At 33.3% G+C, this 144,179-nt stretch overlaps 4 protein-coding genes across 7 annotated transcripts; 1 reads left to right on the forward strand and 3 right to left on the reverse strand.

Annotated features, from left to right (window-relative positions):
- Positions 1 to 1,408: 1,408 nt before the first annotated feature.
- Positions 1,409 to 4,320, reverse strand: LOC127718211 (uncharacterized). Its single transcript, XM_052224185.1, has 2 exons — positions 4,200 to 4,320; positions 1,409 to 2,656 (listed from the first exon to the last, which is right to left on the reverse strand). Exons 1-2 carry the CDS (start codon positions 4,200 to 4,202, stop codon positions 1,598 to 1,600), a joined length of 1,062 nt encoding a protein of 353 aa, XP_052080145.1. The 5' UTR covers positions 4,203 to 4,320; the 3' UTR covers positions 1,409 to 1,597.
- Positions 4,321 to 18,360: 14,040 nt separating this feature from the next.
- On the reverse strand, positions 18,361 to 18,810 carry LOC127718747 (trigger factor-like). Its single transcript, XM_052224802.1, has one exon. The coding sequence runs from the start codon at positions 18,808 to 18,810 to the stop codon at positions 18,361 to 18,363; it is 450 nt and encodes a 149-aa protein (XP_052080762.1).
- Positions 18,811 to 24,406: 5,596 nt separating this feature from the next.
- On the forward strand, positions 24,407 to 30,082 carry LOC127718213 (proteoglycan 4-like). Its single transcript, XM_052224187.1, has 4 exons — positions 24,407 to 24,543; positions 25,389 to 25,445; positions 27,908 to 28,286; positions 29,846 to 30,082. Exons 1-4 carry the CDS (start codon positions 24,514 to 24,516, stop codon positions 29,998 to 30,000), a joined length of 621 nt encoding a protein of 206 aa, XP_052080147.1. The 5' UTR covers positions 24,407 to 24,513; the 3' UTR covers positions 30,001 to 30,082.
- Positions 30,083 to 34,679: 4,597 nt separating this feature from the next.
- LOC127718205 (uncharacterized) lies at positions 34,680 to 103,426 on the reverse strand. 4 transcript variants are annotated; one of them, XM_052224176.1, is made up of 25 exons: positions 102,156 to 103,266; positions 94,380 to 94,567; positions 92,299 to 92,580; positions 79,255 to 91,801; positions 78,514 to 78,633; positions 72,930 to 72,981; positions 72,048 to 72,124; positions 66,764 to 66,965; positions 55,253 to 55,350; positions 54,779 to 54,926; positions 54,237 to 54,365; positions 52,156 to 52,266; positions 51,367 to 51,957; positions 50,739 to 50,802; positions 49,621 to 49,698; positions 48,669 to 48,753; positions 48,043 to 48,254; positions 47,571 to 47,731; positions 46,729 to 46,845; positions 45,755 to 45,793; positions 40,603 to 40,784; positions 40,020 to 40,116; positions 38,248 to 38,331; positions 37,315 to 37,416; positions 34,680 to 36,485 (listed from the first exon to the last, which is right to left on the reverse strand). In XM_052224176.1, the coding sequence occupies exons 1-25, from the start codon at positions 102,185 to 102,187 to the stop codon at positions 36,327 to 36,329; spliced, it is 15,957 nt and encodes a 5,318-aa protein (XP_052080136.1). In that variant the 5' UTR covers positions 102,188 to 103,266; the 3' UTR covers positions 34,680 to 36,326. The 4 variants fall into 4 exon arrangements, 2 of the variants coding, with proteins under 2 accessions (XP_052080136.1, XP_052080137.1); XM_052224177.1 differs by lacking the exon at positions 45,755 to 45,793; XR_007989635.1 differs by lacking the exons at positions 34,680 to 36,485; positions 37,315 to 37,416; positions 38,248 to 38,331; ... (10 more) ...; positions 52,156 to 52,266; positions 54,237 to 54,365 and adding exons at positions 59,971 to 60,110; positions 61,426 to 61,488; positions 62,562 to 62,648 and having other exon boundaries at positions 54,900 to 54,926; positions 102,156 to 103,426.
- Between the last annotated feature and the right edge of the window lie 40,753 nt (positions 103,427 to 144,179).

Genomic DNA, 144,179 nt, shown 5'->3' on the forward strand with positions numbered 1-144,179 from the left:
AGTCCATTCAATTTTTCTAGAGGAATGCCCCATTGAACTTGGAAAATGTTGGCCTTATCTAGCTACCTTGATATAGCAACTCCTTAAACATGGTTCATATTGAGCAAACGGTAATGTGAATATTTCTATTTGTGTGAAAGTTCATTTTGTGGTCCTCTTTGCGGTCCGCTCTTAAACTATGTCGATTTCTTTTAAAAATCAGAAACAACTATTTGGATTTAAATAAAGTGCCGGGTTTAAATTATAGGATATAACGATATATGTACATTGTCAGATATATCAAATTTATTTGTACTCGCTCCGAACTTGACAGGAGAAAAACTCGGCGAGTCTCGCTTTTCGTCCTGTTTCTAACGCTCGTATAATACAAATGAATTTCATATTTTCCGAAAATGTACATATATTGTAAATATCCTGATATGAAAATATTCGTGAAAGTAGGATTTACATACATGTAATTAAAACACTAGAAAAAGTTTAAACTATATCACCAACTTCTTATATTCCCTGTATTGTAGTCTATCCTGGGTGCGGGGGTACGAGCCCAGCTTATAGCGGACAGTTTTTGTTTTATGGTTCGCGTTGCCCAATCTTTGTTCTATCGTGTAGTGTTTTGTGGACAATTTTTCTCGGATTATGATTTAGATTATTGTCTGGTATATCAAGGCTTCCTGTCTTTGTTAATTAAGAGCATTGCAAATCTTTTAATAATATTATTGTAATGTCTTAGAAAATTAAAGGCTGTGTGGTTTCTCAGTTGCGCACTTACTAAAACATTTTTTTTTCATTTGTTTCAAAATATAGTTATCAATACAAAACTTCTTTTACCATCCACTCTGATTTTTTTCAATGGACATACAAAACGTATTCTGTTATATTCATGCTTTTTATAAAGTTTTCTGTCAACACGTTTCTTGGTTTTTAATGGTGCATTACAGCATTTATGTTGCTTCTCGGGTCTTGAATAGGGCGTAACTGTTAGTTTTATGAAAATCATAAAGTAAAGACGGCTGTGAGTTTAAAGTAATGAATCCAAACTCTATGTTTTAAAGCCTGTTAACAAACAATAGGGTACAATCCAAATTTATAAAAATACCACTATATGTATATATTAACCACTTTTGAACAAACTCCTAAAAGATGTTTTTCAAATTTGATTTGAAATGTTACTGATACCATTAATAGAGACTGTGATTTTATTAGTGGTCATATTCCACTACAAGAAAGCATAATTGGACTAAAACAAAAATAAAGTTTCATATGGGAAGACATCTGTCGAATCAGATTATGAACACCGCATTTTCATTATGCAAAACAATGCATTTTAGGCTTTTCTATAAAGGAAATTAACATAATATTTCTAAATATTTTGTGATCTGTACAATAAATATTCAAATTATCAATTATAAAAAAAAACTTTAATTTGTAATTTCCGTCCTCTTTCATTCGATACCATTGTCATTGTATTGTGGCGACTGAAACGATCACGGGTTTCGATCAGTATTTCCGTAGAAAGAGTCTTTCTTTCGACACAAAAGAACGATAACCGACGTCTAGGTTTGATTTTGGATTGAAATATTAGTTCAATAAACTACTATCAATCTGTAACTGCGTCAAAGATTTTACCAGATACAACAGACCCTGTTGCCCGTCCCGCTAAACTCCCTACTACGCCTCCAACAGTTCCCCCAATAACACCTCCAACTACAGGAATCGGACAAACAATCTGACCAATGAATGCTCCAAGAAATCCAGTACCCGTTGCTACGGCAACTGAAGAAGCGGAACCACTGACTTTCTTTGTAACTTGTCTTTTAAAACCCTTTTCACTAATAAGACCGTTTTTCTTTTGTTTATTCAGTTTGTGTATATCAATTCCGCAGAAGACAGCTTCTACCGGAACTGCAACAGCAGCGGTAATGCCTGCCGATACACCAGCGGCTACAGCTGAAGGCCCGACCTTAGCAGCAGTTGTTGCACCTGCTTTGGCAGCTAACGCCGCAGCGGTAGATTTCGGTAAAGCTAGGTCTTTAATAAGACTTCGGGTCACAGCAATGTCAAGAAGTGCGTCTCCTGAGTTGGTAAATGCATTTGCAAGCGATATCGCAGACAAACGCGTTGGTAGATCAGACTGTCCGTTTTTAACAACTTTATTGCGATGATCTATTCCACTGTCAATAACATCCATTAAAATTCTTTTCCCTGCACCACTTTGTTCAAATTGTTCACATTTAGCCTCACCTGTTAAGACCCACGTGACGAATGATTCACAGTTATTGCTTGTTAAGCTGTATTCAGCTTCTCCACTTCGATAACTTGCTCTCAGATACGCCATCTCCATTTCATCACCAGTCGACGGGTACTCTTGCCTCGTTATGAAAAATACACCAGCTGAAAAATCTAGTAATTTTGAATCAGTTTCGTCAAATCTTATCGTCTGCCGAGTAACTCGTGCCACTGATCGAGCTTTCTTTGCATAATTTCCAGGAGTATAATGTATGATGTCAACAGAATAAAAACCCACATCCAAAACGAGATAATGATGGAAATATTTTACTTTACATCTTGTCCGCACAACTGCAACATGTGTTAGATTTCGAACGCAGGTATGGTATTCATACATATTTTCTATTTTTTGCGCACCTGTTGGTTTTTCCTATCAAATATTAATGAAAATTTTAAAAAATATTGTAATTACAAATGCATGTTGAAGACAGCAATATATTGTGTGTGTTCTTTTATTTTCCTTCATTTTATTTTATTTTAAATATATTTAATGAGTAACCGAATTTTATGTCTGTCTTAAAAACTGTTATCAGCAGACTCGAACATGACCTTCCTCGACTGACAGCCCAAATAAATATGACAAGACTAAAAATAAAACATCTTCTGTTTATGGAAGGCCTATTTCAATGCACATTCCTTCTACATTGTCCTCAGTTACTTTAAGTTTGAAAAAATTAAGAAAAATAGATAAATTTTATATGGGGGTGTATTTATTGGCTTCGTTCCAAGTTCTTGAATTGAAAGTACTTTGAGGTAATTTACGGGTGTTGTTGTCGTTAATGTCGTTTTATTAGTTGTGAATCAATATGTAAGTTATTTATGATAGTTATTTATTTTTCACATAATAAGACCCTCTTGGGGAGTCAAAGAGATATGTATAACAGGAGGTAGATAACTATTTCTTTTCTTTAATATAGACTTCCTTGTAGAAAGAAAGCGTATTATCCTACAAACCATGACAGTTACAAACATTAGGCCGATATTAGTTTTCTCGTTTGAATTGTTTTACATTTGTCATTTCGGGAACTTGTATAGCTTGCTATGTGATATAGGTTTTGCTCATTGTTGAAGGTCGTAAGGTAACATTCAATTGCTAACCTTCTAAGTCATTTGGTCTCTGGTGGATAGTTGTCTCGTTGACAATCATACCACATCTTCTTATTTCTATATTACTTCATATGTTCCAAATCACTGAGAAAAGATGTTAAATTTTCAAAAGTTCTATAGTGGTTTTGTGCAGTTTGGAATAAATGCAACACACAAATTATTTTAACATCTAAAAATTAATGTTTATACTTAACAAATAAGTCACATTAAATCGGGTCAGATATCAGTTTATGGACTGTTCAGTCATCCCCAAAAAACTATTTTGAACTTAGTTTCCCTACGGTCTATTAACTTTTGGAAGATTACTGTCCATAAACTTCACCCAAAATAAAATGCACTATTTGTTAACCATACTATTACACCACTGTCCCGGGTTTAGGGAGGGTTGTGTGCTCACGGGCATGTTTAACAAAGCCACAATTTTTGCCAATTTTTTTATATTCTTTATTTACCCCCTCCCCTTTTTCTGCGCATTTTGCTGATTGTTCTCTATTCAGTAAACGCCATACCCTCATATCGTCTTAATGTGTTCATATTTATTGACTAAAGGACACGCCCTACCCAATCAAAGAATGCCAGTTAAAATTGTATTCTTAATAGTTTCATCACTGTAGTTATGTTCACATGTCTAGTTTCGCGTATACTTGAAGTACTTCAATAAAAAATTGTTTTTGCTTAAACGGTAGATATGATTGCAACTTTCGATTTTGGTATTATGTTAATACTTATTCAGACATTTAGCTAACAAGAAAGAATATTTTTAATATATCAAATATATATATGTTTGGATGATCGATCAAACTTACCATAATTAGCGTAAGTCTGTTATTTCTTCGCCAATAATTGCAAGAAGCTACTCAAAATGTATAAATACCATAAAGATTCAAGAAAAATGAGCCAAATGATTGGTTGATAAATATATTGTACCATATATAGCAAGCATTACGTAAATGGTAATGACGTGTTCTGACAATTATAGCAGATATTGTATATTTAAAGGACAAACAATAAAAATGTGTATCGATTAAATTCAAAATAAGGTTTTATTTATAAATTGCCATGTGGATTGTATAAACAAATACATATACTGCAGAAATTAAGTAGATTTAAACATCACAAAGAATGTCACCGACTTAACACCCATGAGGGTTTGGATAGGATAGTGATTTATTCAGGAAAGAAAAGCAATCGGGTGCTAAAATATACAGAACAGAGAAAAATGACAAAAAAATAAATACAGAACTATGGGGTTCTAAGAGATAAAGAATACAGAATGATAAGCTAAAAATTAAAGATCAGAGAAAAATGGACTAAAATTAAAGAATACAGCAATGAAGATCCCTACATCAAGACCACAGTCATAGAAAACTATTTGATTGGCATTTTTTCCACATGATTTAACCTTAAAGGAAATTAAGAAAATAAAACGATATGATAGCATCATACTGAAAAAAAAAAAACAAAGACAACATCTAAAGAAAAAAAACCACAAATAATACATAAAACAATACAAAGAAAATAAGAGAATGTGCTGTGTGAATTCATATGCCACGGAATGGGTAACATTTGAAAAGTGAAGTTTTATGGCATATTTGATAGATTTTTCATATTTAAGCTTGAATTTGAGCGTCTTTAATGACCAAATCACTCCAAATCTTTTACATAAACTAATTGAATCGACTGAAGTAGACACTTCAGTGTTTAAAAAATGTCAAAATCTTTCATCAGATGTACTTCGAATTTGAGGCCAAAACTAGCCCTTACCGGAATTTCTCCTTTCAGATTTATTTAATGATGTTTGAATGATTGTTATTGCTTGTTGTCCAGTGGCACATATTTCATGCATATTCAGGAGGAAAAACTAATTAACATTAAATTTGAACTGAGAACTGTCAACTTGGAATTGAAGAATAACAACCTGCCAGCAGTAGCCATTAAAATAGGAATTTTAAAATGAAACTTTTATAACCGGAGTGTTAGTTCTATACAGTATAATCTATAGCTGAAATAATCCACCAAGTTTCAAGATGAAGACAAAAAATTGCATTTCTGTTACCAAATTCAATCATGCATGGTCTATCTGTATGAGATGAAAAGTAAGATACGGTCTGATTACCAATGAGACAACCCCTTTAGTAAATATTTAAATAATGTTCATCTTAAAGAACATTTACACAAACTATTTAGAATGGTCCGTTTGACGTTTCTAATATTTTTTCTTTCACAAAGAGCCCTTCTGCAGTTCAATGGAGTTTCAGACTCGGCCATTCGCTATATTGATTACTTATTATCATTCTGAATATTCATGAAATAGTTCCATTTGGTAAAGTTATGCGCATCTTAACACAGCTACGGGCGGGCATCCTTACAAAAAAGTTACCATCATCCCAAGATTTCAGTCATGCATATCGTTGACAATTTGCCAAAACTGACATTTTCATCACGAGGATCCATCTTCGTCTCATATATCGTTTTTACTGATGAGATGAGAGAAACTATCCATCATTTTGTATGATTATTTTTTTCTCTCGTGTTAGAACAAAATTAAATGAAAGCAAACATTCCATTCATCAGCTTCAGCGTCTTCTATTTTCAGATTCTGGTTACTCAAGTTACGCGCATCAGATCCCCCCCCCACCCCCCCACCCCAAATGCTTTACTAACAGCTAACTTTTACCAGACATTAATTATCATAAAACAGAAACCGATCATGGCGACATAGTACAAAAATGTACGAAAGTCACGAGACGTCCCCACTGAGGACACATCGCATGTCTTACAATTGAGGAAAAAGATAACACTGATTCGGGCAAAATGCTACCTTCATGCTAGATGAACATGGGCGTATATTAACTTTGCCATGATGCTTATGCATTGTGTTCTAAACTGCTTGGTTTATTGTTGAGTGTTCAATGTGACAGGTAAAAAAATGGCAAGATAATTATGATTGAACTATAAAAAGGCTAAGACAGTACTTTTCTGAAATGACAAAGTTATAATTTTCTTTAACAACATGATAATATATACGATTTATTTTAACATATCTTGACGTTATTTCAGCACGAGACGTACAATTTAATGTCTCGCCTATATAGGTCTGACCTATGCCGCTTTTGTCTGACAAACACCCCTTTTGGCAACTACAGATGAAAAATTGAAAATCACATTTTTTTTTTTTAATTTTCGACACCTTATTCCGCCTAAGCATGTGTTTATTTGTATAAATCTTAAAAAAGGTAGAATGCGAGGCTCTGCCAATCATTTCTATCATATTTAGGGCCGATTGCATGATACAACATATGTTCTGAGACAATGCAGGTTGATCTCTTTATACTTCTGTGAACGGACTGATCTAACATTCAAGTAAAAGTAACGTTTTCGGGATAACTTTTTACTTAATGCTGGCACAGCCACGAAATAACCATACTAACCCAGGTTCTATGTACTTTACATAAACTATGAAGACCAGTTCTGCCCTGGACACCTTGTCACACTAGGGGACAAGTGTCTACAACAACCGACATAACGGACAATTCTCTGGGAGGACAAAGCTAATACTCGACCGGACAATAATTTGGACATGTATAAGCCAGCATTCTGGGAAGGGAAGTCTTAAAGAATAATACCTAAATGATCATATTTATTTCATACCAAAATACACAATAAATATTCTAATATTATGACAGTAAGTTGTACAACAATACAAAAGTTAAATAAAGTGGGGAAATGTCTTACTTTAAGTAGGAGCTTTTAAACTATATCATTTAAACCATTTTATACCCAAGTCCTAGCTTTTGAACCCTAAATAATGCCAAAACATTTAAGAGAAGAATTGGTCCAGAACAGTAATAATAAACAGCATGTCTACAATGAATACTGATAGTTACCTTCGAGGAAAGTATGAATTCTGGACAATGTAATAAAAGTGAGTTCAGTATATAATCGTCCTCGGTCAATATAATATGAACATATATAACGTATTGACCTTGTTAAAAGTCCATAATTGATCAATATTAACCTTCAATCTCATTATTGGCCCACTCATACTATGTAATGAAAAATAAAAAAGAGGCCTATAGGAGAGTGACATTTTTCAAACAAAACCTCAGTTAAGGATGTGTTATCTGTACTTTCTGTTTGTGTTAGGTATGTGCATTAAAAATTAAATTTTATGGTAAATGTCACTCCACTAATATTTCAGTACCTGGTTCCTATCTTCCAATATATAGCAGGTGCTCCACCGCTTTTATAATAGATAAAAGGTATCTATGCATGTCCGGGTGAGGCAGTTTTGCGTTTTCGCTCTATGAAATATAAAAGATAAAAACGTGAACCGCATCCGGCTAACATTTAAAAAGAAGATGCAGTTGTAAATTTCTACTGTAACAGTTAAAGAATTAAGCATGTTTTTTTTTTAAATATATTATACCCCCTTTTTTATATTACATTCACATTGTCCGTTCGTATGTCCAATACATATTTCCGCCGTTTTTTTTTTTTTCTTTCTCAAGTACTACTAAATGGAATGACTTTATATTTGGTTAGCAGTTTGGTAGTGGTGAGTTGAAAGCTGTGCGAACTTTTCGAATCTGTCAGACATAATTCCTATTTAGGGATACTTTGAACTTTTTTGATATGTTGAATAGACTTAACTTATACATATACATAGTGTGTCTTTCTATGTTGTCATGTTATACTATTGTTTCAGATAGGGTGAAGGTTGGCGCCTATTAAAACGTTTAAACCCGCTGCATTTGTTTGCACCTGTTCTAAGTCAGGAATCTGATGTTCAGTGGTTGATGTGGCTCATAAGTGTTTTTTATATAGATTAGACCAGTAGTTTTCCTATTTGAATGGTTTTATACTAGTCATTTTTTATGCCCTTTATAGCTTGCTGTTCAGTGTGAGCCAAGGCTCCGTGTTGAAGGCCGTACTTTGAACTATAATGGTTTACTTTTACAAATTGTGACTTGGATGGAGAGTTGTCTCATTGGCACTCATACCACATCTATTAACATTTTCATCACACTTTTCTCAAGTGTTAGTAAAAAGAAAAACTTCATACTTGGTCAGTAGCTTCACAGTGATGAGTTGTAACATGTGAGCATTTTTCAGATCTGACGGATACCTACTTCCTGATGTCTAATATTTTGAATTATCAAAGTGGTACGCTTAGCATAATAACTAGCTCAAATGCAAAAAAAAAAAAGAAAATAGGCAAATTAAGAAAAATGGAACTGATGGCCTCTTTTGCATGTTCCTAAATAAAAATAAGGAGATGCAGTATCATTGCTAATGCGGACAACTGCCTGTGTTTTCTGCATGGATTGACCATCTATATACTCATTTTTGTAAGCTAATATTGCCTTAAGATTTTCTATTCAGGGTTGTATTTGTTCTCAAATAGGGAAACTATTTTTAAACTCTACTAGAAAACAAACAAAATTTTAATAGAAAAATAAGTAAATAAGTAAAGAAAATTAATTAATATCAAATAAAATCAAGAACAAAATTGTTGACTATCTTCAGCTATCTGGCTACAGCAGCAGCAAAGTCGTTTAAGCCATATTCTAAAGCGCTGACATCTGCCTGTAGATTTTAGAGAGTGTTCCATTGTAGATTCTCCGTGGTTTGGATCTGTTATTTCAATATGAACTGATTTGATTGGTTCATTTTTATCAGATGACTCAGTTGACCGTCTTTTGATTGGTTCTTTTGTATTTGATCGCGAATTGACAGGTACAAGTGAACTTTTACTGGTTAAATCGAGTTGAAGTGAAATGACTGATTCAGTCGATTTTGGTTTGGTGGATCCAGATGGAAGTGCTCTTATTGTCTCGTGTCTTTCTTCTAATGCTGTGAAAAATGGTTTTAGTCTGGGTCTAGGTGTGTCTTCAATGTCACTGAATGTGCACCATTCACTGTTTGATGATCTTGGCGTATCTGGATTATCTATACCAAAGAAAAATGTTTAAGAGTAAAGTTTTCGTTCAGTTTAATCGTAATGCAAAGTTATGGGACCGACGCTTGACCATATAAATATAGCAAATGTTTCTGGAGTAACATCGATCAGCTGAAACATTTCCTATCATCGAAACAAAAAAAAAACAGCATCGTCTAATGTTAGTTTTTATGGAGGGAGTGGAAATCCTGATTTTAATACAATACAAAATTTACAAACTATAATTTGCAATAAGGATGTATCATTTAAAGGTTGCTTGAATCGTATCACTAGCTATATGGCCGAATGTACCTTTAGTCCACTAGCAGCGCCCAACACGTTTCAAGTAAAGCTTGTGTATGAGAAATCATCTTTTATGTATTAGATGTATTATGCTTTCAGTGATGCATGTATTGTTATGTCGGTGCTTTGTGTCTACTGTTTTATATTAGTATTATGTTTGCAAAAGGGTGACTTGTTCAGACTGTTCCAATACACTTATATGTTTGTAAGATCCAACACCAACAAGAAAATAACAAACGAGAAGAGGGCGAGTTATTATTTTGTAGTATGATGGAGGTTATTACCTTCTTCTTCATTGTCCTCGTCTTTGTTATCGTCCAACAATGTCAAATCTTGCTTCAGACTCTGTTCTTCTGTGTCTACCTGCTTAATCCTAAGCATTGATTGGCTTCTCTGGAAATAAAAATAACTTTGATTTAAATACTATTTCTTTATAGAAATGAAATATCAACTGTGTTTTAAATTTTAGAAAATTGCAAGTGGTCGATGCCAGATTACGAGACGGAATTCATTGAATGATATGAGATACCAGATATATACGGCAAGCAATGGAATACGGGATATATACGGCAATGGAATGAGATACCAGATATAAACGGAAATGCAATGAAATACGGGATATATACGACAATTTGAATGAGATACAAGATATATACGACAACGCAATGAGATACGGGATTTATACGGCAATGAAATAAGAAACTGGATATATACGGCAATGAAATGAGATACAGGATATATACGGCAGTGAAATGAGATACTGGATATATACGGCAATGAAACGAGATACGGGATATATTCGGCAATGAAATAAGAAACTGGATATAAACGGTAATGAAATGAGATACGGGATATATATACGGCAATGGAATGAGATATGGGATATATGCGCAATGAAACACTGAAATGAGATACGGGATATATACGGCAATGAAACAAGATACGGGATATATACGTCAATGAAATGAGATAAGGGATACATACGGCAATGGAATGAGATACGGGATATATACGGCAATGAAATGAGATACGGGATATATACGGCAATGGAATGAGATACGGGATATATACGGCAATGAAATGAGATACGGGATATATACGGCAATGAAATCAGAAGCGGGATATATACGGCAATGGAATGAGATAAGGGATATATACGGCAATGAAATGAGATAAGGGATATAGACGGCAATGAACTCCACACTATTGTTCCTCTATGTATTGTGTATGTGGTAGAAACCGTATCAGATGTTTGTTTGACAAGACATAATTACCATTTAGTGCCAAAATTTAACATCCCAGAGCCTCCTTTGATATTTGAATGTGCCCGATGCTTACCATTCTTTTATCCGCCAATTTATGAAGAAATATTTTAAAGTAAGTATCTGCAATTTCCAGCCGTTTTTCACACCCTAGATGCGAACAGTCTTCTTTTCTCGATGTCTCTCCTTTTAAGGGTACATCAACAAGATACCATTTTGAAGTTTGTTTTTTTTTTCCTTCTTTACATGGAAAAGTACTTGTTTACGCAAAAATTCCGTTTATTTCCTTCTTAAGAGAACCTTAAAACGAATATACTTCATCAATGTTCTCCCATAAACACGTTTTTACCTTGAAAATCCTGTTTACAAAGCGCTTGACAGAGCCTTTTCTCTTGACTTCATTAATTCTGTCTGCTAGTATTTCTGCATCCATTCTTGCTCTTATGCTGATGTGTCCTGTTAAATGTAAGTATTTTAACTTTTGTATGTTGGTATGTAAAATTAAGGTATGCTATGTTGTTGATAGTTTAGACTTAATCTATCCGATAAAAGTGGTAGAGGTTTTTTTAATTAGCTGGGAAATTATAGTTATAAAGGATGTTTTGAAATTTATTCATAAGCTTTATGACTATCTGAATATATCATGCTTGAAGTTTGTGAGTAAAAGGCCGAGTTAACAGATCAATTATCTCCTTTAAAATAACCTTTAACTTATAATTTCAATAAAATGCATTAGAACTATGTCCAGATAAAAAATATCATTAACAATTTACCATTTCCTTTATTTTCTTCTGGATCATCCCGAGGTTTTGTAGAATGGGTTTGCTCAATGTGTTGCTGAAGCTTTTTCTGTTCTTTGACGAAAGTTTGTACTCTCTCATGGAGTCGTGAGACAGAGTGTTTTAGTAATATATTGTACTCTGTGTTACTGTTACTTGGATACTGCATAACAAATAAATCGATAAACTTTCAATTAATTAATGAGCATTTCATATAAAGAAGAAAAAAAACAAAGAAAAAATGCCTCAATATACGTTAAGCAAAAACAAACAACCAATAAATCAAATGGAAACATGCATAAATGAAGAGGATACATCACCCCCAGTTGTTGGTGTGGTTCGTGTTGCTCAGTCTTTAGTTTTCTATGTTGTGTTTTGTATACTGTTGTTTGTCTGTTGGTTTTTTCATTTTTTAGCAATGGCGTTGTCAGTTTATTTTCGACTTATGAGTTTGAATGTCCCTTTGGTATCTTTCGCCTGTCTTTTCTAACAAATTTTAATAACATCCACAAAGTTAATACATTATCAACATTAATAACGACTCGCCTTAATGCGATAATACAAAACAAATGTATACAAAATGAACCTCATTTTGGGCTTGGTGCCGATATTATTTTATTTTCATTACATTCTATTTGTAAAAAATGAAATGGAAACATACTATAGTATAGCACTATTTACCTTATGGTAATTCGCATTGAATTGACCTGGCTCCTGCTCTTGCTCATGTGAAGAATAAGATGCTGGATATGCACTAACAGCTGGTATGTGAAACTCCTCAAACATTTTCTTTATCTTTTCCTGTCTTCTTCTCATTCGTTTCTTTTCTCTCTCTTCTTTCCAAATTTGTTCTCGGTCGAATGCTTCAACAAGCTTTTGGCGTTCAACTTCTCTAACAGACTGAAAGAAGGCTAAACGTTCTTCTTCGCTAGCGTTTTCTTCTGTTTCTAGTGTTTTTGTTTCACTCTGATTTTGAGCACTCTCTTTTTTCGTAATCTTTGGTTTGGTTAGGTCGTCCTGATGACATGCTGCATCGCTTCGTTTTTTATTCAGTGTTGCAGTCAGCCTGTTAAGCTCTTTGTTTCTAAAATCTCTAAAGAAAGCAGTAATCTCCTCTTCGTTAGCTGTTTCATCTGTTTCTAGTGCCTCTGTTTCACCCTGATTTAGCAAACTCTCTTTCTTTATAATCTTTGGTTCGATTTGGACGTTCTGATTTCCTGCCTCATCGCTTTGTTTATTCATTGTTGCAGTAAGAATATCGAGCTCTTTGCTTCTAAAATGTTTAAAGAAAGCAGCTCTCTCCTCTTCACTTGCTGTTTCTTTGTCCTTCTCTGTATTTATTTCTCCGACAGCTCCTTTTTTGTTTTCAGTAAGCCTGTCAAGCTCGTTGCTTCTAACTTCTCTAAAGAAAGCAGCTCTTTCCTCTTCACTTGCTGTTTCTTCTTTTTCTTTATTTGTCTCCAGTGTTGTCTTATCTGTTTCATCCGTCTTGGTTTGTTGATCGGACAATGTATCTGCTTCCGATTCGCTGCAAGCAGCGTACAATATAGACATGATAAATCCGCTCAGGTTACGTTCAAAATTCGCCTCATCCATTGCCTAAAATGGAATAAAAAACATATTAACGACCAGGTTGACGACAAAAATAACCATAATATAACACAATAGCAATAACTCATCCAAGTCCTATCCTATACTACTTGTATCGACTATCTAAAAAAATGTTATTTCAGTTAAATTTTATATTCTACTTTTTTTTTTCATTTTAATATTTCCTAATTCCTAAAAAGTATGTTCGAAAATTTTTCATTTCATGTATACTCTAAGTTACAGAAGTTTTATTTTGATAAAATATGCACTGCTCGGTGCAACTGATCAGGAATTTTGTGACATCCGAACTTTGAGTCACCTCTAATTTCCGTATTATATATCTTTTAAATGTGAACGTCGATTAGGGAAATGCATGATGTTGAACATCAAAATCTTTCTAAAATCCCGAAAAAAATGTTTCAAAAAGTTAATATATTATACTTAAGTTAATGCCACTTATTTATAATAATCGTAAAAGTCCTTGATATCTCTACACCAATTACATAACACATTTAATTCAAAAATATGTATTAAAATATCGTGTTATTAACAAGTTAAAGGTCGCGTAGACGGCCGAGGAGAAAACGGCGAAAGGGTGTTCAGCCATATGAACATAAAACATATGTCACCAACTTTTTTTCGCTGATACTTTATTTCGCGTTTAGCCCTTTCTAGTCTACCTCGCGGCGATTTAATTTCGCGATTTTCAAATTTTACTTGATGGAGTTGAATAATGAAAAAATCTTAAGTTTTACATATTCGCGACGATTTATGTCCGATATTATATTTTTCTACTAGCGAAAGTCGCGAAAATAAATTGCTTGCGAAAATTAGTTGGTTTACAGTATTTTCATCTGATCTGTGCCTAGCTACAGGTTACACAATCAAATCGTACATATAGATTGAATCATTATACTGAAATATTCATAACTTTCTACTGTTTTTTTTCCGTGACTCTTAATATGTTGTGTAAAAATATTCGCAACCATTACTATTTTCAATCGTATAGTTCGAAAAAGAAACAGTTGACATGAAATAACTTTTAAAATGAGATGAAATAACATGATATACTTACTCAACTCTTTGATTTCCTGATTTATCTTCTGAACTATACAAAATATCAATTTTCTTCGTGGTCCTCTGTGTTCAAATAAAATTTATAAACTGCTTCGCTCAACAACAACGTTACTACTGAGGATAGTATGACGTCCGACGTCAATAGAAGTCGTCACTAATTTCCTCCTTACTTCGAGACGGACAGAACGCTTGTTTATAGAATAAATAATCGACGGTGATGTATGTTTTCAGTGAATTGTATGTAGTTTTTGAACCTCTTAGCGAGAAATACGGAAAAAAGTACATTTAAATGATCTAGAAGTCATATCTAAAAAAAACTAAAGCAGTTAGAGCAAAACTTACATGAGGGTCTTGATGAGGGGTCTTTTATTTCTTTATTATTTTAATATTCAAGGCATTTTTCTTCATCTAATAACGCTTATTCTGTAAATATCTCATGAAAACGATTTTACTATTCAAATTTTCTGTAATTAGATAAATTCTTTATTCTGTACATGGTTTATGTATGTAATGAGTACTATTAACCCAATTCTTTACTCTGTACATGGTTTATGTCTGTAATGAGTACTATATAACCCAATTATTTACTCTGTACATGGTTTATGTCTGTAATGAGTACTATATAACCCAATTCTTTATTCTGTACATGGTTTATGTCTGTAATGAGTACTATATAACACAATTCTTTATTCTGTACATGGTTTATGTCTGTAATGAGTACTAAATAACCCAATTCTTTATTCTGTACATGGTTTATGTCTGTAATGAGTACTATATAACCCAATTCTTTATTCTGTACATGGTTTATGTCTGTAATGAGTACTATATAACCCAATTCTTTATTCTGTACATGGTTTATGTCTGTAATGAGTACTATATATCCCAATTCTTTACTCTGTACATGGTTTATGTCTGTAATGAGTACTATATAACCCAATTCTTTATTCTGTACATGGTTTATGTCTGTAATGAGTACTATATAACCCAATTCTTTACTCTGTACATGGTTTATGTCTGTTATGAGTACTATATAACCCAATTCTTTATTCTGTACATGGTTTATGTCTGTAATGAGTACTATATAACCCAATTCTTTACTCTGTACATGGTTTATGTCTGTAATGAGTACTATATAACCCAATTCTTTACTCTGTACATGGTTTATGTCTGTAATGAGTACTATATAACCCAATTCTTTACTCTGTACATGGTTTATGTCTGTAATGAGTACTATATAACCCAATTCTTTACTCTGTACATGGTTTATGTCTGTAATGAGTACTATATAACCCAATTCTTTACTCTGTACATGGTTTATGTCTGTAATGAGTACTATATAACCCAATTCTTTATTCTGTACATGGTTTATTCTTTACTCTGTACATGGTTTATGTCTGTAATGAGTACTATATATAACCCAATTCTTTATTATGTACATGGTTTATGTCTGTAATGAGTACTATATATAACCCAATTCTTTATTCTGTACATGGTTTATGTCTGTAATGAGAACTATATAACCCAATTCTTTATTCTGTACATGGTTTATGTCTGTAATGAGTACTATATAACCCAATTCTTTTATTCTGTACATGGTTTATGTCTGTAATGAGTACTATATATAACCCAATTCTTTATTCTGTACATGGTTTATGTCTGTAATGAGTACTATATAACCCAATTCTTTATTCTGTACATGGTTTATGTCTGTAATGAGTACTATATAACCCAATTCTTTATTCTGTACATGGTTTATGTCTGTAATGAGTACTATATAACCCAATTCTTTACTCTGTACATGGTTTATGTCTGTAATGAGTACTATATATAACCCAATTCTTTATTCTGTACATGGTTTATGTCTGTAATGAGTACTATATAACCCAATTCTTTATTCTGTACATGGTTTATGTTTGTAATGAGTACTATATAACCCAATTCTTTACTCTGTACATGGTTTATGTCTGTAATGAGTACTATATATAACCCAATTCTTTATTCTGTACATGGTTTATGTCTGTAATGAGTACTATATAACCCAATTCTTTATTCTGTACATGGTTGATGTCTGTAATGAGTACTATATAACCCAATTCTTTATTCTGTACATGGTTGATGTCTGTAATGAGTACTATATATAACCCAATTCTTTATTCTGTACATGGTTTATGTCTGTAATGAGTACTATGTATAACCCAATTCTTTATTCTGTACATGGTTTATGTCTGTAATGAGTACTATATATAACCCAATTCTTTATTCTGTACATGGTTTATGTCTGTAATGAGTACTATATAACCCAATTCTTTACTCTGTACATGGTTTATGTCTGTAATGAGTACTATATAACCCAATTCTTTACTCTGTACATGGTTTATGTCTGTAATGAGTACTATATAACCCAATTCTTTATTCTGTACATGGTTTATGTCTGTAATGAGTACTATATAACCCAATTCTTTACTCTGTACATGGTTTATGTCTGTAATGAGTACTATATAACCCAATTCTTTACTCTGTACATGGTTTATGTCTGTAATGAGTACTATATAACCCAATTCTTTACTCTGTACATGGTTTATGTCTGTAATGAGTACTATATAACCCAATTCTTTACTCTGTACATAGTTTATGTCTGTAATGAGTACTATATAACCCAATTCTTTACTCTGTACATCGTTTATGTCTGTAATGAGTACTATATAACCCAAATCTTTAATTTTCCAGAGTTATTCTTTATATTTTTGCACCTCATTTTTCCTTATTCTTTATATTTTTTGCTCTTTCGTCTCTATTCATTATTTTTGTTTTGCCATTATTCTCTATTCTGTAAACCCCATATAGACCCTCTTACATTGGGTAGGACCTAAGTTGGAGTAATTGCCCTTTAAATGTCCAATTTTAGCGATTTTGCAGGTTTTGAGGTTTTAGGCTATTTTCTACAAAATCATAATAGTATTTTTAAAAGTTCAAAATGACAACCAAGACAACAATTACTGATAAATAAAAGTGACGAAAATCGTCAGTCAACTCCTTACAGAAATTATTGCCTTTGAACTACGATATTTTTCTCACGTTTTTGGCTCAAATCTAGAAAACTACTATATTGAAAGAGAAACCTTAAATTTCAAAAACGCTCAGTAAGATAAGATCCACTTACATAAATAACTTATTGTGGTCGAAATCGATAGTTGACCCAGTCTAGATTATATCAACCAACGAACCGATGGAAACAACTGTCATATTTCTGACTTGGAACAGTCACTTTCTGAAGAAAATGGTGGGTTAAACCGGGTTTTATAAGCTAACATGACAATTTCGACATATGAGTTGTACAAGCAGAAATCGCCAGTATGTTATTTCCAATCAATTTCTATTTTTATCAATGTTTTTCGTTTTTGACTATCACTATAGTATACTGAAAATTATAAAAAAATAGAGAGAAACGTTAAATTTTTTTTTTTTTATCTTTATTAAATCATACTTCATATTTGCACATTATACAATTATTACACGTATTCATCTACTATAATATCACAGTTTAAAGATATTCCCTACAATACCATACACAGATATATTCATACTTTACATATTGCAGCATTTTCACTCTGTTTTTGTTTTTGATTTTTAAACTTTTTTCAATAAAATAAAAATCCGAATTGACACATTGTCTCGATCCAAACAAAAATAATAATTCTTATTCATATTTTTTACAACATCATAATGTTAAAATAGATATGCTTATATGAAAACAAAAATTGCATGTATGTGGATGGATTCCAATTCCTTCACACATTCAACTTTATTTTAGCATTGAAAATAAATCATTTCTTATGAATATAAAGTCCATTATCAATTGCAACCAGTAGCAAGCAAAGTTTCTCGTCAGTATCATCCGGACGAAATTCATAGTTTCTTACATCTTGAAAATCTTGTTCGACGTTTTGCTTAAATGTGTGATAATCAGAATTAGTTGGTCGAACTTCTTCTACTTTGTCACGTCCCCGGTCATATTTTATAAGTTTCTCGGTCGATCTTTAATTTTCGCAATAAATTTATCGGGCAACAGTCTACTTTTCTTTATCACTGCTTTCGAAATAATTTCATCAACTGTGACCAGTTTTTCACAATCATCCTCATCCTCATCCTCATCCTCATCATCATCCTCATCATCACCATCACTATCATCATCACTATCATCATCCGATTCATCAGACTGCTCTTGATTATCATTTCGAGTTGACATTATTGTGTCGTTTCTCTCTGTGTTCATAGTTTCAACTAACCGGTTTTCATTAGTTTCTGATAATTTAGCACATTCTGTAACTTTGTATATTTTCTCTACATCAGCTTTTTTGGAATGAGTGTTTGAAAAATGTGTATTGCTCTCCTGTAATTCAAGTGTACATTTCTCTACTACAGTGTCTGTTTCTGCACTCCTTACATTTGTAGTTTCGATCTCCATTAATTGATCATCTGTAATTTCAATAGTTCCTTGAACAATACTTTTATTTCTTTCTAGATTGCCATCTGTATTTGTCACTTTTTCAATATAAAAAACGTTAACTTAACACCAACAAATGATCAGTATAAAATGAATTACAGATTATTCAATATCGCCGAATTGTCAGTCGACTTCTTCTTGGAGTATTAAAGTTTAAATGTTGCATATTTTACCAGGTAGGCGATTCGGGATCCTGTAAACTTAGTCCCTTTTATGTTATTGCTTTGACTATATACTGTCAACGCGACTTATGAAAATAAGGAGATGTGGTATGATTGCTAATGAGACAACTCTCCACCAGAGACCAAAATGACATAGAAGTTAACATCTATAGGTCACCGTACGGCCTTCACATACAATGAATTATGTATACTGCAATGTGATGATCTCTGATAGTTGTTGTTTGTATGGAGTTTTTATACTGAAATATATAGTTTTTATATATGAAATGCCTGTTACTAGAACTAGTAATATTCGATACATTACATTGATTAACTGATGGAAGTTTGGTGTCCAGTGGCAAGGATTACTTCAGTTATGAGTTCAGTTGCATCCCTTGTTACTAGATTGACAATTTATAAACGAATTTAAATCTCATAAAGTTTTTAGGAATAATTAAGAAAACTAAGTTGATAATATAACGTCAAAAGATGGCACAAATGGAAAGAAATATGTTTAAGTTATTTGAAAATGCATAAAGTTATAATTATTCATATATGTCGAGAATTTCTCACTATTTTTCTTTGTCCCTGGAACTGAAGTAGCATGCAACATAATTCAAAAAGCTTTATGTGTTTTCTTCTATCTAAACATTTATTGAAATTGTTAATCTGATCCATAACAAGGGCATTCTTCTTAGATGTGTTGTATTTTGATTGATTGATTGTTGGTTGCTTAAGGTCATGTAGGAAATATTTCATGTATGTTCAGGACGATGTTGTATTTTGATAATTCGGTGTCATGTCTTTAAATTTTTGAAAAATAAAGAAACAGGTGAATTTATAATTTTCTTCTTTGAAATACAGCTCAAAGAATTTTCTGTTTCTTAATGGAAACGTAGTTAAGAAAAATATCAGAATAATTGACTTATCTATGAATTGTAAGTTCATGTCCAGTAGCAAATATTTCATGCATTTTCAGGACAACAATAAATTTACACTATCTTCAATTTACGATCTGAAATTGCTAGACAGATTTTTCAACAGATACTTTTGACTGACAGATTGTTCAGATTCTTTTGACTGAAAGATTGTTCGTCAAATACTTTTGACTGACATATTGTTCAACAGGTACTTTTGATTAACATATTGTTCAACAGTTACTTTTGACTGACAGACTGTTCAACAGATACTTTTGACTTACAGATTGTTCATCAAATACTTTTGACTGCCAGATTGTTCAACAGGTACTTTTGATTAACATTTTGTTCAACAGATACTTTTGACTGACAGATTGTTTAAGAGATACTTTGACTGACTGATTGTTCAACAGATAATTTTGACTGACAAATTGTTCAACAGTTACTTTTGACTGACAGATTGTTCAACAGATACTTTTGATGACAGATTGTTCAGCAAATACTTTTGACTGACAGATTGTTCAACAGATACTTTTGACTGACAGATTGTTAGACAGATACATTTGACTGACAGATTTGTAAATAAATACTTTTAACTAACAGACTGTTCCATAGGTACTTTTGACTGCATGGCAGATTGTTTAACAGATACTTTTGACCGTCAGATTGTTCAACAGATACTTTTGAATGACAGATTGTTCAACAGATACTTTTGACCGTCAGATTGTTCAACAGATACTTTTGACCGTCAGATTGTTCACCAGATACTTTTGACTAACAGATAATTCAACAGATACTTTTGAATGACAGATTGTTCAACAAATACTTTTGACTGACAGATTGTTCAACAATTACTTTTGACCGTCAGATTGTTCAACAGATACTTTTGACTGACAGATTATTCAACAGATACTTTTGAATGACAAATTGTTCAACAAATACTTTTGACTGACAGATTGTTCAACAGTTGCTTTTGACTGTCAGATTGTTTAACAGATACTTTTGACTGCCAGATTGTTTAATAGATACTTTTGACCGACAGATTGTTCAACAGATACTTTTGACTGACAGATTGTTCAACAAATACTTATGACTGGCAGATTGTTCAACAGATACTTTTGACTGACAGATTATTCAACAGGTACTTTTGAATGACAGATTGTTCAACAAATACTTTTGACTGCCAGATTGTTTAACAGATACTTTTGACCGACAGATTGTTCAACAGATAATTTTGACTGACAAATTGTTCAACAGTTACTTTTGACTGACAGATTGTTCAACAGATACTTTTGATGACAGATTGTTCAGCAAATACTTTTGACTGACAGATTGTTCAACAGATATTTTTGACTGACAGATTGTTAGACAGATACATTTGACTGACAGATTTGTAAATAAATACTTTTAACTAACAGACTGTTCCATAGGTACTTTTGACTGCATGGCAGATTGTTTAACAGATACTTTTGACCGTCAGATTGTTCAACAGATACTTTTGAATGACAGATTGTTCAACAGATACTTTTGACCGTCAGATTGTTCAACAGATACTTTTGACCGTCAGATTGTTCACCAGATACTTTTGACTAACAGATAATTCAACAGATACTTTTGAATGACAGATTGTTCAACAAATACTTTTGACTGACAGATTGTTCAACAATTACTTTTGACCGTCAGATTGTTCAACAGATACTTTTGACTGACAGATTATTCAACAGATACTTTTGAATGACAAATTGTTCAACAAATACTTTTGACTGACAGATTGTTCAACAGTTGCTTTTGACTGTCAGATTGTTTAACAGATACTTTTGACTGCCAGATTGTTTAATAGATACTTTTGACCGACAGATTGTTCAACAGATACTTTTGACTGACAGATTGTTCAACAAATACTTATGACTGGCAGATTGTTCAACAGATACTTTTGACTGACAGATTATTCAACAGGTACTTTTGAATGACAGATTGTTCAACAAATACTTTTGACTGCCAGATTGTTTAACAGATACTTTTGACCGACAGATTGTTCAACAGATACTTTGACTGACAGATTATTCAACAGATACTTTTGAATGACAGATTGTTCAACAAATACTTTTGACTGACAGATTGTTCAACAGTTGCTTTTGACTGACAGATTGTTCAACAGATACATTTGACTGACAGATTGTTCAACAAATACTTATGACTGACAGATTGTTCAACATATACTTATGACTGACAGATTGTTCAACAGTTACTAATGACTGACAGAATTGTAGAAATGGAGTTGATTCACTCATATGTTCTCTATTTTACAAATGTGGACACAGATCAGTGTGGATAGTATTCAGTTGATCAGTTTTAGTATGTTGACAGTTGTTTTTTTTTTGTTGTAAAAAAAAGAAGTTTTTTCATAGGGTTTTATGTGAAATTGTGTTTCACAGTAACATCAATCCTGAATTTTTTACCAGTACCAAACACTCAATTTAGCAGTGTCGTTTATTCAATATTTGGTTTCCCTGTTTGAGACTGTAATGGAATCATTCTGTTTAACTTTGTTCCACAACCTTGCTTTCGGATAGAAGCAAAAATAAAAAAATAGTAGAGGAAGACAATATGCGCTTTTCTGCATGATGTAATTTAGATATACAAGATTTTTTTTGAGAACCGTATGTATGTACCATTGTTGTGGTCATTTCTGATTTGGGTTTGTCCACAAAAACTGTAAATTAGTTAATGATCATCGTAGTATCATAAGTGCAAAATTTTAAATGATCGAAATAGTTTATAAAAAGAAACTATGTGTACATGTGTGTATATGTTTAATACTACTAAGTAGTTCTAAGTGACGAAAATATCTCACATGACGCTTAGGACTAGATGAGCTTATTGATGCAGAATATACACTTTTGTTGTGTAATTTAAATTTTTTCTTGTCATAAAAAGTCATCTTCCTAGACTCTGAAGCCCTGGTTGAAGTTATATAAAAGAAAATTTTACCAGATTTATAGAAATAATTTTCTGGAAATTAATAATGATCAATAGTGTAGACTTAAGACTGAAAGAAATATTGATTATAATTCTTTGGTATTTGAAATGAAAAAGTCGCATTACTCGCATAAATAAAAAAAAAAACGTAATAATTTCTGAATTTACAGTATATTAATTTACTTTCTTTCTTTGGCTATTTGGATGAAAAATGTTTGGTTCACATGTAAATTAAAAAAAATTAATCTCTCTTTAACAACTAATGTTACATGGATGCTGCTTCAATAATACTTTGCGCTGATGGTTTCAAACATTTCAATCATCTTAATTTACAGTTCATTTGTAGATGTTGGTTGTCTTTAATTTTACAAATCATAATTTCATAAAGGATGCATTTGCGAAACAATGAACTGATCTCAATGCAAAGAACTTTAATGAAACACTAATAATGACAGAGAGGGGCCTCCTCGGTGGCCGAGTGGTCTAAGTAGTCGAACTACTGTATCACTAGCCAGTCAACACTGAGGTTGTGAGTTCGAATCCCGCACGGGGCAGGTGCACTCGACTCCAATCTTAAATGACTAGGATTGTCAGTTTTCCTACCGAAGGTCGGTGGTTCTCTCCGAGCACTCCGGCTTCCTCCACCAATAAAACTGACCGCCATGAAATAGCACAATAGTGTTGAAAGTGGCGTAAACACCAATCAATCAATCAACCAATATAATGACAGAGAGCTCAATACAGTGTTATACTTTGTCATACTGGCAATAACTTGAATTCATAGACACTGTTTCCAAACGTGCCAAACTACATGGAGGTCCTGAAAAATAATGTCATTAAATTATATTTTATGTAACCCGGTACCTATGTCAGATCATAGCAAATAGTTGTATAGCTACAGGCACAAATAAATATATTCTGATTGCTAAGTATTCTACATCTAGTCATAGGTCTATGAATTTTATCCACAAATCAACAAATTATTGTACAACTTCGCCAACATGCATAATATTTGTATTAGGATTTCCCTGTCTACCATTTTTTCATGACTCGTAAAAAGTCATAATGCCTGCCTTAAATTTTTATTTCTGGTACTTATTAATTGTGAATAAATTGCATGCCGGTCTCTATTTGATGTAACACCTTAAATTTTTATTTCTAGTATCTATTAATTGTGAATAAATTGAAGCTCTCTATATGATGTAACACCTTTTAAAAAAAAACGCGAAATTGCCGCATACCCATTGCTAATTGCGTAGACTGTGTACTATTAGTACCATGATGTTTGCCTGTTCTCAATCATAATTTTTAAGAATGATATCTTCTTTCTGGGGAAAATATGCGTCTTTAATTACATGCATAGCTAGAATAAAAGCACATCTATTAGACGACTTTTGAATTCGTGTATTTTCCCGTAAATTTCCAGTCACTATGCTTTTGTTATTACGTCTCAGTAAGAACCGATTGTTCGATAACGTCAATTACGTCGATTGACCTCGGTTCAACCGGTGTAACCCATTCATGAAAAAAACAACTCGAGATTGGTGTATTGATGAGAACAGCTTGCCAGTGTATAAGCATGCATAAGGGGATCGGTTGAAGCAGAAATGAGGACTCAACACATTTTTACAGAAAGGGTATTATTAATAATTTTATCATGTTAAAATAAATCTTTAAAAAAAGACAACAATAACTACAAAAACAAGGATAATTTTAACAACAAAAAACAGTATATTAGAGGGTCTGGATGGGAGGTCCTTAATTTCTGTATTCTTTAAAGTTTTAGCGCATTTTTCGTTATTCTCAATAAAACCGCTTATTCTGTAAAATTCTCATGAAAATGATTGTCAGTCCATTAAATTTTCGAGTAATTTGGTGATATCTTTATTGTTTATGCTTTCATCGTTCACTTCTGTAGTCAGTATAGTATTACCTAATTCTTTTATGTTCTATATTTATTTTTTATACTTTTGCACCCTATGCTCTATTCTTTATCTTTTTTTATCCATTTTTCTTTATTTGACTATTTCTTTGGTCATTATTCTCTATTCTTTTAACCAATCCAGATCCTCATTTGAAGGTGAGAAATTTTGTATTCAAATTAGTGACTTTGAGATGAAGAACAGCAATAAAAGCGCTGTTCCTGTGCTTTTTGCTGTGCATGTACTGATTATGTGTCATGGATGGGTACCCTATATTCTTTGATTTTCTATTAAGTGAATAACTTTTCAAATCGAATAAAAAAGCATTTTACCTAATGAAAAGCAACTGCAGGATTATAGAATTCATTCTGACATTCCGACACTGGAATTACAACTTCCGAAGAAGTTGTGGATTATAATATAAGACTTAGTATAGATAATTACAGTAATGTCATTCATGTTTTTTTTTTCACGTCTGACGCGAAATTGTATGCATTTACATATCATTTACATATCATTTGCAAATCGTGTGTTAGCTGTTCCTTTTTTTTCTTTTGCAGAATATGATAATGTTGCTGGTCATATTGTATTGTCAAATCGTTTTTCTTGTACAGAGTGTAAGTAAATAAATACAATTTAGACGACTGAATTTCATAATATTAATTACTATAACAAGAAAGTGTTAACTATATCAAATCGAAAAGAAGTATGTTTTTGGGTGGAGCGATGGTTCGTGCGTAAATTATTTTAGTGTTTGTTGTCTGAATTTTCGCCACGTAAAGTCCAAATCTCTTTTCACGTGTGAACGATTTGGGGTAGGGAGAAAAAAAAACAAAAAAAAACACAAAAAATGGGGGAGAAACAGGAAAGTAGAACAGAACCATTTTCAATTTTAAAAAATCGTTTATACGGCAACACAGCTTTGTTCTCTCATGATTTCATACCGTTTATGTATGTATGTATGTATGTATTATGTGTGTACAAATAAGGAATGATTCAGGTCAGGTAAGTTTGAAGAGAATTTAAAAAGAATGTACATTTTACTTAACTTTGTACCTTACAGTATTTAATTCCCTAACTTACTTGTAAGTTAACTTCAACATCAACTTTCAACTTTTATTAACACACTTACACTGTAACAAGAGGCAGACCAATGATACAAATAATATTTTACAATGGTGAACAAGGTAGTAAGAAATATATGCATAATAATGTCTGTTACTTCCTAAAGCAATAGTACATTATACCCAATTCTCTGTACATAAGTATACACATAAATAACACGTGAAAATCATTCAGAACTATACTAATAAGATTTAAGATCGCCAGTCGAATAAATGTAAGTGATGATAATATATTTATATATATAAACGACGTAACTATTTTTGTTTAAAATTTTCCCCAAAAACCATAGTCCCACTTCTCATGGCGTTCATGTTGAGTAATTTGTTGTTAAATTTATTGATTGCTTGCTGCTTTTCAATCAGAACTATACTTATAGGATTTAAGATCGCCAGTCGAATAAATGTAAGTGATGATAATATATTTATATAATTATATAACCGACGTAACTATTTTTTTTTTTAATTTTCCCCCAAAACAATAGTCCCGCCTCTTATGGCGTTCATGTTGATTGAATTTCTGTTAAATTGACTGATGGCTTACTGCTTTACGTTCAGCGACAAGTATTACATACATACCGAAGAATTAAGTAGCAAAATTCGTTTTTTTTTTAATTCTTTGGTTCAGAGAGACAGTCGAGGATCAATCCAGTGTCCTCCCGCTCTTGATCGGCGCGCAGATTACCATTTAGACGGCTAAGATGTAGGGCTCCCAGCTAGATGTCGAATTCCCAAAATATGAGTTTGAAATAATAAATTGTTTATTTAAAGTTTGGCGACATGACTATCTGCTTACTTCTTACGGCATCCGTCGTTGCTATTCCGTGGATCGTCATGTCAAGAAACAAGTAATCCAACGACAAAAAAACCAAAGCAAACAAAAAACAGAAGACATTTACAGCCGATTGCATTGAGTGTGTAGGCAAAGGTAATATCTTTGGTTAGCTTGCTTGCTAGCTGAACCGTGATGTCATTATTAGGTTAGATAAACTACCCTCCTTTAAGAGTAGACTAGTCATACAGATAACCGATCTATCTGTCTGTAGGACTATGCTACTTCGAAAGGAGGGTAGTTTACCTTACCTAATAATTACTTCACGGTTCAGCTAGAAAGCAAGCTTACCAAAGATATTACCTTTGCCTACACACTCAATGCAATCGGCTGTAATGTCATGTGGTCTTGAATAATAGACAAGTGTATGTATGTCTCGGCAATATGTCAAGATTTAAATCGCCCTAGTTTGAGTTTTGATAAAAGTTGTGAATAATTCAAAAGAAACTTTTAAAGATTTGTAACCAGTATTTAATGCCATGAAGGACATGAACATGACACAGGACAGCTTGACACCTATGCGTGACGGAGTTAAGCTAAGTTTTGAGACCATACGCCTCACAAAATTCAAACAGTGCCTCGGAAAAGGCAGGTACACGAATGCTTGTGACGTACCGTACAATAAAATAAGCAACGATTAAATATATAACAATCGCACAAGTACAACCCTAACAGTAATAAGCAATATCATATCAACGGAAACAGTTTTTGAAAGCAAGTCAAAAGTACTACCGGTGTATACGTAATTACTGTAATATCGGCGGCTGTGCACCGGAGATATCTGTTAACCTAAATTAAATCTGAAACTACCATATAGAATTCTCAGATTTTATTATCGATCGGATACAGTGGATTTTTGGGGGGGAGGGGGGGTGGGGGCTTCATTCCTGTATTCTTTATTTTCTTAGGCCATTTTACTCTATTCTTTATACTTTGTATTCCCTATTCTTTATTTGTTGGTCCATTTTTCTCTGTGCTTTATATTTTTTGCACAGCATTCTCTATTCTGTAAACCCCCATTTACACCCTCATTTATGCATGGTTGCCGTGTTTCTCTTATTGTGTAGGATTATGTTGTATTTGTTACTGCTTGAAATGCTTCTTGAACAACTTATTTTTCCCCAAGGTATCATCTGCTGACACAACACCGATATCACCTGCCAACACCACACAGATACCACCTGCCGCCGACACAACACAGATATCACCTGCTAACACCACACAGATAACATCTGCTAACACCACACAGATATCAACTGCTAACACCACACAGGTAGCACCTGCTGAAACCACACAGAAATCACCTGCTAACACCACACAGAAATCACCTACTAACACCACACAGAAAGCACCTGCTAACACCACACAGAAAGCACCTGCTAACAAAACGGACACTGAATATGCCATATTAAAAAAGCTATTTCGAAAATCAAGGGACGTCCCCATAGTTGATCAGGAATCATACGACGCGCCTATGATTGAGGATGAGGAAAATCAAGACTCAGGTATTACAATTTTCCGTTTCGGAATCTAATGCATTCTGGGTAATATTTTCAAAAGAGAATACCAAAACATTGTGATTGGCTAACAACGTCCTAAACAACTGGAATTCAACTAATGACTAAAACTTTGGATTGGACCTTTTCTCAACTTGGTCCTGGATTATCTCACTTTAACCAGGATAGTCTCAGCTTTATTTTATTCTAGTGAATTTGGAATTTTATTTAAGGAATGACTGTAATATTTTTTCTGTCTATGAAGAAATAACATCAAAAATGCGGTGCACACTGAATAATCGGCGTAGCGGGTTATTTAAAAGTGTGCACCACATTTTTTTGGTTATTTCGAATAGACAGAATTAATATTACAGTCGTTCCTTAAATAAGGAATTTAAATTAAATAAGGTTAGTTTTAATCAAAAAGTATAACAAAAATACCGAACTCAGAGGCAAATTCAAAAGGGGAAGTTTATAAAAACAGACGTTATGATGGTTATCAATTAACGGAACAAGTGAAAAACAACTGCCATATTCACGCATAACATAACGTCCTGTCACAATACAGAGGAATGATTCAACTCCCAATAAAATCGCAACTTATGAAACCTTAAGGTGCATACCATATACAACCACACAGTCAGAACATAAAACAGTAAAAATGTAGTAAGTAAATTTCATTGAAATCAATTCAACAGTTTTGGAGAAGTGGATTCAAGACTACTATAAATTCAGAAATTTTTACCATGCTTTAATTGCAAGAACTGCAACGTGAAAAGGTTTCGCAAAAACAAAAACTTGTTTTTTTTCCATTTTAATAGCCTTATTCATATGCAATATTTCCTGAAATCTCATTTTTGAACATTGTTCGACAATTGCAATAACAAATGAGGGTGTGGATGGGGGTTTACAGAATAGAGAATAATGTGCAAAAAATATAAAGAATAGAGAAGAATGGACCAAAAAAATAAAGAATACAGAATAATGAGGTGCTAAAATATAAAGAGAATAGTGGACAAAAAGTATAAAGAATAGAGAAAAATAGCCATAAAAAATTAAAGACAATAGAAATGAAAGACCCCCCCCCCCCCTTTTTCCCTCCAAATCCAGACCCTCAAAAATGTATGCATTCATTTCTGAATTTACAGTTATTTTGGATAGACATATATAGATATAAGAAGATGTGGTATGAGTGCCAAGTCAAAATTTATTAAAGTAAACTATTAAAGGTCAAAGTACGGTCTTCAACATGGAGCCTTGGCTCACACCGAACAGCAAGCTATAAAGGGCCCCAAAAATTGCTAGTGTAAAACCATTCAAACGGGAAAACCAACGGTCTAATCTATATAAAAAACGAGAAACGAGAAACACTTATAAACCACATCAACACACGACAACTACTGAACATCAGATTCCTGACTTAGGACAGGTGCAAACAATTGCAGAGGGTTTAAACGTTTTAATACATACTAATACTAAATGTCTCAGCCCAGACTTGCTAGCCGCAGTAAGTCAAGGATGTGTGAAACTTGTTTAATTGCAACTTAATGATTTTTATATTTCTCCAGGATATGGACCATGGGGTCAATGGACCAAGTGCGCTAAACACTGCGGCATAGGAAGATCTACAAGGGAAAGGAAGTGTAATGATTTGGACAATTGTCATGATGGGAATATAGAAGTCAGACTATGCTCAAAAAGAGACTGTAAACCTTCAGGATAATTTCAAACATTTTTATCTTAGTGTTGAATTTCTCTTAATGCTCAAACCACTTGTTGGCCAACATTAAATTATTTTCATCTTAGTGTTGAATTTTTCTTATTATGCACAAACCACTTGTCGGCAAACATTATTGTTTTCCTTCTTCATTCATCCGTGTAACCATCATTCAAGTTTTGTCTTTGCATATGATATTGTGTTGATTTAGAGGTTTATTGTTTAGATAATTACAGCAAAATGTTAGCTGAACCGTGAAGGTTAACTATACTACCCTCCTTTCGGAGTAGTCTAGTCATACAGACAGATAGATTGGTTATCTATCGGACTAGTCTACTCTTAAAGGGGGTAGTATACCTAACCTAATAATGACTTCACGGTTCAGCTAGCAAGCAAGCTACCTTTACCTACACACTCAATGCATTTTGCTGTAACTATCAGTTAAAGATACAAGTTTCTGATTCCAGTTGAGATTCTTTCTCCAAATCAAATTTCAAATTTACAACAGATCCGAGTTGTAGCATACTAGTAATTTAAATGCTGCTGGATACTACATCGTGCCTTATCTTTTTACCTGCTTAACTTTAGGAGCTACAAAGTGGGAGATCTCCCTCTTTCCAGCTTCACTATCAAGGGGTTGTTCTGCATGACCATTTTTCTTTTGAAATTTTGTATTAGATGCAAAGTATTTTAATATCAGGAACAAAAGGAAAACAATTAAATTATCCATACATGGATTCATATTCTTGATGAGATGGGAGGTCTTTTAACTATGCAAATATTTAAAGAATTGTTTTTGAATACACTGAAAATATCACAACTCAAATGATGAAAGGGGTTGACAATAGGGTGATTTTTGTCTCGCCTTGACGGAGTCAAAAAGCGAGACCTAGGTATTCTGTTTCCGGCGTCAATGTCAGCAGCAGCGGCGGCAGCGTCAACAATGTATTAGTTTGTGATTAGGTCAGGTTATGGTGAACCACTATTTGTAGGTCAATGATATTTGGTATGCAGTTGTATTAGCATTGGTACATCTCATTTCCATGGAGATTATTTGGCCCTGTCCCCTCAGTCATGGTCTGTTGACTTTGAAACTTTTCATAGTTTACATGTATTAGTTTGTGATTAGGTCAGTTTATGGGGAACCACTAATAGTAGGTCAATGATATTTGGTATGCAGTTGTATAAGCATTGGCATATATATATCTATTTTCCATGGAGATTATTTTGCTCCACCCCCTCAGTCATGGTCTATTGAATTTTGCTTAGTTTACATGAATTAGTTTGTGATTAGGTCAGTTCAAGGGGAACCATTAGTGGTAGGCCAATGTTAATTGGTATGCAGTTGTATAAACATTAGCACATATCATTTCCATGGAGAATATTTGGCCCCACCCCTCAATCATAGTCTATTGACTTTGAAACTTTTGCTTAGTTTACAGGGTATTAGTTTGTGATAAGATCAGTTTTTGATGAACCACTAATGCTAAGTCAATGATATTTGGTATGCAAATGTATTGGCATTTGCAAGTCTCGTTTCCATGGAGATTATATAGCCCCGCCCCCTCATCATGAATCTTTTTCGTAGTTTACAAGTTACTGTTTGTGTTTAGGTTTGTTTAAAGGGAACTACTTTTGATAGGTCAATGGTATTTGGTATGCAGTTGTATTAGCATTGGCACATCTCATGCATTTCCATGTAGATTTTTTAGCCACATACCTTCAGTCATGGTTCATTGACTTTGAATATTTGCATAACTTACATGTTAAAGTATTGCTATTTTAATTTCAACATTTGCTTTATCAAAATTACAAAAAGGCGAGACATATCTCTGTGTTAACAGTCAAAGAAGGAGATTTTCGACCTCCCTCACAGCAGGAACATATATATTGACATACTGTTCCCAGCTCACAGGTTACAGGTCTAAAGGAGGAGATTTCTACCTCCCTCCCTCCCAGGTTACAGGTCTAAAGAAGGAGATTTCGACCTCCCTCCCATGTTACAGGTCTAAAGAAGGAGATTTCTACCTCCCTCCCATGTTACAGGTCTAAAGAAGATTTCTACCTCCCTCCCAGGTTACAGGTCTAAAGAAGGAGATTTTGACCTCCCTCGCATGTCACAGGTCTAAAGAAGAAGATTTTCGACCTCCCTCGCATGTTACAGGTCTAAAGAATCAGATTTTCGACCTACCTCGCATGTTACAGGTCTAAAGAAGCAGATTTACGACCTACTTCGCATGTTACAGGTCTAAAGAAGGAGATTTTCTACCTCCCTAGCAGGTTACATGTATAAAGAAGGAGATTTCTACCTCCCACGCAGGTTACAGGTCTAAAGAAGGAGATTTTCGACCTCCCTAGCAGGTTACATGTATAAAGAAAGTGATTTCTACCTCCCTAGCAGGTTACAGGTCTAAAGGAGATTTCAAACTTTTGCTGAAAAAAAAGGGAGACTCCATCCTTGACTTGGTGTGTTTGTGTTGACAGGTATGTTACCCATATCTTTGGATTCCAATACATGTCTTGTTTTCATAAAAATTCAATTGACAGCTTTTATGTGTATATGTCAAGCGAGTTATTTATATGTAAAGTTTTAATAAGTGTTTTACAAATGTGAGTTATACTAAGGATACACAATAAATCATCCAACAACATATTGTACAACTAACAACAAATTCTCCACCCAAGAAAAATAAACCATGAAGTAACCAACAATGAAGATTCTGGCTTGAAAAACAAATTTAAACTAGATGCTTTCAAAATGACATGAATGCCCCATCTCAGAATGATGAAATGGACTCCACAATTCCCTGAAAAGTAGATAATTGTGAACTAGATCACCATTATATCTTTATCATACAAAAATAAGCTATATATTTGAACTTTGAAGACATGAAGGTGGCTCCAACATGGACAATTCGACCTGCAACCTGACGTTGCATTTAAAAATTACTGTGACCTTTATAAATGTTTAAAACCAACCATCATAAATTTGCTTAAAAGTGACCAGGTGACCTGATGCAATTTTAAAAGTGTCCTTTTGACCTAAGGATGGTACCTTACTTCAGCCCCATTAAGAAAACAAATTAAAAAACTGTTGAATTTTGGAATAAATCAAAATGGATATTGTAACACTTTATGTTTCTTTCTGTAGATGAATGTTGTGGTTTTTTGCTTATCCTCCAATCTACATGCAGCAACAATTTTTCATAGGAACGGGACTGTGTGACCTTAGAGGAGTACCCTACTGATGCCCCATAGGAACATGGCCAGCAAAATGAAATGTTTATATTAATATTTTTATTACCTCTCTGTTTCATACAAACAAATAAAAGGTACATACAAACAAATAACCTATAATTACAATTAAAATCTTTTAAAATATCCACATCCTATACATAACTCAATACAATATCATACCATAACTGTAGAAGAGTGTGAATGAAAATCATATACCATGCATACAAATACCGTTGAAAATTCATTTTTTAATAAAAAAAAAAAAAAAAAAAAGGATCAATGTATTGTACTTTTAGTCATCTCTTCTTTTAGGTCAAGCAAACTTCTTTTTTTTTGCATTTGTAAGGGATTGAAGATTATCTACAGATATTAGATATAAAATTTCAATGGGATTATCAAATGTGGTGTATGCCAATAAAAGATATCGACCATACAGTGTGTCGTAAAAACATTTACATTTTTTCTCTCTTTTTTTTTGTAAATAAAACTATTTGGACTATAATATAAAACATGGGAACAGTAATCGGCTATTTAAACAATTTAAAAAAAAATATTCCAACATACAATTTACTGATATCTGAAATTATCAAAACTGAAATTTGGCTACAATCGATTTCACTCAAACTTTAAACATATGAACAAAAATGAACGAAAACTTAAACAATTCAAAATGAATTTGTAAGGAGAAAACAACATGTGTTGCCGGCAAAATAAAATAATTTCTTCAAATTTATGGATATTGTTAACATAATTACAGATGCTTATACAATACAGGCATTCTGAATATAAAAAGATGCAAAATGTTTTCATGTGAATGAATATAAAATGTGAAAATGAAAATAAAAACATAACAATTCAAACTTCATTGTTGTGGTTAGTGTACTTAACAAAGATCAAATGTTCATTTACACTGCATTTAAAAATTCCATTGAAAGTTCCTTATCTGAATAAAGAATTTTACTCAAGACTGGCAAGATTGAATGAGTTCAAACTGTTGTTAGCTCAGAGATGATTAAGCTCTTTGATATTTATTTTAAAAAATTAAAGTGGAAATCAGGTTAAATCCATGGTATAATACTGAAATTGTAATTGATAAATCAAAATTAATAACAGCAGACAGCAGAATACCCTTAACACTGAATAGAATCTACTCTGATAATATATTGGCAGGTTTTTCATTACAGCAGATTCCATTGAGTGTGTAGCCAAAGGTAATATCTTTGGTTAGCTTGCTTGTTAGCTGAACCGTGAAGTCATTATTAGGTCAGGTATACTACCCTCCTTTCGAAGTAGCATAGTCCAACAGACAGATCGATTGGTTTTCTGTCGGACTAGTCTATTCTTACAGTAGGGTAGTTTACCTAACCTAACAATGACTTCACGGTTCAGCTAACAAGCAAGCTAACCAAAGATATTACCTTTGGCTACACACTCAATGGAATCTGCTGTAAGCCAAATGAAATTGAGCCTTGACAGAAAAATAAAAGTACAAGACGTCCCTGAGCGGTAATCAGTTAATAAACTTTCAATGCAATTTTTTTTAAAATATGGTGTAAAACCTACCAGGTCACAAGTATATCAGTTGAACTGTCCAAGCTTGTATATTAATAAGACAAGAAAATTTGATTATCTAACTACAAGGATAAGTCTACAATCCAATGGATGTGAATTTATTAAAATCCAAGTACATCAGTCAAACTGTCCAACTTGTACATGTATATTAATTAGATAAGAAAATCTGATTATTTATCTACAAGGATAATTCTACAATCGAATGGATGTGAATGTATTAAAATGGACCATGAACATTGGATTCATTTTCAACATGATACAGATTAAAAGCAAATGTATAAAAACATCTATTATGAAACAATACAAAATAATACAAATAGCACTAAATACCTTGGAACTGTACGAAGATGTTTACAAACCCAAACCACTACCACATCTGACAGATAAAACTATTGACAGCTTTTCAAGAAATATTCATTGAATGAGAACTTTCTTTGAACATAAAGAAAGAACATGATAAAACTCAAACATCTTGGATGAAGTGATAATGTTTGCAGAATCAAAGAAAACCCAACAGAATATTTAAATAATGTTGATTTTTAATGCAAAATGTCTGCTATAAAATACTTTGTTAATGCCTAGCCACTGATTACTGTTTTTGTATAAATGTTTTTTAATCAGACAACACAAACTACTTTTTTCCAATAAGAAGCTTCAGTCAAGGATGCTGTAAAACTTAAAAATACTCACGATTAAAAAATAAACTTAGAATATTGACTTGGCACAAATTCATTTCTAATATACAAGTATGTTTTCAAAATTTCCACTTGTAAAAATCATGGCATGCCATTTCATTCTAATTAATATTCTTTGATAGTCAAAGTAACAAATTTTTAAAATCTAAAATGAATTTTAATTTCTGCTTCGAATTCCAGTTTAAAAGGAGATGATGCTTATGTAAGTCCAAAACATGATATATGAACTTTTAAAAAACATTTGATACTTTTAAATGTTTAAAAGAATCAGCATGAATTTTCCATAAATATTCCACGATGATGTATTTTATGACGAATTCGGAAGAAATTTTAACACAACTTTCACCCTTTGTAGCTATTAGTGAATGTCAAGTCTTTTACTTCACCGGATTTAATACTTGACACTTTAAATACAAAACATCTTCCAATAAATTCAAATAAAATCCATAGTTATAATTACAGTTGAAAACATCACACACACCAGAATAAATTCCCACCATACAATAAATGTGTTTCCTTGATAAAATCTATCCACAATATTCATTCAAACTTAAAAAAAAAAATTGTAACAATTAATACAACTAAATAATACACAAATATACAACAGGAACTTGCTATGCAGTTCACATATATCAATCAATTCCACATTTATTCAAATTTCCATGCAATAGTATTACAGTACGTTCAGTCTGCCCTCTTTCTATATAAAGTTATCTCCCTTTGAAGAATTCCCCTTCCAAGGAACAGTCAACAGCACAAGACTTCCTTATTTGTAAAGGATCCATTGAAATATCACAACAGAAAAATTGTCTCCCTTTAAGATGCTCTTCAATCGTCAGGTGATGCCGACTTCCTGTAAATCATTCCAAACTTTCCCATGTACTTTTTGACATAGTCTTTAGCTTTTGCTTTCACATTTTCGTTTACTTCTAAGTCCTCCACATGACGACAATGTTTTAATTCCTTTGACATCACATGATGAGTAAGCTACAAAATTTAAAGAATCAACAAATGAATTATTGCCCCTGTCAGATTTTGTCCATCTCTAACGGTTTTCAAAACAAGACAATTAATGTATTTTATTTTTAAGTTGTAATTTAAGCCATAGCGGCTTTGTTGTTCACAGACGGTAATACATATACACAAACTTTACACTAGATACCCAATGATCATTCACCATGTTTGCTTGAAATTGGTTCTATATTTTTAGGAGAATATCTTTGAAAAATTTTACAACAAAGAATGCCAAGTGATGGCATAAATTCACATGTCCTTCTAGACCAAGTGAGCTAAAAAGTGCTAAGGCGGCACCAAATTTATAAAGTGCTATTTCAATAATTTGAAGTTGCAAATAGATGAAAATGTATAAATCTTATTTTTTGTTGTTTTTTCCGACTGATCTTTAAAATAGGGAGGTATTTTTGATTGAACTGATTTATGATGAAGGATATAAATCTATCGCTGCATATTTCAAAATAGAAAGGTTTTTTAAATCTTCAGCTTATCTTTTATAAATTTTCAATGACTTCTTATGTGTTTTATACTGCTTTTTCATCTATACCAGTGAACACTAAATTGTTTTTTTTTTTTTTATTGAACTGGAGTTAAAGATTTTTCTTCCTCATATCCAAATTATCCTCTGACAGTCCTGACTGTGACTTTTCATGCAAGCAAGACTTAGTCAATAAATGTTTCTGATCAGGTCACACAGGCAAGACACATCTCTGTGTATACAGTTTTCTTTTTGTTTCTTGTGCCTTTTTTTTTCGATCAAATTGCACAAACTTAACGTGTTTTTTTGTACATGTATACTTACTTTTCTAGCTAAATGTTTGAAATCATCAGTAGATGTAATCCTGCCACTTTTACAGTCTGGTTTTCTATATGGATTGAGACAGATAACAATGTAAGACGACATCTAAAAATAAACAATATAATAATTCAGATTTAAGGCAGAAATTTGGCGTCATAATTGAATTATGTTTAATAAAGAAATGAGATCAAACTATAATAAACCACACTTTGAATTATGTTAAAAAAAAAAAATCAACTGGTCATAAAAAGCAAGTACTCACAAAGAATGAGGGAAATTCTGAAATATTCCAAGATAAATCAACAAACATTAGAAAAAAAGGGCCTGAAACTTTTTCATAATAAATCAACAAATATTCCAAGATGAACAGAGACACATTCTGACTCCTTTTCTCTCAATTTCAATTTGCCACGATTAAATCTGACACTGTCAGAGATTATGACAGAGATATAGAATCAAAATACAGTTATTCCTGAAATAGGCACTTCCTCCTTTCAGAAAGTACAACAGAACATCGACCTTTAAGGATGTAGTCAGGTATTGAAATTAAAAAAATCATGAATTTAAAATTGATTCTATAAATCAGAAGAGCATTAGTCAAGGAACAAAATAAGCTAAAAATATTGATAGGATATGGAACTCCTTTCAAGGTATTTGTTTTTTTTCAAAATGACAGGAAAAGGCAGACTTTGACTTTTACCTTATATTTAGCATTGGCATTATTTGAGTCTCAATTCGTAAGAAAAAAAATCTAGAATCTGTTAAAATTTGGTAATGACCTTTTATGAGCTATTGAAGTCTTCTATGAAAAGAAAAGTGGGTGATATGGGGTCAAAATATTTTACCCGGTATAGTAGGAAAAACCCAAGAAGTCCGACATCGGACAATTATTCCTAAACCTGAAATGACTACATCCTTAAGTAAAATGATACTGACCTTTTGTCTGAACTGGTCCTTGATCTTTTTGGCCGTTTCTGTTGAGGTATCAGCAGCAGCAGTAGTTGTTTTCTTCCTACCAGACTGCAATAGAGAAAATAAAGCGATGATTAGTAATGCAGAAACTACATATACTTGTTTAGAATAACCATACATTGTCTTGAAATATAAATGTATTTGTACAAGGCTTAGAAACAGGAAGAAAGTTGAACTTAGGGTAGGACAACTCCATAATTTTATATCATTCGGAAAGAAATGCTCAGCAGAACCACACTATTTACCCATTTTAATAGATATAGGAAGATGTGGTATGAGTGCCAATGAGACAACTCTCCATCCAAGTTACAATTTATAAAAGTAAACCATTATAGGTCAAGGTACGGCCTTCAACATGGAGCTTTGGCTCACACCGAACAGCAAGCTATAAAGGGCCCCAAAAAATTACTAGTGTAAAACCATTCAAACGGAAAATCCAACTGTCTAATCTATATAAAAACGAGAAATGAGAAACATGTATGAACTACATAAACAGACGACAACTACTGTAATCAGATTCCTGACTTAGGACAGGTGCAAACATTTGCAGCGGGATTAAGCCAAGTACAAATAAAATTATAAGTGTTGTCCTACTCTCACCCCAACCATGCCAACCTATACAATTTTTCCAGGAATAGCTCAATATTTAAATTGTGTTAATGTATAACCCACATCTTCTTTTATACACCTTATCGCTATTTGGGAATCTGCGACGCTTGACCGGAGAATATGCAACACTTAAACTATTGATGTCACATAACAATCACTTTTCATTTGTGGCGTCAGATATTTTTTATTGTGACGTCAAAATTTTACAGGAACCTGGATGATGTGCAGCAATGGCGAACAAATAGCAATAAGGTGTATTCATGTATGTAATGTTTTTGTTAAACCATTTTCTATCAGTTTACTTATGAAAATGAAACACATGCCTCACGTTACAATATATAATATTGGTATCTTTGACGAGCGTTGACGTGTTTTCATTTTTTATGTGTGTATAAGCATAAAACAGCTATGAAGAAGAAATTATCTTTGCACTTAACACATCATTAACCATTGATATTTTCAGACTCATGTTTTTGTTAATTGTTAGCTTCTAGGACCAATAAATCGTCTTGAATAACTTAGGTTTTGTTCTATTAAACTTACACTGAAATCAGAGAAGACATTTTGAAAAAGGGTTACCAACTATATCAAGGCAGGCAACCTTAGAATTTCATTTAGCTTCACTGTACACCACCATCACCAATAAATGAGATTTCCCTGGGTCCCTGCATGTTTTAAAGTGCCTTCCCTCGGTCCCTGTATGTTTTAAAGTGCCTTCCCTGGGTCCCTGTATGTTTTAAAGTGCCTTCCCTGGGGCCCTGTATGTTTTAAAGTGCATTCCCTGGGTCCTTGAATGTTCTAAAGTGTCTTCTCTGGGTCCCTGTGTGTTTTAAAGTGCCTTCCCTGGGTCCCTGTGTGTTCTCAAGTGCCTTCCCTGGGTCCCTGTATGTTTTAAAGTGCCTTCCCTGGGTCCCTGTTTGTTTTAAAGTGCCTTCCCTGGGTCCCTGTATGTTTTAAAGTGCCTTCCCTGGGTCCCTGTGTGTTCTCAAGTGCCTTCCCTGGGTCCCTGTATGTTTTAAAGTGCCTTCCCTGGGTCCCAGTGTGTTCTCAAGTGCCTTCCCTGAGTCCCTGTATGTTTTAAAGTGCCTTCCCTGGGTCCCAGTATGTTTTTATGTAACAACACTTACCTTGATATCATCAGGAGGAGTATCAAAGTCCATATCGTCTTGTATAACTGACATATCGTCATCCTCCTCCCAATCTGGGGGACTCCACTGAGTTTGTCTGAAATGGTCAAATATATACTGTATATATGAGTATTCTGTAAACAGATATTGAATAATCAATGAACGGGAAAAAGAAAAACACAGTACAGAAGCTGAAATTTGTAAATAAGTAAAATGCAACAGAAATTTTATGGGACGGATGGAAAGACATACAGGGAGGAAAACAGTATACCCCTCAATCAGAGTAGGTGTATAAATTGTTGATTGCTTAATGTCCAGGGGCAAATATCTCATGTACATGACCAATGACCACATTATATCCGGATACCTAGCCCGTATCTTGTTCTATATTGTCTTTTCTTTCGATAAAAATGCACATGCTAGGTGGTTGATAGAGTTTGATGTTGTGTCAACATTTTACCTTTTACTTTATACCTTTTTTATGTATCGTTTAGATTAAATACCATGATGAGGCTTTCAATATTAAAGCTATTGGACAGTTCAAAGCAACCTCCAATGCCTCAGTCAAATAGCTGAACTTTACCTTGTTGTAGTATGGTAATAATACGTTTTCCCCTCAGCATCCTTGGCACTTTTCCAGTTGGGTGGTAGTTTTGGGGCCTTGGACTTAGGCGGTGATGGTGGGGGAGGGATATCCTCTTCTTCAGATGTCCCCATACCTGCCAACTGACCCTGCATCTCAAGCTGCTGTTGTAACTGTTGAACCTGGAAATAAACCACCATAATTAAAACATATCAATATCCAACTAATATTAATGCAGATTTTACACTCTACACCGCATTTGAAAATACCATTGAAAATTCATGATCCAACAAACTGACATACATAAAGAATTGATTCAACTTTCCGTTTCTACTTTGCCTTGTTGTGTTACTGGCTGTAGGTCTTATAACAAGTGATTTTAAGTAAGATTTACAAACCATTCATTTAAATTATATTTTAACTATGGTAGAAGTTACTTATATGAACCAAACATTGAAATATAGAAGTTTTTCATGATTCTAGAAAATTTTGATTAAAATATTTCAGAACTGCTTGTTACTATTTCAGACACTTGTTGCAGTAAAATTATTTTTGAAAACACCCTCATGCTTTTTATAGATTTTGACCAATATCCCTAACATGACCAAAGCCATTCAAGCATAAAACTTGCACATGATCATCAAAATATTACTTTACTGTGTTGTAAGGATGTAAATGTGAATTATCATTTTAAACATCCTCAAAGGCTTTGAAAAAATAGATGCAAAAAATATTCCATTGCAAAAATAGGCTTACTTCTTACCGATATAACATGTTACGTTTATTGTTCTTCCCTTAGTTTATTTATTTTGTATTTACATTGTGTCATAGGTCAAATTTATTTGTTCAGTGTATGTTCAATGGTGTTAATATGTCCTTTGATTGAGTTAAGATATTTCAATTGATATTTTATAGTGTGTCTTTCTATGTTGTGATGTTACACTATTGTTTCAGAAAAAGGGTGAAGGTTTGGTACCACTAAAACATTTAAACCCCCTGCATTTGTTTGCACCTGTCCTAAGTCAGGAATCTGATGTTCAGTAGTTGTCGTTTGTTGATGTGGTTCATAAGTGTTTCTAGTTTTTTATATAGATTAGACCGTTGGTTTTTCCTGTTTGAATGGTTGTACACTAGTAAATTTTTTGGGGCCCTTTATAGCTTACTGTTCGGTGTGAGCCAAGGCTCCGTGTTGAAGACCGTACTGTGACCTATAATGGTTTACTTTAATAAATTGTGACTTGGATGGAGAGTTGTCTCATTGGCCCTCATACCACATCTTCTTATATCTATTAAAGTTATTACAGAAATGTATTGTTCTGTGAAAGGAAATAAAAATATTGTAACACCATAGACAATAACATCAGAATGCATGGAACACTAAACTAGAGGCTCTCAAGAGCCTGTGTCGCTCACCTGTATTTACTGATGCTTTGGAAATCATGTAAAATAAGGTTAAAATCATAATTAATAGTATTAGATATTAGATATTATAATGATATCTAAGATAATAACAAAAAACTGCAAAATTTTTGTAAAATTACTAACTCAGGGGCAGCAATCCAACAACGGGTTGTCGTATTCGTCTGAAAATTTCAGGGCAGATAAATCTAAATCTGATGAACATTTTTGCCACCTGTCAGATTTGCTCTAAATGCTTTAGTTTCAGAGATATAAACCAAAAACTGCATTTTACCCCTATGTTCTATTTTTAACCAAGTCGGCCATGATGGTTGGAAGGCGGGGTCATCGGACATATTTTTTAAACTAGATACACTAATAATGATTATGGCCAAGTATGGTTAAATTTGTCTCAGTAATTTCAGAGAAGAAGATTTTTGTAAAAGATTACAAAAATTTACAAAAAATTGTTAAAAATTGACTATTAAGGGCAATAACTCCTAAAGGGGTCGACTGACAATTTTGGTCATGACAACTTATTTGTAGATCTTACTTTGCTGAACATTATTGCTGTTTACAGTTTATCTCTATCTATAATAATATTCAAGATAATAACCAAAAACTGCAAAATTTCCTTAAAATTACCAATTCAGGGGCAGCAACCCAACAACAGGTTGTCAGATTTGTCTGAAAATTTCAGGGCAGATAGATCTTGACCTGATAATCAGTTTTACCCTATGTCAGATTTACTCTAAATGCTTTGGTTTCAGAGATATAAGCCAAAATTTACATTTTATCCCTATGTTCTATTTTTAGCCATGGCGGCCATCTTGGTTGGTTGGTGGGGTCATCGGACACATTTTTTAAACTAGATACCCTAATGATGATTGTGGCCAAGTTTGGTTAAATTTGGCCCAGTGGTTTCAGAGGAGAAGATTTTTGTAAAAAGCTAACGACGACGACGACGACGGACGCCAAGTGATGAGAAAAGCTCACTTGGCCCTTCGGGCCAGGTGAGCTAAAAAAGTTGTCACACACAAAAATCAAGTATGTCAAGAAAATTTAAATTCAAATAACCAGTAATTATATAAATAAAGGTTATTTTGATAGAATTTTGTATCGGCATTCACTCATAACTCTGAATTTTAAGTTTGTGAGTGAAAAGCAGAGTTATTGGATTGACAGACAAAAGGACAAATCTGTATAATTACCAACAAAGGTACCCACAAACAAAAAGGATAAATATATAGACACAAGATATGTTTTACGCAGGAATAATGCACAGGATGTTCAGCGAGCTCTATCCCACCTCTTTATCTACCCTTATTTGCAGTAAATTCAACAACTACATAAATGTTCATGACATTTTAAGATCCAAGTTTTTGGCAAACAAGAAATAATCACCATAGGAAATGAAAATGTGTAACACTGTCATTCATAACCAGCTTGGTGCCATATATTAAGAAACTTTGACTTGTACTGGCTGAGAAAAATTCGTAAGGGTTCCGCGGAACCCAGTGTCTCGCCTACTTTTGCTGTTAATCACAGGCTCAACAAAAATGAGGAAAAAAATTAATAAAAATATTCCTCCCTATACTATCTTTTGATTGTAAGTAGCTTCTGTCCAAGTTTGGTGAAAATCCAGGATAGTTTATGAATCTAATAAATGTTTTAAAAACTTAAACTGCAGACTGTATGTAATGTTAACTGGAAGAAAAACTAAGTCCATTTATAAGTAAATTACGAAAAAAATGGAACAAAATTTTAACAAAATTTCCTTCTAGATACTAGCTTTGTATCATAAACAAGCTTCTGTCCAAGTTTGATACAAATCCAGAAAAGTTAAAGAAAGTTGTTAAAATTTTAAAAACTTTAACCACAGAGTGAATGTAACGTTAACTGGCAGAAAAACTAAGTCCATTTATAAGTAAAATACGGAAAAAATGGAATTTTTTTTTACAAAATTTACTTCTGGATACTATCTAATGATCATAAACAAGCTTCTTTCCAAGTTTGGTAGAAATCCAGGATAGTTTAAGAAAGTTATTAAAATTTCAAAAACTTTAACCAAATAGTGAATGTAATGTTTCCTGGCAGAAAAACTAAGTCCATTTATAAGTAAAATACAGAAAAAACATAATTTTTTTTTTACAAAATTTACTTTTAAATATTATCTTATGATCATAAACAAGCTTCTGTCCAAGTTTGGTAGACATCCAGGATAGTTTAAGAAAGTTATTAAAATTTCAAAAACTTTAACCACAGAGTGAATATTTGTGGACGCCGCCGCCGACGGAATGTAGGATCGCTATGTCTCGCTTTTTCGACAAAAGTCGAAGGCTCGACAAAAATGAGATAAAAAACTCATAAATGTGCACAAAAAGTTTTTTTGACACACAGGAAGTGGAACATATGAAATGGGAGTCACACGGTATGACATAATAAGACGAAGCTTAGCGCTATATATCAAGGATCTCAGAATAGTTGTTGCTGAGAAAAATGTGACAGAGATGTGTTCAGAACAGACAAATGAACAGACGTAAAGACTAACAGAGGTAAACATGTATGGCTCCTCAATTGAGCAGGGGTATAAATTACACACAAGATACAGAAGAATATGCCAACATTGAAGCATTAAATCCATAGCTTTTAAAGCATAGCAAACCCCACATCCCTTTGCCTGTTGTGCCCCATACCCTTGTCGTACCAAATCCCCTTGTAAAATGATGGACTTACTGCTACAGAAAGCAAAAATAATAAAAACAAAGAAATTAATAATATGTACATTATAAAAACATTAACCTACTTAACCTAGGATAATTTTGTTATTTTATTTTATGTACATGTAATTAACTTTATAATTTTCTGTCATCTTAAAATTTTATTTAAAAAACTCAAATTTGACATACATGTATTTAGGTTAAAAGCTATGAAAACGAATATTTTCTCATGCTGATTTAAATGGTTAAAGACTTCCAATTTATATTCAATATTTATAAAGTTTAACCAACTACAAGGAATTTTTCTAATGAAGACTTACAAAGTATAATTAAGAAAAAAAAATAGAAATATAAAGAATGATTCATAAATATTAAATTATGCTTTATCATTGAAATGATATGTAGCTATTCTTTTATACAACAATTCACAAATAATACATTATGTAGTAAATTCACTGCAATAATATACAACCCTAGCACCAAAGCTAAAATTAAGAGCTCACTAGCAAGGCTACAAATGTGTTTAAGCACAGCACATGTGGTAATATATGATCATTTACACCATTAGTCCAGTGGATATTTCTGAAATACTCATCCGACATATTTCTTAGTGTCTAAATTTAGTCATATTTATAAACTTGCTTTTTAAAATTATTGGCTTTTATTATTTTATATTTTATTTATGTTTTTTTAATAGTTTATATTCTTTAACTTGGTAAGGAAAATAAAAAGTTATTATTGTCGTTAAAAATGTAAAAATATTAAATATGCTATTGTGTAATCATATATCAAGCTGCCCATCAATTATTGGTAAATTAAGAAATGAAAAGAAAAAATATTTGCTTGCTTGCTTGCTGGGTGTTTTTGCTAAAAAAAAATAATGAAATAATAGATATATATTTTGTATGAGGTAAATGAATAAGGTAAGTAAAGAATGAAAAAGTGCCATTATGAACTCATGACAGAAATATCCACTTTTTCCATTACAAGATAAAACGTGGAGATATAAAAAAAAAAACAGAAATCTCGCTTACTCTTTCTGCAATAGAGACTTTTTGGTCTGTAGTAGTTGTCTTTAAAAATAAAGTTATATTATACAGTTAAATATTCTTCCCTTTCTATCTATTTAAGAAAACTTCTATTAAATTTTCAAAGTAAAATTTCATAAGAATAAGAGTGCACATGCTGAAATGTCTCGCCTGTTTTACTTATCATTGAATTCATGTTGAAAGTCTGTAATATGAAGGTTTTACTAAAAGCATCTCATATAATTAACATTATCAATGTACTATGAAAATGAGGTCATGGTGAGATGAACCATGCAAGACAGACATGTACACCTTACAATCATTCCATATACCAAATATAGTTGACCTATTGCTTATAGTATCTGATAAACTGACAAAATTACGAAAACTTATCATTGCCCAATGAACCTTGAAAATGAGGTCAAGGTCATATGAACCCTGCCAGACAGACATGTTCACCTCACAATGGTTCCATACACTAAATATAATTGACCTATTGCTTATAATATCTGAGAAATAGACCAAACCACAAAAACTAAAAATTGTCCAATGAACCATGAAAATGAGGTCATGGTCATATGAAACCTGCAAGACAGCTTGTCATTCTCTTCGCTTTTACTTTTATCTACTTTGTTTAATGAAATATTCTTATTCAGACCAAGTTGTATGATTTCTCTTCATCTCACTCCATAAATCTTTGGAAATATATATTAAATATGTCGTTTTCCCTTGAGACCATATAAAAAAAACACATCAACAAATTGTTATTTAGAAATTAAAAAGTAAACAAAAGGATAAAAAAGTTCAAAGAATTGTAAGAAATCAGCACTTGAAAAGAAAAAAAACCATGTTAACAAAAGTGCATTTCCTTTCCCCCATATTTGTTATTTCACCAGCCACGACTAAGTTCACCCAATACTAAACTAATACAAAATATTTTGTACAATTTTATGTTTGCACCATTTACATCTGAAACCTACCTGCTGTATAAAGGCTTGAGATTCCCCTGATGCTTGTTCTGGTTGTTGATACAGCATCTCTGGAGTTGGCTGTGCATATCCTGCCAAGGCCTGTTGTGCCAACATCTGTTCTTGTACCTATAACAAAATAAACCCCATCAGAGGTGTCTATAATTGTCCCATTCTTATATGTACATATGAAATAGATAAGTTTGGCTATTCCCCTATGTGACAAAGCATTTGATTGGTGTCCAGAGGATACAATGCCCCACTCGAACTATCCCATTTCCATGTCACTGACCCATGAAATTTGCACAAAACCCTCAGGTTCTCACTAAGGACTTCTGAAGGCAAGTCCAGGGACTCATCATTTTTGGCTACTGCAATTCCAACAGTGAGAAGATGAAATTGTATTAATATATAATTTAACATTTTAGTCTCCATGACAAAATAAAGCATGGGAATACATTTATTTTTAATTGTTTTGTAAAAATGATGATATATGTGCTCATCTGATACAACATTTTACAATCTTGATGAATCTTTAGACCTACCATTTTGAAAATGATGAATCCAGACCGATTTTCATCACTCATGGTCTCGTCTTATTAGAACCCTGACCCCTACTTTGGCATACACATTAAACAGTTCACCTCATAATGAAAATGTATACTAAGTTTCCAGTTGATCACAAGCTACCCTAAAACAACTCTAACCAGACTATCATTAACCAAATCTTTAACCTAATATGGGACAGATGGACGGACACACAAACATGAAAATATATTGCGCCTTTACCATCATAGGCTGAATATATAAACATACAGGCTACAGCTAGCATCATAGTTATTATGAAAATTTACCTGTTGACTCATCAACTGTTGTTGTAATGCCTCATCAGTGTACCCAGCTTGTTGTGGTTGTTGTAATGCCTGCTGTTGAGCAATGTAGGCCTGAATGACCTCATATGGTATGGCCTGACCAGTGTTAGGGTCTATGTATTGTTCCATGCCTCCTTCAACACCTATAGAAGATACAAAAAATTCAATTATTACACTATAGTTCTGATAGACTTTTCTTTCCATCCTTGTACCTGGGAAAGAAAGCAATCAGAAGTTCAGTTTTAGGGTAAAAATAGGAAAACCCATTTACAGATATTGTTAGTTGAGCTGTTTATGTCAGATTATGTCAAGTCTTTAAATTCATGACAAAACTATACTGGTACAACGAGAAATAGCTAACAGATATAAATAATCATCTTAAAAATTCACTACATTTACAATTGTGGGAGGGGACAATTGGGATCTTGGTCATAGTATATGTTGGGTTTCTCACCTGGTTGAACCTGGAATCCCTGCGGCAGTGGACAATTGGGATCTTGTCCATAGTACATGTAATTGTTTGGATCAGAGTAGAACTGTTGTAGATAAGCCTCTCGCTGCTGTCTTTCTATCTCTGCCATTTCCTCCTGTGCTTTGACCTGGGCTTCAAATATTTGTCTTCTTTCTTCCTTACTAATCTTTGGTGGTGTTGGTAACAGAACTTTTCTACAATGTACAGATATTGGTAAAAACTTTATTCATAATTATAGTATAAAAGAAATTCAAAAATTGCATATCCTGAAGACAATCATTTTTTTCCCCACCTTTTTTTACATTTTCAATTGAATTGAAAAAATCCTTCTTGCTTAGGCCATGATAAAAAAAAATCATATATTTTCAAACAATAGATTGCTATTTGCTTAGAATTGCTTTATCTTTTGGAAATTCTTTTTCTATTATAATTGGATGTTAAAAATTGAGCTCAATTAATCTTGCATTGTTGTCAGTAATCAAATAAAAGCGTCTACATTATCTCTGAAAAAATTGGTTCACCAACTTTTGCTACTTTTTCATTGTACAGTGTATAGCCCAGATAGGACTAGTACTAGTCAAAAACAAAATCTAGAAAAAAAAACATACCTTGGCCTATCTGTAAACTCATCATCCTCCGGTGGAGGAGGTGGTGGGGGCCTCTTCTTTTTCTTTCTTGTATCCCAGCCGGCAGCTGTCAACAAAAAATGAAAATTCATAAATTGGGTATATAATTTGCAACTATTATTTCATAATCATGCCATTAAAACAAATTTTGCTTCTATATATAAATATGAAAAAAAAACAATGGTTGTCATCTGGTTAACTTTGCTACCAATACATTGATGCCAACCCCTTTTTGGTACAATCAGTAAATAAAGATTGAGATGTCTGAAATTTTGTTATTCTCTTTCAGTAATCATAAAATTTTACCATAATCATACATGTACTAACAACAAAACTCAATGTGAGGAACCAATGGTTTCTTTTACCTATTTAATTAGATACTATGTTGGTGAGCAAGTGATTTCTATACAATGTTCAGGAAGAAATATGTATCTCAGTTTCCTTTTCTTCACTATAGGAGCTTCATTTGTTCTATCAGATTCATTAACTATTTGGAACTATTTGGAATTCGCCATTTCAGAACCTAAAGGACTATTGGTAATATCATTGTTCGTACACCAAAACGTTAAAAACCTTACATCAGTGGTTAAATTTCCATTGTTTCAGAAACTTTTAACCAATCACAACTTTTTGGTGTACGCTTTTGAAAAAATTACCTAGACTGCATTAGATTCTGAAATGGCAAATTGAACAATAAATGGATAGATCTTTTCTTACTGTAGATAGTCCCGTGAAAAAAGAACATATTTATTAATCTAAATTAATCAAGTGCTTATCCCTACACAAAAATAATAGGCATTAAAACGGCAAAATGAAGACTGTTATTTGTTCGTTTGTCTCTTTTGTTTTTTGCCATGGTTTTGTCTCTCTTTGACGTATGAGTTTAAATTGTCTTTTTGGTATCTTCAGCCTCTGTTCCAGAAATTGACTTTACCTAAATGTCTAAATCTATCTTGAACTCTCTCCATCTGTTCAATCCTCTTTTCATTTTTCACAGTAACATCTGATTTATCTGTAAAGAAAACAAGCTTTATTAAAAATGCTCTTCAGTCTCTGCATGCAACAATGGATGCTAAGAGTCAGTTTCAATTCTATGAATCTTCATGAACAAATTATTAAAGATCAGATTTTTTAAATGAGTTGTATAATTGAAGTTTATCTTTGTCTGTATAGTATACAAACAAAATTCTAATATGATGTCCTTATTTTGCTTTGTAAACAAAGCTGTGTTCTAAATGGTACAAAATATGTTTGGCACAACCTTACTGCTTACATTTGCGTTATTTTCTTTTTTATCCTAATAAAGTGTATCTATTTTAGCAGCTTACATAACATTTTATTATATATTGTTATTAAAATATCATGTATTTACCCTGCTTTTAGTTTTTAAACTTATATGAAAATGTAATGTACATACTTCATGGGGAGGAAACAGGAACAGCAAAACATGCCTAAGGTATTTTTGTTTGTTTCGGCCTATAAAAATACTGTATTTGTCCTATTTTGTTAAAAAAATAAATTATGTGACATAAACAGACAATTTTAAGTCAAACTAGATATCATTGAGATGGGAGCCATCTCTGTGGGCCCCGCTGTGAATAATGTGTGGTAAAAAATTTGTATCTTTATCATTGGACATGGGGTTGTCAACTGAAACCAAAGTTTTTGACCTTGACCTTTGACCTAGGAAATTGTACATAAATTATGACACACCCTCTGGTGTTGGTTTATATACATGGCAAGTATAAACTTTGAAATCATAACGGTTCTCAAGATATAGAGCAGACACGATCTTTACCATAGGACATGGGGTTGTCAACTAAAACCAAAGTTTTTGACCTTGACCTTTGACCTAGGAAGTTCTACATACATTATGACACACCCTCTGGTGTTGGTTAATATACATATCAAGTATAAACTTTGAAATCATAACAGTTCTCTATAGAGCGGACACAATTTGTTACGGACGGACAGACAGACAGACTGATCCCTATAGGGCGGCCGCCATTCGGCGGGTCCCTAACAATTCATGCACTGAAGGGGTTATCTTACCTAGTTCCTTTTCATGTCTTTTTCTTTCCTCAACTTGTTGTTTTTTTGGAATTCTAAACAACTCCTAAAATCAAGAAAAACAATGGGTCATATTGGATTCATGATTCTCGTTGTATGTTCTTCCCACAGTGATCTATACCTGTATACTAAATACATGAACATGAAATCTCAAAATTCTTTTTAAAAATTTAATTGAAAAAAAAATATGAATTGATAATACTTTATTTTTCCAAGTGACACTAGTTGCATGAAATTTATATCAACATGATCAATTGAACATAATTCTTTTCATTATGCTCTTTAAATATTTACAGGCGTGTTATGTGTGTTACCTGGTTCCGTAATATATCACCTGTAATTGTAACATGTCATCAATAAACTCAATTTGCAACCTTCAAATCAATGACTGAGTCAGGAATATTAAAGTTAAGTATACGTTTTTTATGTAGCGTTTTGTTGACCGTTTTTGTCTCGTCATTTTTCATTTTTTTTGCTGTGGTTGTGTCAGTTTCTCTAACACTATTAAATTGTCTGTTTTGGTATCGTCCACTTTTTAAAAGACCAAAGTAATCACCAAATAAACCTTAATAAACAGTCAATCAAATTCATTTTTTCTAGTATAACATACCTTAAGATCACTCCAGTTTACAAGTAACTCATCTGCAAGAATTGCCACCTCATCCATTGGATCAGGTCGAGGTTCAATGTATTTTATTTCCTCCAAAGCAGAAGAGCTATCTGCTGCTACAGATTCTACATCACCTGTAGATGTGGAGGAGTCAGCAGGTGATTGTACAGGCTGTTCTCGACTTTTGGAATCATCACTCGTGGAATCAATGTCAGATGACTGATGACCTTCCACGGCTTCAGCCTCGGACACTTGGTCATTTCCAGCGCCTGTCTTTCCTTCAAAGTCTGTATATAACTCATTGGTTGTGTATTCACTGAAATTGTCACTCGTGCTTGTCCTAGATTCATTATCGTCACTTGATGCTTCGTCAGGAAACCTAACTCTCTTTTTCAGTTGCCTTGTCTCTTTGCTTGATGCCAGAATAGAAATGGGCATTTCCTTTGGTACAGGAGGCGGAGGCACTGATTGACAGGGCTGTAACTCCTCCCCTTCTTCTCGTCCAGCCCATCTCTGAACAAGGGACAATATTTTACTGTCTTTAAGCATATTTTTTGTATTAATTGGCAAGTCCTTCAAAATTGTTAATATCTGGAAAAGAAAACGAAAATCAGGTTGTTAAAAAAAAAATCAATATTTATGTAAATCCCAGTATTATAAGTATAAGTAAATTATCATAAAAAATTAAAAATATTCTAATTTTTATTGACTGATTGATGGCTGCTTAACATCAAGTGGAACATATCACATGCATATTCAGGACACAATTGTAAATTTTAAATAACTTACTTGAACTTTGAGTTCCTGACATTCCTCTGTCTTATCTGCCATCCAAGTCCACAGTAATTCTAATCCATGGTAATCCAGGAAAAGTCGCAAACAATTTCTATCAGAACACTCCTACAATATAATTTTTTTCTTTATTTACAGTACCTCTGTTATTTTCATTGTGATCATTATAACCTCTTGACTAAATTTCTGTATTTTGTTCCATAATGTAGAGATTTCATTATGTGAACATGTATTACTATGTTTATCAAACTTTCAGTCTAATCAATGCAAATCTAAAATAAGCAAAGAGTACCACAAAAAATTGACAAACCATTTATTTTTCATCAAGGAGCCACCTCCAGATAAACAATCAAAATTCCTGAATTCCACAACAAAATGAGACATAATTTTACAAAACCTTGAGGTTCTCTTCAACTATGCTTGTGAAAGTATTAAAATAACACTGGAATTATCTAAATAAGTTTTCTATAACTTAGCTTGAAAATTCTGCAGATTGTTTACTATTTTGTTAATCATTTTTCATGAAAGAAATATAATTTAAACACTATTTTGGTAAAAAGATTGGAAAACCAATTTCTAAATAAATTCATACATACTTATGAATTTGAATTCCAAAGTCTGAGAAATCTTTATCTGAACATGTTTTATATTTTATTATAAAAGCTTTTAAAGGGGCATTAGCTACGAGATATAGAAATGTTCAGCCATTAAAAGGAAAAGAATGTCAACATTGAAAGTGAAACAAAGGTGAACCATTTTGTTGACTGATTCGATCCACAAAAAATCATTCTTATGCAGGTAAAAATTTGTAAGGGTTCCGCAGAACCCAGTGTCTCGCCTACTTTTGCTGTTAATTGCAGGCTCAACAAAAATGAGGAACAAAATTAATAAAAATATTCCTCTCTATACTATCTTTTAATTGTAAGTAGCTTTTGTCCAAGTTTGGTAAAAATCCAGGATAGTTTATGAATCTAATAAATGTTTTAAAAACTTAAACTGCAGACTGTATGTAATGTTAACTGGAAAAAAAACTAATTCCATTTATAAGTAAAATACGAAAAAATGGAACAAAGTTTTAACAAAATTTCCTTCTAGATATATATATATATATATACTAGCTTTTAATCATAAACAAGCTTCTGTCCAAGTTTGGTACAAATCCAGGATAGTTTAAGAAAGTTGTTAAAATTTTAAAAAACTTTAACCACAGAATGAATGTAATGTAAACTGGCAGAAAAACTAAGTCCATTTATAAGTTAAATATGGATAAACTGGATTTTTTTTACAAAATTTACTTCTGGATACTATCTCATGATCAAAAACAAGCTTCTTTCCAAGTTTGGTAGAAATCCAGGATAGTTTAAGAAAGTTATTAAAATTTTAAAAACATAACCACAGAGTGAATGTAATGTTTCCTGGCAGAAAAACTAAGTCCACTTATAAGTAAAATACGGAAAAAATGGATTTTTTTTTTCACAAAATTTACTTTTGAATATTATCTTATGATCATAAACAAGCTTCTGTCCAAGTTTGATAGAAATCCAGGATAGTTTAAGAAAGTTATTAAAATTTCAAAAACTTTAACCACAGAGTGAATATTTGTGGACGCCGCCGACGCCGACAGAATGTAGGATTGCTATGTCTCGCTTTTTCGACAAAAGTCGAAGGCTCGACAAAAACGATGATTTACTTATTTTTTTAACCTATAACATGAAATCAAACAGACCTAGAAAAGTCCAATTTCAAGTGGTCGATATCTATTCATATTTAAGTTTATGTTTATATCGGGTTATGAGGCCGTCGGCAGTCTTCGGAGGTCATCTCGATGATTAATTAGATGGCGACTAGACTAAAATGCACACGAAACGCTGATCATATATTATCGAGTCCATGCATTGTTTATTGTTATATTGTTTATTTCAGACTTAATGTAATTTGGATATACGTTTTAGTATGTTATAAATCAATTATGAGAATTTGAGTCAAATTAGTGAACATGAATTTGACAGCTAATGCCCCTTTAAGATTAACTTAAAAAGTGGCCAACTTTTTAAACAGAAGTAATTAAAATATATTACCTGTATGATTTTGAGAATTTTGATCCTAAATTGTGTTTCCTCAGACCTAACCATCAGACGACACAAGTTCAATACATCTGTCTTGTTGTGTAAGCCTTGCTCTGATAACAAATCCAATTCCTCTTCAATCTACAATAGAAATTTTTTTATTTCTGAATACTACCTTTTTATCGGTTTAATACCACAGGCTATGGTTGATTTGAAACAACGCCATTCAATAAAAGCAGTTTGAGATATACTTTATTCTTAGTACAAATCATACTTTCACATATGTAATCAGGTAATGGGAGTGAAACAGACACATTATTTCATAAATTTATCAATGAGTGTACAAAAAGTTATTAAAATAAAATTGAACATAGCTCTGCCTCCATTGAAAAAACAATCCTTTTCTTTTATGTAAAATTGTGCAACGGTAGTTTTTAGAGCTATGAAACATACTTTTTCTGATTCTACTATCATTATCTGACAAACCAACAATTTCTTTTTGGCAACAAATATTCCCTATTTTCTGAGATAAGTCCTTGTTCAATAAATCTTACATCTTCCTCTTGAAATAATTCTTCTGAAGCCTTCTTGTCCTCTTCTTGTTCTGCTGGCTTTTTCTTGGTTTTTAATGGAGTTGATTTATTGATGCCGATCGTTCCTCTGCACTTTTCTGTTCCACAAAAACATTTTTGAGCTTCTTTACTGTAATTCAAATATCAATTATCCATAAAATGTTCCTTCAGTTTGAATGTGACAATTCATTCTTTTAAATTTCATCATGATATAGCTTTCAACAAGTAATTACTAAGACTAAATTATTCTTGCTACGGTGAAGATAAAATGCAAGAGAAATAAGGTAAAGGATACATTTATATGTATAAACTTAGATTGGTTGACAAAATCTCTATTGCAGGATTTTTGGTTTACCTCCAAAAGGATAGTGGTCTTTGCAACATTTTGCTATTAGACTGTTAAGTGTAATCATTTAAAAATTTAAAGAAGATCATAGAATTCAAGGTTCAACTTACCCGTAAGTTTCAAACTGGTAATCAAAGGTCAGTTCTGTACCTGCTGGAATCTCTTTCTTTGTGAAGAAACCTACACGCAACACTCCATTTACTGTCCACTGAAATGTACAAGTAAACAAGATTTTCAGTCTTGGTTCTTCAGAACTCTATTTTCAAATCTTACAAGCATAATATTTTTATGGTCTTTTGTCAAGTACTCTTTGAAAATATGGAAATAATTTTTATTGTTTACTTATACAGTAATGTTAAACATTCACGATCGATTATCAAAATATAATGTATGGAACTATTTCCAGATTTTTATAAGCAATAATACACAGCTGTACATGTTTATTTGAGTGTACAAATATTAATCTCTTTTCCTCTAATATTGCTTCATTAGTATTCTTAAACAAACAAACATTTTTTTCCGACAGAAATTACTGGAAGCACTGTAAATACATTTAGAATGACATGTCAACCATAATTTCATGATGAAGATGTAATTTACAACAATTCTATCAATTGTTTGAAAATTACCAAAAGCAGAAAGAACAGACTTAAATGAGTTATAATTGCAGTTCCTTATCATCACAGTTGCTAAAATGTTTCAAAACAATGTACAAGAAATTCAAGCCTTACAGTAGCCTCATGACAGATACAATGTCATGTTTAAATGGTAACTCTATAATATTAAAACACCGACATATGTTGAACAACAGAGGTCAACATTTTATTCACTGTTTACAATGTACCTATCATGTTCAAACAAGTCCCTAAATAATGCAAAATTATATATATATTCGTGTTGATTTTTATGTGAATAGTACCAGTAGATGCCAAGTCAAATTTTTATTTGCTATGGTAGCAGGAGTAGACTATGTCTTTCATAAGCCTTTATAATAATCTACTCCAACTACCATAATGAACCAACGGGTATTATTTACCTGAAACCATCATATGTTAATCTATAAATCATAACATGGGAGTCATGCTAGGGGAGTTGTCTAATTGATGTTTTGTGTAGTGTTTGTCTTTTCGTTTTTTTGCCATGGCATTGTCAGTTTGTTATCGACTTATGAGTTTGAATATCCCTTTGGAATCTTTTACCTCTCTTTCATATTACCGACTTTTGACAAAGACATTTTTCATATTACTGACTTTTGACACAGGCGTATATAATTTTTTGATGCAGGACATTTCTGTCACACTTTCAGTTTGGCCACAGTCGTTTTCGGCTATACTGCCAGTTCCGACATACTTGGAAAGTCATTTCGACCATGGTTTTTATTGTTATAAACGAAGGAAAATATAATTGTTTCTAGAAACAGATGTTAAGAAACAAATGGAAAAAATACATTTTCATCATATATACTTGTTTATATATATATACATTTATTTTCCTTGATAAAAATGTATCAATTGATGAATGGTTTAAGAAAATTCGTAAAATGGTGATTATTAATAAAAAATTTAGTTTTTAAATATTCCATAAAAAATATGATAGTTATTACATACGTAAATATAATGTATTAGGAAAATGGACTTCAATGTTCTTTCTGTGTATTTTTAAATTGTATTTTGCAAGATCCCATGCCATTGAAAATATTAATAAATAAGATGAACTTGTTTTATTGTAAACAAAAACACAACATATCTTTTTTTTGTTTGTTTAGAACAAATAAGAATTCAAATTATATAATTTTCATCTGCTGCGGCACTTCTCCCTTGATTGTTATGTTTGACTTCATGACATAGAGTAATTTGGGACCAGAACCGCTTATATCCGGATCTAAATTTAGCAAGATTTTTAGTATCATGAATATTGACTGTCAATATACATATAAACAGAAACATAGCGTCAATATACTTATAAATATTTATGTTTGTTATGGACAAATTGTTTATTTTCTACTTTTGTTATAAAAATGTATTTAGGGCTATTCCATTAAAATGTATGTGGGAGGGTAGGAAGGGAAGTTTAATTATTGAATGTGGGTCATGGGTCTTTTTTCAGTATGCGTCTATTACCATTATGCAAAATTATCTAAAAAATGGTTCTTGGTTGTAGGGTTATTTTGGAAGTCCCTTCCTACCCTCCCACATACATTTTAATGGAATAGCCCTTATGAAGTATACATAAAAATATTTATAGATATAGGAAGATGTGGTATGAGTGCCAATGAGACAACTCTCCATCCAAGTTACAATTTATAAAAGTAAACCATTATAGGTCAAGGTACGGCCTTCAACACGGAGCATGTTTGTTATGGACAAATTGTTTATTTTCTACTTTTGTTATAAAAATGTATTTAAGAAGCACTATAAAAGTCAAAAGGAAACATTGTTAATGTCTTAATCATGCGTGACATCTTCGTTTTTCACAGTAGATGGACATACACATTATGACAAAATTACTTTTTCTTAAGTAATATTCTTTTTCAAAACAAACTTCTGTCATAACAATTAATGCATATATATACATGTTAAAAACAATAAGAAATAGTGTGGCCCAAACATCTCGAAAGCTAATTTTTCTTGAGACATTCTGGTACTTGGTTAAGTATTTAAAGAGCAACTAAAAGAAGTAAAATCAAGCTTACAATTGTTGCGATTTGGGGAAAAAATTTAACTGTTATACGTTTTCTATACACGACAAAATCATACGAAAACAGGTTATTTTTTCCCAAAAATGCACTGATGGTATGCTGATTATCCTTTTTTAGTTGCTCTTACTTGGCAGAGTACCAGAATGTCCAAACTTATGTAGGTAATCTGTCATATTTTATATTAATCCAGCTAGTCAAAATTCAGTAGTGTGAAAAGTCTATTATCTCTACCAAAAAAATTACTTAGGCCAACAGAAGTTGCTTTAAATCTACTGACATGTCTTAATTTTTTCTCAATTTTTTTGTCAATGATTTTTAGTTTTTTAGGAGCACTGCAGTTTCCTACATGTGTGAAACGTACCAACACATACAAATACAAACAATGTACTAAGAAATTTCAATGCAGTTGCACATATTTACAGAATCTCTGTACATGTACTTTTTCTATATCCAGTTTACAGGTATATATATCATACTGTTAAAATCGTATAAAAAATAGGTAGTTCAAGATTCCTCTGATATCTGACAAACTGTTATGGAGACTTGTTGAAGCAGTGGAATGTCTGAGCCCAGTCATTACAGAAAACATGGAATTTGCCAATCCAGATACGGAGAGGCAATTTTCTGTCACTTAAATGTAAAAAATCCATTATCAAGAGATAAACCAAACATCGTTCTTTTCTTTATTTATTTTTCTCTAAAAATGTTTACTATTTATTCACAGACATCCCTGTAGCATAAAACAATTTTTTCCCCATCAACCTTCCACTTCCAGTTACTTGGAGCAAGATTTCATTTGATAAGAATATGAACCCTGCTTTGTACTTGACCAACACGCTCAGCCAGATTTTCAATGTGCTAGTTCAAAAGTTAACAATCCACAGGAAGACATGTCACCCTACTAGACTCTTAGCCAACCAGTCATTCCCCTTCCTCCTAAATGCAACATGCATAGTGGACAAGTGGCAAATACTAATTTTCCAAGTCTTAAATTGACCATGCCAAGGATAGAATCTTTGACCTTCAACACTCAAGGCTAGAACACTACCAGGAGACCACAAATACAGTCAGGTTGAGGAGAATGAAGCATGTGCTTGTGCTGCAGGGGAATAGTCGTTATATAAATGCTAACTTTCTATGAGAAAAAGGAATTAGGAATTGAATGCTGAAAAGCCAATCTGCTTGTCAACTTGCTGCCCTAAATCTGGGTGGGCAATTCTCATGTTTTCTAAATGGACTGGATTGAGTCACCCTAATAAGACCCCAAAAACTTGCCTTCTGAGCTATCCCATGATAACTTTTAACAATAATCAAATGAAGACTTGGTATCAATGTATTTGTTCTATGACCTCATGTTTAAACTGTTTTGCTTTGTTCTGTTTTCATAATTTTTAAGTACATGTATGTTTTTTTTTTCAATTGTTTTAAGCTTTACACATAAAGGATCCATCTCAACACTTGTTCAGAAATAATTTTTCTCGAGTGGTGAAACAGTTCCTTCATTATTGAAGATATTTGTTCGGTTTCCTGTACATTTCAAATAACCATTCCAACATTTCTAGTACAGGAATGGTGAAACAGTTAAGTATGTTATAATCTGTATGTTATATTTTCAAATGTTTAACCATTCCAACATTGACTTTTGTTCATATACAGCCATGGTGGAACAGTTTTATATCAACACTATGATTCAAGTTAGTTAGATTATTTATATAAATATTCCCACTCACCATCCCAACACTACTTTTATATACTGTACAAAAGTACAGCAGTGGTGGAACAGTGACATGAGAATACACTGAAATAGTCGACCTCAATTTGTTTTACCATGACCAGTCAAAAGTATAAACAAATATGATAATTCATTACTTGTATTTCGAATTCAAAAGATAAAACTTTCATGAAACAACTGTTTAAGTTAAAATAAGACATGTTAGAGATTTATAAGGAATATAAATTATCAAATGGAGAAATACTTTTGACTGGTGAATCCACAACAAAAACTATTCCAACAATACTTTTGAAACATCTCGTCTCAGTATTGGTGGAACCTTTTTTGTCAAAATAACAATTATAGCATTTAAACTGACAGATTTGTTTTGCTTCAGTACAAAAACACTGATTTCTTACCTAATGGAATTCAAAATGGAAAGACAAAATGTTAATTTTTATCTACAATTTAAATCGTTATTTCTTGTTCTTGATTCTGTTCAGTCTTTTAGTTTCTATCTTCACTCTTGAGAGATACAACACAAAGACATGAGCCTGGGCTGAAAACAAGAGAGCTCTTGGACGACTGAAAACAAGACATCTATGACATAAGCAATCAGAAAAAAGTTTACAATGTCTATGTTTCATTATAGGTCAAGCGAAAGTGACATGTGAGAAGCAAGGAAGTATTAAAAGGTGTTGTATGTACAAAAATATGTGTATTCCGTCCTGAATCTTGAAGTGACTTCATATCTTTCTATTTGTCTTCGCAATGGAAAATAACATCAACTTCCGTCTCTTCAACCTTGCAGCTATTCAAAATCTTTTGTGTATCAAATGCCGTGCAGTTTAAACATTTCTTTTATTCAGTGCTTCGTTCAAATAGGTTTGGTTCGACTGTACTCTATTGCTGTTTAAAATCATCTCTATATTTTGTGGTGTGTAGTGTAAATCTCATTTTTCTGTTCTTTACTATTTCCATAAAAAGATATCGTTATATCTGTGGTATTGTACTATCAATGAATTTTTCTTCAACTTCTATATCAGTGGTATAAAATAAGTATTTTCTTTTAGAAATTACGCAACATGACATCTATCTACTCTTACCAGTAAAAGATTGGTGTATTTACTTCTCTGATAACTTAATTTATCTTCACAAAAATCTTGATTATTGTTATCTTGTTTTTCCCATTCAGTCCTCCATTCCATGGTTTGGTCCATATATCATCCATGTCAAGCTTCACACTAATATGTGTGTATGATAATTCCTTCTTTTAAGTGTGTGTTTGTGTGATAATTTTCTTTTTTGTGTGTGTCTGTGTGCTAATTCTTTTTTTTTTAAAGAGAAACACATGTGCCAAATCGAAAATATGATAGAAATTCTATCTACTTTCTTCTAGGAAAATAGAAACAAAATCTTTATGTCTTCTGGTTTTGTTTGAGTCATTAAGTTGCTGTCTCATTGATATATATCTCAATATGTTTATATATTCATATATAAATATGTAGATGTTAAAGAACATCTTGTTTTGATACACAAATTTTTAAGTGAATTTTTACTGTCGGAAGAGAAACACAGTACGAAAGAAAATATATGACATCCTTCTCGTCATTGCTGGAAATTGTTTTATATTATGGTTTGAAACATGTCATTTTTGATATGGATTCTTTGATTTATTAACTATTTATAACGTCAGATCAATATTCTTTTTTTGACATCCATTTAAAATATAAGTAAATATTTTTGTAAAATTTTAGTCCAAAACTTTGCAACTCTAATGAATTTGCATTTTTCTATCCCTCTCTTTAAATCTTTTTTTTGTTTGTTTCATATTTCATTTTCTCGATTTGTAATATTTTTGTAATGTAGTTTACCATTTCTTTGTCTGTCGTCTATATTAGATCCTGCCACACCAACGTGAACTGACTGTGCAATTCCTTTTATGGGTAAATAAAACAGGAACTCCATTAAAAAATCTGTTCCGGAATTTGTTTTCTGTGTTTTTGTATGTTTGTATATAAATGCATATATAAATTTTTGGTGTATCACGTAAATTATTCTGTAACTGATTGATTCGGCACCCTTTGAGGGAGATATACCATAAAATACTTCATTTTCTTTATCATCATAAAAAGTACAACACTCCATTTGCAAGACGGAAAAGAGAGTTATTTCATAAACTCTTATTTTTTATCACCTTATAATAGAATATCTGCATAACCACTTTAAGACTTTCAATAATTATATATCTCCTAATAAAAGATTGTGTCGGTGGAATGTCCATTTATACTATTTGCACATTATTTTTTTCAGTATCAATTTCAGATGTTTAGTCATTCGGTTGAACAAGTTAACAACTTGCCATGTTATAGGCCCACATGCAACAGAAGAAAAACTTCAAACCTCATAAAAATATTTTCTTGCAATGGATCAGATATATTGTATTTGAATTTGAGTAAGATAAATTGCCATTAAAATTCAGATTAAATATACCTAAAGACAATGGCAGGGTAAACTGAGTTTCAGATCTAATTTCAAAACTTAGAACCACAACTGACCGTTTGCAATAAAATATAAATGTGATAAGTTGGAGATTTTCTACTGTAAAGATTTTTCAATGAAGTAACTCATAACTGATAACCACTTCTCTGTTTATATTTACATTATGTAATATATATTTTACTGATAAATTGCTCCTTTTTGAAAGATATCTAATGCCTTGGAAATATTTTCTGTAGCAATTTACTTAACAAATTTCGAATCAAAATTGGTATTCATGAAAACTTATGAATTTTCTTCATATGCAATATTAGCAGTAATTTGTATATTCCTTTTTTTTTTAGTGTCCAATCTAATTGTTTTCAGTAGCAGTAATTTGTGTTTTGTTTTTATACGTCATAGAATAGATTTTTAGTACATGCATGGTTGAAAAAAATATTCAACTGGAATTAAAACTGTTTTTCTTCAAAATATGAAGTGTATGATCAAAGCTTAACCAAAAGATATGTACCATTCAGGGTCTTGATAGACAAGAAAAGAGAAATCCATCTGAAGGTCATCACCTTAGCAACAAAGGTTGTCACCCATTTGTAGGTCGCTGTGAAAAGGAAAACCATCAAAACATGATTAATAGAGCATCAAAGCCATGTTGTTTTACATTTGTTTGACTTCATGTAGGATTCACTGTTTTTTATCGTTAATGAGGTTTACGGATAATATAATTGACCAGTTCAAACTCAAGTCAGGCACCTTGTAACTGGTTGTCTATAGATGCATCTATAAAATTTTTTTTTTTTCCAGAAATCTTCGATTTTCTCTGTTAAATTTATTCAAATCTCTTCTTGACTGAGGGTGATATAGAGCTTGATATATTTTGTAGACATTTGTCTATTGTTGAAGAACATATATTGACTTCTTGATGTCTTTCGGTTGTTTTAATACTGTTGACATAAACCTCACATCTTTGTAGGCTAATGTACTGATTTTATTATTTTCAATTAACTGAAAGTTTTCATGTCTATTTCAAATTTGTAGTCTCTCTCTCTCTCTTTCTTTCTATCGGTAGAAAAAGATAAAAGAAATCAGATCAAATTACAGCAAAAACTATTCACATGATAACTCATTTTCTTGCAAGTGATCAATTCTATTGAATTTTATCAAGAAGTATTTCAAATTCTTGACCTTGGTACTAAAATAACTCCAGTAAACTTTGGAAAAGGTCAACTAAATAATTCTAACTGATTTTCTTTCGCACATCTCTTGATAAAATTTTAACTGAAATGACCAGTTGCAAGAAATTGAAACTGAAAATCATTAAAATGGTAGTCGTCATACTAAAACATTATAAGCATATCAAAATTCTGAAAGCATAAAAAGCAAGCTAGAAATGACAAAGCTCATATTACATATATATCTTAGCATCCTATCCAACTATATTACACAAATGTGATCAAAGTGCCGCCAAAATAATATTTAAATGCCCTAAAATTAAAGACTCGAAATTTTTAGTTTTAATTTTGGTTATTTGATTGTGTTGGAAATTGGATAAGAGGCTAAAGCAGTGAAAAAGAGCATAAATTAGTATTTCTTGTTTGTACGAATAAGTAATTTGATTTCGTAATTCTAAATAAATTGTGCATAATAATTCATGGGTTTTGTTTTATATTGCATTAATATATCCACATTTAGTATATTATTTCGCAACTCGATTCAGTTTATGATGGTGTTGTTCAATACGACACGAGTTTATGTACAAAGTTTCGTAATCGGTTTATCATACGTATACTATGTGTCAAGTACAAAATGCAACTGCATCATCTGTATCTCTGTCATTTCATTGTAAACACATTTCTTCGACATTTTCTTTTATATGTTTTACAGCAAAGTAACATTCAATTCTGTTATTTTGAGCTGGTTAAACCACAATCTTACATTTTAATGTTTAATTATAAAACCCCCTATATAAAACTCTAATTCCAAGCACCTATCAAATCAGCAAAATTTATTACACTATAGATAATCATAAATCCACAGTATATTAGAGCTAATTTCATAATGCTTGTCGAGTAAGACTTTGGTTGGCTTGTTTGCTTTCTTTGTATAACTGTTTGCTCAAGCATTATAATTAAGATTGACATCTGCAAACAATATAAATAGGCGGAGTTAAACCTGTATACATTATATTTGGATTGCTAACCTCCAGGATAAGATCCAATCAAATTTAAGTATAATGTTTACAGGTTTAACTCCGCCTATTTATATTGTTTGCAGATGTCAATCTTAAATACAATGCTTGAGCAAAGGTTTATACAAACAAAGCAAGCAAACCAACCAAAGTCTCTCTCTACAAACATTAGTAAATTAGCTCTAACATTGTACTTTAATGTATCATTGACAGTTCCTATATAGTACTCTAAGACATCAGCTCCCATCATAAGATGGGATGAGTTTCTACTGTAGGTTATTGGATGACAGATGTTCTATTGAATAACATGAAAATCACATCTGTCAGTTACTTGCAAACAATAGGAATTGATTTAAAATTGCCATGGTAGCTGGTGGTCAAAGTGCACTGATATATGCAGTCGGATAATGAAATATCAATAGTATTTTGTAATTTAGTGTATTTATCATAAGATAAGGTATACATTATTATAAACGGTATAGAATACAGTATTCTCCTAAAGTAAGAAATGTATGAGGTCACATTTAATTTGAGTCAATATAACTGTTACAACACAAAACAAAGACAAGTGTTTTCTAGTTTTTCTTGCATCTACATGATCTAGTTAAATAATGAATTTTGTAAAAAGCTACTTTACAGTGAAGTATTGAAATCAATATTGCTCAGTTAAAACAGATTACTGTAATTTCAGAAATAATTGCATGCATAGATACTCATGAATCCACAGACCTAATTTCCTTATGCTTGAAGAGCAAGACTTTGGTTGGCTTGCTTGCTTTCTTTGTATAACTGTCTGCTCAAGTAATTAAGATTGACATCTGCAAACAATATAAATAGGCGAAGTTAAACCTGTATACATTATATTTGGATTGCTAATCTCCAGGATAAGATCCAATCAAATTTAAGTATAATGTATACAGGTTTAACTCCGCCTATTTATATTGTTTGCAGATGTCAATCTTAATTACCATGCTTGAGCAAACGTTTATACAAACAAAGCAAGCAAACCAACCACAGTCTTACTCTACAAACATTAGTAAATTAGCTCTAACATTGGTGATTTTTTTTCAATTTTCTGCATTTTATTTTGTGATTTTTTTTTTTAGTATTTAAATGTTGGTTGACACTCGTGAGCAGAACTGCTTACTTTTTATTAACCCCATTTTTGGGATCTTTAGTTTTCTGTTGACTGTTGTTTGTATCTTTTCTTTATGTCCTTGTTCATGTTGTTTAGTAGGACTTTTTTGGTAATTTCTTTATTGCTTCTTTGTATCTTTTTATTTTATTTTAAAAGAAATTTTATGGTTAGGCTAATCATAATGATTATCAGTTTGTAGATACAATGTGGCCTTGTACGGCTAATTATTTTCAGAGAGAAACTTTAACTGCCATAATATTATATCTTACTATAAAGATAATTTTCTCTGAGTTTTTCCCCAGTAGTACATCAGCAGCGTTCTTTTGAAATGATTTACACCCACTATCCATGCAAATTTACTATGAAATCTCAAGTATTTGCTTTCTGAAAAGTTATTGATACTGTCTACCCATACAATATGATTTTTTTGCCTTCCCACTCCTCCCCCTTTCAATTTTTTCTAAATATTCAATAATTTGCCATCTCAGAATCTAATGCATTGTGGGTAATTTCATTTTTTTCGTACCCTAAATTGAAAACGACATCATGTCATTGGTTGAATTTCAATTGTTTGGGATGTTGCTAGCCAATCACAGCCTTTTGGTGTACGATTTTGAAAATGTTACCCAGAATGCATTAGATTCTGAAACAGCGAATTAACATGTATTTTTTTATATACATCAATCTATTGAAATAATTAAGAACAGAAGTGTTGACAAGTACTTTGACCATCTAATTTCTAATTTCAAAATAATCTTTCACATTTGAAATTATAAACTTGGCCGTAAATTGTCACTAGTAAAGCTTTTAATTAATATTTGCTTTACATATGACATAACATAGAAATAATATGTGGTACGAGTGCCAATGAGACAACTCTCCATCCAAGTAACATGCCTTTATTTGGTCTCTGAGGCAACAAAATCCTCTGACATTTGCTATTCACCATTAATTTAATTCTTTTGATTCTTTTAATATCATAAGAAGTTTACCAAGTCAAATATGATGATCAACATCAATCACTATTGTAATGGTTTCAACCACAACAAAAATACCTTTTTTTTTTCAATTTATGTTTCAATCAAATGTCACTGTGCAGAGATTTCTTGGTACATTTTGTAGTTATTTAGATAACCTTTTAAGCAATGTTGAGAGCTATTCCATAAACACCGTTTGGCCGAAATCAAAATCTTTTAGGAAACATGCCTTCATTTAAATTTCATCAATTCTTCTCTTCCAAGATCTGACGATGATTCTTAGTATCACTGTAAACCAATAATCATTAAATTTTGAACTCTCTTTCCATTTTTTACAATATGTGCTTTTATGGAACAGCTCTAATTAATAACATGACCAAGTAAAGCATAAAACTGTCAAAAGCAACACTAACCTTTTGTGTTTCACAGTTAGGGTCACAACTGTGATTAATGAAGCGTGACACATTTCCTTTGTATGATGCATCAATGACCTCATCTGCGTTCAGTGCCATGAAGTAGAAATGACTTTCTCCTGACTTGGCATACTGCTTGGTTCTTGATTTGAATGTTTTGTAGTCCAAGACTTCACCAACATATTCCATAACAAAATCTCCACTATAAAATATTTAGACAGATGTTATCGTATTCTTTTGTGACTGTTCATCATTACAATTGTTCAAAGAAGGCTTATTTCATGTTTAAAGAATGTGTTCATTGATGAAGACACGCTCCTGCAAATGCTTACATTACTGTGTGTTGATGGTCTGCTGAGTCTAAAGATCATGTAAAATCATACTGTAATTTTATATTCCATATTAATTCAACACAAGCAACTAATGGACAATCTTGAATTACAGTTAAGCCTCAAACATGATACTTGTCCTTTCTCAATTGTTAATTTTTTTTGTCTGTTAAGTATTATAACTATTCTACATGTCATTTTCAAAAAGGATTGTAACTTCCTAAAATAAAATGCTCCGCTGGGCACAGCTTGATACGACCGCAGAGGTCGAACCCTGAACAGTTGGGGCAAGTATGGACACAACATTCAAGCTTGATACAGCACTGAATTTGGATTGTGATTAAATATTTGACACAGCATAGGTTTCTGACACAGAATGAATGTGGTCTTAAGAACTTTAAAATTTTTAATTTATCTATTCAAACCATATCATTATTATTTGCTTTTATATATAAATCAGAAATAACCAATTTAAAATGGAAAATTTTAAAGAAAAAAAAAGGAAAAAAAAATCCCCCCCCCCAAATTTTTTGAACCCCTTATGATTCATCACCCCCTAACTCAATCCCAGCCTTCCCTTTGTGGTATGGTACCTTGCAGTACAATTTCAGAGAGATCCATACACTTGAACACAAGTTATTGTCTAGAAACTAGAAAAATGCTTGTTTTTTGGCCCCAAATTCCTAAACATTTAGGGCAATTACCCCCAAACTCAAACCCAGCTTTCCCTTTGTGATATGGAACCTTGTAGTTCAATTTCATAAAGATCCATACACTTACACATAAATTATTGTCCTGAAACTAGAAAAATGCTTGTTTTGTTGCCCCTTTTTGACCCCTAATTCCTAAAATTTTGAGGCAATAACCCCCAAAATCAATCCCAGCCTTCCCTTTGTGGTATGGTACCTTGCAGTACAATTTCATAGAGATCCATACACTTGAACACAAGTTATTGTCTGGAAACTAGAAAAATGCTTATTTTTTGCCCCTTTTTGGCCCTTATTCCTAAACGTTTTGGGCAATTACCCCCAACTCAATTCCAGCTTTCCCTTTGTGATATGGAACCTTGTAGCACAATTTCATAAAGATCCATACACTTACACACAAGTTATCAGAGTTCGCGAAAATGGTCGGTCCTGTCGGTCAAAATGAGGCTCGGACCAGTATTTTGAAGGCTAGTGCCGGTCCCGATGACCGATGTAAAAACGGCCGTTGTAGTGCATATTTCAGCACTTTTTTACATCGGTTATTAGATGTACCGCAACTGTTTCCAATAAGTGTTTACATCAGTTATCAGATGTACCCGCTGCCAATTTCCGGTACTGGTTTACTGATTTATTATAAACAAACCAAAGCGGCGATCTACACGTGGCCTACTAAATTTGTTCATAGAGCCATCCCTGGCAAACAATCAGCGATTGAACCCTACAATGGAGCAAACAAATACTGTAACAGCTGAGAAAGTGATTCAGATGATGAAATGGATAGTGAAGATGACTTTAAATAAGAACAATCAGAAGACCTGAACTGGTCCTTCATTGTTAATTTGCCTGTGGGTGCGAAGAATAAAACTAATATTAATAAAGTTATTTTTCGCGATAAAATATGTTATTAATTTTATTTCAGGATAAAATTGACAGATTTTGTAGGACTGGCTAAAATTTTGTTGGACTGACAAATAATCATGCTTTGTCGGTCCCATGACCGACGGGTCAAAATAAGTTTTCGCGAACTCTGAACTTGTCATGAAACTAGAATAAAATGCTTCGCTGGGGCGCAGCTTGATACGACCGCAGAGGTCGAACCCTGAACAGTTGGGGCAAGTATGGACACAACATTCAAGCTTGATACAGCTCTGAATTTGGATTGTTATTAAATATTTGACACAGCATAGGTTTCTGACACAGAAAGAATGTGGTCTAAGAACTTGAATTTTTTTAATTTACCTATTATGGTCCAATGTCCAAAATCAAAATACATGGTTAGATTCAGCATATCAAAGAACACCATATATTCAATTTTTGTTAAAATCAAACAAAGTTTAATTTTGGACCCCAACTTGGACAAACTTGAAAACTGGGCCCATAATCAAAAATCTAAACACATGTTTAGATTCAGCATATCAAAGAACCCCAAGAATTCAATTTTTGCTAAAATCAAACTAAGTTTAATTTTGGACCCTTTGGACCTTAATGTAGACAATTTAAAAAACGGGACTTAAAATTAAAAATCTAAATACACGGTTAGATTTGGAATATCAAAGAACCCCAATAATTCAATTTTTGATGAAATCAAACAAAGTTTAATTTTGGACCCTTTTGACCTCAATATGAACCAATTTGATAGCGGGGCCCACAAATAAAAATTCTAAATTCATGGTTAGATTCAGCATATCAAAGAACCCCATATATTCAATTTTTGTTGAAATCAAAAAAAGTTTAATTTTGGACCCCAACTTGGACCAACTTGAAAACTGGGCCCATAATCAAAAATCTAAATACATGTTTAGATTCAGCATATCAAAGTTCCCCATATATTCAATTTTTGTTGAAATCAAACAAAGTTTAAATACTGGACCCTATCTTGGACCAACTTGAAAACTGGGCCCATAATCAAAAATCTAAACACATGTTTAGATTCAGCAAATCAAAGAACCCCAAGAATTCAATTTTTGTTAAAATCAAACTAAGTTTAATTTTGGACCCTTTGGACCTCAATGTAGACCAATTTAAAAAACAGGACCCAAAATTAAGAACCTAAATACACGGTTAGATTTGGAATATCAAAGAACCCCAATAATTCAATTTTAGATGAAATCAAACAAAGTTTAATTTTGGACCCTTTTGGCCTCAATATGAACCAATTAGATAACGGGGTCCACAAATAAAAAATCTAAATACATGGTTAGATTCAGCATATCAAAGAACCCCATATATTCAATTTTTGTTGAAATCAAACAAAGTTTAATTTTGGACCCCAATTTGGACCAACTTGAAAACTGGGCCAAAAATCAAAAATCTAAATACATGTTTAGATTCAGCATATCAAAGAACCTCATATATTCAATTTTTGCTAAAATCAAACAAAGTTTAATTTTGGACCCTTTGGACATTAATGTAGACCAATTTGAAAACTGGACCCAAAATTAAAAATCTAAATACACTGTTAGATTCGGCATAACAAATAAATAAATGTGATCAAAGATTTTACAAATCTAATGCGCCATACTGTGCAATTAAAGATTACTTCTTGAAATTTTTCAATATTTGAAATTTGAAAAAAAAATAATATTTGAAGAATAATTCTTTTTAATTTCTGAAATCTGAAATGAGAAAAAATTGGCCCCCCACAATTTCTTTTTATCCCCCCCCCCTTTTCCCCCAAAAAAAAATTCTTTCCCTCAAGATATGGTCATAATCTCAATTCAAATTTCCAATGGAGTTGGCAACCATAATTACCCATTTAAATTTACCATAGTGCTAACTTAATCTATTTTATAATAGAATTAATAAAAATATAGTGTCAAATCTTTCATATGGATTTTTTTGTAAAAAAAAAAAGATGAAAACATTTGCAGATATTTTTACTGGTCTTCCTTTATAAATATGCATTTCTTTAAACATAATTTAAAAGCAGAGTAAGGGAAGTAACCAAAACGTTGTATTTGGATTACCTCCCTTACACTGTTTTAGATTATCTTTATTGTTCATTAACCATTACTTTATACATAATTTAAAAGCAGTGTAAGGGAGATAATTTCAATGATGTATTTGATTTATCTCCCTTACACTGCTTTAAATTATGTTTTGTACTAAAGTATTTGTCCATTAACCAGGACAACCTTGTTTTTCCCCCTTTTTTGCCCCTAATTCCTAAACGGTTTGAGCCATAACCCCCCAAAGCAAATCCTAACCATCCCTTTGTGGTATGGAAACTTGTAGTATAATTTCAGAGAGATCCATACACCGTTCCACAGTTATTGTCTGGAAACTAGAAAATGCTCATTTTTGGCCCCTTTTTGGCCCCTAATTCCTTAACTGTTGGTACCATAACCCCCAAAATCAATCCCAACCTTCCTTTTGTGGTATTTAACCTTATGGTCAAATTTCAAAAAGATCCATTCACTTAAACTAAAGTTAGAGTGCGAAAACCAATATGTATTCGGACGACGACGCCGGACGACGACGACGACGACGACGACGCCAACGTCATACCAATATACGACCACAAAATTTTTTTGCGGTCGTATAAAAATGCTTGTTTTTGCCCCTTTTTTGGCCTCTAATTCCTAAAATTTGGAGGCAATTACCCCCAAAATCAATCCCAGCCTTCCCTTTGTGATATGGAACCTTGTGGTACAATGTCAGAGAGATCTATACACTAACACACAAGTTAGGTCTGTGAGTTACAAAAATGCTTATTTTTGGCCCCTAATTCCTTAACTGTTGGTACTATAACCCCCAAAATCAATCCCAACCTTCCTGTTGTATTGAACCTTATGGTAAAATTTCATAGAGATCCATTCACTTAGACTAAAGTTACAGTGCGAAAACCAATGTGTCTTCAGACGACGACGACGACACAAATGCCAACACCGTCATACCAATATACGACCGCAAATTTTTTTGTGGTCGTATAAAAATCTTGTAAATACTGCTGCCCTCTTCTTTTCTTTCTTGTTAATGAACAGTAAAATAGTGCACAGCATGGTTTAATGTTACTGATATTTCTGTAAATTTGTCACAAATCTACACCCCCACCCCCCTTCACCCTTCAATTTTTTTCTAATATTGGGAGTAGTAGTATTTCTATAACAGGCTTTATTTCTGTGCAAATCATAGTCCCAGTCTGTCCTTTCTTCACTTAAAACCATTAACCAATTTTAAAGTAACATTTTCAAAATGCCCTCTCCTAGGGGCATCTCTGCCATAGCACTTGATTGTAACAGAACTTACTGTGGCAATTCTGCATTTGTCTTTAATCCAAAGCCTTTCCAATCTGTTCTGAAAGCTGCTACGTCTGCAAATTGTCTCTGAATAAGAATAAACAGAAAACTGGTAAAAAAACTATAGTCATTGTATATCCAGACTGTAATTTAACAATTTCAGAGAATGAAATCACTGACTGTCACATTCTTGACCCATATTGTTCTACAATGTGCTTATATCTTCTTTTTTTTATGGTGAAGTTATCTTTAATATATGAATTTGATAGTCTCTAATCCTCTATTCTGATATAATGTGTATAAAAATGAGATTATGCCTAAACCATTAAATTTGTAGTAAACCAAAAATTATTTACAAATTAGAAGAAAATTCACAGTAGAAACTGTTCATGTGTTCACATATTTTCATGCAAACGGCATTTAATTTAGATTTACATGAAAATGCTGAACAAAAATTGTCAGTTGTAAAACTCAAATTTGCTGAAAAGCAGCTTGAGTTGGGCTTGAACCATTTTTTATTTCCAAAGCTATCAGCTTATCAAAATGGAATTGATCACATACAAGAAAAAAAGTTAACACATAAATGCTTCCTGATATAACAACTACTTCTTTAATTAATTCATTTCTAATAATTTTCTTTTTTTCTGAATTACAATTATGGCTTTTTCATTAATATTCATGATATTGGAGGGTATCACTGGGTTTCCCCATAAAATACATATGTAAATTTACATATGTCAAATGGACAAGCAACCACTGATTACTTATGAGCCATGTTGAAAAATAACCTTAAATACACATTTTAATTGTATAGCCCCTTGATATATGTATGTTTTTAAAACATATTGGAATTCCTTTAGAAAACCACAGTGATTCAACCATAAAGGCTCACCTTTTGGAACCTCTTGTTGGTACAGAAATCTCCACACTGACATCTGCTGCCACTGTTAAATAAAATCAATACAAAAAATTTAGAGCGTAATTATAGATTTCCATAAATATAAAATCTTATTTCATTCATATATTGTATGTATAAGATCCAATAAATAGAGATTTATACTACGGTAACCTTGATCAGTTACACATCAGTTACAAAATGTAGAATTTGGTTATAAAGTTGTCCTAGGTTAGCTTGTCCGAGGGTAACACAAGCCCAGTAGCTCAGTACCTTTAGCGGTCGTATGAAAATAAGGATATTGTTTTATTGAAATTTGCTTTTATAAAACTTTGGAATGGTTTGAAATTAAGTAATGTATCTCCATCATGCACAACTCCGATTCCTTATCCATGTTTGGCTATACTTTTGGTTCTTTTTGGTTATATCTGCACTTTCAACATTTGTATTAGCTACAGGTTTTGGATATACAATCATTTTGGCCTCGAGCATCAATAAACATGATAAAAAGAGATATTAATTGTCGAAACATGCATCTGGTGCAGTAAAATTGGTAATATTAGAAATAAGGAACTAATTTAATCAGAGTAAATCTATTTTTTCTTTTTTTATGTTTTTAAATTTTTGTTCTTCTTCTTTTCAGGTTTGATTAAAGTTAAGAGTTATTAAGACTTCTTTAATGGCACAGTTTTCTTCGTTTTTTTTTTCTTCAATGCAATACAATGAATGGAACTTTTAAACACTGAATGAGATAAAACTTGTTTGCAAAAATAGAGTCTATTTGGTAAACGTGTTGTTTTATTTCTGTCTCATTGACGTTTACCCTATGTCTCTTTTTCTTTGTTTTAGTTAATCATGTTAATTGGTGAATAAGTTTCAATGACACACTAAATTTCAAATCATAAACATTGTCAGGCCCTATATTTGTTTAAATTCTTGTCCTTTGACCTCTGATGGGTAGTTGTCTCATTGGCAATCATACCACATCTCCTTACATGTCCAGCTGCAGTTTTTTTGTTTTATCAGTAACTGGTATCGTTTATTCATTTTTGTTCAAAAATTTCCACACTCTTGTTTTTGGCATCTTTTTGCTTTGCACCTTTTCATTTTTTAGCATTGTTGAAACATCTAATTTTCTTTTTTTTTCAATTGTCCATGTATTAAGTATTCTACAAATTCTGGTTTTAAGCAACCAACAATAATCAATCCCATTCAGTAAATTTAATAATCTGCTATGTGTACATCCTTTTCTTTGATCGTTTCTTCAACATGATGATTCTTTAATCACACAACAACTGCATGACATTTTTTACCAGTGAGAACAGCTCTCCTGCATTCCTGCACTATAAGGGCTCATTGGGACAGGGATGCATTTCAACAACTCAGTTTTCGAGATTGTTACTCTAAGATAAAATAATTACTTCAACAGTTCACAATAAAACGAAACTTGATTGCAATGAATCACCAAATTACTGACTGAATTATGACAAGACTACATTTTCCCATTCCTTAACATTGTTACATTATTCGGGTGAATTCAAAATTCACATACATGTAGGGTGTTAATAACATATTACAACTGGAACATGAAACAATTAAGATGTTTTTAAAATAAAATATTTTTTTCTGTGCATTGTTTGGCAATAGATGATAGCATCTGTAATAAGATTTCAAAAGTTTTGTTTTCTTTATATATTGACTTTAAGACCCTAACCACAGTCTAAGTTTATTTTTGTACGCATTTTGTTTAGGGTCTTCAATTCTTCATTTCTCAATCATTCTTTTTTATCATTTTGTCTCATATACATATAAACTTGTATTCTGTATTTTTTCCAAGGTAAATTCAAGATTAAAATTGCATGCAAGTTCTTCACATATTACTCCAATATTTTTAGATTTTATGGTCATGAAGTCTTAGTTTACATCATTTTGACTCCCTGGAGCTTTGATGTATTTTTTAGGACTATAATTTATAATGGCATTAATTTACAACTGAAGCTCTCTAGGTTCTCTGTTGATTTCTACTGCATATAGCATGTATAGTGAAAACTTGAAATCAAATGTGTAATGGTTTTGTATTGTCATGGTAGCAGGTCACTGGATGCATCTCTCCTAACCCATTTGATCAAAGTCCATTTAATTTGTTACTTTACTGAACTCTGTTTATTAGAACTCGTCCGATGTTCAGAATCCGATTGAAGAATGTTAATTTTTTATTTAAGAAATAATTCTAGGGCTGCTGTACATTAAAACTGAAAACAAACAACTGATTTCTTAAATTATTTTCATTCTTCCACCAAAATGTTTAACCTTGACTACAAAAGAAAAGTTGTGCGGTCAGCGTTTTTATTCTACATTGGAAAAAGCGATTTAATTTTACTACGGACGACATCACTCTGAGAAAATATTTGTGTATTAGTCACAGTTGCATTCAATTTGTTAAGTAATAAATTTAACCAAGGTGGTTTTACAGTAAACTTATCAAATTGTACATGATAACTGTCATCATTTTCAATTGCACAATAGATGTCCTCCCAAAACACTTACCTTTATAAGTAGTACCAAGACTTGAGACTTATAACAAGAAATCAAAAGATGAATATTTTCAAATGCAGCAAATAGATGTACAATGCAATATTTTTCAGGGGCCTAGGTGGCCGAGTGGTTTAAGTAGTTACTACTGTAATCACTAGCCAGTCAACACTGAGGTTGTGATTTCGAACCCCGCTCGTGCGGGTGCACTCGACTCCAATCTTAATTGACTAGGATTGTCAGTTTCCTATCGAAGGTCGGTGGTTTTCTCCGGGCACTCCGGCTTCCTCCACCAATAAAAACTGGCGGCCACGAAATAGCCCAAATGCATTGCTTAAAAGTGGCGTTAAAACACCAAAAATCAAATCAAATCAATATTTTTCAGAAGAGTTTCCTGTTAGAAGGAAAAGGGAAGAAATCTCGTTGACTGATACCACTTAAAATATCTTTCTTTTTTTGTATATCCAAAACCTGCAGTTAAGTGTTCATTGCTTTTCATCATTCATAATAGATGGTGTTTCGATATTTTGCTCATAAAAAAACTCGAGCTCTGATATACCGCACATCTTCATTTATTCTTGCAAGTGATTTTCTGTGTTGTACTTCAAAAAAACTTGCTAAAGCTCACGTCCTGTGGTAACATTAATCTCATCATTACAGACAGAACAGTTGTCGTTATTTGTGAAATAATTCTGTTTCCATAGTAACACATACTGCCTCATGTACATGCTTGTTCCATCCCATTTCAGGACAAATTGACTTAAGTGGTTGTCGTTTGTTGCTGTATATCATATTTGTTTTTATTCCATTTTTTTGTACATAAATCAGGCAGTTAGTTTTCTCGTTCATATTGTTTTACATTTGTAATTAGTGGCCTTTTATAGCTGACTATGCGGTATGGGTTTTGCTCATTGTTGAAGGCCGTACAGTCACCTATAGTTGTTTACTTCTATGTCATTTGGTCTCTGGTGGAGAGTTGTCTTATTGGCAATTATTCCACATCTTCTTATTTCTATATAAGTGTAATTTGACCTTTCATAAATGTTGACATAATGATAATTTAACACAAACAATTAAGAAAGTGTTGCAACCTGTGTCTGCTGTTTACGTGGTATAAACAGTTCATTCAATTTAAAATAATTTTCTCTCTCTCTTAATTTTCTTTTATCTTAATTGGTCACAAAATTTCAACTTTATCTTCTGTCATTTTTAATCAGTTAATTGTTTATAACTTTTCAAAATGTCTGTATATCAAACCAAAATCATATTCTGTATCTTAATATTTTTGTATTACATCTACACCATTGTCGGTATAAATCTATACTTTCTCTATCATACTGAATACAGTGACTTTTTCCCCAAGAGCAAGCTTATTGAATGTAAATATTTTTTTTTGTTATGTTTGACAAAAATATATTTGTGGAACCTCTTTTTAACTGATTTTATTCAGATTAGACGGGTATACGGATTAACATGATTAAGTTTGTATTAACAAAATTTATATATTATTAAGTTTTTTGAAACACGACCTCAAACTCATCAAAGGACGATATCCTTCTCCCTTGATTAAATGCAGCCGAGAAATTCCTGGAGCTATGAAGACAACAGATAATTTGTTTATCACTACTTTCCTAGCTCATTGTTAAAGGCTGTATGGTGACCTATAATTGCTTAAATCCATATTATTTGGACTCTGTTGGTTAGTCTTCTCATTGGAAATAATAGCACATCTCCTTATATTATATTGATGTCATTTCAATCTTACTCCACTCAACTGATAAAAATGCATTCCAATCCAGTGGCATGAAATGTAAAATCAGCATACAGGAAGATCAAATGAAAATTTCAGAAAATAGTAATAATAAATTATAACAGTATTTGTTAGATTGCTTTGTCTGTTATAGTAATTTGTACTTAATACCAAGAAAATATGTGCTTCCAAGCATAGATATAGTGTTAATCGATACATGAATTCCATATTAAGTACAGCTAGGTCATTTTAGGTTGTCTCTTAGACTTTGATATGAAGAACAGCAATAAAAGTGCTGTACCTTTGCTTTGAGTTTCTTAAGGTGTTTAAAGTGGTTTTGTAACATATAAAAGTAAACCATATCATTTCTTTTCTGTCACAATTGTATGGTGTGATAAAAACGACTACTTCAATAAAGTGTAAAGTTCACGCTTTTTTGGTTCAGACTCATATATCATGGCTAGCTATCATTTGTAATATTAGTAATTTGTCTTTATAATGCAATTAATATGATTTATATCAATCTTCCTGCATATTTCTCCAAATAATGTTAGACTATATGTTCAAGTTATATACTCCTTACTGCTTTTACCTTATAATCAATTCTTTGTCCGGACTTGTCTTTGGGCTTTTTAATGACCCTTATCATTACATGAGACATTTGAACAGAGATTAGCAACAATTGACCTTATCACGTTATATGCCAATCTCTTTTGCACTGCAGTCTTGACACATTTTCTCTTGTGATGTCAAAATTTCATGGGAATATCTGTGGTGTCCAGAAACAGCGAACAAACAGTGATAAAGTGTGTAAATATGTTATGCAATTTGCTTCTTTTTTTTGAGTAAAGGAGCTTCAATAAAGAGCTTGCTTCATGGCAAGATATAGCAGACATCTATATCATCCTGAACATGCATGAAATATTTGCCACTGAGCCTTAAGAAAGTTACAGTTAATCAATCAATCATCATCTGAGTTAGGCATCAAATTGCATGTTTCTTCTTTTATTCAAATTGATAGCATTACAGTAAATGCATCTGGCAGTAAACTGTTATCTCAATGATCTATGTTTAAGGTACATAGTAAATGATGACTAGGAGTATGGAAGACAGGGTACCAGCTGGATATCATATATCAATCTACCAATCATTCTTTCAAAGTTTACAGCAACATAAAAAAATTGGTAGTACTTTCTTTTGTTTTTAGCAAACTCTGTTGGTTTTGTTTTTCTTTTTTATACAAAAAATTCCTAGCAATAATAACTTATCACATTGTATTAAACATTATACACTACATACCATTCTATATACAACATACGATTCAGGCAATCTTCTCCACAGGCATCAACGTTACATTTCTTTTCTTCATCAGTAATTGTACAATCACACAACATTCTCTTCATTTTTTTGCTCTTCTTTCTATAAAAGTGAGAAAAAGAAACAGGATTTAACATACATATACATTAAAGCTTTTTTTTATTGTGTGAAATTATTCCACGATGTTATGAACTGTGACCAACAGAATTTATGCTATTGGTTTTTGTTTGTTAAATTTTCACTATACTACAATGCAAACTTTATATTATCTTTTGTTGAATGTTAAAAGGATAAAAATTGCATTTTACCACTGGAATAAAGTTGTAAAATGAGCCCTCTGATCTCTTATTTTAAATTTTGCAATGAATATCAAATTAATTTCATGTACTAATTCTCATTCAAAATAAAACTATTTCTCAGGGCACATATCCTTATGCACGTATCATTGCATTTTTGTTTACATTATTATATATGTCAACAAAATGAATTATTAAAAAGTCTGCCATTCCAATTATTAAATCAAAATTTGCAATTTTTACACTGAATTGCAATATATTTTTTTTTAATTTTGTTCATACACTCAAAGATTTGACTCATTCCATCTTCCTTTATCTCCTAAATGTCTGAAAACTAAAAATTTAAATTGGTGTAGCTAAAACTGTATCAAAGCCCTGAGAAACAGAACCTTTACTTTGAATGATTCAATGAATCTATGTTACTTACTTTTCACTGAGGTACAAGTTCTCATCAAGCAATTCAAATGTAGGTGGTTGGTTAGGATCAGCCTCTTCTTCTGGTTCCTTGGTCTCCTTCACTTTCAATGGGGAATCAGTCTCTTTTACTTTCTCAGTTTTCAGTGGTGAGTCTGTGTCTTTGGCTTTTTCCTTCTTGTCCCGTTTCTGTGTGGTCTCTTTCTTTGCTTTGAAAGTTGGCTGGGGTTTCATGGCTTCTGGTGTTATGATCAGATCAGATGCAGGATCCCAAGCATCATAGACAGCTTGCTTTACCTGGGCAACATCACTGGTTCCTGGTTCCTTCATTGGTGAAGCTTCGGAACCAGATGAGGCAGGTACATCAGTCATATTACTATCAGGGCTCTGTGTTATTGGAGTTTCAAAATCACTTAGCCTTCTCCAGCGAGACTTCACTTTTTCTGGACGTGGTGAAGCAGATGGTGGAGGTGATGACAAATCTGCATCCTTTTTGTCTTGCTTCATTCCCAACTTGATTGGCAGCCCCGTTTTCGATGACGGTGGTGGATGCTTTGGTAAATCTGTCACAGGTGAAGGTGTAGCATTCTCCGTTTCTGACAATTCTGACAACTTCTTCGATTTTTCTTCTGTGTCTGACTGGAATGAGCTACTTACGACATCTTCTGTTGGCATAACAAGTGACAAGCCTTTCTGTTTGATTTTGAATCCTTTCATGGCCATCTGCGGTTTTGACAGTGGTTTGATTTCTGCTGGTTTAACTTCTTCTACTTTTATCTCCTCTTGAATGGCCTCTTGATAAGGTAGTTCAGGTAACTGGTAATCTTTAGAGGAGGACGTGACTACAGGAGAATCTGTCCTGGACAGCTGACTTGGGGATAGACTTACATCTTGTGGTGAAGCTGTTACTAGTAACTTCTGCTGTAACACTGCCATTTGCTTTGGCCTTGCCAGCTGACTAGGTGATTGACCAGCTTCTAAAGGAGAAGCAGGCAGAGGGGACTGCTTTTGTTCCATTGGTTTAAATGTAGGAATATTTTGTTGAGTAGGCATAGGAAATGGAAGCCTAGTACCTTGAAGACTGCCAGCAAATGGTAATTTTGTAGAAGCTACTGGCTGAACAATTGCTGGTCCAATCAAAGGTGGGTGTTGCGGTTGAATTAGGCCTGGTGTGGAATATTCCGGTTGAAGTCCAAATTGTGCAGCGGGTGTTGGTAACAGTCCCGGTGGCTGAAGTAATGGAGTTGGTTGAGGTCCTGTTGGGTGAAGTCCAGCAGCCTGGAATATCGGAGGTTGATTTCCTAATGGACCTTGATGTGATGCTGATGATTGGGCTAAAGGACCTGGCTGAGGTTGATGACCATACATAGACTGGTCATATAACTGCTCTGATTGTCCATAACCCTGCTGTTGTCCATACATCTGTGGATTAGGTTGCTGATACTGTGACATTACAGGAGCTTGCTCTGGTATACCATGTGGTGGCATCATATGTCCAGGGGGTGGCATGCTGTGTGACATTGCCGTATGTTGTGGGGGCATTCCTGGAGTTGTCATTGGTTGCCCTTGAATTCCTGGTGCTGTCATTCCTGGAGGTGGCATACCTGGAGCTGGAATGGGCTGTTGTGGCATACCCTGTGGTAGTGCTGTTTGATGAGGTGGCACCATTCCTGGAATATTTTGTTCATGGCCTTGCTGAGGTGGTGGCGGCATTCCTTGATAACCTGGATACCCTTGAGATGTAGAAGTGACAGGGTAATAGTTTCCATAAGCATCTTGGTAATATTGTGGAGGTGCACCTGTTTGAGCAGTGGTGGCTTGGTAGTATGGTGGAGCAGTTCCTGATTGTGAAGTGACAGTAGTACTTGACATAGTTGATGTAGAAGCAGTGCTAGAAACAGCAGCTGAAGACTGACCTTTTGTTTTCTTAGGTTTTTCTGTTGCCATTCTAATCCATTCTTCAGTCAATTTATCTACCTCCCCTTTAGAAGAATCAAGGTAGGCCTCCTTCTCTTTTCTAGCAGACCTGGACGAAGACATTGAGTCATCACTTTCATCACTGCTGTATCTTCGCTTATCACGTCGACTCCGCTTACTTTTGCGTCCTCTATCTTGACTTCTACTTCTATCTCGACTTCTGCTTCTTTCCCTGCTACGTCTTCTAGACTGTTCTTTGCTACGATCTCTACTTCTGCTTCGACTATTACGACTTTTGCTTCGGTCTGGACTCCTGCTGTGACTTCTACTATAGCTTCTATCTCTTCGATCATGGTATCTTTCTTTTTTGTGTCGTTTTCTTTCGTATTTTTCAAATCTCTCTGAACTGTCTCTCCTTCTTTTATCCCAGAATTTATCTCGCCGCTTGTCAAAAGATTTGTAGCGGTCATCATGTCTTTCTTTTGAATAACGATCTTCATAATCTTTGTCTTTTGAATAGCGACCATAATCTTTATCTTTATAATCTTTATCTTTGTATTTGCTAGATTCTCTGTATTTACTTTCCTCGTATCGTTCTTTGTAAGATTCTCGCTCCCAACTTTCTTTCTTGCTCCGAGGCTTATCTAAGTTGTAAGTTTTGAGTTCTTTATCAACACTGCGGAATTTTTCAATCATTTTGAGGGCCTCTTCATTTTTAGTGTCAATTCCTTTAAACTGCTCAAGAAGTTTAAGGGCTTCTTCAGTTTGTGCTTTCCTCACTTTGTCTTCTGTATCCTCAGATACGGCCGCCTTTTCTGCCTTTTCTTCTTTTCCTTTTGCTACAGCAATAACATGCTCAATTTTTGGCTTCCCTCGAGTGGTAATGATACTTTCAATCACCTGTCCTTGACCTTCAGAATTGTCTGGTTCTTCTTTCACTTTCACAACCTCAACCAGCTTTTTACCTTGCTTTTGACCTTTTCCATATACAACAGTTTCAATAGCCATGCCTATATCAAGATCCCTCTTGTCGTCTGCTTCAGATAGAATTTCTCCTTCTTCAGTAGAATCTTTCTTTAGTGATTTCTTATCAGCAATTTTCTCAGCAGATGGCAACTGCAACAGCTTACTTGTCAACAAAACAGATTTTGTTTCAGTAGTTGGACTTATATCTTCTGGTGCTATTTCAATCATTCCTCCAGTTTCTTCTAGTTTCTTTTCTAACTTCTCATTATTTTCATTCTTACTTTCTGACACTTTGGTAACCATGGAAACAGACTCGACCCTTGGCATTTGTGCTGTTTTGGACATCTTTAATATTTGTTTTGCAATATATTCTGCCTCTGTCATTTCCAGTGAATCTTCTCCTAGAGGTTTTCCATCAATATCAGATGATGATTGGACTGGCATTGAATCAGAACTAGTCTCTTTAACTTCTTCCCGCTGTGAATCATGAGTCTTTTCAATTTTCAGTTCACTGGTAAATGGCTTTGGTGACGCCGGTTCAGTTTCATGACTCTCAAGTGAGTTTGGTGCAGCCTTCTCTTTACTAGGAATACTACTACTCTCTGGATGCAATTCCTGTTCATCAGGAACTTTGTCAGTTCGGGGTTGTGTTTCTATTATAACTTCATGTTTCAATTCATGTGTCAAATGTTCATCATCCGATTTCTTTTCAACACTAGCCTGACTTTTTTCAGCAACTTCTTCCTGCTGTACTTTTGTTTCAGAATTTGCCATTGTGACCTTAACTTCCGTTATTTCCAGTGATTTTTTACCATGAGCATCCAAATCTGTAGGTTGTGTAGGATCATACAGATCTACGCTGCTACTGGATGCTACATTTTGTGTCACCTGGTCATCTTCCTGTGGCTTAAAAGACTTTGATTTCTCTAAAGTTTCATCATCTGTAGGCATGAACGGGTCATACAAATCATCAGCTGTTGGTTGTAAGGGATCATACAGGTCAACGGCCACTGGCTCAGCCACAGGTGGATCCCATCTACTTTTCGATCTTCTACTAGATTTCTCTTGCTTCCCTGTATCACTACTAATCTGCACTTTTGTTGTGGTTGCATCAATAGATTCCACAGGTTTTTCAACTGCCTTGTCTTTTTCCTCTGTTTTATTCCATCGACTTATAACAGGGGTTTCAGGAGCTTCTCCAACTATCAAAAGTGCTCTTTCAGGAGAATCAACCTTCCTCTCCACAGGTTTTGACTTTATGACGAGACTTGGTGTTTTGAAGCTAATGTCTGGATCATCACTGGAGGTGCTAATGAAACTATCGTCTGCTTTTCCAGTGAAGCTGTCATTTGCTTTCTTGGTGAAACTGTCGTCTGCTTTCCTAGTGAAGCTGTCGTCTGCTTTCTTGATGAAGCTGTCATCTGCTTTCATAACAACTGATTTTTCAGGAGTAACAGATTTTTCTTTCTTTTCTTCTTTTTCTATTGTCAGTTTTTCAACAGATTTCTCAGGAGAGGTTCTGTCTTCTGGCATCTGGGGAGGTGTAATTTCCACAGTTGTTGCCTCCTCAGGAGCTGATGTGTCACAAGGTTCATCCACTATTTTTTTACCAAGAAGTTTGTCTGTAAAATCAACATCCTCCTCGTCCTCCCAAAGTTTACTTGGATTACTGGATTTTGGTAAACCAAATTTAACCAGTGGACGTTTGTCCTCTGGCAATTTCTTTGAGTGAAAAGAGAAAGCGGTTTTCTGTTGCATTTGCAACAGTGGTGTGGCCCCTTTTTGCTGTGATCTGATTGGATATTCTTTTCTGGGTGGTTGTACAGGCATTATTGTGTTTTGCCTTTCCTGTTGTATTTCTGTGCTGGCTTTCACATCTTCAGCTATTTTCACTTCTGATGAGACATTCAAGTTTTCACTATAACTTGATTTTTCCTGTCGAAGTATTTCGCCGGGAAGAACGATCTCCTCCAATTTCAAATCTGTCAGTGAATCAGCATGAGTCTTTTTGATTGGACTAGCTTTTGGACTCTTCCTGTTGCCAGTAGGACTTAAAGCTTCACTAAAAATCTTAATTCTGATACCTTCTCCTGGTAATGCAATGCTCGACAAGTCCACAGATAATGTACTATTTAATTTTGGATCATTTTCTATAGATATTTCATCCCCTTTTCGAGACTTTTTATGACGCTTAGACAACTGTCTTTCAATAGAAATATCTGGTGTTTTCTGATCAACAAGGTCGTCACTGGATCGTGATGATCTTGTTCTTCTTTTAGCAGCCTGTTTTTCTTCTGTCGCCTCCCTTTGAGCATCATCATCTTCAGACTTCCGTGACCGTTCGGTCATTGTTGAAGGTTTGGGGCTATCTTCCTTAGCTGTGCATCTTGGACTATCATCTTGTGAATCTGAAGCTTTTGATCTGAGAGACCATCTGGATGTTCCACTCTGTTGAGATTCTTCCAATAATTTTGTTGACTGTGTTTTTTTCATTTCCTTTGTTTCTAACATTTTATCCTCAGTATCGTCCTTGTATGTTTGTTTCAGCTTATCAATTATCCTTGCACCTCCTGGATCATATGTTCCTTCTTTTACCTGACTTGTCTCCTTTTTAAAGTTAACATCAGTACTGGGTTCTATCTCCTCTGAACTTTGTAGTTCTATTGAAGTTTCAAACTTTGTACGCCTTGCAGGAGACAATTCAGCTGTCTCTTTCTTATCAGTATGGATTTTTGAATGCTCTCTATCCAATGAATGTCTCTCTAATGACGATCGATAAGTTTGCTCTCTTTCTCGGGATCTTCTATCTCCTTTTTCAGATATATGCCTGTCTGGTGAGTATTCGTGTCTACTAGATTTTTTCTTTCTCCTTGATCTTCTACTTTGTCTTTCTGGTGAAACCTCCGGACTCTCATTCCTTCTTGTTTTCCTGTATCTATCATCATCAGGAGAGTGACTCCATCTTCTTGACCTTTCATAAGATCTAGGTCGTGCAGACTTTTCTTTGCGTTTATCAGATTCGGATGAATAACTGGTGTCTCTCCTGTCCCTCTCATCAGTTTCAGGCCTAGTTGTGTCTGTTCTTAATGACTGGCTTGCACTTTCTGGTAAATATCTTTTCTGCTCATTTTTTCTAGGTGACCTTTCAAGCCTTCGATCATCTTGTTTACTCATTTGATTTGTCTCTGATGTAACTTCATCAAAAGAACGAGTGCCAACTTCTACCGAATCAGAGTATTTAACTGCCGTTGATTCATTCACTTTGTGGTCAAATTTTACATCAGTTTTGTCTTTATTATCTAACTCCTTTGACCTGAGTCTTATTCCATATCTGGTTCTTTTATACTGTAGCTTGATGGCGTCATTACTTGGATCTGATTTTGACGCAATAGCCTGTTGGTTATCATCCTTTTCAGAGGACTGTCCTACATTTGATGCAGCAGACACTTCTGAATAGTCTTGTACTTGTTCAAATCTATCCCTTGTTTCTGACTCAATTGTGGTCTTTATCTTTTCATCTGCCATCTTACTTGCTACATTTACAAAATCATGATCAGCAAGATTCTGGGTTGTGTCTATGTCAGTAACATTATCTCTAAGACTAGCATTAGTGTTGTCATCCGAGTCACTATAATCAGCAATGATGCTTCTTCTCAAGTCTTCAGTGTCTACAATGCCACCGCCAGTAGCTTCATTCTTTGCAGTAGATCCCAATTGTGCACTTTCATTTTCAGTTAAGTTCATTTTTATATCAACGATAGAACTGTTTAATGAAGAAGTCGAAGTATTGAAAACTTTCTCCTTTGAATCACGGATTTCTGTGCTATTTTTAGCTGAAGATCTTGAATCGTCAGAATCCTCATAAATGTTCATAAAACTACTAAGTCCATGAATTTTATCTGTATCATCAGTTTTTATTTCTTCTGACTTTGCCTTAACACTTGAAGATTTTTCAGTCCTTTGATCTAGTGGAATTGATGGTTCCTCTGGTACCTTTTCCTTTGTTATTTTTCTATCTGATAATTTTTGGTCTATTTTTTGTTCACTATATGCACTCTTTTCACCATCACTTATGTATGAAGATTCAGATTGTGAGTCACTATGATTTGATTTATCACTTGGTGGAGTATCAGGAACCGGCAAGCGTTTTATTTTCGGACGTTTCCTTATTGTCTTATCTGTGCTGATTTCAAATGCATCTATTGTTTTAGATTCTGTTGTTCTCTCCATTAGTGACGTATCACTCGGTCTAACTGGGGGGTCATCTGGTTCTCTTTTCCTAAGAGGATCTGCTTCTGTGAACCTTTCTTTATCAATGTTATCACCGTAGCTGGACTTTCTTTCCTTTTCCTCCTTTGTATTAGCGTTGTCCGACTTCCTCGTAGCCTTTTCGATTTCAAGTAATTCTGGGAAATCTTTGGTCATTGAGGCACTTTTATGTTTCTTGTCAGTGTAATGATGGATCTCATCAAGCTTATGATCAGGAGGTCTCCAGTATCGTTCAGCTCGATTATTGTATGGTTGGTCCTCAGGTGATGATGTTCGTCTATACCTTGGTGATGGTGAACGTCGACGTTCAAACTCTTCAACTACAGGTGATCTGTTTGATCTTCTATACCTGCCTGGGTCATCACTCTCCTCCTCAGACGGAGACCGTTTGGACCTTTTGGATTTTTTCTTTGAGTCACGACTCACTGGGGATCTTGACCTGTGCTTCTTTTTCTTTTTGGCTTTTTTGTCATAGCGGTCCTCCTCTTCCTTTTCAACTGGGATTGGTGAATAATATGATTGTCTGATGTCAGGTGGACTTTGATCTGGCTCTGTCTGCCATTTTCCATTTTTCTCAACCTGACCTTGAGCTGCTTTAGGTTTTCGATTTAAATAGTAATCAAGTTCATCAACAGGGTCTATTTTATAAGATTTTTCTGATGTGCTACGACTCTCTGGGTGATATCCTTCATAACTTTCATATTCACTTGTCCTAGATGGACGATCCAATCTTTCTTTTTTCCTTGGGCTTTCCTCATACTCTGTTGGTAGTTCAACCCAATCTCTTTTTCTATCTCCTTCATTATATTCATTTCTTGTCTTTGATTTTTCTTCATATCGAGATCCTGAATCAGGTCTCCTGTTTTCATAATCTACCGGTCTCCTTTCCTCATATTCAACTGGTCCCCTGTCACTATATTCTGTAGATCTCCTCTCACCATATTCAGCCGGTGGTCGCCTTTCATATTCTGATCTTGTTTTATCTGGAAAATCCTCATATCCTTGATATGCTGGATCCCTCTTTTTTTCAGCAAAGCTTCCTTCAAATTCCCTGGGTTTTTCAGTAAATCTTCTAGATTCAGACCGTTCAGGTTTATATTTTTCTTTTGGAACTTCTCTCCTGTCGTCATATCTTGGGTCATCAGGACTTCTGTCAGAATATTTTGACCCTGAATCTCTCCTTCTATCACGTACAGGTTCTTGTTTCGGTTTGACTACTTCTTCATCAGAACTTTCCTCCTTTTCTATTCTGGGATCAGGCCTTCGTTTCTCCGTCCTGATTCTAGGGTCTACCTGCTCACGTTTTCTATCATCTTCATACATTGTTTGGGGTTCACCAAGATAACGCCTTTCTTCATGCCTGCCTCTTTCATCTCCACTACCTCGTTTTACAGAAGCGCTTCTTCTCTCCCCTTCATATTCAGGTTCACTATACTCAGACCTGGCCTCTCTCTCTCTTCTTTCCCTTGTCCCCTTTTCTTCTGGTTTATAAGGTTGTTCATATTCTTCCCTTTGATTCATTTTACTGGGTTCATCATTCTGACGACTTTTGAACTCTTTTTGATATTTTTCAATGGATTTCAGATATACATCTGGTATTTCCTGTTTAGTTCTATCTTCATATGCTCTTTCAACCATTTCTGGTGGCATCCTTGGATGCGATTCCTCTTCTCTTCTCTGTCGTGGGTCATATCTATTTTCTTGCTTTCGCTCTTCTTCGGACCTGGACGACCTATAACTTTGTCTGTCTTCCGATCTTTCTCTGTCTTCCGTTCTAACATTTTCCTTTCCACCTTTCCCCTTCTTTTTCATTGTTCTTTGCTTTTCAAGACTTTCTTCAATACTCTTCAGTTCCATCAAGAGCTTTTCACGCTTTTCCTTCTTTATTCTTTCATCTTCTGGCGTTTCTAAAGACTTATCACTTTCAGATTCATCTGATGAGCTGGAATCAGAACTAGACGATGAGGATGAAGATGATTCTTTTCTAGTTCGTTTTTCTTCATGGACTGGTCTACTTGCTCTTCTTGCATCAGGACTTGCTCTGGTCCTTGGACTAGGAATTGCTCTAGGCTTTTCTACCATCTTAGGACTAGGTGACCTTCTCTTTTGTGGATATCTTGATGACCTGGGACTAACAGACCTTTCTCTTGGCTTTGGTTTGGCCACTTCTGGACTGGGGGACCGTTCTTTTTGTTTTGATGATCTATAATCGACAGATCTCAGGTCTGGTGATAGATCATGCTGTTTAGAACTTCTGTACTCCATCTGTCTTGGACTTGGTGATGGCTCACGTTGTTTTGAAGACCTGTATTCAGGGCTAGGTGGTGTCCTGTCTCTCTGTTTAGTGGATCTGTATTCTGGTGGAGACCTATCTCTCTGCCTAGACATCAGATTTTCAGGTTGCCTCTGTGGAGGAGATGCCTCCCTTGTTTTGCTAGATCTGTAATCAGCTGTCTTTGGTGATGCATCACGGTGCTTTTCTCTATGATCTGACTCATCAGGAGATTTCTCTCTCAAACTGGAACGTCTAGGACTAGGTGAGTATTCTCTTTGCTGAGATTTTAAGTTGGTCTGCATTGGACTTGGTGATCGTTCTTTTGTTCTTCTATAATTAGATCTAGGACTTGACGACCTATCACTCTGCTGACCTTTGTAACCTCTGGACCTAGGACTTGGTGACCTATCCCTTTGTCTTGATCTGTAATCTGACCTAGGACTAAGATCCTGTCTACGATTTCTAGAACCTCTTCCATATGGACTGCCACCTCTATCACCTCTTCTGAAATCATTTTCCCTTCTAAAATCTCCATATCTAAATCGCTGTCTGTCATCATAATCTCTTCTTCTAGGGCTTGGTGACCTTCTGGACTTCCTTGATGAGTATCTATCCTCATGTGACCTAGATCTAGACCTTCTATCCCTTCTATCACGAGAGTGATCTGGTGAACGTGACCTTTGTTTATCTCTTGGAGAGGGGGAACTTCGACGACGTCTTGACTTGGAGTCATCTTCTTCAGGACTTGGTGATCTTTTAGACTTGTAACTTTTATCATCCTCTTTTTTTTTCTCAGGAGAAGCATCTCTTTTCTTTTCCTCTGTCTCTTCAGATCCTTCAATTTCTTTTTCTTTCACAAACAGTCTTTCTTCCTCTGTCATATCAGCAAATCTAGATCTCTTTGCTTTACTGTCAGCTGGATCCTCTTCCATTTGTTCCTCGTTTACTTTATCAGTTGATTCTATTTCCTCTGGCACTTTAACCTCAGAAGATGTTCCATTCACATTTATTGCATCTGCAGATGGTGCCTCACTACTTTCAGCATCACCTTCTTTGTTTTTATTTATTTGCTCAATAAATTTCTGATGCTGCTGATATTTCTGCATGATACTGGACAAAGTTTCTTCTCCGTCTAAACCAGGTCTGAACATTTCTTTCTTTCCTTCCTTCCCCTTTTTCTTTTTGTCTGCATCTTCCTCCTGGCTCTTCAAAGGATTGTCTGAGGTGACATTCTTTTTAGCCGAAGCCATGGCAAACTGAATTTTACTTCCAGCCACCATTGCCACAGGATTAAAGAATCTACGAGCTGACTTTACTAAAGGATTTGATCCACCTGCCTGTAATGATGAAGCCTGGGCTTTCAGTTGTTTCTGTTTAATTCTTTCCAATAACTGTTGAGCTGTTGTTTTGATGGGGTCACCAGACTGCTTTTCTGGAGTTGCCTCCCTTTCCATTGGCTCTGGTTCTGGCTCCTCCTTTTGAAATGAAACTGGTTCCTTAACAGGTTCTGATTCAACTGTAGGTACTGGTACAAAACCTCTTGGTTGGTCTTGAACCACTGGTTCAGGTTCTGGTTGAACAACTGGATGAACAATTGGCATGGTAACCGGTTGTGGAGATGGCTGTGTCATCATAATAAGATCTTCAGCAGCCTTCTGAGCTACAGACTTATCCTCCTCTGAGACCTGTGTTGGTTGCGGTGCACTATAAATATGAGTTGGAAACACCACCATTGGTGGAGGTGGTGGAGGTGGCCTGGAATCAGCCATTGTTGGTGCTGCTGCAAACTTTGGTGGCTCAAATATCTTCTGAACTGGGGCTAAAGCTGGAGCAGCTGAATATGTTGGGGGAGCTGAATAACTCACTGGTGCTGATACTATTGTTGCAGAAGAGACTGGAGCCTCGATTGATACTGGGACTGTAGGTTCAGCAGAGTACATCATTTTATATTCTTCTTCAGGAGGTTTCTCTGGAACTGTTGGAATATCTGGCATCTCTGTGTTGTCTATTTCCATGTCATCTGATTTATGCTCCTCCTCCGCTGGGGGAGGAGGTATGGGAATTAGTTCTGGTTTTGGTTCCGGGATCTCCACTGGTTCAGGTGGAGGTGGCGGAGGAGGGAACACCATCATCTGAGGTGGTGGTGCTTGTTCATAATATTGTTGTGGCTGTGACATTGGAGGCTGAGGTGGCATCATTGGTGGCTGCATCATCTGAGGATCCATGGGGGGAAATGCCATCTGTGGATCCATTGGTGGTGGAGGTGGTGGAAATTGTGGTGGTGGAGGTGGCGGCATACCTTGCATTGGTGGTGCCATCATCTGTTGGTTCCACTGTGGATCACCCTGTGGAGGCATCATAGGAGGTGGCGGACCATAATATTGCTGTTCAGCAGACATTGGTGGCATCTCAGGTCCTGGAGGTGGCATGCCAGGCATTGGTCCACCAGGCGGCATGTGTTGTGGTGGAGCTGGAAAGCCTGGAGGTCCTTGGAATGGCATTGGTGGTCCTTGAAAAGGAGGCGGTCCCATTGGTGGTGGTGGTGGCCCTGGTGGTGGAGGTCCAAATCTTGGTGGTCCTTCAGGTCCAGGAAAAGGCATGCCTGGATGTTCAGGCGGTGGTGGAGGATACTGAGGTTCAGATGGTTGCTGAGATGGTGGTGGAGGTGTTGGCAGCAACCCTCCACGTGGTCTTGGAGGAGGAGGTCCAGGATGCATTGGTGGCCCAAAATCTGGAGAATCTGGACGAGGAGGCGGTCCATAGCGTGGTGGTCTATCTCTATGAAAGTGAAATCTATCATAGTGATGCCTGTCGTCATCATACTGTGGCGGAGGCGGACCATCTCTGTCATACATTGGTGGACCATCCCTTTCATATCTAGGGGGACCAAATCTTGGAGGTCTATCATATCTGTCATCATCATAAGGAGGTCTGTCATATGGTGGGCCATCATAGGGAGGACCATCGTATGGTGGGCCATCTCTCCTGAATCTAGGATGTCTGTCATCTCTGTCATCAAAAGGAGGCGGTGACCTTCTGAATCTTCTATGGTCGTAACGTGGGTCATCATCGTATGGTGGCCTATCATCATCTCGACTGTATCTATCCCTTGGTGGAGGTCTGTCTCGAATACCTGTAATATAATTTTAAAAATTAAAATACTCTTTCTCACTGTTTCTACTATAAACCAAAATAATTCAGACACAATTTGAGGTTTTGTTTCCATGACTACTGTGGATTCATTATCATTAGTGGGATACTTATAGATTAACCATGAATTTAAATGTTCAACAAAGTACAAGTTTTCTACAGGCCTATAAATGTTATATGCAGACTGTGGCAATACCATGATATCAACTATCCATAAAAATCCATAGAAATTGATATCCACGAAATTCAAAAGTCTTGATAGCTTATATTTTTGCATCAGTTATAATGACATCACTCTTATCTGATAAGCAATATTTAGCGACGGTCTTTATCAATTTCTTGATCCAAGCATTAAACATATGAGCTTAAGATAACATAAGGGCTATTCTAGTCAAATTGAGGAAGGAGGGTAGAAGGGGAATTTTATTTTTGCACATAAGTTGAGCATTATTTGACTATAAATGATTTTTTAATCTTTACCTGGAGGAGGTCGACCTGGACCATCCTGTTCTAATCTTCTAAAGGGATTATCCTCTATACGTGGTGGACCATCCCTTCCAAATTCATCCTCATCTTCAAACCGTCTGGGAGGTCTACCAAATCTTCCACCTCTACCTCGTCCCCTACCATACCTCCGATCAACGTCATTATCATACTCTTCCTCAAATCTTTTCTCATCGTCACTGTCTCCTTCTCTTCGCCATCTTCTACGACTTCCTTCTTCCTCCTCATCATCATAACGTGACGGTAAATCTGCCATACCTGTAACAGAGAATTTAAATGTTGACAAACAAATACATTGTATTTCTCAACTTTGAGCTACTAAAAGCACATTGTTTTTTAACATGCAAGGCAAGTGTCAACTCGGAATTACTTCCCAGTAAAGTTATAGTATATATATTAAATAAAAAATTCTGTCCTTCATGTCCTAAAAGCAAATGAAATGGTTTGTATTCCCTTTTTTTCATCTTTCCCACATGAATGACCATTGTTCAAAATTATGAGCATGCATGCATACTATTTCTTGGTATACTGCAAAGTGTGAAACTATTTGGCAAATGGTTACTTTTCTTTAATATCACGATTAAGATCGTATTGCACAAATATCCCTAGGGTTGGCAAAAACCCAGGTTTTATGAGTATTGCCCATCCCAGTGGGAAATACTGGGAAAACCTGGGTTATATCCCCTCATAGAAATTTTAGAAAGAAGACCAGAAATGGGACAAGAAAAATGCATAATTAAAAGGCGTTTACCCATAGAAATTGCCAAATTTACTTTATGCAAAAGTTAAACCAATTTACATTTTTTTTGGAAAATCTCAACAAAAACTTGCATGTATGTAAAATTGTGTCTTAAAACTGATTTACATGTAAATTCTTAATAATTACTGTACTTTTTATGTGCCGTATGCTGATGTGAATTGAATCAAATACACTGTAGATCAGGGGAATTTAAAATGGTTTGTTACATGATTTGTATTTGTTGAGAAAAATGTGGTTCTGTATACGTAATATGGACAGATGGATGCTAGGCAAGGCACCCATTGAAGGGGGCATAGTATTGAAATGTTGTATGTTAAGTCTTATTTCATTGGTGGGCCTATGGCAACTAATTGTTTTAATCGGTGTACAAACTTGCTTCATGACGTCAAGCATATGAATTCCTACACAGGCGAAATAGTTCCCTTAATGTTGATGCTTTTTATATAATTATCTAGATATCATTTTTAATGCATTTTGTTGGAATACAATTTTTTTTTTATTTGATCATGTTGATTGATTTATGTGTGATAAGTATAGATTATAACATGTCCTTTTCCATATCTTCCCTGGTATCATCCCGAAACTCCCATGTCAAGTCAAGGCGCAAACTGAACACTCATATTGACAGAGGGATGATATCACATATTTAAAAGCTTAAAACAGTGGAATCCTCCACTGAAATATTTCCATTATTAAGAATCCCCCCCCTTCCCCCCATATCCAAACTATAATACCTGAATATAATAATGTCAATGGTCAGATTTTCTTTTTAGTGTACATGTAAGTGTTCTTTATTAATATTTCTTTAACAACTTCAGCTGTTTTTTTGTGCTCAATTTGACAAAACATGTATCTTCCTTGTCTGCCATTGTTGTTAATAGATATAAGAAGATGTGGTTTGAATGCCAATGAGACAACTCTCCATCCAAGTCACAATTTGTAAAAAGTAAACCATCATAGGTCAAAGTACGCTTATGATATCATTGAGAACAGTGCACCATAATCGGTTATTAACCTGAGACACAAATAACTTGTTATTTGCCCTAGGCAGAAATATGACTACAGCAAATCTGAGGTCATTACATTCATGATTCAAAACCTGATGTTTTCATAACAAGTATGTACAATATAGGACTTCCAAACAATCTTGAAGCCATTACATGCTTTTGCAATTGCTTTTAACAATTAATTTGGGGGTCCACTTAAGATATCATCATTTTACAATATACCTACACATGCTTTTCAAGTTAAAAATTCATTTCTTTTTAAACATTAATAAAATGTTTCATTTGTATACCTTCATGGAAATAGGACTTGTCTGATCTTTTCTTGGCAGGTTTACCAAACTGTGTGGGAAAATCTGCCAAATTTATTTCTGGTTTTTCCGGTGCCTCACTTTTGGATGGACCTTCAGGTCTGTCCTCAGTCTGTCTGTCTTCTTCACCTTTAGAGGCTGCAGCTGCTGCGGCCCCATGACCTCCTTCCCTGAAAAGAAAAAATGTCATGAACATATTTATATAAAAACTTTTTTAACATCAAATAATTGTCTAAATTTGTTAGTTCTGCTTGGCAAAGTTAAGCTCATCATGCATATCATGACATTAAATCAATAAAAACACATGTTAATTTAGGATGAAGGAAAATGTTACCTTGGCTTTTAGTTTTAACTTTGAACTTCTGTTGCTCTTCTTTATTGGTTACAACAAAATTGCTCTATAGACATGTTTTGGAAGAATTACATATCTTATAAGTTATATGGTTTGCTACCGACCCCATACAGCTCCAAAGAGGGTTAGTAAAATCCATAGGGGGTGAGGCCTAAGGCTGAATCTCCTATGGATTTTACTTACCCTCTATGGATCCGTAGGGGGTCAGTAGTGAACTGTATAACCAATAAATCGCACACAGGACTTTTCCTGCTAAATTATGTATAAAACAAGCATTCTGAGAGTATTGCATGGCAATACATAGTCCCCTACCGGGTAAAAATTCATTATACTGGAACAAAATGCTAACTTGTTCTATAACTTGTCATGGTGTAAACAAAAAGTAAATATCATGTCAATATCTTCAAGCATGACTACAAACGGTGTTGAAAACTGACTATATGAGTGAATTTTTCAAGTCCAAGGACCATAACTCTGCACAAAATTATTAGACCGAAACAAAAATTTGAAATTGATCTGTAACTTGTCATGATAAAGCCAATTATCAATCAATATCTTATAAGCATGACGAAAAAAAACATTAGATATGATTAATCGTTCTCTAGAATTAGATATGATGTAAAACAGTGTATATCTATTTCTAATTATAATCAGATATAATTAATAGCTCCAAATATTTTTTTCTTTCATTTGTCACAAACTAATATAGATTTGTAACTTATCTATAAAATGTCAACAACTTTTATCTACACAATGTAATGTATTGAAATATATACATTAATAAAAATAGATTATTATCTAATTAAAGGATTTCTCTTCATAACTTTTTTTTATATATATAGCATTCAGAAAATTAGTTTATACTAAATAACAAACAAACCTGTCAAAAAAAATCTTCAAATAATTTAACAAAGAATGTCTTTTATAAACAAATGAGTTATCTCCCTCTGTACAGAAATCTGGTTTAACATAGTACTCTAACATTAGATATGGTCCACTGTTATGGTCCATAACTCTGGACTAAATCATCAGACCGGAACAAAATTCGAACTTGATCTATAACTTGTCATGATAAAATTATATCATGTATATACCAAATATCAAATCAATATCTTCAAGAACGAAGAAAAAAAGTGTGGAAAGCTGATTTGCCTGACTGATGGATGGACAGACGGACAGACAGACGGAGTGCAAACCTAAAGTCCCCTTCGACTTCGTCGGTAGGGGAATAATAAGCAATGAAATACAAAAACATTAATCGATGACGTCACCATTAACAGTAAACGTGACGTCATGAACCCCATATGAAATCTACTGACCCACTAAGGATCCATAGGGGTCACCATGTGACAACATTAAACCAATCATTATGTCATAATTTACCTGAGGTGCAATAATTATATATACCAGTATTTATTATTGTTGGAATGTGCATTTGTCATGATTATTTATGCTTCCATATCAAAATCATTTAAACAATCTCCAGCCTTTAATTATATCTAATGGCATAACCAACCCCTTTTGCATAAATATGGGGCCTCGGTGGTCAAGTGGTCTTAGTACTCAGTCGAACTATTGTATCACTAGCCTGTCAACATTGAGGTTGAGAGTTCGAATCCCGCACGTGGTAAAAAATGTAGGTGAGTTCTGACTCCGACCTTAATTGATTAGGATTGTCAATATTCGTGCCGAAGGTCATGGTTCTCTCCGGGCACTCCAGCTTCTTCCATCAATAAAAACTGACCACTACAAAATAGCACAACAGTGCTGAAAGAAGCATTACACCAATCAATCAATTATTTACATTCAATGGTATAACATGAACCAACCCCTCTGCATAAATATCTTCTCCTAGAATAGCCTTAGCTTCCTTTTGTCGAAATCTACATGTACATGTAATAGACCTACAATCCATTTGTATTTTCATTGAGCATGTTTTGGAAAAAATTATGCATTTCCTTATTTTCATATGAAGACAATCTGATGTAAAGTTGTTTTAGTAATATATACTTTGAGTTTGACCTAGAGTTAACACATGGTTAATTCCTAATTATCATGATTATATAAAGGGATTGGGAAAATTTCACAAAGATATATATACAAATCCATGAAGATTACAGCTATTTATAGACAAATGTTATGGAATAAGATCCATTTGGAAAAATGTGCATGTCATCGAACAAAAATTTAAAAACTTTTAATACATCCACAAACAAATGCAAAACCCTTAAATCATTGCTACCTATTAATGTAAATAAATAAATATGCATATTGGCAAATTTTCACTTTTTTGTTCTTATTGATTCAAATCACTTACAATGTGGCCATTACTTCATGTACTTCCTAACAAACGAGAATATTACCATCTGTTCAACAATCCACACATGGTACACAATGTTAGTAAGTACGTTTATCTGCTTCAGTTTATTCTTTTGTAACCAAATATCAATATAGGTCACAGAAATTACTATCAGACAGGTATTTATTTCATATAAAATACCATCATCAGTGTGTAATTTTAAATAAATGTAGATTTTCAAATCATATCCAGGAAATAATCACTTAAAACTGAAATCAATAATTTAAACTGATATAAATATACATGTGTAGGTACTACATGTATACAAGGTCAACCATTAAAATATGCCTGGTTCCTGTATCTGACCTAAATTAATTTTATTCTCTATAAAAGGTAAGTTATCTTGTCTGTCTTGATTTTTTTTAATTAAGGGCTCTTTCAGAAGAGGAAGGCACTTTCTTTTTTAAACTGACCATCCAAAGAAGTTTATTTAATTTTGAAACAACTACATGTATCTACAGAATTTAAATTATTTAAAGACCAACAATCCGTGGAAATAAAAATAATATTGATGTATTTACAAAAACCCATTTACTGTATATACATGTAGTCATCCATGACCAATTTTTAGCACATTTGTAGCAGTACAAACATTCCAGGTATAATAAGGCACCATATCAATGAGAGCAGACGCATACATTTTTGCAGAGACTATCCTTCAACATGTTCAACATATCATCCAAATTATTTTGTCTAATTTGTTTCATGGATAAATCTTTTCTAAATATTATGTCGTATCAAACTATTAATTCGACAGGTGGGGCAGAGAATGTCTGGAATAATTACAATAACCACCATAACCTACATATTCAGCAATATATATTTACCTGTAAAACAGTCTGAGCTCAAACATAAAAAAATGTTTTTTGGATTTTGACTTACATGTACATGTATAGAAGTCAAATTACATGTATGTATTAGAATAAAAACGTGTTTATGATTTTGGACTTGACCAAGTCAGAAAATGACAGGTCAGTAGATAGATATAAGAAGATGTGGTATGAGTGCCGAATGAGACAACTCTCCATCTAAGTAAAAATTTATAAAAGTAAACCAATATAGGTCAAAGTACGGTCTTCAACAAAGAGCCTTGGCTCACACCGAACAGCAAGCTATACATGCTATAAAGGGCCCCAAAAATTACTAGTGTAAAACCATTCAAACTGGAAAACCAACGGTCTAATCTATATTAAAAACGAGAAACACTTATGAACCACATCAACAAACGACAACTACTGAACATCAGCCATGTTAAAGATAGTTTATACATTTTTTTGTACGTAAAACAGGATGAAAATGTATTATTTGACACCTGTGACCATGATGACAATAGAAACTTAACAAGGATCTGAGCTATCTACAAGTAATGATCAGATTGAACATTTGCCCCTCACACTTAAATATTTTCAGTTTTGATTGATGTTTGCTAGTGTCGCATCAGCACAAAAAGGCTAATTCACAGCTATTTTCAGATTTGATGTTATAAATGGTTGCATTAGAAAGTGAATAAACATTGCCTCCATATTTACATTCTCACTCATATTTTTCTTCAGAAGACAAATATTGGTCTGAAAATGATATTTAATTGTTTGATGTTGCCTACCTACGGACCTGAAAAGCAGCCTACCCCGAAAAATTTTAAGACACAAATAAGAATTTTTCCTACTAGAAAGTTGTTTTCTTGTATACAACATGTAATGTTGTTTGCTAAAAAAAATCTGTACCTACCTACCCAACCCTACAAGGCATGGGTAGGCAACATCAAACAAAGAATTTGACAAGGGTGGCCTTGTCTAACAATCTACTCTCAATTTCATTTTGTTGCTTGACCTTTTTATATTTGTATGAAGTAAAACAATTTTGGTTGACTTATCAACTTGAGGAAGTTAATTATCGCAACATTTTCATTCAGGTGAAATATTTTTTGCTTTATCTAAATTGTCAAAGTCGTTTTTATTTTAAAATATAGGAAGACAAACCCATGAAACATTCAAATTTAAACCTCTATGAATCAAAAGCAAAATGGCATCACCTTCATGTACATGTACATGTATGTAATTTTAGGTCTTCCAGATACGACCATCTACAGAAAAAGCTTCATTTGCTGTTTGGGGATGGACATAGTATTTACTGGAACAGCCCTTAGTGTTTCCAAAGCATATATAAACCCTGCTACATTCTGTTATCTGTACACGCCTTTCCCAAGTCAGGATATGTAATTCAGTAGTTGTCGTTTATTGCTGTATATCATACATGTATTTGTTTTTCATTTATTGTTTTGTACATAAATCAGGCCGTTGTTATTCTCTTTGGATTGTTTCCCATTTGTCATTTCACGGCCTTTTAGATCTTACCATGTGGTATTGGTTTTGCTCATTATTGAAGGCCCATACCACATCTTATTTTCATATACATTTGTACTTCTATGAGGATCATCAAAGTCATGATCACGATGATTTTTTTATCTTCTGATTTTATTTTATATTGATGTGGTGAAAAAGTACTTTTCCAAGGTCCTTTCATTTTGTGTCCGATATAGTCATCACGCTTAGCCACAGACCCAGCAGCCCAGGGTTGTAAGATTGCTATCAAGCCTGTAAAAATCGTCACAATAGAATCTTAACTAAAATTTACCAAAAATTGAGCTCCAGGCTTACAGATTTAAAAGTTTATCGTGAAAACTGCAATGTGTTCAAGCTTTATTTCTTCAATGACAAATGCTATTTACATGTAGCTGTGGATTTGTTAGAATTCATGGACTACTTATTTTAGTGGATGTCGTAGTTTAAGTGTACAAATTAAGGTACAAATTTTGTATATGCTTGTATGACTGGGAAAACCATAAAAAAAATATCCACAACAGTACAATTTCTCCCCCAAATTCCATGAAAGTTTGTACCCGCAAAAATAAATAAATCAGGGGTTCAAATTTGCTTTATACTGTATAATGAAAGATCCAGGACCATATGAAATTTAAGTGAAAGGTCATCCATAAGAAATCAATGGTCGTGCATTAAGCATCAGTGTAAAGAATGGTAGGTCCTTGAACTTTGTAATTTAAAAATAAAAAGTCCTCTCCTAGAAAAGACAGGTCCTGGACCTCGGACCCACTCTAATTTGAACCTCTGATAAATCCACAGTACATTTTTTCATACAATACACCTTAACGCTATTCCCGCTTGACCCGAGAATCTGTCCCGCTCGAACTTTTGACGTCATACAACAATCACTTTTCCATTGTGGCGTCAGACATTTTCTATTATGACGTCATAATTTTACGGGAACTTGTGTGATGTCCAGTAAATGGCGGACAAATAGCGATAAGGTGTATGTACGACTTTGAGATTTTCCTTAGCAGCTACAATCATGACAATGTACCAGTACATTGTGTATACTAAACTAATGAAATTTCAACATAATCTGCAGTATAAAGGCCAGGGAAAATTATTGTTGGTTTCCCTTAACATTGGTAAATTGTCAAGGACCGGCAGTCAGGATTTTTTGTTTGTATCAAATAGTGATGCTATAGACTGTGTGTAGAACAAATATTTATTTACTTAGCAACTGGTATTAAACTTAGGTGACTTAAATAACATAAAGAACTGGTGTCCATGTATTCAGCCTTCATAGAATACTGGCACTTGGTGCCGAGTTGGCCATTTTGGGGGATCTGAACAACAGGGGAGCGAAACACTTAAAATCATTATCTTTCCAGTCACTTAATTGCTTCAGTGATCTAGAAACCAAGGCATGAAAAAATTATCTCGACATTGATATGCTTCTAAACAACAAAACTGAAAGGTATATGAAAAAATATTTGTTAACATTGATGGATCGGATCAAGACACTGCCGTTTTTTTTTTTTTTTTTCATTTGGTCGAAAAAATATAAATGACCCAGCGGTTTAAAATAGACCTGGTCGGGTATGGGGAAACCAACAATCATTTTTCCCTGGCCTAAGTAAACTACACTCCATGCTCACATTGACTTTGTTATTTCCACCCATCCATATGGGAGTGGGCAAAGAGAGGACAAAACTTCTGGACAGTCCGTTTGAGTGAACATGCCAATTCTTTTCTTTCATCGTAAAAATTAAACATACAATTCTATGCTTTAGAAAAATAAGATCTACTATTGTATTCAATACTTTTTTTAAAGCCTTTTGTTTAATTTTGTAGATCTATGCGAGTTGGAAGGTTGAAAAAGCAAAAACCACCTAAACTCTAGTGTACACATGAATCTTTTAACCAACATTGACTAAAGAATCCTATTATTTCTTTTTAAATTTTTTCTCAGTCTGAACAGCATACCTTTCTGAAGACTAAGTCAAACATCTCAAAACCAAGGTCTTTTGAACAGATGAACTGGGTTGAGCGATAACTACATGCAGACTAAATAAGTACTGCCATCATATTGACCAATTCCTCACACCATATTGCGATTATGGTGAAGAAGAAAATACAACACACTTCCTACTCAATTGTGCAAGATACTTACAAGAAAAAACAGAAATTATATGACATTTGGAGACATGGTGACACTACTGGCAACAGAAAGTAAAGATACCTATGATGGCTATGAAAGAACAGCACATATTATTGGAGAATATTTAGAGAGTACAGGGCAAGAACTAACAAGACATGCAAGGCCTGAATTTCAATCCTGCACCTAAAAAGTATACCCAATTACCATGAGATACAGTTATCATACAACTTAGAGAAGTAGATTACCAGACGAAACAATTAGCACACCATGAGGCATGACAAGTTGTGTCACAACTTTTTAACCTCAGCTTCAGTTTGAGCTTAGGATCAGTAAATAGATGCACAATATAATATTGGGAACGTCTGTCATGATGAGTCTTTGCAGATAAATGAGTGTGTAAAGCAACAGGTCTGGACTAAAGGGCTTTCAGTTTCAGTCCAGACCTGTTCATTGTGCAGAAGATGCTGCACTACAGTATTTTTAGGCAAGCAGTAAGCTATAACAAAAGTTAATATAGTACTACTGCAGATTATATGGGCAATTTCAAATGTCAATAACTTACTCAGTTGGGTCGGCAGGGTCATATTCTTCCATTGTGTGTTGTGAATTTTAGTATGGCCGCATGGTCCTATTTATCTACACTTCCAAGTAGCTGTTCTATGTTTTAATATGATCTAAACGTGTTGTTTTGTAAACAAGCAAGTAGTAATGCTTGTAATTTTTTTTGTTTTGATAAGTGTTTCGCTAATAAATGTGACTTAAACTCGGATAACGCTTTCTAGTTTCGTTTCTTCGTGTAGAACAGCATTGGTTAAGAGGCTCGTTGTAAAATCTGGGGACTTAACCGGAAGTTCGATTTATATTTGAACAAATAAAATTTGTTCAACATTTTTTTACTTTTTGATGTACATGCACATTTAAAGATTCGCCAATTTTTAAAACATTTATTTTCCAGCTTAGTATGAAAATCATAAGTATATGGATGTTTTTTAAAGAATATAATCCAACATAATATTATGTTCGTTGTAAGGAAATCCCTTAGTGAGCCCTAATATTAGTTGAACTTTGCATTATCCGGGCATTTTTTACCATTTCTGCCTTCAAATCTACCTTAAACCATTCTTTGATGTATAACAATGATTTACAAATATAATTTCATGAAATTAATCGAGGAAAAAAAAAGATATGGCTCTATGTTTTATGATTTTAAGGAGGACAAATCGAAAAACACCACTTGGCATTGGATATCACTAATTCCAACAACTACTTTTCCTAGCAGACATAGCACGACGGACATCATAAGACCGGCTTCATATATACCATTCTATCCGAATAAAAAAACAAGTTGCTTTAAAAAAACAGACAATACGTGAACCTTAGAACTTTTTTATTCTAATTATTAATTCAACTGAATAAGAAATTATATATCAGTGTTTGCATGGGATAATATTTTCTTTTTATTGTAAATCATTACAATTTTGGCATGTTGAGAGAAGTGTTAAATATAAAGCAATGAGGAAAAAAAAATAGATTCCCAGACGTATAATTTCTTAAAGAATAATAATGAATCAAAACATGGGGGACACATGTACCTTCTTCCAAAAATTCATAAAATTAATCTAGAAATAAGTAATGAGGCATTGCGAACTGGTCAGCTAGCAGCCGGGGTCCACATTAATGTTCGTTACCGACCAATCATCAATAAATGCAACTCTTCCGCGAGAGATACTTACTTGATTTAATTATAAAACCATTATTGAAGAGGCATAACTTTTACATTCAAGATAAAAAGATTCCATTAATAAAATAGAGTCACACGAGGTAAAAAAAAGAATGCATTCTTATTGCCTATGATATGTACGTCAAGGTACACAAATATGATCATTGATAATTTAGAAGAAACTGTTATCTATGCATTAAAATTAATTGACACACAGGAGAATATACTTTAAAGATTCTCAACAAAATAGATATAACTGCATTTGTTAAATTAATTTTTAGAAACAATGAATTTGAGTTTAATGGACTGTTATACAAACACATTATAGGAGCGCTCATGGGTGGTATATTTTCACCAACATGCACAGCTCTGCATCTGTCTGTCCTATTCTTTAAAATCTTAGATAAGTTCCAATGGAGAGAAAACATCAAATTACACTGTCAATAGGGATGACGGTTTTATGGTCTTCACAGGCAAATTAGAGCAAGTTGAAGATTTCTTTAACCTAGCAAACGAAATTGACCATCTACTTTAGTTCTTATATGAGGTGTCGACATATAGTATGACCTATTTAGAGGGTGGTAAAGGGTTATTTTCGTGCAACGTTTTCGGCCTTTTAATTTCACGTGATTTCGTGTTTCAACGTTTTATTTCTCGTTTTCTCGTGATTGTTTCGACGTGCTTGCTTCGTGTTTTTCCTTAATTATTTTCCGTGTTTCGTGTCGGTACTCTTATTTTCTCGTGCTTGTCCCGCATTTGATTAAAAAGTAAACCGGGACTAATTCAAAGTCAGTCCAGATATTGTTTTAAATTATAAACTAAGAAGATGCTGCACTACAGTATTTTTAGGCAAGCAGTAATTCAAAGTCAGTCCAGATATTGTTTTAAATTATAAACTAATTAACTGGTCCCAAGATATTTATTAATAGCCTATTGTATTACTATGATCAATCGTATGCAACTTGAGGACGCTAAAAAGTGACCACATGCAGGGTCGCCATGTCAATTTATAATGACTGCATGATCTCCAAGAACGGTTGAGTAATAACTTTTGGTACTTTTTTCCTAAATATTTACGATTTTGTTCCTTGGCTTCGTTACCAGAGTGTTTTTTTTCCGTTCAACGTTTTGCGATTTGTTATTTCACGTGTTTCAGACCCCACCCCCCACACACACACTTTTTTTACCACCCTCTATTTAGATACCGAAGTGTACAAAGGTGATCGATTCCATAGTAATGGAATTCTTGATGTTAAGTCACGTATATTAAAAACAAAGAAACATATCAATATTTACCAATCACTAGTGCACATCCAAAACACACATAAATTTAAGAGTATTAATTTACAGTGTGTGAATAATATAAGAAATAATAGTGACATCAATGAATTAAATAAACATTTCATTAGCTTACAAGATAACTTAATTGATAGAGAATACTGTAAAAAGGAAACAGTAATACCCCGTTCACACTATGCCTTTTTAAACCGGGTTCGACCCGAATTAGTTAATCCAGGTTAAATTTAGGTAGTGTGAACGCCTCAACCCGGGGCGAACCCGGATTAAAATTACCCCTCATTCGAGGTGGAGTTAATGTGGGGCGAACCTGGGTTAACTACCTCACTTCTAAATATGAACGCAAAGTGAAGTTAATGTGAGGTTGTTGCTATAGTGACATAATGAGTGATATGACGTTTGCTTAAATAAGTCTTCAATGTGACGTAACTATTACGAGACTTCATATATCGATTGACGTCATATTTTGAAAGACTTCCAGTTACCGTATTTAATTACTCACGAATTATATAACCCATATTAAATTAGCGGCAGCAAGAAGGATATAAGTGTATTTATCTATGTTGAAAAAAACTGCATAATGACAAATGATAAATCCTATAAGATTTCCGTCGCTTTTTTGTGGGCGAAATGGGTGCAATTTGGATAAAGTGACGGAGTACGGTAAAAAAAAAATCAGAATTCGAAAAAATGCATCTATAATGAAAATGTAAATATGTACAGTGGATAGATGCGGGTTACAATTTTGGCGCTTACATTTCTATTTTTGTTGAGAGGGAAAATCCCAAACCGGGTTAATTTTTTATCTAGTGTGAACAGGGGTAGTTAATTCGGGTTAATTAACCCGGGTTCGACCCGGTGCAGATTTTATAGTGTGAACACGGTATAAAAGTTGTAAAAAATGTATATTTATTTAACGAATAGTCTTTTGATATTTTACTTGTTTTATTTTCAGTTGAAACAGATTTTTTTTATCTGATTTGTCAAAATGACAAGTATGCATAATGATTTTATTGTTACAAATCAAATCCCAAAGCCCACTATCACTCATTATGTAGAAGCCACAGCACTATTTTAAAATATCTCTCTGTGAATATCTAGACACAGATGTTTGATACCATATGCATAGGTCGTTATAATTAAATCTTGACCTTTTATCTTTCACTTGTTTATCAAAGGGTACAACTGTCAACTTTGCTCAAGTCAGTAAACCCTTGCAATGCATAAAATTTAGCTTTACAATAAATATACATGTTTGAAAAGGATCTATAGATTGTTAATTATCATATATCAGATAAGTGAATTAGCGATCTGTGAAAATTCTTTATTGTCATGTTTTAAATATCTTTGATACCCCGTATTGAGGTGCTCTTAATTGCAGGAAGCTAATACAGATAAGATGAATAGGTGTTCCGAATGAACAATAATTTAGCTTCCGAATATTCCTCCATAGACTATATTTCATTGCCCTATGGGCGGATCGGCATCTGCTGAATTGGCTGACCTTACAATGTTTGTCATTCTTGAAAACGTTTTACAACGCTTTCAGCACAGAAACAAAATGATAATGACTTCCAGATTTAGGGATGACGGCTGGATTATATATTCCGGACCTATCGAGGAAATACACGAACTATTTACAATAGCTAATACTGCAAACCCGCACTTGAAGTTCACCTACGAATTTTCCCGTAATGAAACAATATTCTTAGACACTGTCATATACAAAGGAGAAAGATTCTTTAACGAAGGCATACTAGACATTAAAACCCATATCAAACCAACTGAAACATTTCAATACCTACACAGATACAGCTCACACCCGAAAAGTGTTTTCAAAGGATTTATCAAGGGTGAAGTATTGAGATACATCAGAAACACCAGTAGCAGAACTGAACTTAAAAAACAGTTGGAAGCTTTTAAAACACGTCTCCTCAAACGAGGATATAAAATATCTGAAATCAACGAAATTTTTTATCAAACACAAAATATAGAAAGGGAAAACCTGCTTATACAACGCCCAACGAAACGGGAACAATCGCTAGTTATGTTAACAAAATTCAACCCATCTATACAGAAACTAAAAAATATAATTACAAAACACTGGAACCTTATTTCATTAAACCCTGAATGTGTGAACATATTTAATCATCAGCCTTTTATAGCTTATAAAAGACATACAAATTTACAAGAACTATTATCAAGGCATTAGCGGGTATAGTCTGCTCGACCTTTCACAACACAATATGATACTGAGCTCACAAAAAAATAAATCATAATCCACTAATATGTTATCCAAAGACAACCGGTGTATGGTCCAATATAATATACGAAATAAAACAAAAAACAAAAATAACACGCCAATATACAACTTATTGAGTCGACCACTGATGAAGCCGGACTCAGGGATTTTTCCCCAAACACGGCAGAAACACCGGGCCTAACATTCATGCTCATGGGTGAGCTCGGATGCGCTATTTAAATACATTATGATTGGGCCTAGCCCGCTACTCATCCTACTCGCGAATCACTGCTTGCAGTGATCCTCATGGACTTCAATGTTAGTCCCGCCAACCTAACTCAACAATGTACTTAGAAATAAAAATAAAAACGTACATTTAAAACAAGATATAACTATAACTATATATCCTAATTATTGGACTCCAAAACTGGTTGTCTTTGGATTGTAACCGACATTTTACCAAATCACTTATTTACATCGTTCATACATAACTTTCTCAGGACACCACCCAAGATGCTTCAAACTTATCTTAGTAGATGACAGATGACAAACCACAGTTAGCAATCTCTACCGTAAATTTTTACAAAGGAAATTACAACGCTATAAAAATGCATTTAAACTGTCAAACTACAGAACTGGTACTTCTGTGATATCCTAATCATTGAATGACGTGTCTCTTATACAACCTTTTAACCTTAAAATTTCGAAGTTCGCTCACATTACTACTTGGAATTATGTGGCGCTACAATAACAAACTCTCTCTCAACAAAACTAATACAACTACGTACAATAGCCCGTTGCTAAAACTTGAAAAGGAATATAACTTAACAACGACCGAATACGACGGCAACATTTATTTGTGTGAAAAACCTCAAGCAGACAAAGAAACAGCAGTAGCAGTAGAAAATTTGGAAAAATTAAACATGGACCAAACTGACATGAACTTTACATTAGAAAATCTAACCCAGAGGGACATGCCTTTGCCAGAATCCCTCAGTATGGATACCACTAAGAATGACAACCCAGTAGACTTTTTCGACATCGACTTGACATCTCCAATTCAAAATGCAACACCAACAGTAGGAGCAACCATCAAAGCGATAAACACCATCCTTGAGAAAAGACATCACATTCTCACACTAGAGTATACAATGAGAAAAGAATCAACTAGAACACCCATATTTTTGAATACAAACATTGACTTTAGACCATTTTATGGATCAAATGAAGCGAAAGACTTCTTCGTGGGAAAATTAAAGGATATACGTCAAGAATCTGACCAGTGTATTATGGAAAAATTAACCGCATCCTGCAAGGAGTTTACTACCAAATGTACCTTCGATGCTGATAAACTTAAACTGGATCTATACAAAGAACTAAACTCGGGTTCTGAAAGTGGTAACAAGGCTATCACCGAGTTCAATGATGAACTACTTAAACTTAAAAACAAGTGGACGGAAGAATACAGAACAAGTGTGAACAGAATGAACTCAACATCGGGAAACACCACCAAGTTTAATAGAGATCGAAACCGCCCTTACTACAACAGGCACGAATCTACCGGCAAACTAAATAGAAGAAGATAAACTGTGCATTTGAATATATTACGCTATTTGTTCCTACTTAGTGTTTGGACTATTATATCACTATACAAATGTAAGTCTACCTCCAGATTAAAACATTAAACTTGTATATGATAGATGTTGGTATTTATTTCTATTTTGAATTTACTACGACTGGCTAGTCAATTTATGAAGAAAATTATATTAATATTGGCCATATCAACTACCACTGTACATATTATAATTAAACCTTATTTATTACTCCTAAAACGAAACGATAACGATATAATATCTCTTAACCCTGCACCCATTAACTATAATGCAGAGTATACCAGTTGAGACAGATAAACACACAACATTTCAGTAACGATTACAACAATCAAATATCTATACACTATACAATGTAACAAAATCAACGATATCAATTGTATTATAATCTATTATTCAGGGATGTGCAGAAAAATGTAAAATTTATAAATTTTTTATATTATGCAAAACCACAAACTACAATTATTTACGCTATGTGCAGATCTTAGGAGGTCAGATATTCCATTCATAACTATTCACCTAATTAACCTTCTGCAAGTCATTCTATTTTTATCACAATTCTGACCCTTACATTATCTGCAGGTGATCGCTATGTAATACGAGAAATGAGGTTAACATAGCACGTGCACAGAATCAGTTCACTACTTTACAATCAACATGACCAGACGCTTTAAACGCACTATTAAAAACAAAAAAGTACGACATAAACTTGTAGAAAACAACAACAATAAAAGGAGTAAATTACATACCAAGTTAGTAAAAAATGCCAAATTATTTGTGAAAAATTTATCGGGACATAATTTGACGGATCACGAAACCTTATTGCTTGCAAAAGGTGTAAAGTTCATAATTAAACCTTCGAACAAAAATGCCATAAGAAACGTTATGAAGGACTTTGACGAATTCTCAAGAAAACTTAGATGTCGTTATCTCTTTAATGATGGTAGAATTTACAAGAGACACCCTTTTTACATAAATTCGGGATATAAACCGTTGGATTCTTGTCCAGCAATTGAAAATTACATATTCTCAACAAAAATAGAACTTAGTAGAATGAAAATAAACAAACACACCAGAAATATATCTGCCGAGGAATTGTCGGCTATTCGGAATCTAAAGAAAAATAATAACATTATAATACGTAAAGCAGACAAAAACTCAACACTGTGTATTCTTGACAAAGACAACTATTTACGTGAAGGGTTAAGACAATTACATAATATACATTACGAAGAAATTGTTGAATCCAAAGTAAAGGAGGTAGCTGAAACGGCTTTCAGTATTATCAGAGACCTACATAATGATAATTATATTGACAATATAACATTCAAATATTTGAAAGAAAACATCAATACAACTAAAGTAGGAAAATTCTATTTGTTGCCTAAAATACATAAACTATCTCAAAATATACTATCAGAAATGGAGAGAAATGAAACAGATAGACGAGAAAATTTAATTCCGGGCAGACCAATTGTATCACTGTGTGGAACGCCCCTACACAATATTGGGCACTATATCGATTATTTTCTTGTTCCACTTGTTAAAAAACAATATACATATATAAAAGATACGTCAAGTTTTATTAATTCGATTGAAAATATAAAACCCCAACGAGACTGCTATCTAGTAACATTCGATGCAAAAAATATGTACACTTGCTTTACATTTAATGAAATACTAGAAGCCACTAACGCGGCACTGACCAATATTGATCCAAGCGAGTATGAAATTAAAGTTCCACCAAAGGACAGTATACTTCGCCTATTAAGGCTTATTCTAGAGAACAATGAATTTATTTTTAACAATAAACTTTACCGTGAAACCTTGGGCGTGCCTATGGGCGGATCGGCATCTGCTGAATTGGCTGACCTTACAATGTTTGTCATTCTTGAAAACGTTTTACAACGCTTTCAGCACAGAAACAAAATGATAATGACTTCCAGATTTAGGGATGACGGCTGGATTATATATTCCGGACCTATCGAGGAAATACACGAACTATTTACAATAGCTAATACTGCACACCCGCACTTGAAGTTCACCTACGAATTTTCCCGTAATGAAACAATATTCTTAGACACTGTCATATACAAAGGAGAAAGATTCTTTAACGAAGGCATACTAGACATTAAAACCCATATCAAACCAACTGAAACATTTCAATACCTACACAGATACAGCTCACACCCGAAAAGTGTTTTCAAAGGATTTATCAAGGGTGAAGTATTGAGATACATCAGAAACACCAGTAGCAGAACTGAACTTAAAAAACAGTTGGAAGCTTTTAAAACACGTCTCCTCAAACGAGGATATAAAATATCTGAAATCAACGAAATTTTTTATCAAACACAAAATATAGAAAGGGAAAACCTGCTTATACAACGCCCAACGAAACGGGAACAATCGCTAGTTATGTTAACAAAATTCAACCCATCTATACAGAAACTAAAAAATATAATTACAAAACACTGGAACCTTATTTCATTAAACCCTGAATGTGTGAACATATTTAATCATCAGCCTTTTATAGCTTATAAAAGACATACAAATTTACAAGAACTATTATCAAGGCATTAGCGGGTATAGTCTGCTCGACCTTTCACAACACAATATGATACTGAGCTCACAAAAAAATAAATCATAATCCACTTATATGTTATCCAAAGACAACCGGTGTATGGTCCAATATAATATACGAAATAAAACAAAAAACAAAAATAACACGCCAATATACAACTTATTGAGTCGACCACTGATGAAGCCGGACTCAGGGATTTTTCCCCAAACACGGCAGAAACACCGGGCCTAACATTCATGCTCATGGGTGAGCTCGGATGCGCTATTTAAATAAATTTTGGTTCTTAGTAGCCTTATATATATGGTATTAAGACATGTATTGGTTCCAGAATCACTTCCGGGTCTCAAATAACTTGGTTCTGAATTAACACACGCTGACGTCTACTTATCTATATTTCTAACTAATTTATATGCGTGAGCCCTCAGCGGTTCACGCAAAAAGAATTGTTAAGATATATTATTTATTCAAATGTTCTCTTGTATCCTTGAGGCATCGTCCCCTGGTATCAACTGCATTCAAGTTACCTATGATGCTTCCTTGTTTGCTTTTGATACAGGTAGGAAAGAGACATTTACACACATTTTACATGCCTATGGCCAATAAGGTATCGCCCCCTGGTGTCAGCTGCCTTTAGGAAACCATAATACTTTCCTATTTGCTGCTGACACAGATTGAGTCTTGGACATGCTTAATTTCTACTTTCTTTTTGGCTAATTATTATATGTTTAATTGATCCAACTTATTGTGTACTATACATATATGGATATCTATTTTTCTTTTTTTTCTTTTTGGGCTGCTTGTTTGTTATCTATATCAACCACACTTGCATTAAAATGCATTGGTATTAAAAAAAAAACTATAATAGATTCTTTATCTACGTATTCTTTAAGAACTTATTAATAAATAGTTCTAGCTCATTAGTCTTTTTTTTTAATTTATTTATCTCATTGTTTGTATTGTATTATGAAAAAAAAATTATTGATGTTGTAATCCTTTGGGACCCATAATTGGAAATAAAATATCTTATCTTATCTTATCTTATCTTATCTTATCTTATCTTATCTTATATGAAATATATAAAAGTTGGTATACATAATGTAGATTTTTTTCTGAAACACAAAGGAGAGAATGGCTGATACATTTATATGACACAGAAATTAACAACATACGGCCTTCAACAATGAGCAAAGCCCATACCGCATAGTCAGCTATAAAAGGCCCCGGAATGACAAATGCAAAACCGTGAATTCAAAGGGGAAAACTAACGGCCTAATTTATGACATTGTACAAAATAATGAACAAAAACAAATATGATACACAACAAACGACAACCACTGAACTTCAGGCTGCTGACTTGGGACAGGCACATACAGAATGTGGCGAGGTTAAACTCGTTTGAAGCCAAGGCGCCAACCCTCTCCCTAACCTAGGACAGTGGTGTAACAGTACGACACAAGAACAAACTATAAAAATCAGTTGAAAAAGGCTTAACTCATCAAATGGATACAAACAGAAATACATCGAACAAAGGCACAGCGTGGACGTAGACGGTGACTTATACATTCCACAACAATTTCAAAATGACACAGACTAAGTAAAGATCTGAAAGTACTCGCAGTTACTGACAGCTAGTTCAAGGCCAATAACAACTAATAAAAAGATCACGCATCTAAGACTAAGTTCCATTGAACATGTTGAAGATAATTTAATTTTTCATTGGAATGTAATAAATGACTTGTGTTGATATTAGGGAAAAGCTATATCAAACAATATTATTAATTGGGGACACCCCTCTACTTCAGAATTGATACAAATGTTATCTGTACAAAATATTAAAGAACTAAAAAATCTTGGTAAATACTTAAAGTTAGCTGAGAAACTACGCTGCTAATTTTCAACACTTCTATGTATTTCATACTCTGCGTTATACTTATATTGTACTATGTATAAGAGTGATTTAATGTATTTAAATGTAGTTAAAATTTGATTATATGTCTGTTTATGTGATATGGTGCATGTATAATTAATTTGTCAAACATTGTATATATCCTATAAGCTGCATAAGGATTATCATTTCAAGACTATTGCAAACATTCTCTCTGGAGAGCTTTTAAACAGACATGCAATAACAAAAGCATATCAAACAATAAATACATATCTTAGAGTTGTCTTTTTGACATTGTTTTAACTCCCCTTTTTTAATTAATATTGTTATTTATATTGTGTCCTAGATCAAATTTATTCGTTCAGTGCATATTTATGTCTTTTTGTTAAAATGTCTTTTTGATCGAGTTAAACCATTTCAATTGGTATTTTATTGTGTGTCTTTCTATGTTGTAATGCCGACTACTGTTTCAGGTTAGGGTGAAGGTTGGCGCCTGTTAAAACGTTTAAACCCGCTGCATTTGTTTGCACCTGTCCTAAGTCAGGAGCCTGTTGTTCAGTGGTTGTCGTTTGTTGATGTGGTTCATAAGTGTTTCTCGTTTTTTATATAGATTAGACCGTTGGTTTTCCAGTTTGAATTGTCAGTTTACACAAGTCATTTTGGGCCCTTTATAGCTTGCTGTTCGGTGTGAGCCAAGGCTCCGTGCTGAAGGCCGTACTTTGACCTATAGTTGTTTACTTTTTACGCATTGTGACTTGGATGGAGATTTGTCTCATTGGCACTCATCCATCCCACATCTTCTTACTTCTATATCAAAATTTTCACACTTAATTACAATCAAACATAGAAAGACAGTTTTTATATTATGCATTGACAAAAAAGTTCAATGATCAAGCAGTTAAAACACACATTGAAGCATGCACATATGGGGTAAACACACATAAGCAAAATTAAAGGGGTTCGCAATGTAAAAAACGAAACAAATAGAGATTTATTTAGTAAAAAAATAAAAAAGGCAAAATATAGCAAATGCACAAACAATATGTAACATAAAAAGTCGTTGTTGCCATGCTGAAAACGCCAAAGCATAATGGGGTTAACTGTGCAATATTTTTTTATTTGGGATTTTACATGGAAACTGTGTTTAACATAGATTTAAATGGGGACGTTTTGCCGTTTTTATCAAAATTTCGACTTTGAGCTAATGCTTTACAGTAAACGAAACGATTTGAATTTGAGGAACTGATAAACACTCTCTATCATAGGGGTCAAAACGTACTTTTAGCAAAATTTTAAATGGAGATTTGTTTTATAAATTTTTAATTGGGATGTTTTACTGTTTATATGAAAAATTTAAATGGGAACGTTTCACAGGTTCTATCAAATCTTTGGTTAGGTTTGTTTTACTGTTTTTAAAATCAACATTTTAACGGGACATTTTACGATTTGTATCAAAATTTTAATTTAGGATGTTTTTACTTGTTTCAAGTTATTAAAATTTTAAATGAGGATGTTTAATATTTTTATAATTTTTTTTAGATAGGAATGTTTTACGTTTTTTATCAAAATTTTAATTTGGGGATGTTTGTCTGTTTTGGTTTGTTTTTAATTTTATTTTTTGCTAATTTAGTAATTTTATCAGAAATTTAAATGGTACATTTTACCATATTTACTAACATTTTTAATGGGGATGTCCTCCTTAATTTATCAAAATTTTAAATGGGACATTTTTTTTTTGTTTTACCAAAATTGTAAATGGGCTAATTTACTATTTTTATCACATTTATAAAAATTTTAAATGGGACAATTACCGTTTTTATCAACATTTTAAAAGGGGGATATTTTATTATTTTTATCAACATCTATAAAATGCTCCCGTCACACTAGAATAAGACCATGAAGATCCCACTACGATCTATAAAAAAAATTAACATGGATCGTGGTATGGTCGGCTTAAGTATTCAATATTAATTTTCACGTTCATACCACGACCTTGTTATGATCCTGATAAGATCCTGTTACGATTCCGCTACGATAGTAACACGTTATAGTTACGATCTTGTCATGCGCTTGCTACGTCTAATAAGACCTTTCCAAGACTTACACGATCTCTGTACGCTTCTACCAAGACTTTTCCGATCGCATTACGATCTCAATACGAGTCTACTACGAACGAACCACGACTCCAATATCTTTCCGCTATGTTGTCACTATGTTCTTCGTCCGTATAGATATCTCGACTTTCCCATTGTACACACCAGTTTCTTTGAGAAAACATGCCGCCAAATGTATCAAAAACCAAAGTAGAAGTTATTGGATCCGTTTTTTATAACAGCAGAATGAGGCCGTGCAATTATCGTGGCTAGGATCTAATAGTATCGTAGTAAGGTCGTAGTAAGAACGGCAAGCGCGTAGTAGCAGCGTACTATTGCCTTCCTCATTGTAGTATATTCGTATCAATATCGTAGTAGAAGCGTAATAAAAACGTAGTGAAATCGGGATAGTCGCAGTAAAATCATAGTAAGGTCGGAGCGATTTTTTTCCATTGGCTTCCCGATTGCACCACGTTTCCAATACGATGCTTCTACGCCCATCCCGATCTTACTACGTCCTTACTACGACATTCCTACGCTTCTACTACGACTAGTTTTGGCCACGACTGCACTACAAATGTTTTGAGCATGTTCAAGGGTGGTCGTGGACCTCCACGATCACGAAGACCTTGGCACGTCCTTACTACGACCACCACGATCTTACTACGACTTCCAAAATTTTTCATAATTTCTGAGGTCGTAGCGGGATCGTGGTCCTAATGTGATGGGTATAAAACGTGACATTTTCCAGTTTATCAAAATTTCAAATAGGGCATTTTACCGTTTTTCTAAACATTTTAAATGGAGATGTTGTATTATTATTATCAAAGTTTTTAATGGGACATTTTATCAAAATTTTAAACGGGAATGTTCTACTGTTTTAATCAAAATTACAAATAGGGATGTTTACTTTATCAACATTTTTTATACGGGATGTTTTAATGATTTTTCTCAAATTCTAAATGAGGATGGTTTATTATGCGTACCCGGTATCAACGTTTTAAAAGAGGCATTTTACCGTTTTGATAAAAAAAAAACAAATTAAATAGGGATATTTTTCAAATAACCGATTTTAAATGGGGATATTTTTTTAATTACCGATTTTTACCGGGACATTTATTGTTTTATTAAAATTTCGATTTCGTTTGTATTGCTGTTCTTCATCTCAAAGTCACGGTAAGGCCTTTAACATGGTACAGACTAGCACATCTTACTGCAAACCTCTCCTTTGTTTATCTAGACCACATGTCGTTAAAACACACACAATAAAAACAAGCATAATTCAGTTACCAAAAGGATAGAATAGAGAAGGTAACGGGGAATTGTTCATAGAGACAACAACCCGACCAAAGAGCAGAAAACAGCACAAGGCTACCAATGGGGCTTCAGCGCAACAGAGGTGGGCATTAGCTGGCTCGCACTAGTTCAGCGAAGTGGACGTCACACTAAATTCGAAACATACAAATGAAAAAAAACAAAAAAAAAACATACAAAACTAACAAAGGCTAGACTTTTGGACAGGCGCAAACATAAAAAGAGGTTAAACATGTTTTGTGAGATCTCAACCCTCCCCTCTACCTCTAGGCAATATGGATAAACGAACACACAGTAAAACTCAGTTCAAAGAAGTCCGAGTCCGAAGTTAGACAAGTTAACAGAAGAAACTAAGCAAAATGACAATGATAAACATAAATTAACAAAGGATTACTAGCGATACCTGCTAACTTGGAGAAGGAAATCAAATATGACACATGATTCGGAAAGTAAGGTCAAAATGTCACGTTTCCTTACATTGATATCATTGAACCAGTACCGAAATTAGGCCAATGTTAACTATATCTATACACATAAGTTCTACAATCTCTGAACTCATAGAACACACTTTAATATAAGTAGTAGACACAATTGGACCATGATTATTGCGCTTGTTTTCATTCACGCAGTTTGCGTTTTTGCTAAAAACCAAGACAGCAGACTGGATGAACTCGAAAACATTTTGAAGCAACATATATTTAAACTAACAGAGCAGGAAATTAGGATTGGAAATCTAGAAGTGACCAATACTGCTCAGAAATCTGAAATTGAGGTGTTAAAACACAGGGATTATAACCAAACTAAAGAAATTACATTTCTTAAGGAAAGGATGGTAAATTGTTTGAAAACTGAGGACAATCTAAGTGATAATAATTCTGAAAATGAAGAACAAAATCTAAAAGGTAGATGTTATATACAATTTATACCAATAGATATACAAATATTTTTTTTAATGGTAGGGCCAAGTTCCTCTGAATTTGTGTCACACAAAGTCCATTTTCAAAAAATATCCCAATATATTTACTGGGAGTGAAACAAAAACAAGGGAAATTGGCCCTTTTCTCTTTATCACGTGACATAATATGAAATATGATGATCGGTTGGAGTGAACGTCCACTGGCAAATATTGCATGCATATCAGATGGTCTGGATGGGGGGTCATTCAGTTCTGTATTTTTTAATTTTTAGGCCATTTTTCTATATTTTTTTTACTTTTCGCCCAGTATTCTCTATTCTTTATATTTAAGCACCTCATTATTCTCTATTTTTTATAGTTATGATCCATTTTTCTCTATTCTTTATAATTTTTGCCCATTATTCTCTATTCTGTAAACCGCCATCCACACCCTCATATCAGGACGAGAGCGTGTTAATGTGATATAAATGTAAATCTTGCTTTGTACTAGACCAACATACTTAGCCGGATGTTTTAACGTGCTGGTTCATAAGTTAACAGTCAGCAAGAAGACATGTCACTCTACCCGGACGCATGATTCTGAATCGGAGGAGACAATACTCTTTCTACTCAATGTTGCGTTCGTAGAGAAGGAGCAGCAAATTCAAATTTATAAATATTTTGTTTTACCCTTACAGAGATCGATCCATGGCCCGCCCGCCTACGAGAACACCGATGCGGTTCACATTTAATTAATGTGTTTTTATTGTTTTTATAATATGAGGCGTACTATACAAGTTAGTTATCATCGTGTTGACACCTTTTTATTCTTTGTGTGATGCGTATTTGCTTCCCTCTGTATTCAATTTTTGATAGATACGTTGTATGGTTTTCCACTTTTATTTCATAAATATACATAAACTGCCACGCTCAAATTGGGAAGTTGATTTTACAATTTATAGATAATCGGAAGTTGAATATACATGTAAACACGTTTGGCATAATTCAACACCAACACTTATTGGTAACTTCAGTATCAGTTAGGTTAGACAGGAATGAGGGAACCTGGGAATGAGTGTTGGGGGGAGGGGGGGGGGGGGGGGGAGCGGGATAAGCTGGAGTTGGGAAGGAGGAACGAAAATCAGGTACCCCTTGAGAGTATCAGTTGAAGATATCTCCACAAAACGTTTTTAGTGCTTTTATACATAGATTTTATTAGAATATACCTTTAATTTGAATAAAGGAGATTTGGGATATACGTCTATAAAGCAACGGACCAACGACTCAAAATACACAAAAACCAAAACAGTTCAGTATAAATCTTGTTATTCTCTGTTCTTCTCTAAGATTTGCACCAAATTTTCTTTTTATAAGAAAATACAAAAGTGATAGTGCGAGTATAAAATATGATAGTAAAATCATGTTTTCCAGAGAGGTAAGTTGTGAAGATAGGAATGCCCTGTATCGTCAAGCGTCAAACGTCCGTTTTTCGCACCAGTGTTTTTCGCTACCGTTAGCGTCAAATTAGCCTTAATTTTTATCGTGATTCGTCAAATCTCATTTTGTAGCTACCGTTAGCGTCAAATGGAGTAAAATGTTTATCAAATATTTTACCAGCATTCGTCATGTGGGGTACCCCATTCCTACCCTTAGTTGTTCATGATCAATCGACTGTATATGTATATGTACTCAAAACTCTATGTCTGAAACTGAGATTTTTAAAAACAAAAATTCCAGGGAAAATTGTCATACATCAGAAAACGGTATTTGTACTAATAGCTTTAGCTCAAAACCTAAAAGTGATAGAAACAAACATTATAAAAAAACCTGTCTTAATCTAAAATGTAAAGGTTTCAATGCTGTATGCCTTAATGTTAGACATATTTTATCTAAATTTGACGAGTTAAAGAATATAATTACTATAAACAACAAATATTTAGATTTATTTGGATTAGTTGAAACATTCTTAAAACCTGATATTAACAATGAACAATGTAAAGTGCCAGGATACAAAATATTCAGAAAAGATCGCCAGAGTAAGGATGGTGGTGGTCTATTGGTTTATGTCAAAGATTCTATTGCAGTTAAAAATAGATCTGATTTATCAATAAACACATTAGAAACTTTATGGTTAGAGGTAGAATTTCCAAAATCTAAACCTTTCTTCATTTGTACTGTTTATAGACCACCAAATTCCCTTCAGTCCTGGATAGATCTTTTTGAGGAGGAATTTAACGCAGCTCTTTCAGTAAACAAAGAGATAATTTTAATGGGGGACTTTAATATTGACTTGATAAAAATTGAAAATAAAAAATGGATGAATTTCATAAACCATTTTAATCTTCAACAACAAATTTGCACTGCAACACGTATTTGTGACAAATCAGAAACTCTTATTGATCATATTTACACTACTAATCCTGAAAATATTGCTCATTGTCATGTTCCTTCATATGCTTTAAGTGACCACTACCCTGTATGCTTAAATAGAAAAATCAATATAAAGGTAAAGAAAGAAAATCATATCGAAATAAAGTATAGGTGTTTCAAAAACTTTAATGAGGATGCCTTTTGTGCAGACTTACATCAAACCCCCTTTCATATTGTTGAAATGGAAGAAGATATTGATATTTCTGTCGACAAATGGTATCAACTTTTTAATCAAGTTATTAACAAGCACGCACCAATAAAAACTAAAAGAGTAAAAACATTTAAACAAGCCGAATGGTTCAATGAAGAAATTAAACATTCCATTCAATACAGAAATATGTATCATTCAAAAAAAGAGTGGGTAAACTTTAAAAAGTGGCGTAATAAAACAACGTCGTTAATATTTAATGCAAAAAAGGAATATTATCAAAACGCTATATCTAGTTCCAAAAATAGTAAAGAACTTTGGAATCACATTAAAGAGTTAAATCCAAAAATGGATAATATTTTTCCACCTAAAATGCATATATGAAAATCAAACTGTTTATAACCCCAAAGATATTGTTAATACACTAAATGTTCATTTTTCTTCCGTAGCTGAAAAACTTATTGGAAATAATACTTCAGATATGGATTTTTCTAAGCTACAAACTTTTACTAGTACAAAATTAAAGGAAACTGAAATTTTTAAATTAAAACTCATTTCTGTTGGAGAGGTGTGTTCACAACTAAAACACCTTAATATTAATAAATCCGCAGGTTTAGATGGAATTGGTCCAAAACTTTTAAAGCTAAGTGCAGAGATAATATCGCCATCACTAACTTTTCTAATAAACAAAAGTATAACGTCGAATCGTTTTCCGCAAAAATTTAAACTTGCAAGAGTAACTGCTATACATAAAGGAGGACCAACAGATATTCCCTCCAATTATCGTCCAATTTCTATTTTAAACAATGGAGAAATAGTTGGTACTGTGTTTTTAGATTTCAGTAAGGCTTTGACCTTATTAACCATGCCATACTTTTAGAAAAGTTAAAATTTTATCATATCGGAGAACATTCGATAGAATGGATAAAATCATATTTGTCTGAGAGACAACAAGAAGTTCAATACGCTAACATTAAATCTGATAAATCGTTTGTAAAATATGGAGTGCCTCAAGGTTCTATTTTAGGTCCTCTGTTATTTTTAATTTATATAAATGATTTACCACTTCATGTTAAACAATCCGAAATGGATTTATATGCTGATGATTCAACATTGCATTTTCATAATAAAAACATTGAAAAAATAAACAGCATATTGCAAAATGATTTAAATGCTATACAATCTTGGTGTAACAATAACAGTATGAAAATTAATGCACAAAAAACAAAGTGTATGAAATTGGGTTCAAAACAAAAACTTACACAACTATCAGAATTATGTATTACCGTCAATGAAACATGTATTGAAAATGTCCATTCCTTCAAATTACTTGGAATTGACATTGATGAAAATTTAAGCTGGGAGGATCATGTTGATCGTATATGCAAGATTATCTCATCTAAAATATCACTTTTGTTTAAAATTAAAGTATATTTGCCTATACACACAAGACAACTATTTTATTATGCATATATTCTACCATATATAGACTATTGTAGTTCAGTTTGGGGAAATTTATTACAAAAAGATTCAGATAGAATCATAAAACTTCAAAAAAGAGTAGCAAGAATTATACTTGAATGCGATATTTCTGTTCCATCTAATTTAATGTTTTCATCTTTAAAATGGCTATCTTTTACAAAAAGAATAAAATACCAACAATCAATCCTAATGTATAAAATTGTAAATGGACTAACACCTGATTACTTAACAATGTTAAATATTAATGATGTGCAACACCACAACTTACGATCTGTCTCTCATAATGATCTATTTGTTCCAAGACCAAACACAAATTTTTATAAAAAATCTTTTCATTATTCTGCAACAAAGGTATGGAATAATTTACCACTCAAAATAAAAAATTGTCGAAATGTGGAATTATTTAAGAAACATTGTTATAATCATTTTCTTGAAAATTCTATGCAAGTCGAATAATTTGTTTTCTTTCTTTTATTGTAAGAATAAGAAAATTTAATCAAAACTTTACCAATTATTGCCATTTATTGCCATTTGTATGTTTGAATGATTGAATTGTGTATATACTAGTAATATATATTGTATTTTAATGTATGAATCGAATGTATGAATGTTACCTGTATACATGTATTTTGTTTGAGGGCCTCAATGAAAATTAGACTACTTCTAATTGAGTTACCCTCTTTAAATAAAGAATTTATTATTTTTATTATTATATTATTATAAACTGCCGTTTCAAAAAACAATCGCTTATAACGACAAACCGTCGTAGACTTTAGCGTGTAACTAACGACTACATAACGATTACGTTTACGTGCGTTTCATAAAGCAATGTACGACCATCGCAAAGTACGATTGTTTTATGAAACGGAGTTTTAGCGTTACGTTGGTTAACGATCAAACGTACGTTAACGATTATTTTATGAACGGCAGCCTGTTGGACAATGGTATATATGAAACGTCACAAAAAAAAAAACACATCGACACTACGTTGCACTGAACAAATCCGTAACAATATATGTCAACGTTATCGATCGATTAGTTCTTGCTAATGACTAAATAAAATAAATGAAATTTATAAACAGAAATTTTCTCACTAACACAAACATATATATATTTCAGGAAACGCAGTCGAGAAAAGAATTCTTCCTAGGTCTTTTGGTCAGGTAGTTGCTTTCTATGCATACATGAGTAAACCACAAAACAACCCCGGAGCTCGCCACACTCTTGTCTTTGACGTGATGAGGACAAATATATACAGTGGCTATAATGGAGCCACGGGCATCTTTACAGTGCCGACTAGTGGCGTTTACATCTTTACGTTTACCATCCGCGTGACATGCAATTCTCATTTCTCATTCGAGATCGTGCAAAATGGTATTGTGCAAGGTTCGGTGGTTGTAGATACGATAAGCCAAAATACAGTCTGCAGCAGTGCCCATAGTACGGGAACCATTGTTACGTCTACTCTAAGAGGTGATACAGTGCTGGTAAGAACTCATTCAACAAATCAACCTTTTGGTGGTATACAGAGCAACGACCAAGGGCGTTCTTCATTTGCTGGATGGCTTATTGACTAATATCAAATTGAATTTATTAATACATTTAGTAATAACATGGTATTGTTTTTATGTTGCCAAATAAAATTAATGAGTTAATGCGAAGTCAAATGCTATTTTAAATAACTCCTTGTCGCAAGGCTAAAACAAATATATATAGTTCTGTTGCCTGCATTGTGTAAGTCCGCATATAGCCTATCAACTAAATTTTTTTCTTCAAATTAAATCAATATATTAAAAATACCATCCCCCTCCTCCCCGGCCAGGAGATAGAAAAAAAGTAAATATATATACATACATATTGGCATAACAATCATAAAGCCGTCCACTAAAACACAAAATGGGAAGGAGGAGTCGTAGCCTGGACAACCATCAAGTTAACATGGTTAAAGGAGAAAAGACGCCACAGCGACCATTAATCCTAAGCAGATTAGCTTCAAAAGTATCTCAATTCAATTTTATCTAGCTTCACTGCAATTCCTTCTACGTGCCTATCGATATGTTACACATCGTCACACAAGAATGTTAGAGACTATGGTTTATGTATATATATGTTCAATGTTTTGATCGAAAAAGATCTTAGTTATTGCCAAAATTAGTACAAATAGGGATTTTCAATACCGGTATAAGTTTTACTAAAAAAATGCAAAAATATATGATTTTGTACTAATCAGGTCACTGTTCTTTTTCATTATATACTTATGATTGATTGATTTATTCATTCCTTATTGGTATTTAACAACACTTTCATCATTATTGGTTAAAATCGTTGGGGCCAGTTTTTGATGGTGGAAGAAGCCGGAGTGCCAAAAGAAAACCACCGATCTTCGACAGGGAAACTGGCAATAATACTCAATTAAGATTGAAATCGAGTGTACCTGCAAAGTGCAGGTTTTGAACTCACAACCTTAGTGTTGACTGGCTAATGATACTATATGTAGGATGGTTACTATTATCAGATATATCATGGAAGATAAGGACACATTTGAATCTTTTTTCTTATGACTCTCTTGGTTTGACTTTCCAGCATTTTCTTATTGGAGCGACATTATAGAGTCTTATGTAGACGAAACACGCTTCTGGTGTACTAGATTATAAGCTTGGGAATATCTCTTCAGTAATGCTCGAGGCTAAATATCTTTATATCCAAAAACATATAATACAAAAGTTGAAATGCGAGGAACAGAAATAACTGAAAAAAAAATAGCCAAAACCGGACAAAGAATCAAAATTCATAAATATCCTAAGAAAAATAAGTAAAGATAACAAAGATCTCATATCATGATATTTACTAGCGTTTTCACTGTTTTCTCAGATCATCAGTTACATGTACACATATCTGAGGAAAAAAACCCACTAGTAAACGTAATGAATAGAAACCGTTATTGTCTTTAATCATGTTTCTTATATATAACCAGTATAAAGATTCCACTGAACTTTCTTTAGATCATACATAATAGAAAAATAAAGGATATGGGGTATCCATCCATGACAGAAAATCAGTAATGCACAAGAATAACACACATAAGCAAAGGAACAGCGCTTTTATTGCTGTTCTTCATCTCAAAGTCACAGTTAGGCCTTCAACACAGAGCAAAAAAAAAAAAAAAAAAACATAACAGAAACACAAAGAACTGTATACTAGAAGTCAATAAAAACAACAAACCATAATATTAAGTAGGTATCGAATCGTCTAGAATACTAGAAGAGTGGCGTTATGTTTAAATTCACTTTGTTGAAACAAACATGACATATTTATGAACTAAAATGCTCCAGCTACTTTGAAACATTTGGAACATTATCCAATTGTGTTAACTTTTTTCACTGAGTAAAATGAATCACATACACAATGTTTGGGTACTGAATGGCTCAGTGACCAGCTGAAACTTTAATCTTCAAACACAAAATATCTCCTCTGCCTCATAGTCCAAATTAAGATATAAAGTCCCTATTATCACAAAAACAACAATTCTTGGCAGAATCTTGCACGTGATATGTAACAAAACAGTATACACAATAAAAACAACATGTTTAAGATACTTAAACTTAATATGAAAAGAAAAATAAAAAAGCATTTTTGAAAGGGAAAAGAGTAAACTTCTAACTATAAAACTTGCACGTGCTGGTTTACTCATTACCCGATACTCGATAACTTAAAATTCGTGCAGTTACCTTATATACTAACCGCCAAACCGAACAACAACATTTCTATGTATCTATTTAGACATCGTACCAAAATACGCAACTCAATTCTACGCAGACATCGTACCATAATACGCAAATCATGCAATTCTACGTAGACATTGTACCAAAATACACAACTCAATTCTACTTAGACATCGTACCAAAATACGCAAACTCAATTCTACTTAGACATCGTACCAAAATACGCAACTCAATACTACGTAGACATCGTATCAAAATACGCAACCCAATGTTACGTAGACATCGAACCAAAATACGCAACTCAATTCTACTTAGACATCGTACCAAAATATATACGCTACTCAATTTTACGTAGACATCGTACCAACATACGCAACTCGTGTCTACGTAGGCATCGTACCAAAAATACGCAACTCATTTCTACGTAGACATCGATCGTACCAAAATACGCATCTCAATTCTACGTAGACACGACTGCGTACCAAAACATCCCAATATGCCAAAAGGTAGTAGTTAATGCAATTTTCGTGGATTGAGCAAAACTTGCATTTTCGTGGATATTTGATTTCGTGGTTTTGTTAATCTCGGCATACAAAGCCTATAGGAAATTTGTATTTCGTTGAACATTTGAATTCGTTGTGCACCTATACCCATCAAACCCAAGACAATTGGTATCCAACAAATTATAATGAATTCACAGTATTAAGGGTTTGTTGAATGGCTGTTTTGACTCGCCAACATATTTGAGGCCACCCAAAAAATAAAATATTTTGCAGGTCAAATTAAAAAATATTCTGTATGAATGACTAGTTATCCTTTATTCATAATCATTTGGAATTTCCTGGATTCAAACTAAACAGTTTTGTATACCTCTAGCAAAGCTCAATTCACTGTCAAGAGGACCAAAACACTTTCGTTATTGATAAAAAATTCTGCTAAGTACAGATTGTATAGTTCGCTTATTACGGTTCGGATGCCATCAATATTTGCCATATTTTCTATAATAAATCTGTGCAAAGAAAAAAAATCTTTTCAGAAAACAAGACTTGATTACTAAAATAAGTACTTTAAAGATAAAACTACACCTATCACTTCGTATACCTATTCCAAATCCCAAAGAAAAAATTACACCTGCTGTTTCATATACCTACTTCAAACCTATTGCACCCAAAATGTTCAACTAAAAGAGAGAATTAGAGACCTTTACTCTCAAAGTAGTGAAATCCAAATCTCTTGATTGCTCTTGTAAATCTTTTCTATACAAATACATGACTTTGTATAATTCCTCTGGTCATGTTATAACTGGATACCTTAGCATCGTAAACATAGAAAATTGTTAGCCAAAGGCCCGAAATATATCAAATTCTTCCTCCAATCAACTGGAAGATGAACTAAAGGTTACTGAATATTGCAGTTGAGGACTTTACCAGAAAATGGAGAAAGCGCGAGCCAGATGAACCAAAACTGGACACGTTGTCTGAATGGACCAAAACTGTTCGGTCTGCATAAATAAGCCCATTTAAAATCTACGATGTAGAATGAGCAAATTGGTTTCTGACCAGATTGTGCAGCAAAGCTTCATTACACTCGCTAGTTAAAGTAAGTAACAACATTAAATAAACTACAGTTTGTTAGAGTAAGATTGTTCTCTATTTGATTGACATAATTCGTGGTGTGAAACCAAAATGTTATAGAATTATACATATTTAGAATAAATTTACAGAAACCTAGCACTTGAAGTTGAAACTAACTTTAAGTAAGACGAGAAATGGTACGCGTTTCCCTTCTTTCATGATAAAAGTACAACTAACGAAATAATTATGGAAAACATCTTCTGACACCGGGGGGGGGGACTTTAAAATATTTAATAAAATTGAGAATGGAAATGGGGAATATGTCAAAGAGACAACAACCCGACCAAAGAGCAGACAAAAGCCGAAGGCCACTAATGGGTTCTCAACGCAGCGAGAAAATCCCGCACCCGGAGGTGGTCCTCAGCTGGCCCCTAAATGAAATTGTGTACTAGTTCAGTAAAAATGGACATCACACTAAACTCCAAAACATATAAATGAACTAAAATTAAAAAAAACATACAAGACTAACAAAGGCCAGAGGCTCCTGACTTGGGACAGGCGCAAAAAAACATGTTTTGTGAGATCTCAACCCTCCCCCTATACATCTAGACAATGTAGAATAAAAAACACATAGCAATACGCAAATATCTATTTGTCTTCAGTGCTTTCTTATCAATATAGTTAAATATTATTAATTCGTATATTTTAACTAATTTGATTCGTTCAGGGATAGTCACATGTTAAACTATATTTTCGAAGGTAGAGAGAAAACGGCGGATAGCAAAAAGCATATTGCACAGCAAAAAGCATATTGCACGGTTATTTTTAGAATATCTAAAAACCGATATACTTTGTGACGTCATGTAATGAATTTCATGATATTTTTAAAAGTTGTATAAAAAAATATCTATGATCGATTATTTGAAGAAGAAAAAATCTTCAAATACATAACATGTAAAAAAAAATATCAAAAAAGTAAATGAAATAACAACTAATCTGTTGTTATTGTCTAGGAGACAATATGATATCTATAAAATTACAACAAAATCAAATGACGATTTTGATACAATTATGGTCGGAAATTAATAATATAACAATTATAGCCTATTTATGAGGTCAATACAGGATATATCGACCCAAAGATGTATATCGACCTCGGACTTCGTCCTCAGTCAATATACTTCTTTCAGGTCAATATATCCTTGTATCGACCTCCTACAAACGCTATAATTGTATAATATCAAAGGTGGAAAAATCTGATATAGTTCTTTAAACAATTGTTTTTTTGATTTATATCTATATTTGTCAACATATTAATAAATATCTTATTTGTACCGTTCCAATGTGATGATAAACATGTTTTATTTACAAGGAATAACAAATTTTACACATGTGTTAAGTTGAACAATGGGTTTATAGTTCGGTTATTATATTATCTTTACTAACGTTCATGTAGTCAGCTGTAAAAATGAGGTCGTTTTGAGATATGGTTTGTCGTAGTCTTTGTTTAAGACGTACCAGGTCTTGACGTTAGCGATTTTCACAGGGTTTTCGCTAATCTTCATGTATATATTCTATAGGATTCTATTACGAGATTTAAATATTGGTTAAATACTTTTGCCTCTACATTACCGTTATCTAAGTGACAGATATATTGAATAGTTTGCCTTAGAGGTAAGTTTTGAGTTCATGCGATTACCTCAGTTTTTATTTGTAACTATCATTTGTCTTCTAAATCGATTTATGAAATTTGAACATCGGTTTAGAACTGATGCCTATATTTTATGTAAAAGTTAAAGGAACTGATAGTTTCATTGTTGGCAGCTTAGCTTGAAAAGGTTTGTCTCAGGCGTAGCACAAAATAGAATTAACTTAAACAATTTGGTATAATGTCAACGAATATTTTATTTTGTAGATATTCTTACTTGCATTTTTTTAACTCGCAATGCTGTTATGTTAACAGCATGTAGCATGCGTCTACGAGAATAATTCGATAATTATTTTCAAACATATATTTCATATATAATATAAATTGGGTTATAGCCAATAGAATACATAATTAAAGAAACACCTACATATTTTAGATCAATAATAAATAAAAAAAAAACATACAAAACATATAAATGAGGATAAATTTATTCAAGCAGCAATACGAATTTATCCGAAGGTAATTCACTCAACGCACACAGCCGAATCTACAAAAATATCGAACTCCGAGGAAAATTCAAAACGGAAAGTCCCAAAGCAAATGGCAAAATCAAAAGCTCAAACACATCAAACGAATGGATAACAACTGTCATATTCCTGACTTAGTACAGGCATTTTCTTATGTAGAAAATGGTGGATTAATATAAAAAAGAAGATGTCGTGTGATTGCCAATGATACAACTCTTCACAAGAGTCCAAATGACACAGAAATTAACAACTATAGATCACCGTACGGCCTTCAACAATGAGCAAAGCCCATTCCGCATAGTCAGCTATAAAAGGCCCCGAAATGACAAATGTAAAACAATTCAAACGAGAAAACTAGCGGCCTAATTTATGTACCAAAAAATGAACGAAAAATAAATATGTAACACAGCAGCAAACGACAACCACTGAATTACAGGCTCCTGACTTGGGACAGGCACATACATACAGAATGTGGCGGGGTTAAACATGTTAGCGGGATCTCAACCCTCCCCTTACCTGGGACAATGGTGTAACAGTACAACATAAGAACGAACCATAAAAATCAGTTGAAAAAGGCTTAACTCATCAGATGGATACAAAAAGAAATACATCTAACAAAAACACAGAGTGGACGTGGCCGGGTACTTGTACATCCCAACAACAAAAAGACACTAAGTACAGATCTGAGAGTACTCGCAGTTACTGACACCTAGTCCAAAGCCACTAACAACTAATAAAAAAATCATGCACCTAAGACTAAATTATCAATCAGTACACATCCAACATCCAATGAATTTGACGTAAAGACGTTGGGGCCCTTTATAGCTTGCTGTTCGGCGTGAGCCAAGGCTCCGTGTTGAAGACCGTTATTTGACCTAAAATGGTTTACTTTTACAAATTGTGACTTGGATGGAGAGTTGTCTCATTGGCACTCATACCATATCTTCTTATATCTATAAACAGTCAGAGAAGGACATGACATGGTGCAATGCCAAGAAACAGGTATCGACAGATTGTAGATCCATGAATGTGCATATGTATATAACAATAATGTTTAGTATTGCCTTTAATTTACAATATCAATACCAATAAAAAACAATATTCAAACATCTAATTACAGTGTTGAATTGGTAACCTTTTAGAATAAGTTCATTTAAAGGATCGATATAAAGTTTTCCAGGATCGTTTCTAAATTTCCGGGCATGGTAATCAACATCTCCGTAAAAATGAGAATGTGCTATCCCGTTTGAAATAAGTTTTCTACAGGTACAACCAAACTTCAAAACCAAATCCTTATATCTATGGAAGAATTGAGTAAAGGTTTTAAGTAATTTGTTGTAACGAAATCCCTGGCTTAATAGTAATATATAGATTACGTTCGTTAAAATAAAAAACGCCACAACAGACACGGGCATAGCTAACGAGTTGTGAAATATAAACACCGTAAGATGGTGCAAAATCCAAAAAAGGAAAATTAATAATAGGGAACGAAAAATCGTCCTTTTTGTCGTAAATTTTAGTGGGGAGTTTCCCGTGTAAAGCCGAAATATCTAAATCTAGGAAAGGACAGTTATTACCGTTTACATTTGATTTATTTAAAGTAAGTTCCTTTGGGTAGATTTCGGCAGTATATTTAGAAAATTATTGATTATTTAACGAAAAAATATCATCAAGATAACGGTAAGTGTTGTTGAATTTATCAATTAAATGCAATTTTTCCAAACATCAGTCTTTACTGAGTTTGGTCATAAACTGTGATTCATAACCGTACAAAACAAGTCTGCTATTAAATGGGCACAATATGTGCCCATAGGAGTACCTACAACCTGTCGATAAACTTTGTTGCCGAAACGTACAAAATATGTTTTTATAGCTAGCTAAATCTCTCACTTGTATGACAGTCGTATAAAATTCCATTATATTGACAATGATGTGTGAACAAAACAAACGGACATAATAGGTAAAAATGTCAAAATAGAGGTACAACAGTCAACATTGTTTTTTTTTCATATTCATACTTTTCAACACACAAGCGACATATCTTTGCGGTCCCAAATCTCTTCCGATACCATAAAAGCCGATTCCGTCCGTTTCCCGATTAAGACATCTGATGCAGTCATAACATAAGACGCTCACATTGTTGACACAACCGGTATCGCTTCTGTTGGAGTCCATGCGACTACTCAGACTTTGTTTTGTAGCTTACTACGTATTTTCGTCACGGGTTTAAAAGGTCAAAACATCGGTAAACTACTCGAATTTACAAATTTGTTTTTTTTTGTAAAATTTCTAATCTTGAAGTTGTTATAAAAGAAAAAATGAGATTATGATATTTTTGAGACTTTTATTGTTAGGACGTAAAAATTCCATGACGCATAAATAAATTATTTCGTTTCATATGAGCTCTAACGAACCAAAAATCCTCAACTGTGTTCAAAGAAACAAAAGAGGGGATGTTGTTTGTCGAGATCACAATGATAAATAAAGGCAACAGTAGTATACCACTATTCAAAAGTCATAAATCAAGAGAGAAAACAAATCCGGGTTACAAACTAAAACCGAGGGAAACACATCAACTATAAGGGGAAAACAACGGAACAACAGAAACACTGAAGTGCAACAAGAACAAACGCCAACAAACATATAAACGAGTTATTTGATAACAACTGCCATATTCCTGATATGGTACAGGACATTTTAAGAAAAAATGGTGAGTTGAACGTGGTTTTATGGCTAATCAAGCCTCCCGATTATATGGCAATGTTAAAAATATCGCTAAAATGACAACACTATGTGACAGGAATACAGCACAAACAAACGCAAGAACACTCAGCACAGAGAAACGCTCAAATAAATAATATAATAGTCGTTACAACATGTAAACCGCAGAATAACAACGAACATCTTCCATTAACGACAGCACAGGACAAAACCTGTTATCGTGTTTTGTAAAACGTGTGACAAATTGGTATGTGATGAATGTATGACCAAATTACATAAACAACATTACGTAGAATCATTTGAGAAGCAGAATGAAAAAGACCAACAGCTATTGTCTCAATCGATAAAAAATACCAAGATGCCAAATTTAAACGAACATATTGAGAGGATAACACAACCTGAAGAACAATCAAATAAAGATTTCCAATTACTCAAGGACAAAATTAAGACAGGAACGACTGACCTGATAAAATTTTGTGAGAAATCTCGCAATCAGATGTTAGAGATATGCAGAATAAATCATGATAAAACAAGCGAATTCATATCTAATTCGAATTCTAATAACAGAAAATGACAAGTGAAATAAGAGCTCTTGAAGAATCACTTGCAGCGGCAGAAGAGATTGCAAAGGAAGGAAACCCTAAGTGGGCAGCATTAATACAAACACGACTTCAACTAAACTTGAACTTGCAAGAATGCAACGAGCGCCGTCTTAAAATTGAAATACCTGAATTCAAATTAGGCAAGTCCGATAATAAATTAATTCCGAAGATGATTGGTTATTTTACCGGTGGTTTTCATTTGAAAATTCAATATAAATTAGGATAAAATGCGTTCATGACAGCAAAGCCAATTTTCTCGCAAAAAATGAAACCTTATTTAAAGGCTCAACTGCCGTTGAAAAACGAAGTCCGCTCGGCAACTTCTTTCGAATACAAATCTATATTAATGGTTCCCATGACACATAAGGAATTTTTGATTAAAATGGAAGAAAATTGAAAATTGAAGGAGACATAACACCTGATAAAATGGAAGAAAATGTAAAATTGAAGAAGAAAATACCTTATCAACTTTACGACCTGTCCGCTTCAAATTCAAATGAATTGATAGGAACTGATTCTGTTAATAAGACCAGACTTAGATTTAAGCTAGACTGAAGTGTGACCAAAACAAAGGACACAAAAGAATTCGATCCCTCAAACCCGCGCGGATTTCACATCTGAAGTAAAGGAGAATAGATCTTGTTATTTTTTTTTTTTAAAGTTTTACAAAAGAGCGAAAGAGATAAAATTAGTTGTCCATCACGAATATGTTTTGATGGAACTGGAAAACTCTGGGTAGTTATTGGCATGGGTGTTTAAGTTTTGGATTTGTACACTAAAAAAAATAAAAGAATATTGAGGAAGAATAGATTATATTAGAACACGAATTTTCTTTTCACCATACATGTCATAGGTCACAGAGGATATCGGAGGATATACTAATAATACATTTTATGCGTTCGCTTTTAATGTCAATAAATAATTAATTGATCGAATGCTGCTTTACGCCATGCGACAAACATAGTTTTCATATTCAGAACGATTTCAAACGGTAGAAAACACAGATGAAACTGAATGTATGCTAGACAGACACGATGGGCCTGAATTTGTAACTTATTTGTCAACATGAAGTTTTAAGGTGTCGAACGTGATTATCGCATCTGTGATTTGAGCAATTTATGAGAAGTTAGTGATGAATTTCACTATCTGTTTGAATGTATTTTTTTCTCAAAAGAAAGAAGAAAAAGGCTTGTGCCCTGTAATTTGTATAAAAAGCCCTATGCTAAAAGTATTGTGAACTTTTTTGTTCTGATGACCACAGTTTACTTTTCAGCTTGCAAAATTTTATACTAAAAAGTAAATTGTTCTGTATGCTATAAATTAGGTTTGCCTTCCACTGTAAATTACATAAACATGTACTTCATACTATTGCATATGTAGCCATGTCATTCCATTCATTTAATTTTTTTATATATATGTTATTTTTTATAATAACTGTCAATATTCATTATATCCCTGATGGAGCCTTGAGAAATGAAAGTTTAAAGTTTCATTACTATACATTATTCTAACGCCGAGCCGCCAAAGTTGCTCTGACTGTTACATGAGAATAAGCAAAATCGTTTTTAAAGACTTTTGTTAACCCCTCGAGAATCGACCACATGATTTTAAGTTAAAACGATCACACTCGAAGAGACCAACTAGGGATTTCATTTTGCTATCAACTTCTTGCTTGGTTTGGTATTCCAATTTTTAATTTGAGCGCCTCTAATGAGTCTTGTGGAGATGAAAAGCGCGTCTGGCGTAATGCACGATAAGCCTTGTATGTTTGATAGGTTTATGAATTCAAATGTACAATTCATTATGTTCTCTGAAGTTTTGTTATTAGAAGCTTATGTTACCTCTAAAATAAAAATTAGGAGATGTGGTATGATTGCAATTCCAATTGGTCTCCTTCCCGCTATACGTGCACAATGAGTGAATTAAGTGACGTAGCCCTGTCATATCAATGTAATGACTTTAAGGACATCGCAAAATGTTTGGAAAAATTGCATTTGCACATCATCAGTAAAGTTGAAATGCTGAAGACAACACATATTGAAACTGAAATAAGGGTTGATAATCGAATACTGCAATGAATTCATGAACATGAACTACATGCTGTCCACAACGAACTCATACCAATTCTTAAGAGTAAACTAGAAAGAAAACAAACAGAACGACTGAAACTAACATTATTGGGACGTCAGTGGAATTTCCTCATCCGGGGTGTGCAAGGAGCTCGTATTAATCGAAAACTGCCAAAGGCTACAAAGACATTCAAAAGAGCCTTTCTGAGGAATGCACTGAAGTTGCAACTGGAATGTGCCGACAAAATGCTTTTCACCGCAGTCTACCGTCTACCATATGGTGATGATGACAGACGCATTATCATGATTAGACTATCGAGTCTGATAGACCATGACGAAATTCTAAATGCGAATATATATCTACCATCTCGCTCAGGATATAGTGTCGTGTCAGATGTACCACCCAGTCTCTCAGTTCTTGTAGGTGAACTTTGGAAGGAACGACGTGAAGTGTCACCAGAATCAAGGAAGAAGACTACACTGGTATACCTCCGAGATATATAATTTTGAAGTTTACCACACAACTATAGATGATAACTTCAGATACAATATGAATCATAAAAGCTTACTTTCAATTATTTTATGTTTTAAACAAATGTGTTATTAATTCTTAAGGTAGGAAAACAGAATGCCGCAGATCATATTCAAAACTTTGTTGTTCTTCAATCAAATGGTATCACATGGAAATATTTTCTCTTCTTTGGAGCAATGTTTTCCACTTATTACATTTGTGTATGCTTTAGTGTCTTGTTTGAACTTGTCAGTGTCAGATAATAGTAATAAGAAAAATAACTTTTTCCATTTTTCACAACTGGAACATATCTATGATTTTATTATATTGATTTCACTTATTTACATATCTTTAAGTAACTATCATTTTCTATTTAGGCAATTGATCTTTGTGATTACATGCATACATGTATATATTCAATTTAGTTTGAAGTTTTTAGTTCTATGGCAGTAACTATAGAGTTTATTTTCAGGGGACTGTCAGAGAAGGTTAAACGTAGAGATATTTTTGATAGATGTAATAAAAATTATGATATGGTAAACTATCTCTTATACTTCAGATTAAAAAAAAAGTCAAAGGGAAGAATCTGAATTTGAACAATAGTTATACATTTTATAAAATAGATATGATTCAAATCCAGATATAGAACTAAAAAATGAAATTCAAAGATGAGAGGAAAGTTTAAAAACTTTTAGAGAAAAAACAGTTTAATTGCAAGAGCAATGGGAAGTGCTGAGAGAAAAACATGTTCAAACTGTTTTTGTATTTAAAAAAAAGACATTAAAATGAAAAAAAAATATTTCTAAAGTCATCATTAAAAATTAGTACGAAATCGTTGATAAATTTGAAATATTGGAAGAACAGAGAAAATTCAGTAGAATTTGTATTCATCTAAAAATGCAATTTGTAACATGAAACATGAAAACATTTTTTTTTTCAATAGAAAGAGCTCTTTTTATCAATTGTCTATCGGAAGAACAAATGGTAGAAGCAACAGGATAATTAGCAATAACATAATGTCTGGACGCTTTAAAAACGTATTATAATAATTCACCAGGGTTGGATGCATACACAGCTGACATCTATATAACACATATTATAAGTGAAATACAGTTAGAATTTATTAAAGGTAGATAGATACATGGGGGAATGTCCAAGACTTATTTTTGACTTAATAGAAATAACGGAATTTGATACTTTTGAATGGTGATTTTAAAATAAAGCATTTGAATTCTTATGCCTTGGTCCTGATATCTGTAATTGAGTCAAATCTTTATATTGCAATATCCAAAGTTGCATTATAGATAATGGATATTGTTCAAGAAAATTGAAAGTCATCCAAGTCAAATTTTGATTAGATCAATTGAGGCAAGATTATACCAATGTATAGAATGAATGCTTCGTAAGTCAATTATATTTACGAAATTATTATGAAATCATTTTAAGTGTTACCTCACAAAGTGATTTTGATTTTTTTTGATAAATTGTGACAGATTTAACAAACGTTGGGCCAAATAGTAAAGAATAATATTTTTCTTCAAGTTGCACATACATGTAATACGATATGTTACATACAATAAATATAATACATGTTTGATTCATATACATGGTAATACAAAACACGCAGAGTTGTATCTTATTAGGCATTTTTTTCATTGTTTGTTTCTGATAAAATTTGAGTGTATATTTTTTCAGCTATAAAACTAAAGGATGTACTTAGGTGAGGTTTCTGAATTCGTGTAAGATGTTCGGACTCATTGGTTTTTATTCCTGCAATACAGGGTAAAATATTTTGTCCCGTAACACCTATTCTTTTTTTCATATAAGACTTCAATAGCTCATACAATGTCATTTACCAAAATTTAAGCAGATTTCTTTTCTTTCGATTTGAGACCCATATAATACCAATGCAAATATAAGGTAAAAGTCCGAGTCAGCCTTTTCCGACCATTTTTAAAAAATCAAATACCTCGAAAAGGAGCTCCATAACCTATCAATATTTTTAGCTTATGTTGTTCCTTAACTAATGCTCTTCCAACTTATAGTATCAATTTTAATTTCTGGATTTTTTTAATTTAACCTAAATACATCCTTAAGATTGTTTACAAATCAATGTCATTGTTACTGTATAAGATTAATTTAAAGGTTTCATAACGAGTGAGAATGAACTCGAGCTATTTAATTTCAATATAATAATAAACGAGCCTGTGGCTCGTTAAATAACGAGAGTTGATATCAAGCGATATACAATTTTCAAAAGTTATTAAACCTATTTCTCTTATGGTCAAGTCTCTCAATGTGTTAAATAAAAAAATCCGTGAAATGTTGATCTAGAATTTTGCACATTCCGGTATGACGTCATATGTCCTTTTCCGGTGTCAAACTTTAACATCAGACATTTTAAGACTTTATGTACGCTTCAGAATGTAATAAAATTTGACAAAAAGAAGATTGTCAGGTGAAATGTTTGAGTGTTTTGTATATTATTGAAGAAATCACATATGTCCGTTGCCATGGACGTAATGTACATCGTCTTAACCTTTGAAAGTCATTAATGACCTAACGAATAGCCAATGGAAATGCCGTAATATCGTCTTGTGATGCTGAATAAGCCAATCAAATTAACGCATATTTTCGTATCACTTTTTTTGTATCACACTCCGTGCAGTGTGATACGAGAAATATCTATTCATGCAAGAAATAGATAACAAGCCACAACCATAAGAGAAGTTTATTTTATTGTTTTAAATCCAGTATTGTAAAATTTTCCAATATTTTCTTTTGACGCGAGTTGATTTAGATATAATTCATAACATTGTTTGTATGTTTGTTTGATATAATACACTAATTGTTAAATAGATAAGAAGCTAACCCCAGTCATTTGACCTCTGCTTCTCTTATGTGACTAATTGGTTTCTTACTATTGACACTAAAGTTTAACTATGAACAAATATAAGTGTGGGATATACACAGAGGAGACAGCAATCAAAAAGGAAAAAAAAAAAACCAAATCACCAAGAGGGCAGTATATAGGTCAACAGTAGTCAGTTGTCTTTATATAATGGCAAGCTCTAAATTGTCACGTGATAATACTGTTTGAAAATGATTTGACAAAAACAATGAAAGACCTGACATGATTGGCAAATTATAAAAAATAGAGAGACACATGAACATATAGCACACAATTACTTAAGTTTAGAGATTTTTTAACAAAATATTACTGATGTAATTTAAAACAAAAAGTCAAAAAAATATTTTAAAAAGTGTCATGGTGATCATGGTCATTTTGTAATAAAAACAAAATTAAAAAAAAAATTGTTTTCCTTAGAACCTAGTAAAACTGCACAAAAACAGTTGGCAAATTTCAAATATTTTGTCATGATTTCCATATTCTGTTAGTTTTAATTGGAAATGAAACAAAACTGCTGAACTTTTATTTGCATTTTTCACTGATGCACACTGAACAGGGATTTCAAATAAAACCAAGTTGCGGTATGGGTTTTGCTCATTATTGAATGGCATGTGTTGGCTTATTTAATTGTTAACCTTTACGTTATTTGGACACTGATTGAGATTTGTCTCATTGGCACTCATGCCACATCTTCTTATTTTTATATAACTATTGTTTTGGCAAATATGCCAGTTTAAGAAAATTATGAAGTTAACTCAAATTTTCAGCACAATTACAAAAATTCCACTAAAAAGATAATGTATTCAAAATGGTTACTTCCAGCTAGGATTAAATATTGGATTCGTACATATGCAGTTTTAAACCTTCAGGTAATGACATTCATAGCGATATTTCGTGAATGATCGCCAAAAAGTTTTGTGAGTTTTGGAAACTTATTTGAATATAACGTATAGCGGTTGTATTCAATACCTAAGGAACAATTTAAAATTGAACTTTACCATTCATAACTTTCTTATTACATTATAGCCTGTCTAACCGTTTCTGTTATAATTCTTGGAGCTTTTGTCTTCTGGAAATATATCTAACCCAGAATTGACAACAATTCTTTTAATTGCTTGAGGTTTGTTGGACACAATTCTCAAGTAATCATCTTTCTTCGGCTTAAATTTGGAGTTTTAACAGAATGCGGTAGAATTATACAATTTTACAACAGAATATTGTTGTATCCTTTTAAAATGTTCTTTCATGACATTTAAAGAACTGTATTACCTGAACTTATACTTTAAATTAGTAACGATTTGTCTTTTTTGATGGAAATTTATTGAGTGTTTACTTACGCATGTTATTTTTAATTAATATAAAGTACTTCAGAGATATAATCATATTCGAATACAATAACCCTAAATTGTGTATAACTGTATTCTTAGTATATGCTGTTCCCGTGTTACACATACATCGTATGGTGAATAAATTATGAGTATAGTATCATTGGTGAGGTTATAAAAAAGAGTGAAGTACCTGTATAGCATGTTTAATTGAAACTTGATAACTATTCATTAGAAAAATTGCAATGTACAATGCACTAATGCATTAAATCATCCATACTTTAAAATCAGTATGTTTATAAAGTGTGACATAGTGTTCATAGTAAACTTTATATTTTCTCACAATGACGTTTTACCTCCATAAAACTGGAAATTTCATGGCGGGTCACATATGTAGATTTTTAAAAACTCAAAAGGAAAAATTTATAATCTCGGTCATTCTCTAAAAATTAATTTTTTTAAGATACTTCGATTTTCCAACCTTAAAACCACAATACCAAATGAAAAGTTAAAGACCCGTAAAAAAAGAATTATCAACAATGCTTTCCTCCATGAAAAGGTACCATATGCTACATATTTATTGGCTTGGGATATAGCTAGCTTCCCCCAAAAATTCGGCATATTTTGTTAAAAATGAGTCAGAAATTAAACATGCTACACCAAAGACCATTTGATCAGTATGTTGGAGTTTCTCATTGACAACATAATTATTGAATTTGGTGGGTGGAATTTTCAAGCAGTTTGTTAGCTTTCCTATGGAAACTAAATGTGCACCTCTCTGTGCCGAACTTTTCTTATTTTCATACCAGTCGGAGTTCCGTCAGACACTTAAAATACAAGAAGGTGTAAGAAGTTTGATCATTCAATTTCACTTACAGGTATATTTGTGGTGTTCTTTCTATTAAAAATCCATTCTTGTCTGATTGGGTCCCGTTGATATATCGTCCTGATCTGGTGATTCAAGAAACCACAGATACAGCTTCCTCCGTCTCATTTCTAAAAATGTACAACGAGATTAACAACAGCGGTCATTTCAGTACCAGAATCTATGACAAACGAGACTATTTTAATTTTGAAATTATAAATTTTCCTAACCTTAGCAGCAAACTACCATCTTCACCTGAATATGAAGTAAACATTTCTCACTCAACTCATACTTTATTCAAGGGCTTGCCGCTCCGGCGAATATAAAATATCAAACTCGGTAAAATATGGCAAAATCGAATTTCCGGTTATTATAAATCAAACGTTTCGGAAATTCGGGTCCATTAAATTTTACCAAGTTTTGATATTTTATATTATAAAGGTGAGACTTTGTATCTTTGGAAAAATTTCTGATTGAGACAATACAGATTATATAGATATTAAGCTTTGGTTTTTGTCTTCAATAATCCAAAATTGTAATTGCGAGGTAGACACAATATAAAAGAGAGGCGAAAGAAGCCAGAGGCACATTAAAACCCATAAGTCAAAAATAAAGTGACAACGCCATGGCTAAAAAAAAAAAAAAAAAAAAGACCAACAGGTAAAAACAAGATTGGTCAGAAAAATTAGCAATAGATTTTCCTAATCTTCAGTTTCGGATGTAAAATGACTCCCTGTTCTTTGCTAAAACTCGTTTAAAAATTTAGAATTTCGGTGACACAAAGCTCTTCAACTTTGTAAGTTTGTTATTCTAACGTTTTGTATTCCAGCGTCTGTAATGAGTCTTGTGATGACGTGGTCTGGCCTGCAAAACTATAACCATGATATCTATGATGAGTTTTTGTCTGAGTTTTTTTAACCCTTGTCTGCTGTTTAAATGTGGACAGGTCCTTCTGAAATTCATATGGTAGAAGATATAGAGAAAAAGAGAAAACGTATTAGTCGACGAGAGAGAAGTAACAAAATGGCCGAAATACAAACAATTAAAAGACAAACAACAATCAACAACAAAATACACACAAGTTTTTTCAACTTCGTAATTTTTGTCTTCTTACTTTTTGTATTCCAGCGTCACAGATGAGTCTTATGATGACGTGGTCTGTCTCCAAGACTTTAACCATAATATATATGATGAATTTTTGTCTGAGATTTTTTAACCCTTGTCTGCTGTTTAAATGTGGACATGTCTTTCTGAAATTCATATGGTAGAAGATACAAAGAAAAAGAGAAAACTTATTAGTTTGGCTATTATTTTCAGGTCCTTTTTTGGTTATATAGTTCAAATGTTTCGGTTCTTATACACCTTTGGCTTTCATATATTAGGCTTTGCGCGTTCCTGAAGGTAAATTTAGAAAAGAGCTTCGAGCGCATTAAATTTATAGTGTTATTTGCATTTTGTGTAGTTAAATATTTAACAATTAAGCAATTAATTTGTCTTATGTTATATTTTCAAGCAGTATGATAGTGCTTGAATTTCACCAACATGACTTTATAAGCAAAGCATATGCCTATCCTTTGTACTGTTTAAAAAAGATATTACAATTTAATTTGAAAGATATCAAAATTGAAGATTATTATCTTATCTTCCCCTACACTGTTTGAATAAAGATGAAATATGTGCAAATGTCTTTTTTTCTCTCGCCGTATTCGTGCCAGTTTTGATTTCTCGAGCATACTATATATATATTGATATTTTCAAATAAACCATTCTTGAACATTCAACAACTCTCATTTTATTGTAATAATTGGCGAAAAAGAAGAAAATGTATACAAACCGTCGATGTACAGTAAAGCAGTGTTCAAATTAAGCGTCTTATTTCAGAAATGATGTCATAGCATAATTGAAAAAAGAAGTTACTTGCTGTTTTAAATTCCAGACTTCGTATAGATACATGAAAAAAGATGTGGTATGATTGCCAATGAGACAACTCTTCACAAAAGACCAAAAGACAGATAAATTAACAACTATAGGTCACCATAAAGCCTTCAACAATGAGCAAAACCCATACCGCTCATCTAGAGACTGTTCGAATAATATTGACAGGTTGCAGAAGATATAGCTCATTAAGATTAACATAAGGGAATCTGATGTTTAGTAGTTGTCGTTTGTTGATGTGGTTCATAAGTGTTTCTCGTTTCTCGTTTTTTATATAGATTAGACCGTTAGTTTTCCCGTTTGAATGGTTTTACACTAGTAATTTTTTGGGGGCCTTTATAGCTTACTGTTCGGTGTGAGCCAAGGCTCCGTGTTGAAGACCGTACTGTGACCTATAATGGTTTACTTTTATAAATTTTGACTTGGATGGAGAGTTGTCTCATTGGCACTCATACCACATCTTCTTATATCTATTAAAATAATGAATATTCAATAGTATTTTTTAATGTTGTGTACTAGGGAAGATTTAAGTATCTAAAACCTTTTACTATATAAATCGAGGTATACGATTTGATAATAAAAATCAGTCATATTTTCCTGTGGGAATGTGATATTGTAATTTAAAACGACACGACATGTTGTTGAGGCAAGATGTGGATAAGAAAAACACATATCCTTGGTTACCTGTGAACTAGATTGATTATGTAATGGATAATAAAATTAAAGTAATCTGATATAAGTTAACTTAACAATGATAACTATAGAATAACTATTCGAATAATTTGAATATAGAAAAATATTCAACGAGTGACCGAACAACACATTTATTCACATATACGCTCTTTCACCAAAGACACTAAGAAAGCTTTGCAATTTCATAAGATGTATCAACAGTAAAATTACTCTTTCTTTCCAAGCATAATTTCAACATATTTAAACACTGAAACTGTTTCTTTATACATATTTATTTACTTTATTTGTATACTCATATTTTTATTCATTTTATCTATTTTTATTTTTTTTTATGTTATCACATCTAATACTTTGTATGCATGATTTTTTTACTTCTCTGTGACCTTTTTACTTCCATATTTTTATGAGAATAAACTATATATCTTTAGCATGTTTAGGTTTATCATAGAGTTCAGTTAAAATACTTTTCCTCAACAAAATGACTAAAAATTAAAAGTACATGTACTTACATTTGAATATAAATATGTGGTTTTATAAAGAACTCAAATTCACAATTTTACCACGACCAAAGAAAATCAAGAAAGTCAATGACTGTTCAAAATCAAGGGTAATAAGCCTAAAGAGTTTTGGATAATCCTACTGTTGACAATTTATTCATAATTAAGGTCATTGCTATCAAACCAATCACAATGCTACGGTAAACGCTCCTGTGATTCCCAGAAGGATTCATCTTCTGTCATGAACACTTGACAAGTTTTATTTATTTATACTATACATATATCTCTAAAATTGGCAAGAGCATCTGATATTTATTATTCATTTATATGCTTTTTCAGAGAACATAAACTTATCCCCGGTTTTTAAATTTAAGTCATATAAGAAAAGCTTTTTGAATTGTCCGTTTTTCATTGAAATATGTACTTTACTGCAAAAATGAAAAAAAAAAGTATTAACTAAAATACCAAACTTCAGGGCAAATTAAAAAAAAAAATTCCACAAAACCTGACAAAACCAAAGGCTCGACTATATCAACCAACGGAACGAAAGGAAAACAACTGTTATATTCTTAAATAGGTACAAGCATTTTCCTTCGAAAATGATGGGTAAATGCTGGTTTTATATCTAGATAAATTATTCATCTTTACATCTTTAAATAAAAATCATCAAATAAATGAGGCTTATAATACATGTAATATGTACGCCAGACGTCCTCACAAGACTCATCGGTGACGCACGAATAAAAAACGTTAAAAGGCCAAATCAAATACAAGGTTGAAGAGCAATGAATGCACCACCAGCATGACCAGCTCATCTTACAATTGTCATTCACAAATCATTGGAAATCCGGGTTGAAGCTGTCAGTTTCTTTAATGACTAAGCAGATTCCGTTACATCACGACATTGAAGGAGACATGACACGATTTAAAAATAATTTTTTTTTTATTAAATTAATAAATATTAGTCTTAAAACATGTTTTGTACAATTTTGCTGGTCAAAACCTGATAAATCAGCATTTTTCTGGTCAAAGAATAAAGCGCTTGTCATTAAGAATGATTTTAAATTAGATAACGATCACGTGATCGTGCTTACGTCAGTGGTTACAAGCTGGGAAAATGTCTCTTAACTGGACGATGTCGATACACCATGGAAGTAATATTGAATATTAATATTTAAATATTACTTCCATGGATACACTATGGACGGTATTGACAGCACTTTCCCAGATTACTGACAAACTATAAAGACATTGTGTGTGAAAAATAACCAAGAAAAGGATATTAATTCT

Source organism: Mytilus californianus, unplaced genomic scaffold (assembly GCF_021869535.1).
Source record: "Mytilus californianus isolate M0D057914Y unplaced genomic scaffold, xbMytCali1.0.p SCAF_10, whole genome shotgun sequence".
NCBI lineage: Eukaryota > Metazoa > Mollusca > Bivalvia > Mytilida > Mytilidae > Mytilus > Mytilus californianus.

Coding starts and splice junctions, on each gene's coding strand:
- LOC127718747 (XM_052224802.1), bottom strand. CDS start 18,810: ATGGAGATCGAAACTACAAATGTAAGGAGTGCAGAAACAGACACTGTA.
- LOC127718205 (XM_052224176.1), bottom strand. CDS start 102,187: ATGGAAGAATATGACCCTGCCGACCCAACTGA. Junction 72,125..72,929: donor CCAACAAGAGGTTCCAAAAG/GTGAGCCTTTAT, acceptor ATTCTTATTCAG/AGACAATTTGCAGACGTAGC. Junction 55,351..66,763: donor CTAACTGTGAAACACAAAAG/GTTAGTGTTGCT, acceptor TGTACATTTCAG/TGGACAGTAAATGGAGTGTT.
- LOC127718213 (XM_052224187.1), top strand. CDS start 24,514: ATGAGGACTCAACACATTTTTACAGAAAGG. Junction 25,446..27,907: donor TCGTTTTTCTTGTACAGAGT/GTAAGTAAATAA, acceptor TTTTTCCCCAAG/GTATCATCTGCTGACACAAC. Junction 28,287..29,845: donor TGAGGAAAATCAAGACTCAG/GTATTACAATTT, acceptor ATATTTCTCCAG/GATATGGACCATGGGGTCAA.